This window comes from Rhinoraja longicauda, chromosome 13 (genome assembly GCF_053455715.1).
Source record: "Rhinoraja longicauda isolate Sanriku21f chromosome 13, sRhiLon1.1, whole genome shotgun sequence".
In the NCBI taxonomy this organism is placed as follows: Eukaryota; Metazoa; Chordata; class Chondrichthyes; order Rajiformes; family Arhynchobatidae; genus Rhinoraja; species Rhinoraja longicauda.
In genome coordinates, this window is record NC_135965.1 from 29,426,211 (window position 1) to 29,570,389 (window position 144,179).

General features: G+C 43.7%; 2 protein-coding genes across 2 annotated transcripts; one reads left to right on the plus strand and one right to left on the minus strand.

The window, feature by feature from the left end:
* Positions 1 to 32,438: 32,438 nt before the first annotated feature.
* On the minus strand, positions 32,439 to 115,549 carry sned1 (sushi, nidogen and EGF-like domains 1). Its single transcript, XM_078410668.1, has 29 exons — positions 115,259 to 115,549; positions 78,996 to 79,283; positions 77,650 to 77,790; positions 76,939 to 77,101; positions 72,088 to 72,213; positions 71,286 to 71,399; positions 70,171 to 70,284; positions 69,109 to 69,222; positions 66,882 to 66,995; positions 66,225 to 66,350; positions 65,083 to 65,193; positions 62,854 to 62,970; positions 61,777 to 61,896; positions 61,203 to 61,319; positions 59,815 to 59,988; positions 57,750 to 57,863; positions 55,975 to 56,088; positions 54,566 to 54,859; positions 52,215 to 52,398; positions 50,641 to 50,753; positions 48,775 to 49,053; positions 47,491 to 47,659; positions 45,160 to 45,242; positions 43,994 to 44,110; positions 43,186 to 43,302; positions 41,125 to 41,212; positions 39,548 to 39,624; positions 38,105 to 38,140; positions 32,439 to 33,021 (listed from the first exon to the last, which is right to left on the minus strand). The coding sequence occupies exons 1-28, from the start codon at positions 115,541 to 115,543 to the stop codon at positions 38,115 to 38,117; spliced, it is 3,999 nt and encodes a 1,332-aa protein (XP_078266794.1). The 5' UTR covers positions 115,544 to 115,549; the 3' UTR covers positions 32,439 to 33,021; positions 38,105 to 38,114.
* On the plus strand, positions 102,409 to 102,727 carry rpl37 (ribosomal protein L37). Its single transcript, XM_078410669.1, is given in 1 exon segment — positions 102,409 to 102,727. A coding segment is annotated over 1 exon segment (294 nt). The 3' UTR covers positions 102,703 to 102,727.
* Positions 115,550 to 144,179: the final 28,630 nt, after the last annotated feature.

The following is a 144,179-nucleotide window of genomic DNA, read 5'->3' on the forward strand; positions in this document are numbered from 1 at the left end:
AGTTAGATAGAGCTCTTTGGGCTAGCAGAATCAAGGGATATGGGGAGAAGGCAGGAACAGGGTACTGATTGTGGATGATCAGCCATGATCACATTGAAAAGCTGTGCTGGCTAGAAGAGCTGAATGGCCTACTCCTGTATTTATTGTCTATGTATCTATGTATCTATATACCTCAATCCAGCTTCCTGCCCATTAGTCTTTAACTATATAGTAAATACAGAAGAGGTGTTTTACTTCTCCTATTTCATTTTTTGTTTTTTTTAATTGCAGGTTATGAATGTTTCCATAGCTGAAAATCAGAATCCTTACTACCTCAATGTGGAAAAGGGGATTGTTTACTGTTTTCAAGCACAACTCTACATCTTAGAATACAACAAGTTCAGCTCCTTCAGTGACATCGTGTGTGAGACAGTCAGTGATGGTGAGTAGAGTAGCTATAGCAGAGTGTGGAACATTTGGATAGCAGTAACAGGATCGTTCCGAGTCAGCATGGATTTACGAAGGGGAAATCATGCTTGACTAATCTTCTGGAATTTTTTGAGGATGTAACTAGGAAAATTGACAGGGGAGAGCCGGTGGATGTGGTGTACCTCGACTTTCAGAAAGCTTTCGACAAGGTCCCACATAGGAGATTAGTGGGCAAAATTAGAGCAAATGGTATTGGGGGTTGGGTACTGACATGGATAGAAAATAGGTTGGCAGACAGAATGCAAAGATTGGGGATAAATGGGTCCCTTTCAGAATGGCAGGCAGTGACTAGTGGGGTACCGCAAGGCTCGGTGCTGGGACCGCAGCTATTTACAATACACATTAATGACTTGGATGAAGGGATTAAAAGTACCATTAGCAAATTTGCAGATGATACAACGCTGGGTGGCAGTGTGAACTGTGAGGAAGATGCTATGAGGTTGCAGGGTGACTTGGACAGATTGTGTGAGTGGGCGGATGCATGGCAGATGCAGTTTAATGTGGATAAGTGTGAGGTTATCCACTTTGGTGGTAAGAATAGGAAGGCAGATTATTATCTGAATGGTGTCAAGTTAGGAAAAGGGGACATACAAAGAGATCTGGGTGTCCTAGTGCATCAGTCACCGAAAGGAGGCATGCAGGTACAGCAGGCAGTGAAGAAAGCCAATGGAATGTTGGCTTTCATAACAAGAGGAGTTGAGTGCAGGAGCAAAGAGGTCCTTCTGCAGTTGTACAGGGCCCTAGTGAGACCGTACCTGGAGTACTGTGTGCAGTTTTGGTCTCCAAATTTGAAGAAGGATATTCTTGCTATTGAGGTTTACTAGGTTAATTCCCGGAATGGCGGGACTGTCATATGTTGAAAGACTGGAGCAACTAGGCTTGTATACACTGGAATTTAGACGGATGCGAGGGGATCTTATCGAAACGCATAAGATTATTAAGGGGTTGGACACGTTAGAGGCAGGAAACATGTTCCCAATGTTGGGGGAGCTGTAAGGGGTTTCTGCGCCGAGCTTTCGCCCGACCTAAGGTCCCCGTGCCTTGCTCTGATCCCTTGACCAGGCCGTGCACACTGGTTCCCCGTGAGTGGTTCGACCCACTCACCCCTTACGGTTCTAGACACTGGGCTTAGATGCAGGAGCTCTTATAGTGCAGAAAAAATTCAACCAGACCAGATTTCAAAACCAGAGTTTAAATGAAAAGGCTTTTATTCAGCACTTGGGACTATTGTCCATGAATATTTATACAGTTCTATAAGACATATCTATAATACACATACCGAATACATGACTACCTTTGATTTATTAATCACAAAACGCACAGTTCACAAGACATATACCCGAATACCCTTTTCGCTGAAAACTTAAAAACACACAGTTCCACGAGACATATATCCGAATACCTTCTTCGCTGAATTCTTGACACACACAGTTCCACAAAACATATACACGAATACCCTTTTACTTATGAATTCTTAAACACAGTTCTGCAAGACACCTACATGACTGTAAGATGGGGAATGTACGACGCATCGCAACCTCGACCAACACATATTTTAATACACACCCAACGTTTATTCACAACCACCCTCCCCTCTACACTAAACTATGTCCAGGATATGTAGGATTTGGAGTGCATGCTCACCATGGGGCTATTACTGGGGTTACTGGCTGTTCGTTTTGCAGTATTTCTTCTCGAGTTGCGTGCCTGTTCCTCTCTCTTGCATCCGTTCTTCTTTCCGACTTTCTTCTTGACTTCAGTTGACTTCGAACCCGGTTTTCTCTGCGCTTCTTGTCTCTGTCCGTCTTAACTTCACCTGGTTTTCTTCTCGAGTTGACTTAACTTAACTTAACTTTTTCACCCAAAAGTAGTGGCCAGTTATACTGTTTCTGACCCGTCCTATCTCCCGCCAGATCTTGGAATCTCTTTGTTCAAAAAGATATGTATGAGGTTTTCTTCTGATCTGCGCTTATGTTCGGGGATACCGGGGATGGCCAGACGGTGTTAATTGGGATTTTGTTGTGAGGTGATGGGTGTTAACTGGTTTCCCATCACCTACCAGGTAGTTTTCTATGGGCTATTGTGCCCCCTCACTGAGATGAACTGTTTAGGTCGGCTTGGGGCATTGTGAGTATGCTGATGTCAGCGCCCCAGTGTCTGGACTCCGACCTGGTTTCGTAGGTTTCTGCATGGCCAATACCCATCCTTTGTTCTGGCCATGGCTTTGCAGAAAACCTAGAGACTGGGATGTAAGGTTTTTACTTTTTTTGTGGCTGGTCACGAGGTCCTGCGGCCATTTTAGGACCCACGGATTGTGACATCCTTTGTTAATCTGACCGCAGCCTTTCTCCGCTATCAGCCCCAGTCTCTCGTTTAAAATGTCCAAACTGCAGCTCTTTGGTTTTGTGTTGCTTTCAGAATGAGGGAAAACTTCTCAAATCTTACAGTCCCTCCTGTTGATTTGCATAACCCCAGCTTATCGAATCAATTAAATAATGTGGTTGAGCAATGTTTTCCCGATTCTCCATATCCAGACCCCTGAGGTTTTAACTAAACTAGTGTTTCATTGCGAACGTACAGTCCCCATCTCTTAGGCTGACCTTTACTGCCCGTGTCCCGGGCAAAACTATATTACAAGTATGTACATTTTCATGTCGGACATATACACCTACACCTTGTCCCAGGCCGATGCCTCCGCCATCCTCCTACTGGTGTCAGCTGCAATGTAGGACATGAAAACAACACAACAGCAAAACGATACATTTTGTACATTTCTTCACAATCACTCTTGATACAAATTTGAAGAAGACAATACAAAAAAAAACACAGTTTATACAAATTTTAAAGGGGACAATATAAAACACAGTCTACTCGGTGTGGAGGGGGGGCACGTCCTCCTGGCAGCTTGCGGCTGGGTCCTGCTCGCCCACCCGCACATAACGGTCTCTCCATTCTCTCTGATATACCCGGTTAGTCTTTCAGTTTCCCTGGGGCACCACTCCGGCAACCGCACCTCGGTGAGGTTTAAAATCACTGAGGCTACCGCGTAGTGCACCCCTGGTATAATACCTGGTCAGTCGGTATCAGTACCAGGCCATTCCCGGGCCCCTTAGTGGTTTTTGGGTACTCACCCTCCTGTGCTACTGCCAGCGGAACTGTGGGAGGTGTCATGCGTGGTCTGGTGATGAGTTCAGTGGCGTTTACCGGGATCGGGGAAAGGGGGACCCCACAAGCCCGCGAGCTAACATCCCACCTCATCCCCTTACCGTCATCCTGCCACTGTCTCTGAAAAAAATATGCTGTTGCCCGTGGGGCAACGATACCTTGAACCCCACATACACATATAAATCCCCTCATCCGGTTCCCACCATTTGTCCCAACACACACTCAACTGTTCTTTAGTCCCAGAAATAGTTCTGTGAGTGTTGTTGTTAAGTCTCTCCCACTCAACAGTGGAGTTGGCCATTGTCCTGCTCATTTTCCTCAGCCACCACCGCCTGCTCGCGGGGACCTTCCCCGTGCATACCAGGCAGATCCTTTTGCCAACGGTGGCGCTGATCTTTTGGGCGATGATCTTGATTCTCGGGCACAATAATGAAGCGTCCCGATAAGCAAAACCTGGGGCGCTGGAATACTCTGAAGAGTTCGATCCCAGCCACCCCGGCCACCGGCCTTCATGGAAGTAAACTGCGGTCTCCTCCGCTTCTCTCCTTCCAGTCCCATCGGTCGCGATGGGAGCCGTGTCCCCGGAGCAGCCGTAGACGATGATGTCCTTGGTGTGGCCCCGATAGGCCCACCCACATCCGATCGCCGTGGCAACGATCCACTATACGAGTGCCTCCTTCCACTCCAGAAAACAGATAAAGAAGAATGGTATAGCCAGCCTCTTGGGGAGCGCTTGGCTTTGTTAAATGCCTCTGCGGGCGGGTCTCTTGACCCCCAGCCTGCACCCCACACCCACACATCCTGGACGCATCAACTTTATTTAAACGCTAACTATCCCCACAAAACTTATCTTAAATAGCTTATCCTTATCAAAAATAGCTTATCCTTATCTAAAATACCTATCCTTATCTATATTACCTAAAATATCTTAAATAGCTTATCCTTATCTAAAATAGCTTATCCTTATCTAAAATACCTATCCTTATTTATATTATCTAAAATATAATACAGCGCCGCCTTCCCAGGGCGGCTCAGCTAATTGCTGTCAGGGCTGCAGCGGGTCGTCTCCTGCGGCTGCACCACGCTGTCTCCCACCTTTGATCCTCCGCAGCCTGTCGCTGCCTGGCGGGGGCTAGGTCCCCTCCGGGACGTAGGCTCCCTCCTCCCTACTTGGCTCCCGTACCTCGGGGCGTGATTGACCTCTGGCCAAAACTTTCTAAGTTGGGGTTTCCTGCTGGACCTACGGAGGATCACCTTAGGCACTGCCCCCTGGACAGCCTGGCTGAGGACCGGTTCCTGCCGTGCCGCAGCTCGGGTACCCCCCGCAGCTGCCGACCCTGGCCCCGCCTCATCCAGCTCTGCCCCCTTGGTGCTGGGTATACCCGCGGCATCCGGCCTCACTCTACCTGTATCTACAAGTGGTGAGCCTTCGCTCGCTACCCCCGCCTTCCTGGTGCTTGAGTCGGGGATGTTACTGTCGTCCCCCTCCGACTCCTCTTCCTCCGTAATGGGATCCAGCCCCTGGTCGAGCTGATCAGGCTCTTCCTCACCTGAATCCCACCCAAAACGGGAGACCCTCCATTCCTGGAGAATGTCCTCCCCCCTCACGCAGGCAACCTTGCCTGTCTGCGTGACCTGCCTCATCCTTGGCTGTGAACGCGCGCCAGCCTGTTCCTTCCCTGTGAACCCCGCCAGTGTGAAAGGGACCCCCGTGGACAGGGGAGAGTCAAAGGGTTCCTCTGTGTGGACCACGGTGCATGAAGCCCCCGTGTCCAACAGATAACTGCCCCTTTGCCTCTCCACTACCATCTCCACAAGCGGCCTCTTCCACGCATCGTAGCGGAGAGGACACAGATAGGCAGGCTGCGTGGGCTGATGTCATTGGGGAATGTCCAGTGCCCCCCTCGCACCCGGGGAGCCGGTAGCGACTGCCACCTTCCCCTGGGCGGCCATGAGGGACTGCATCACCTCGATCATCGTTTCGATGATCTCGGGCTTAACTGGGACCTCGGTGCGCTGGGTGGTGCCAACCCTATCTTCCTTGGTGTGGGCCCTACAATCCTTCTGCCAGTGTCCCACCTTACCGCACCTGAAACACTTGGACTGTGCGGTAGGGTTACCCTCCTGTCGCCACTCCTTTTGTGCCAGTGCAGTAGCCTCCGCTACGTACACCTTCCCTTTTTCGAGTCGGGTAGACGTACTCCGGGTGTTTCTATACCCTACCGTGAGATGGTCCAAAACCGCCTCCTCCGTGCTATTTGTGGGATCAAACCAGGCTTTCGCCTGCTCCCTGACGGCTGCCAGGCTGTTTGACACCAAGCAACGGAGCCACTGGGCTCTCCCATTCCCGACCAGGTCATCCCGCGCGGGGATGTGCGGGCAACTGCTCTGATACACTGTCCACAGTCGCGCCGCAAAAACCTTTGGGGGTTCTCCCTCCATCTGGAGGGTCTTCCCTAATCGGGCAAATGGACCCTCATCGTCTACCCCCAAGACTTCCAGGACCTCGTCCCGCAGGAGATCGTAGGTCCTGGTCCCTCTTTTACTCTCGTCTGAGAGGCATTGGAGGATCGAGCTGTCCAGGGAGAACAGCAACATTTTTGCCCGTTCTCCCTCGTCGCAACCGTTGATTGCGGTGGTTTGCTCAATCTCCCTAAAATGCAGCGAAGGGTCCCCTGATTCGGACAATTTAATTACATGTCCGATCATAGCTCTTAACTGCTGGGAGCTGTGGGGCACTACGATCTCGCTCTGAATGGGTCCTGCGTCCCCATTCAGCGCGGTGGGTCCCCGTCTGGTTTCCAGGACCGGGCACATGGGTGCCGGTGCCGAGTATTCTACCGGGAGCTCCTCTCTCTCTCTCTCCCCTACACTACCCCTTTTCCAGGATGCCTCGTAGCTAGGGGAATTGTGGAGTCTGGGGGCTGAAGCCACCATGGTTTTTCTAGGGATCAGAACTGGGACCTTCGCACCCGCTAGTGACTGGCCCGCGGGGGGGTTCATCAAACAGACCAGCCCGCTTGCTTTATTTAAAGCACCCCGCAGACCCTCTATCTCCTGCAGGCAGGCCCCGTGGTCGGCCCCTTCCGACCTGTCCTCCAAAACCATTTTATAGGCTGCCCTAACTCCCTTAAGTTTCTCTTCCTGGGTCTCCAGCTGGTGGCTCAGAAAAGCACACTGCTCCCTGAGCTTGCCCTTACTGCGCATAGCCTCAGTGATCTGACACTCCATCAGCTCTACCCTGGCTTCGTGGCGGTTGGTTACGACCCGGCGCTCCTTGTTTAAAGAGTCCAGAGCCTCAATCAACTGGTTCCCACCCGCAGCCTTCTCCTCTACCTCCTCCTGAAGGTCCCTGATCTGGGCTGCCTGTGCCACAACCACACGGTCCAAAAGCTGGACCTGCTTTTTATAGCAGGTCAGCCAGACCGCCTTCTCTACAGATTTCTTATGGGCTGTACTGGCCGTCCACCGGATTGCTGCATCCAGTGGGTGCTTGTCATCTAGTAACGCACACATCCATTGTTTGGTGATATTCACCTTACTAAACACATAGTCCGCAATGCGTTCGTCCATTATGTCCCTAGTTTTCAAATCTTTTTCTGGTACACTATCATCCTGCTGCCAGTGTCCCTTCGTGGTCGCCATTATCTGTAAGGGGTTTCTGCGCCGAGCTTTCGCCCGACCTAAGGTCCCCGTGCCTTGCTCTGATCCCTTGACCAGGCCGTGCACACTGGTTCCCCGTGAGTGGTTCGACCCACTCACCCCTTACGGTTCTAGACACTGGACTTAGGTGCAGGAGCTCTTTATAGTGCAGAAAAAATTCAACCAGACCAGATTTTAAAACCAGGGTTTAAATGAAAAGGCTTTTATTCAGCACTTGGGACTATTGTCCATGAATATATTTATACAGTTCTATAAGACATATCTATAATACACATACCGAATACATGGATATCTTTTATTTATTAATCACAAAACGCACAGTTCCACGAGACATATATCCGAATACCTTCTTCGCTGAATTCTTGAAACACACACAGTTCCACAAAACGTATACACGAATACCCTTTTACTTATGAATTCTTAAACACAGTTCTGCAGGACACATACACGAATACCCTTTTACTTATGAATTCTTAAACACAGTTGTGCAGGACACATACACGACTGTAAGATGGGGAACGCACGACGCATCGCAACCTTGACCAACACATATTTTAGTACACACCCAACGTTTATTCACAACCACCCTCCCCTCTACACTAAACTATGTCCAGGATATGTAGAATTTGGAGTGCATGCTCACCATGGGGCTATTACTGGGGTTACTGGCTGTTCGTTTTGCAGTATTTCTTCTCGAGTTGCGTGCCTGTTCCTCTCTCTTGCATCCGTTCTTCTTTCCGACTTTCTTCTTGACTGCTTGCGTTCCCTGCAGGTTTTCTTCTCGAGTTGACCTCAGTTCCGACTCCCCGCCGACTTAACTTTTTCACCCAAAAGTAGTGGCCAGTTATACTGTTTTTGACCCATCCTATCTCCCGCCAGATCTTGGAATCTCTTTGTTCAAAAAGATATGTATGAGGTTTTCTTCTGATCTGCGCTTATGTTCGGGGATACCGGGGATGGCCAGACGGTGTAAATTGGTATTTCGTTGTGAGGTGATGGGTGTTAACTGGTTTCCCATCACCTACCAGGTAGTTTTCTATGGGCTATTGTGCCCCCTCACTGAGATGAAGTGTTTAGGTCGGCTTGGGGCATTGTGGGTATGCTGATGTCAGCGCCCCAGTGTCTGGACTCCGACCTGGTTTCGTAGGTTTCTGCATGGCCAATACCCATCCTTTGTTCTGGCCATGGCTTTGCAGAAAACCTAGAGACCGGGATGTAAGGTTTTTACCTTTTGTGGCTGGTCACGAGGTCCTGCGGCCATTTTAGGACCCACGGATTGTGACATCCTTTGTTAATCTGACCGCAGCCTTTCTCCGCTATCAGCCCCAGTCTCCCGTTTAAAATGTCCAAACTGCAGCTTTTTGGTATTGTGTTGCTTTCCAAATGAGGGAAAACTTCTCAAATCTTACAGAGTCCAGAACCAGGGGCCACAGTTTAAGAATAAGGGGTAGGCCATTTAGAACGGAGATGAGGAAAAACTTTTTCAGTCAGAGAGTTGTAAATCTGTGGAATTCTCTGCCTCAGAAGGCAGTGGAGGCCAATTCTCTGAATGTATTCAAGAGAGAGCTAGATAGAGCTCTTAAGGATAGCGGAGTCAGGGTGTATGGGGAGAAGGCAGGTACGGGGTACTGATTGAGAATGATCAGCCATGATCACATTGAATGGAGGTGCTGGCTCGAAGGGCCGAATGGTCTACTCCTGCACCTATTGTCCATTGTCTATTGTCTATAACTGGAGGCTGCACTCTCTTCAAAGATTTCTTGGTGAACCAAGGGCGACTTTGATATTGTGCAGAAGGCAATCAGCTCAACCTGTCCATGCCGGTGCTGATACCCCTATTCACACCTTCCCCATCCTTCTTCATCTAACTCAGTCCAAATCGCCTGCTTCTTTCCCCCCACGAGTTTATTGAGCTTTCTTTGAAATGATTGTATTCTCAACACCTTAAATTTATCTTCACATACTTCTCAAAGAGTTTTTTAGTGCAGTGAAGGTTTGATTCTTGGTGATTATATGGACATAGAGTCATGGAGTCATGCAGCACAAATAATGGGCCTTCGGCCCATCACGTCCATGCTGATTGCCCATCTACACAAATCCTATTTACCCACATTAGGTCTGCATCCTTCCTGCCTTTCCTATTCAAGCGCCTGTCCAAATGTTTTTTTTAAATATTGATTGATTCTGACTTCTGTGATAGCAAGCTACAGATATCAACCACTCTTTATGTCTAAAACACTTTCCCCTCAAACACCCTCCTTTCATCTTAAACCTATACTCTTGTTCTGACACCCACTCCTTTAAGAAATTATTGTGAATGTGTATCTATGGCCTCATAATTTTATATACACACCCTTATATACACACACGTCCCTCTTTGTTCTCTCGGCATGCCCCCACACTAGGTCCTTCTTTGTTCTCATCACCCCTCCCAGATTCTACCACTCATGCACACATGAGGAGCAATTTACACTGGCCAATTAACCCACAAACCTGCACACTTTTGAGATGAAGTAGGACACTGGAGCACCCAGTGGGAACCCATGTGGTCACAAGAAGAATGTGCAAATATCCACTCAGACAGCAGGAGAGGTCAGGATTGCTGGCACTGTAACACAGCGAACCCATTTGTTGCTAAATCTAAAATCCAACATCGCACAGGATTAGGCAGCTTGGCAATGATCAAATGAATAGTTGGTAGGAGCACATATCAACACAATTATTAGGCATTATAGCTCATCACGTTGATCTGAATTTCAATTATGTTTTCAGGCTTCGCTCCATATCTCTTGAAACCTTCCCTGAGGGTTGGCTAAGTGATGTAATTCTGATATTATCTTTATATCTACAGATACCATGTCTAAAGGACACTCGGTGACAATTGCCACAGCGTTACTTCTTGGAGTGGGTTTTTTAGCCGTCTCGCTGTTTTGCATAGGAAGATTCTGTTGTAGGACTCGGCCTGTATGGTTTCCCAAAATTTCAGCCCCTTCTGTTTCAGTAAGTACCTGATATACCATCACCTATATGCATACACATATGAGAGCTCCCAGAGTCCAGATCCTGTTGGTAAATACCTAGTCATATTATTGCCATTTTTTGAGGATGTGTGTAGTATTGCTGCAGCCATGTTCCTCGGCTGCAGCAGTATTTGAGATGGCGATGGTGAGCTAACATGTTCATCCACTACACCTCTGGTGAAGGTGCTCCCACAGTGCTGATGCAGATGCTGTTCGGGTGTTCACATCTAGTGAAGACGAAGGAACAATAACATATTTCCAAGTCAGCATGACATGCAAGGGACCCTGAAAGTAGTGGGGTTCCTGGGTGCCACATCATTGTCCTACTTGGTGCAAGAAGTCGTGGGTTGTGGTGGTTCAGTTAGAGTTGCTTCATTGAATATTTTGTAGATGGTATACACTGAAACCACTGTGTGTTGATATGCTAATCAACAGATCACTTTGCAAAATGTCTTTGAGTTATTGGAATTACAACTGGAGAGGTTTCCATCACATTCCTGTCTTGCATCTTATAGAAAGTAGAAAGGTATTGATGATGAGTAACCAAAATATTTATGCAGTTGGTCCATCAAGAATTGGACCACTGATGGCCACCAGGATGCTGATATTGGAGAACTATGAGGAAGATGCCATTGAACCCTAAGGATGGACGACCAGATTATTTTGTGTAGAATGAAACTGCAGATGCTGGCTTATGCCAAATATAGATACAAAATCCTGGAGTAACTCAGCAGGTCAAGCAGCATCTCCGGAGAAAAAAGATGGGTGACATTTCAGGTTGGGACCCTTCTTCAGACCCAAATGACCCGACCTGAAATGTCACCCATCCTTTTTCTCCAGAGATGCTGCCTGACCCTTTGAGTTATTCCAGCACTTTGAATCTATCTTCGGCCAGATTCTTTTGATGGAGATGGACATTGACTGGAATTTTTGTGCCATGAATTTACATTCCAACGATGAATCCCTGAAATTTGGCTCAGTCTTTTTGCATGCTGACACAGGTGGCCTCATTTTCTGATATCTTGCAAATGGAATTGAGACTTGAGCAATCATCAGCAAATATGTGCCCTTCTGATATGTTGGAATGTTTTAAACAGCTGAAAGATTGGGACAATGATATTCCCTGACCAACTTCTGCAGTCGTGTCTGGGGTTTGAATGATTGACCTTCAGCAAGCAGACCTGTATTCTTTTGAGAATATTCCAACGGTATATCTCCATGCTATGACTCCATTAACAGGTATAACAGGTATAACAGGTATAACAGAGCTTTATTTGTCGTTCGGTACCGAAGTACCGAACGAAACTACATAGCAGTCATAGAAAAAAAAAAGAACACAAGACACATAACCCCAACACAAACGTCCATCACAGTGACTCCAAACACCCCCTCACTGTGATGGAGGCAACAAAACTTCCACTCTCTTCCCCACGCCCACGGACAGACAGCTCGTCCCCGACCGACCCGCACAGTCCCCGCACCTGGCAATGGTAATCCTTGATGGGCATGACTTCAGTTTTATCAGGGTTTCTTGATGTCACACCTCATCTAATACCATTTTGATGTCAAGACAGATCTAGTATATCTCTTTTGACCCTGATACCTAGAGCCAAGATCCCGGCAAAACCCAGAACTAGATATTAGTGAGTAATTTATTTTTGAAATTAAGACGCAATAGAACAGTCAACAACACATTCAATCACAAAATGCTGGAGTAACTCAGCAGGTCAGGCAGCATCTCGGGAGAGAAGGAATGGGTGACGTTTCGGGTCGAGACCCTTCTTCAGACCCTTCCCCAGACTTTGTTCCAAATGGTGGTGTAGATTTTAGTCTTGTAACTGTACAGGAAGTGCTTTGTGGGAGGCACAGCTAGTTTTAGAACACATCTTCAGCAAAAGGCACCTATACATTTTGTGCACCTATCCTGTGCTTGCATCTGTTTATTTATACCACGTGGAGAAATCGGAGTGTATGGAGACTGACATCTATTGATGGTGGGGACCTTGGGACACCTGATTGAAAAGTCATAGGGTCATACAATGCATAAATGGGCCATTCAGTCCACCACATCTATGCCAGCCATTTTGCCTAACTATACTAATGCTCTTTGCCAGCATTGTGTCTGCGCCTTGGCCATTCAATTGCATGTCCTGATGCTTCTTAAACATTGTGAGAGTACCTGCCTCTGCCACCTCTTCAAGTCAAGTCAAGTTTATTTGTCACATACACATCCAAGATGTGCAGTGAAATGAAAGGTCAACCACAGTCCAGCAACAGAGCAATAAAATTAAACAATTTCACACACAATCACAACCAACACAAAACAAAAAAAAAAGAAACATCCATCACAGTGAGTCTCCTCCAGTCACCTCCTCACTGTGATGGAAGGCCAGAATGTCTTTTCTCTTCCCCTGCCGTCTTCTCCCGCAGTGCATTCCAGATTCCAGCAACTCTCTGTGTGAAAAGTATCCCCTGTTCCCCTCTAAACCTTCTACCTCTCACCTCATATCTTTATCCTCTAGTTTTAGACACTCAAACCAAAGAACAAGGGTTCTTACAATCTATCCTTTCTATCCTCCACTTAAAGTTGTAAATCTCTACCAGGTCTCCCCCTTCAGCCCCCTCCACTCTAGGGAAACAAACCCTGCCAATCCAGTTTCTCATTGTAACTGTAATGTTCCAATCTTGGCCACATCTGGTGAATCTCCTCTGCACTCTCTCCACGGCAATCACATTCTTTCTCAAGCACAGTGACCAGAATTGCACACAAAGTCCTTTTTAACTAGTGCTTCATAATGTGGACCAAAACTTCAGTTTAGCCACCCGTCAAGCAACACCATATGTAGACAGAAGTGGTGTGGCTGCCTTGGACTTCAAATTCCAGTTTTCAGTTCATTTAAGTCGATGACGCAAGTTCAGAGCTATGGATACATGGACATCTGAACATCTCCACCTGCGTTAGCCTTTCAGGAACTCTGTAACTTGGACTCCAACCTTGTAAAGTATTCCACTGTGAAGGAGCATAATGCCAAAAACCTCAACCTCATCACCTCCCCACGCACTTGGGTACAAATCATTAAGTAGTAAGTGATGGAGACATCTCCTCTCAGAGACGTGATTTGGAATAAGATCTGAAATTCAGAGACGAGCTCCAAAAGTGCGAATCCAGAACAGACTTGGGAACTGCTGGAGCTCAGTGTTTCAGCAGGGAGAGATTGCATTGGTGTAGGAGGAACTGTGATCAATGATTCAGGATATGAAGAGATAAAGAAAGTTATAATTTGATGCTTTTGTTTCTTCTCCCTAAAGAATTTTGAAGACCTTCGAGGGGATGTCCTGAAAGAAGAAGACTCCAGCCAGGACATTTGTGATACTGTCGAGGTCTGGCATCAGTCGGAGGCTTTGCTCGCTGTGCATGAAACACTGACTGCACGGGAAAGGATAAACAACAGAGAAGACAAAGAGGGCTGGCCAATGAACTCTGTCTCATATGGAGAAGTTTGTCAACCCCAAAGGTCAATGCAGATTACATATCAGAAAGGATACCAATCTCAAATGAATTTGGTACATACTGATTAAACCATGAGGAAATTACACTGCAGATGCCTTGCAGGGCCTGTTGTAAGCTGATCAACAGGACGTCAGGGTGCACAGCTGGCTGAATTGGATCACGGGATGCTAAGGATTTCTACTGACATGCAAATATCTCTGAAGATAGATACCAAATTCTGGAGTAACTGAGTGGGGTCAGGCAGCCTCTCTAGAGAAAAGGAATAGGTGACCTTTTGGGTCGTGACCCTTCATCAGATTGAAATATCTCCACAGGGTATGATACAATGACATCCTCTCTTGACTCTCTCCATCCACCGTTCAACCTGATCCTGATGTTTATGCTTACGTAAGTCCGTCATCACTGGACTTACACGTTGGTTGGGATGCACTGACTTTGTTTCAGAGTAAAAAAAGTGATAGAAATTCTTCCGCACACCATCTTGACATCAAAACCCTTTTTGGGATATTGGAAACACTGAGACTTGGAAGAAACAAGCTGGAAGAAATAGATATGATATGTGGGGCTATTCGCTGGGCCTTGTGCACTTTGTTTCTCAGGAAGTGGTTCGCTCTTCATCGGTACCCTGATATGCAAGTAAACACAAAGTAGCTGAATCTGAATTTTCACAGTAAATCCTCACCCACCCTTCACCCATACAGCCTGAATGCCAATCCAATTGAATTTAGCCCATTGAGCCACCTTTGTGCAAAATCTTACCAAGGGGTCATATCTGGGATACCCTGGCTTGTATGGCTTGTTATTATCTCATCTAAAGTGTCGACAGTATTTGAAATGATGCTCCCAGGAACAGGGCATTCAGATGCTTGAAGCCTCATCTGTTACCTAATTAGATCGTGTTTGACCTGTACATAAGCTCCATACACCCACCTTCTCCATCTATGTCCATCTTAATAACTTTATGTAACAAATCAGTTCAATTTTGAAGCTTACCATGCTTTGCCTGAACGATTTCTTCATTGTCGGGTAACGGAGGGGTGGCAGGGGGAGTGGGAACCATTCAGCAATTCCACAGCCTATCTGTCAAGAAGCGCTTCTGTCATCACCCCAATGCATTTGGACTATTTTAAGGTTAACGTTACATATTGTTCTATGTTCCTCCACTCGTGGAATAATTTCTACTTATTATTCCTTCAATCATCTTGCACACGTGAATTAGATCACGTCAGACTGAAGGAAATGCAAGCTCAATTAGTGTCTCCCTCACCTAATGTAGTTCTGTTAGATTACGTTGGATTTATGGCGTTTCCCCAACCAATCCAACTTGGCATTAATGTTCGTCTCAAGCCTCCTCCAATTTTCTTTAGTCTACATGTAACGGTGCTGTCCTCTGGTCTCTTCTTCCTCTTGTACTTATCTAACCTTACCTTGGACACATGGATACCATTCACTGCAAGCATTCCCTGGGACGGTGACTTCACAATCTCACCATTCTTTGTGTAAAGAAGTTCCTTCCAAATTTCCTTTTGAATTTTCTGCTCCCTTCTTTCCCCAGTGGTAGCAAGTGAGACAACAGCCTTGTACAATCAGAGGATACAAGAAGACGAGGCCATCTGTAGTATAATAGGACCCAATACCATGACAAGCAAACAGCAAAACTCTATGAAGTGATTGAAGGACTAAAGCAAAGTCACCTTGATCAGGACTTGTGGATTTCTTGGTTACCAAGTCAGTGAAGTAACCTGACTTGTAATCAACAAACAAACTTTGCAACCTTGAATTTAACCCAAGCAAGTATTTTATTGTCTGAACGTTCCTACAATGAAAGAGTCGGTTCACTCAGTTCAACTTCTAACGTGCATTGTCCCTAGTACAATGTTATATATAATAAGATGCCACCGGAGACCTGATGAGAGATAGAAAAAGTATCCAAGAGATGGTTCTTCACCTCAAGAATCATCAAAATGATTCATGTCCTTGCATATAATTCACAAGTTTCTGCAAAAAATAGAATCTGCCTTTATTTAAAAACACACCCTGATATTTTACACAACTAGTTAGGTTTGTGACCTTCTGACTGCCTTGGAGCCCTCATCACCTCATGATATTTTGCATCTAAAGGGCTCCCAAAGTCCAAAGAGGTGTTGATCGACACATTCTGCCACTTTCCAAATGATACTTCCAGGAACAGGACATTCAGATGCTAGAAGCCTTTTCTATTATCTAGTTAGATTATCTTTGATCTGTATCTTAGCTCTGTGGTCAAAAGTTCAAAAAATGTTAAGGTTACTTTAATTTTGAGTTTATTAATTAAAACATTTTAAATTAATATTGAAAAAAAAGAAAAATACAGTTTCAGTTTGAAGAAGGGTTCGGACCCAAAGAGTCATGTCTTCCAGAGATGCTCTTGGTAGCGCTGAGTTACCCCTGTGCTTTGCGCTTTGCTCAGTTGTTTTACTTACCGGATTAATGAAGTTAGGCGAAGGACTGAGCTGGACACGCCAACTACTGCTGGAGTAAAGCTGAGGAGTCAGTTACAATGTTTACAGACTTAACCCTAGTCAGCACTACCTCTGATTTTACGTTATTATTTATCTGCTGTTATTTATTATTTTTAGGTCCCAGCTCCTAGAGTACTGTATGAAGTCAGTGCAGTTGATGGAATTCCTGATTCTATTTGCTGACTGACAAATGTTGTTTCCACATAAATTTTGCAAGTAGTTTTCATGAAGGTCTTGATGTTGGTTGTTCCACCTTGTTTAGAAAATGCAATTGAATAAAATATCAAAACGTTGCTCTGACATTTTATAAAGAATAATGCATAAAGAAAATAAGTTCATTAAAAATAAAATGAACTGTGCTGTTTACAATGTAAGTGGTTTTCACCGCATCATTTGTATGTTTTACAGATGTATATTTATTCTAATGTGCTTGTGCTGAGATCCTGATTCATGTTGGGCTATAGTGATCTCCAGGAAGTAACTAAGATAAAGAGAGGGTATGTTTCTACACTATATATATATCCTTTAATATATATAATGGTCTTTTGACCTCCTTGAATATGCCCAGCCACTGATTCACGGCAGTTCTCTTTGTGAAGGAAGTTCTGATCTCTAACCTAAGTGACAACTCATTACTTTGGATTCCTGGTTATAATGAAGCAGAAAGAGGTAATTTGGCTTATCAAGTACTTTGCAGACTCTCAGTCGAGCAATTCCACTACCCCTCTCCTTGTGCAACTTATTCTTTCTCACAAGCTCATAAACTCTTGGATTATTTTGCCACTTATAATAAGGGAGAATTTGTAGTGGCCAATTAACCTACCAACATGTCTTTGGGATATGGGAGGAGACTGGGAGGTCTAGAGGAAATCCACACAGTTGCAGGGAGAATGTACAAAGTCCACGTAGACAGGTTAGGATTGAACTTGGGTTTCAGGAGCTGCTTCTTTTTTCACCAGAACTATGTGCAGTTTTGGCCGCTCAGTTATGGGGGTTGTGTACTATGGGGGGGGGGGGGGGGGGGGTGGCGGGAACTGTAAATATAAAATTGTCTCTTCCGAACGGAGACGTGACCTTTTGTTCTGGGCCGTGTCTCCATTCCTGGTGCGGCCTACCACCGGCCATGCACCTGGAGCTGGCGGCCTCCAACTGGGACTCGCCTGTGGAGGCTCCGGCCGCGTGGATGTCGGAAGCTCGCAGCCCCCTGGGTGGGGGCCGACATCGGGAGCTCCGGCAGCGGCAGCGTCTTCGCCCGCCCCGAGTCGTGGGGCTTGGGTCAGCCCGCCGCGGACTTTTCACCGTCCGGCGCAGCCTGGAACATGGCAACTACAACAGCCTGACCGCGGGAGAAGATAGCAGGGAAGAGAAAGGATTTTCTCTGCCCGACGGGGGCTTCAATGTCGGGAGCCCCGACCGCCCCGACGGGCAGCGGCAGCGGCAGTGGCTTCGCCCGCCCCGGATCGCGGAGCTTGGGTCACCCCGCTGCGGACGTTTCACCGTCTGGCGCGGCCTGGAACATGGCAACTACAACAGCCTGATCGCGGGAGAAGATAGCAGGGAAGAGAAAGGACATTCTGGCTTTCCATCACAGTGAGGAGGTGACTGGAGGAGATTCACTGTGATGGATGTTTCTTTCTGATTCTTTTTGTTTGATTGTGTGTGTTATTACTTATTTTTATTGCTCTTTTATTGCTTTTATTGTTCTTGTTGTTGGACTGTGGGTAATCTTTCATTTCGCTGCACATTTATGTGTGTGTGACAAATAAACTTGACTTGACCAAGGATGATGCTAAGTTAAACTAATCTCCTCTGACTGCACATGATCCTTATCCTTCCATTCCCTGCACCTACATGTGTCTATCTAAAGGCCTCTGCCTATCTGGAGTCTCCCCAATCAAGCTGAGCAGCATGTTCTGGGCACACACCACTCTTTTTGTGTGTAAAAAAAAACCTCTGCACATCACCTCTAAACTTTGCTCCCTTCACCTTCGAGCTATGCCTTCTACCCTGGGAAAAAGGTTCTCATTGTTTAGCCTGTCAATGCTTCTCATAATTTTATATACTACTATCAGGTTCCCCTCAACCTCCGGCATTCCAGAAGAGCGATCCATGCATGTCCAACCTCTCCTTTCAGCTAATACCCTCAAATCCAGACAACATTCTGGTAAACCTCTTCTGCGCCCTCTCCACTTTTTACTGCAATGGGGTGACCTGAACTGCACGCAATACTCCAAATGCAGCTTAACAAAATCCTATAAAGCTGCAACATGACTTCCTGAGTCAATTCTCTGACAGATGAAAGCAGGCATACCATACACAATATTTGTCACACTGTCGACTTGTGTTGCCACTTTCAGAGAGCAATGCTTTTCCGGGTCTTGCCATGAACAGCTACCCAAAGCTACTCAATTTTTTACACTGGGTGATATCTGAGAGTAAGGTGCTGCTTCCGGCCTAAACCTCCACCACCTCCAGGCTCTGAGACTTCCACCGACAAAGAGCATGAGAGCCAGGCAGGAGGTCAGCTCCAGTTATCCTGTCAACGTCTGTTCAATGTACTCTTGAGTTGGTTTCTCGCATTAGCGCTGAAAACTTGTCAATCCTTCTATGACCACTGTGTGGCAGTATTCATTATAACAGTGTGCAATGTGCAGAAAAGCATTGCTCTCCAAAGTATATTTATTAGCAAGATATTTTTTAAAGAGTTTTCAATTTTCATATTTATTTAACCTGGCTGGTGAATTGTGAGATAGGTCTTTCAGTGCTATAATTCATAGTTTTTTTGAGCCTCATTTGGATTGCACTGCACAGATTTAATTTCTAATTGTGTTTTGCACTAATGTCTTGTTTTTATTTTGCAGTCTTTTTTCTTTCACTGTCCTGCAGTTATGCGTGATTTATGTATAATTTATGTTTTTTTTTAATGTCGTCTGACGTTGCTGCAAGCAAAACATTTCAATTGTACCTGTACCTCCCCGTACTTGAGCATATGACAAGTCATTTGATTTGTCTTAATATGATCAGCCCACACAGTTGGTTCGAATCTCAGTGTCAGTGATACATTGCGATCAGTTGCTGTATGTGACAGGGTGAAGGGCAGAGGGATGCATCCCCTTACCATGTGACTCTGTCCCAAGAGATTTCCAAAGAATTGGAAGAATAAATTCTCTATTTTTATTTAGATTTTGTTATAATTATGGATTTATATAAATAGTAATCTCCTTATAAAAGAGGGCTGAAGCACAATTGAGAACTATAAATGACGATGGAAGCCCAGTCCATGGCTGAAGAGAACTCTCTTTAACCGAAGATAGACACAAAAAGCTGGAGTAACTCAGCGGGACAGGCAGCATCTCTGGAGAGAAGGAACGGGTGACGTTTCGGGTCGAGACCCTTCTTCAGAAGCCTGTCCCGCTGAGTTACTCCAGCTTTTTGTGTCTCGCTTCAGTTTAAACCAGCATCTGCAGTTCCTTCCTACCCATTTCGTCTGCTCTCTTTAACCAGTTGCCTTTGTGAAGCAATGTATTTATTGTGCAATTTTATGTTTTTATTGAACGCTCGCCTTCCCAGCTGCTCCAAGTGTTACATTCAATAGGAAGTGCAATCTGCAACCACTTGCTTTAATCTCTCACCACACACATCCCTTTCCTGTTAAATGTTTCCTTCAGTTAAACCCCAGAAAGTCTAAATCTATTTCCTGGCTTTCCTGTGAACACCAATTCTTCCTCAACTCTCCCTTCGATTTCTATTTGGCTAAACAGGCCTGTAACCTTGGTATAAGATAGATAACAGGGGAGGTTTCTGTAGGGGGGAAGTGGAAATGAAGAGGTGCTTGGTTAAACTATCTACATTTAACTGTGAATTAAGTTTCTAATTCCTATTCCTTCCATTAAAAAGACACATAGTTTGTAATATGTGTCTTAGCACCACCTTGATTCCATTACTGCTAAAGCCTTCAGCTTTGCCTTTATCTCCTATGGAGTTGTAAATCTGTGGAATTCTCTGCCTCAGAAGGCAGTGGAGGCCAATTCTCCGAATGCTTTCAAGAGAGAGCTAGATAAAGCTCTTAAGGATAGCGGAGTCAGGGGGTATGGGGAGAAGGCAGGAACGGGATACTGATTGTGAATGATCAGCCATGATCACATTGAATGGTGGTGCTGGCTCAAAAGGCCAAATGGCCTCCTCCTGCACTATTGTCTATTGTCTATTGTCTATGGGCACGATAATTCTATTATTCCCCTGGCAGAACTCTCTTTCTCCATAAACCTCACATGCCACCATCTCCCTGTGCTCCACACTCCTAAGTGGCATTCGGAATAACTTGCACTGCAAGTTTGTGGTCTTCCATTTGTTCCTTTAAGTTTTGCACGTAATTTCTTGATACCCATTTCATTGTCCAAGATCCTTTGCCTGTAAACTATTCCACCAAAATCCACATCTGTGTCCTCTGCAACATAAGTTGGACATGATACTCAGTGTACGAAACCGACACGCAAGTTCTCCCCATATCCTTGCTGAAGTCCCACCTCCATGCCCTCTAAAATGTGCAGCAGTATCTGAGCTCCTACTATTCTCATCCAAACCTCTGCATCTCCCACCTTCTCACTTCTTTTTTTGTTGAAGTTCAACTCTATTTTTAAAAATGCATTATTATAAATCAGTTTATTTTGAGAATTTGTACTTCAGTTTCTGTTGCACCCTCTTGAAAGCCTTTCAATGAGTCTCATGTTGAGGGTGATGTGCCTTTACCTATTTACATGCGCCTGTGCCTGCACCTGCGGCACATGGCAGGGTTGCACTTCCTATCTCCATGAAAGAATCGGGTTCTGGTGAGGCAGGATGAAAGTGAGGAGAACAAAAGCAGGCAAAATCAGAATAAATTGCGGCATGAGAGAGGAGTGTGATATAAGATGATTAGCCAAGAGGATGCTTGGTGGTTGAGATGTGGCTGCCCAGTTCACTTTCTTGTGGCTTCCCAACTGTGGGCCATCTTGACCTGTAAGGGAGTACTTAATGTTCCTGTCACGGTTTCATAGTCGAGGGGTAGGTGACAGCGGTGAGATATGGTCGAGACCTCGGAATATCCAAGACTTTATGGTCACACAGTTGAAAGCAAATACTTCGGCCCACTGAATCTGAGCCAATCAAGCACCCATTTATACTAATCCTACATTAATCTGTAAATACAATACAATACAATACAATATATTTTTATTGTCATTGTACCCAGGGGTACAACGAGATTGGGAATGCGCCTCCCATACGATGCAATAATTTAAGTAATTAACAGCAACCCAACGAAACGAAACAATTGTAACAGTTTTTAGACAGGTTAAAGTGCAAGTTGATCTATGCGTTGTGGCCATCCGGCTCAGCAGGACCGGTTCATAGCAGCTATGGCCCTGGGGATGAAGCTGTTCCTGAGTCTGGAGGTGCGGGCGTAGAAGGCCTTGTATCGTCTGCCCGAAGGAAGGAGTTCGAACAGACTGTTGCAGGGGTGTGAAGAGTCTTTGTGGATGCTGGTGGCTTTTCTGAGGCATCGTGTGTTGTAGATGGTAGACAAGATTTACGAGGATGTTGCAAGGACTTGAGGGACTGAGTTATAGCAAGTGGTTGGGCCGGCTAAGATTATATTCCCTGGAGTGTAGGAGACTGAAGGGTGATAATATTATATAGATGTATAAAATCATGATAGGGTGAATGCAGAGATTTTTTTCTAGGATCGGGATGACATAGGTTTAAGGGGGGAAGACAAAGATTTAATAGGAACCTGAGGGGCAACTACTTCACACAGAGGGTGTTGTGTATATGGAATGAGCTGCCAGAGGAAATGCTTGAGGCAGGCACTGTCACAACATTCAAAAGACATTTGGACAGGTGCATGGATGGGAAAGGGATGTGGGTCAATCGCAAGCAAATGGAACTAGCTTAGATGGGCATCTTGGTCGGTGCAAACAAAGGAACTGTTTCTGTGCCGTGTGACTCTAATCCCCAGATTAAGTGGTAAATGGTGGGCATCTGATGGGAATGACTGATTGTTGGGACGAGGACCTGACAGATAGGCGTCAGTCAGTGAATGACTGATGGGATTGACATGTATTGAACATGTATTGTAGCAAAGAAAAAGACATTTATAACATCTTTCACATCTTTATCAAGATGATCCAGACCACTTTCCATGCAACAAAACCTTCTTGAAATTTAGTAATTGCTGTAATGAAGGAAATATGGCATTTGTGCACAGTGAGCTCAAACAAGTGGGGTAATCTGACTTTGGGGACTGTTGAGAGATTGGATGAGCACGCCAGGGACAACGCCTCTGGTCTTCTTCAAAATATTCCCAAAGGGCTCAGTTTATGTTGACACCTCCTCAGTGCTCCACTGGACCTCCCTTTTGGCCTCCGTATGGCTTTTATGTTCAATTCTCTGGAGTAGGACTTGACCTCTGAAGGCCTAAGTCAACAGTGAAGGTGATGGTGTATTGGTAATAATAATAATAATAATATTCATTTATTGTCATTGCAACGAGTACAACGAAATTAAAAAACAGCCAATCCTGACGGTCATTGAGCTTTTGCAGTTCTACATAAATGTTAAACTTCACATGGATCCTCGCCATCTAAGGATAAAGGACCTCCCTCCTCTTCACCACTAGAACCCCCGTTTTCTAAAGAATGAGGACATCTCCAATGCCCTGGTATGGAACACCCCATCTTGGGTTTAGATGCGGCATAGACAGAGGAATTGGGAGTAGGAGATAGTCTTTACAGGAAGCAGGGTGGGAAGAAGTGTAGTCTAGATAGCGATGGGAGTCAGTAGGTTTGTAGTAGATGCCGGTCAATAAAAATTGTCCCTAGTGTGTGTAGGATAGTGTTAATGTGCGGGGATCGCTGGGCAGCGCGGACTCGGTGGGCCGAAGGGCCTGATCCGCGCTGTATCTCTAAAAAAAAATCAATAGGCTGTGTCCTGTGATGGAGACGATGAGATCCAGAAAAGGTAGAGAGATGTCGGAGATGGTCCAAGTAAATTTGAGAGCAGGATGGAAATTAGTTGTGAAGTTGAAGTCAGTGAGTTCTGCATGGGTGCAGGAGGCAGCACCGATGCAGTCATCAATGTAGCAGAGGTAGAGTTCGGGGATAGGGCCAGTGTACACCTGGAACAGTGATTGTTCCATGTACCCTACATAGAGGCAAGCATGGCTGGGGCCCATGCGAGTGCCCATCGCTACGCCTTGGATTTAGAGGAAGTGGGAGGAGTCGAAGGAGAAGTTGTTGAGGGTAAGAACCAGCTCTGCTAGGCAGAGGAGAGTATTAGAAGACGGAAATTGGCAGGTTCTGCAGTCGAGGAAGAAACGGAGGGCTTTAAGACCTTCCTGGTGGGGGACGGAGGTGTAGAGTGACTGGACATCCATGGTAAAGATGAGGGAGTGGGGGCCTGGAAAACAGAAGTCATTGAAGATTGAACTCACTGAGTTGGACCGTAGGGAATGTGGTATAGTGGCACAGCTAGTAGATTTGCTGCCTCTCAGCACCAGAGACCCGGGTTCAATCCTGACCTTCAGTGCTGTCTGTGAGGAGTTTGCACATTTTTCCCTTTAGATTTCCTCCATTTGCTCCAGTTTCCTCCAATATACCAAAGACTTGCTAGTTGGTAAATTAATAGCCCATTGTAAATTACCCCAAATATGGAATCTGCGGTAGTTGATGAGAATATGGGGAGATTAAAAGGTGAGATTAATGTAGGATGAGTGTAAATGTGCGATTGATGGTCGGCATGATCTTGGTGTTGCTGTTCGGTGGTCTTTCCCTGTCTGTAGCTAAAGACATCAGCAGTCTGCTTAATGCAGCTGGCTCTTGAAATTATGTCACTGAGTTAGCAGCGCACATATTGTCAGACATGCGTGGGTTAACCATTCATTGAACTTTAACACATTTAACACATTGAACTTTAACACATTTTCTATCATGGTTACCAGGCTTTAACTGTCAACTTGCATAAAAGGATGTTAATGCTCCTAAATCTTCATTTGGCACTACCGCAAATCTGTTTGACAGGAAGAGACGGTTCAGTCACTGAAAACTGGTTCTATCATTGAAATCATGGATGATCTCAATCTTAACTCTATCCACTTGATGTGGTTCTGCATTGTTTTATGCCATCAATGGTTGAAAATCCTTTGATCCCAGTTTTATAGGATATTAATTGAACTAAAAATACTGCTGTAAGGATAGCGAAATTGCTCTACTTCTACAGCTCTTGGTGAAAATAGGTTCCTAACTTCACTGCTAAATGAACTGCTTCTTTTCTTAACTTTAGTCCCCGAGTCTTTAACCTCCCAGGACAAGCAGATTTTGCCTTACATGCTCCGCATCAATTTTTGTAGCATTGAGACGGTGCCGCAAGTCTCCCGAATGATGCACTAAAGAGAAGAATCGTCTGGAGCCAAGTTAAGTCGTTGATTGTCAAACGTGTGTACGTTGAGGTACAGATATAATCAAAAGCCTGCTTTCTGCAGCATCACAAGCATGTAGACTCAGACAACACACAGAACATAATTAAACATTAATTATACAAGATAGTGGAAAGAGAAATACAGTGTAAAAACAAGGCATTAGTGCAATAATAATTAAAACAAGTGCATGTTAGGGCAAGAGGTGGTCTGTAGTATTCCGTGCCAAAATTGTGCTGGCAGCTTTCTTGGTTGACACTGACATTTCCGATTTCCTATAGATGTTTTGCAAGTTCTGACTCTTTTCTGTTCACAGTAGGAGTGGAACAGAGGGGGATGCCAGGTGGTGCAGCTGGTGAGCTGCTGCTTCACAATTCTAGAGTAGGAGAATCAGGGAGAAGGAGTTGAAGGACAATAGGTTACATGAAATAAGTGGAGGTAGGAATGGAATTGATGGGATTGCTCTTAGAGCTGGCATTGTCGATGGGTACAAAGGTCTCCTTTTACATTGTAAAGAAACATAATTACTACATCTGGACCCCTGCGCTACCTTTGACCTCTCCTACTATCTGTGTGGAATTTTTATGTTCTCCCTGGATCATGTGGGTTTTCCCAGGGTGCTCAGGTTTTCTCCCGCATACCAAAGACATGCAGATTGTGAGTCAATTGGCCAATTGTGGGTGAGTGGCAGAATCTAGAGGGATTTGATGCAAATGTGAGGGAGATGAGATTACACAGAATATTAGTGAGGAATAGGTTTGATCAAAGAGCTTATCTGGAACTCAATTGGCCAAAATGGCTTCCTTCTGTTTCACAAGGTAAAATAAACTGAAATGAAACCCTTTTAAATTTAGTTTCTTCACTTAACTCTTCTGGAAATGTGAGTGCAATCGTAGGCAGTCTGCATATTGAGGAGGGCAGCATTACTGAACAACAAGGAAGGGACAGACTGTTGGCGAGGCAGCCATTGCTGGCACCACAAATTGGCCTGGTAAATGTAAAAATTGTCCCTAGTGTGTGTAGGATAGTGTTAATATGCAGGGATCGCTGGTCGGCGCGGACCTGGTGGGCCAAAGGGCCTGTTTCCGCGCTGTATCTCTGAACTAAACTGAACTAAACAGTGCAGAAGCAGCTGGTCTTGAGTCTGGTGCTATGTGCATTCGAGTTTTTGTATCTTCTGCCTGATGGGAGAGGGGAGAAGAGAAAATGACCAGGGTACAAATGGTTCTTGATTACGTTGGCTGCTTGAAGTGTAGATGGAGTTGATGGGGGGGGGGGGGGGGGGAGGGGCGGGGAAGAGGCTGGTTTATGTGATGGATTGGGCTGCGTCCGTGATTCTCTGCACTTTCTTGAGGTTTTGGGCATAGCAATTGACAGACCAAGCTGTGATGCATCCCAATAGAATGATTTTTATTGCAGGGAAAACAACAGCTGCAATGTTCGCAACATATCACAAGCAGAAATATGATCATGATCGGATTATCTGACGTCAGTGCTATTGGTTGAGGACATGACAAAAAAATTTTTGGGGGGGGGGGGGGAAGCTCCCCATGTTTTTCTTCAAATTCTTCAACAGAAAATAAAACACTGGAGGAACTCAACACGTCAGCCGGCATCTTCTTCTGTCTAAAGAAGTCTGAAAAAGTCTGAAAACAAGTCCTGACCCAAAACATCATCTGCCCATTCCTTCCACTGATGCTGCCTGACCCATTGAGTTCCTACAGCACTTTGCTTTTTGCACAAGATTCCACCATCTGCATTTCCTGTGTTTCTATCGTACAATGTTTTACATTCATCTCGGAGATCAGATGAGGCCTTGGGTTTAGGATCTGAAAAGTTGATTTTTCCCCGCAATACAGCCCTCTTTAGCTTAGAATGTGGATTTAATTCTGCAGTTGGAGATAATACAGTCGCACAATATGTACAGTGTATTTTGAATTCTTTGCTACAAATTTGACATTGGGAGAAAATGTAAGTTGTAGTTGGCCAGTTACTGACTGATTGGGTTAGGAAGGGAAATTGTATTTAATAAGACTAATTATTCACACATGGTGGTAGGTTATCCTCAAGAGACCTGTTGTATAAGCAGCAAATTTAGTCATTTTTAAATTTAGTTTAGTTTAGACAAACAGCACAGAAACAGGCCACTCCAGCCTCCAGGTCTGCGCCGACCAGAAATCCCCGTCCACCAGCCCTATTCTACACACTGGGGACAATTTATAATTTTCACCGAAGCCAATTAACCTACAAACCAGTATATCTTTGGAGTGTGGGAGGAAACTGGAGCACCTGGTGAAAACCCATGCGGTCATGTCGAGAACATACAAACTCCATACAGGCAGCACCCATAGTCAGGAACAAACCCCGCTCTCTGGCGCTGTATGGCAGCAACTCTACTGCTGCGCCACTGTGCACTGTGCACTAAGTTATTTTCTTAAGTTATTTAATGCCTCTAATATTGATATTTTCTTTTGTTCCCTAAGAATTTGAGTTTCTTGCTGTGATGAGTTAAAGCTTTCCACTAATTACTAATTTCCCTAACCATACTAAAGGAGTGTCGGTCATGATAAGTTGTTACACCTCTATATTGAATTAAACTTTTCCCCCTGTTCCATGCACCTTCAGTCCCTTCAGTCCCTTCACTGATGCTCAGTTTCTCTGCAGCCAAGGCGGAGACAGCAGATACAGGCTTCATCAACCTTCTTCTAAATCTTCAGGTATTCTCTGTGTGTTCTGTGCAGTTCCCAGCTGCTGCATTCACAGTGGGATCCAGAAGAGGGAGTTTGTAAACACCATTTCTCTTCTTGTGAAGTGGGTAGAGGTGCATTGAAACTCAGTTCACACAGCTTTCAACAGCGGGAAGCTGCTCTTGGGTGTTCAGGCAATATTCATGCAGTATCGTGTAAACAGTTGGATCAGTATCAGAATAGTGCTTTAAACCGAAGATAGTCACAAATAACTGCAGTAACTCAACGGGCCGAGCAGCACCGCTGGAGAAAACAAATAGGTGACGTTTCGGGTCAAGCCCCTTCTTCAGACTTATTCAGTTTTAGGTCCTGACCCTTTTCTCCAAAGATGCTGCCTGACTCCAGCATTTTGTGTCCATCTTCAGTGAAAACCAGCATCTACAGTTCCTTCCTACAAATTCAGGTGCTTTAATGCAGACCAGTGCATGTACTACATGAATGAAATTAACAAACAGCGGCGTAGGCATGAAGCAAGCTGTAAAAAGTTTGTGCGAGGAAGTTTAGAATGAGGATAAGGATGCAGAAACTTTATGGGTAGCACAATGTTTTTGCTTTTGTGTGAACTTAAATTTACAGCTGCTTTCTATTGTTCACCTAAATCTGAAATTGTCCAACACGCATGAAATGCATTACTGAGATCACTATTATGCATTTGGGGCTTTAACTGCCAACGGAGACCTCAACCTGCCACATCATATGGGCACAACCTAACCGCTGGACCCCATATGATGTGGCAGGTTGAGGTCTCCGTTGGCAGTTAAAGGCTCCAAATGACCCTGGGCTTCATTGCCACTCACTTTCGCACTTAGCCCCAATAATTATCCCCATCAACCCACTCTCCATGTTGATGTCCTGAGAACTTCAAATTTCACCCCATCTCTTGCCTAAACCTCATCTGTAACTCACCAACCAACTGAGAATCCCATACACGTCAGTTAGCACCCGCCCTAATCTTCACCTTCGGATAGGGGCAGCACGGTGGCCCAGCGGTAGAGTTGCTGACTTACAGCATCCTGACTATGGGTAATGGCTGTACGTGGCTGTATGTATGTGCTGGCGGCACATTCTCCCCGTGACCACGTGGGTTTTCTCCGAGATCTTCGGTTTCCTCCCACACTCCACAGACGTACAGCTTTGTAGGTTAGTTGGCTTGGGTTTCTATACTTGGTGTAAATTGTCCCTAGTACGAGTAGGATAGTGTTAAAGTGCGAGGATCGCTAGTCGGCGTGGACTCGGTGGGCCGAAGAGCCTGTTTCCGCACTGTACCTCTGAGCTAAATTAAACTAAAGATAGCTAAATCGTTCAGTTATGTATACCAGATGCATGCAAAGCAAATGACAAGAGAACAGTTCACTGAGCAGTGGGAAACAACACCAGAGATTCAATCAGTCCTGAGTGATGCAGAACTACTATTCAGACCACCAGAACTGGAATAATAAAGCATTTGCAAGCAACTTGAGATATAGCATGTAGTAATTACAACACTCTTAGGGTGACGTTAATATTGCCAACTTATGCTTGTGAGTAGGAAAGTTTCAATTCTGGTTCCAATGGACAGCAATATAAGACTGACTCAAAAAGCGGCCAGATATGGGTGGCACAGTGGTGGAGCAGTCGAGCTGCCACCTCACAGTGCCAGAGACTCGGGTTCAATCCCAACCTCGGCTGTCTGTGTGGAGTTTGTATTTTGTTCCTGTGACTGCGTGGGTTTCTTCCGGGTGCTCCGGTTTCCTCACACATGTCAAAGACATGTGGGTTTGGAGGTTAATTGGTCACTGTAACATTACCAACATTACAAGTATGTAGGAAGTAAATGTAAAGGTATTATAAGATAGAACTAGTGTGCTGGTTGGTGGGACTCATTGAGCCGAAGGGCCTGTTTCCATGCTGTATCTCCAAACTAAACAAAGATATGTTTCATCAGTGCTGCTTCACAAGCTGCATTGCAAGCCCACGGAACTTCTTCTCAGTTCTTGTATCTTCCCCTGTTTCCTTTGCTGACAGCTTAAAGCAGGCAGTTCTGTGTTAAATGTTCTTACATGGTGAAGAAAACAAATGATGATGCATCCAGTCAAGCCAGCGGCCCACGACATCACAAGACAATAGACAATAGGTGCAGGAGTAGGCCATTTGGCCCTTTGAGCCAGCACCGCCATTCAATGTGATCATGGCTGATCACTCACAATCAGTACTCCGTTCCTGCCTTCACCCCATACCCATTGAGAATAAGAGCACGTCTGAAGAAGGGTCTCGACCTGAAACATCACCTATTCCTTTGCAACGGAGATACTGTCTGACCCGCTGAGTTACTCCAGCTTTTTGTGTCTATCTTTGGTTTAAGCCAGCATCTGCAGTTCCTTCCTACACAGGAGCAGGAGTACACCAGTTAGTCTTTCTAGCCTGCCCCACCATTCAATATGATCATGGTGATCCACCCTGGGCTCCTCTTCTGTTCCAATTCGCCATCACCCCAAATTCACTGATTTTTTGTTTGATGAAATGATTCCTGCAGCAATTCTAAAACAAAATTGCTTTTTGGTGGAGTGTAATGTAGATTTGTTTCATGTCAGTCTCGCACTAATCATTCCTCCAAGAGAGCCGCAAATAAGCTGACAGGAAGTTCTGGGATGAAAGCACATTCTGATCTAAGGAAGCTCAGCTCATTTTTCATTGGTGTAATGTTAGCAAAATTAACCTTGTGGGACAAAGCAAACGTAAATATAGATGTGGCGATTAATTTTGTTATCTTTGCGTTTTTAAATGAGAAAGAGTTGAAACAGTGCTACTCTGGTTTAGTGAATTCTAGTTGGAAGTGTAAGTGATGTTGGGGGGTGTGGAGGGGAGGAGAGAGAGAAAACGAGAAAAGGGTGGAGTAAAAGCTTGTTTCAAAAATGTTCATCAACATCAAAACACAATAAAATCTAATCATTTGAAATTCATGGGAATAAAATCTATGTTTTTTTTTTACAAAGACTGTAAAAAGAGGAATATCCTGGAAGAAATAAGGAACTGCAGATGCTGGTTTACAAAATAGACATTTTGAAGTCTGGACACCAAGTTAAATGTCTGTTCCCTTATTCCTACAAACTGCTATTTTCATCAAATCACACCACCATTTCACCATCAGTTCAGGAAGCATCTGAATCTTCCAGGAGAATTCGGACAGAGTCATAGAGCATGGAAGCAGGCCCTTTGGCCCAACTCATCCATGCCAACCAAGATGCCCTTATGACCTATAAGGTCATGTGATAGAAGCAGAATTAGGCCATTCAGCCCATCAAGTCTACTCCGCCATTCAATCATGGCTGATCTATCTCTCTCTCCTAACCCCATTCTCCTGTCTTCTCCCCATAACCGTTGACACCCGTACTAATCAAGAATCTATCTATCTCTGCCTTAAAATTATTCATTGACTTGGTCTCCACAGCCTTCTGTGGCAAAGAATTCCACAGATTCACCACCCTCTGACGAGAGAAATTCCTCCCCATCTTCTTCCTAAAGGAATGTCATTTAATTCTGAGACTGACCTCTGGTCTTCGACTCTCCCTCCAGTGGGAACATCCTCTCCACATCCACTCTATCCACGCCTTTTACCATTCGGTAAGTTACGATAAAGCCCCCCCTCATCCTTCTAAACTCCAGCGAGTACGGGCCCAGTGCCATTAAACGCTCATCATATGCTAACCCACTCATTCCTGGGATCATTCTTGTGAAAGCTAGTCCAACTTCCCTGCATTGGGTCCATATCCCTCCAAACATATCCTATCCACGTAGTTGTCCAAGTGCCTTTTATAATCATAACATTCCATGTCATTAAACTCGGAGATCCACCTTGGATCCATTTTTTATTCCTCCGTTAAGGAGGAATAAAAAGCAAAAAGACAATCTTCACACAGGAGCACTATTTCTAATACTGTACATAATCATTCATTTATCTCCAAGACCTAATGAGATGTAACAGCTCCAGAATCTACTAATTAATGAGAGAAAACTCAAAGATTGAAGAAAAGTCCCAAGCTGAAATGTCACCTCTCCATGTGCTCCAGAGATGCTGACTGACATGCTGAGTTACTCCAGTGTCTGTTTTTGGAAAGCAGTATCTGCAGTTCCTTATTTCTTCCATGATATAAATCCTATAGCTATATAATAGCGTGTCATATCAAACACAGATCTTATTTGTGGCGATGGCAAATTGACATTAAAAAAAAGTTTTCATACAGCAGGTGTAAGGCCTCTCCTTTTTAATGTATGGCTCCACAGATGAAAAAAATCCCTTTCAACTGTTCAGATTTCACTCACATGAACTGGGATGAGACTATTCCTTTGGAAGAGGTTGAAATGAGGTGCTCTTGGCACTGAAAGGTTCTGGCTATGAATGGGAAAGACTATGTTCTTCAGTTAGGGAATCTCCATCAAGAGTTCATCAATTCAACATTGTGACTAAAAGATTGAGGGGAGAGTCAAGAAAAACTTGGTCAGGCAGAGAACAGTTGAGAGAATGTATTCACTTTAGGGTGAGTTTTAAAGTGTAGCAAGATACAATAAGGGATTACGCAAAGGGAGAGGTGTACAGTGAATCAGCTTTACATGGCCCTGGCAAAGAGAAATGGTTACAATGGGCCAAATAAGAACTTTCTGTGATGTTGACATCCAAGGTTTAATAGTAAACTCATCCTCTAAAGGAATGAGAAAAAACTTTGGTCCAAGTTGCACTGTCAATTGTGGGACCACGGTACACAGGTAATCCCTCTTAGAATCATCTAGTAAGAGAGACGGGTCCAAGAGTTAATTTGACCTCTACCAGGTCCAATATCTTAAAGGAAAACAGTCAGGGCAATCTCAACACTGATGAGAGTAAATGAATGATAATTGCATGCTAAAAAACTGTTGTAATATTTTAATTACTAACTAGCACAAGCATAACACAAATGGAAATACCACATTGGTATAGCAAGAGAGGTCGGGTTTTAAGCACGCTGTCAGGCAGTCTAGGGGCTCTGTATTTTACACAATATATTGGAGCCACACTTATTCGATTGAAATCTGCACAATGCTATCATCAGGACAACGCAGTTCAAATTCCCGGCAATCTTGTCTCCCAGCTTGAAGAATTTATACACTGCTGACACACAGTTGTGAATACACAGGCACATTCACACTCATGGGCACCCTTGCACTACAAGCATTCATTCACTCAATCATTCACCTCTCTCTGTTTGAACACGAAGACATGTAAGAGTGTGTGCATCTGCTCTCCCCTCCCTTCCTTCCACACACGCATTCTTCTTCAGTAAGTTATGTGTTGATCAGATTTCAACTGTCCTAGTTTTTTGGACTCTGACATCCTCAAATTGAACAAAGCAACACTAAGACGTCTTGGCTGACTCTTCAATGGGTGGCCCCGTCTTTACAATGCGTTAACTTGTGGTGGATTAACTAGAACCATCCTTCTGATGTCTTTGGACGTGATCTCCTTTCACACATCAGCTACAAGACCCTAAAACAAAGAAAGAATATTTCACAGTGAATGAGGGAAGTGAATAACACTTTCAAGAATCTTCCTCTCACCATATTATTGTTTAAGGGAAAATAATGGCATTGGACCCAAAGCCCACAGGTCAAACGCACCAAGACTGGAAAGTGTAGGAAAGGATGAACAGTTGGTAGTAATGAACAAAAGATATCACATACAAGTTTCATTTCCACAAAGCTGAAGGAGAAAGGAAGGTCTGCTGGGGATACCTGGGAAATAATAAGTTTGTGCGAAAGAAAGTGTGATCAAATTTGGATTTAAATTAAGTTGCAATACAGAAGAAAAATGATGAGAAGAGAAAGTTATAAGTCCGACAAGGATGAAAACAGATTTCAGTTGATATGTGTTGTACTGTGAGTTACCCATAGATTGTTGGGTGGGGGTGTTTGGGAGAGTTATCCGAGACACTCCCGAATGCCCCTGGGCAGAAAAGAGTACTTCTTGTAGATATATTGGAAATATGTAGATGGAAGGACATGGGAGATAACAAGATCAAGATGGAGTATTCTGGGGAAAGTTGATAGAGGAAATATTAGATTTCTAGAAAAGTATTAAATATTAAAGTTCTCAGAATCTGATAGGATTTATTCCCAGTTATTGAGGAAGGCAAGAGGGTATTGACAGAAAATATTGTATCCCATTTAGCTACAGTTCAGGTCACAGATCACCAGAGCATAACCAATGTTGTTCCTCTGTTATAAAGGGCTGTAGTCTCAAACCAGGAAATTATAGGCCGGTGAGCCTTATATCAATGGTAGGGAAATTATTGGAGAGGATTGTTAGTGATAGGATAGGATCTATTCACACCTGTAAAAGCATGACCTCTCCCCAATACAGCTATGTGCAGGGGAAGTCATATCTTAAAAACTTAATTGAGTTTTTTGTGGAGCTTGGCTGTGAAAGTAATAGAAAGAAATAAGATGAGAATGGATGGAGTTAAGCAGGTCAGAGTTTGTACTGCCAGAGGTTGCTGTGTGATATGAAACATTCTTAAGGTTGTATAACTAAATATTCAGCAGGTATTGATGGAAAATTGTTGACATGGAGACAGAAAATGTGGGAGAGGGGAAAAGGAGCCAGAGAACCCCTAGATGCTTATAAACAATTGACTGTCAAAGTAACAATTAACATTGGTCTGTGGCAAAGCCCAACCATTGAAACTACCAATAAACATTTTCACATTGATCAGTAATCAGTCCCAAGAAAACCTTTGTGAAAGTAATCACTACTTCACAATAATTAATAGCTGAACAGTGGGAAAGTAATCTACTCCTCACTGCTTATACTAAATGTGTGGGAAGGGGGTTGGCAACCTTCCATCATTTGTTTCCATTGAGTTCAATAGTGCCAAATGTACAGAGCTATGTACAACTGACACACACACTAAGCACTACAATGAGAGAAATGTTTCAATCCCATTATTTCCACAATTACGGTGAATATCAAGATTACAGTCAAAGCCTAATGATAAACTAATGATTACTCCTAACAGTCCTTGCTGGGCCAGATGGTGAACACCAGACTATGTCCACATTGGAGGCTGCATTGCAGACCTTATCCACCAAAGATTTACAGACACCCTTTCTTATATTTACACATCTCTGGAATGCTAGCGGTTGTGGAGAGACCTGTCTAGAAGTCTATGACAATATGAGAGGCATAGATCGGGTTGACAGTCAGAACCTTTTTTCTCAGGATGGAATTATCCAAATACTGAAGGTCATAGTTTTAAGTCGAGAGGGCAACATTTGAAGGAGATGTGTGGTGCAACTTTTTCTACACAGAGGGTGATGAGTGCCTGGAATGCACTACTGGGGTTGGTAGTTGAGACAAATATGATAGCGGCATTTAAGAGACTTTTGGATAGGCATATGGAGGGTTCTGGATTATGTGCAGATAGATAAGGGATGTCTTGGCATCATGTTCGGCAAATGCATTGTGGGCCAAAGACCCTGTTTTTGCTCTGTAATGTTCTATGTTCTAGTCTCAGCCAATGTAAAGGAGGCCACATCGGGAGCACCAAATGCAGTGGATGAGGTGAGAGGTTGTGCACGAGAGCCTCTCATCTGGAAGGACTGCCCGGGACCTGGATGAATGTGAGAGAGGAGCTATACGAACAGGTGTGACATTTCCACCAATTGCATGGAAAGGTATTTGGGGAGGGGCTGTTTTGGGTGGGAAGGGATGAGTGAATTTATATTCCCCATCACAAGAAAATGCCATTTTACAATGCACAGGATATCACAAACACACATTATGACTGGTGTAAAACCCACTCACTGACGATATATGTAAGCATAGACACAATGATAATCTGACTCCCAGACTTAAAAGAATAGAGCAGGATCAGATGGCCAAAGCATCTTGCAAGCATTCTAATGCAGTAGCACAGTTAGAAGTGAAGAGGAACAATTAATTTTACATATATTACATTGCATGATATTATATTTATCTAGATCATGTCAGCATAAATTTACGAAGGAGAAATCATGCTTGACTAATCTTCTGGAATTTTTTGAGGATGTAACAAGTAAAATGGACAAGGGAGAGCCAATGGATGTAGTGTACCTGGACTTTCAGAAAGCCTTTGATAAGGTCCCACACAGGAGATTAGTGGGCAAAATGGTATTGGGGATAGGGTATTGACATGGATAGAAAATTGGCTGGCAGACAGGAAACAAAGAGTAGGGATTAACGGGTCCCTTTCAGAATGGCAGGCAGTGACTAGTGGGGTCCCACAAGGCTCGGTGCTGGCACCGCAGCTATTTACAATATACATTAATGATTTAGATGAAGGAATTAAAAGTAACATTAGCAAATTTGCAAATGACACAAAGCTGGGTGGCAGTGTGAACTGTGAAGAGGATGCTATGAGGATGCAGGATGACTTGGACAGGTTGGGTGAGTGGGCAGATGCATGGGAAATGTAGTATAATGTGGATAAATGTAGTATAATGTGGATAAATGCGAGATCCACTTTGGTGGCTTGAACAGGAAGCCAGATTATTATCTCAATGGTGTCAAGTTAAGAAAAGGGGAAGTACAACTAGATCTCGGTGTCCTTGTTCACCAGTCACTGAAAGTAAGCATGCAGGTACAGCAGGCAGTGAAGAAAGCTAATGGCATGTTGGCCTTCATTGTGAGAGGATTTGAGTTTAGGAACAAGGAGGTCCTACTGCAGTTGTACAGGGCCCTGGTGAGACCGCACTTGGAGTACTGTGTGCAGTTTTTGTCTCCTAATTTGAGGAAGGACATTCTTGCTATTGAGGGAGTGCAGCGCAGGTTCACGAGGTTCATTCCCGGGTTGACGGGACTGTCATATGATGAATGATTGGAGTGACTGGGCTTGTATACACTGGAATTTAGAAGGATGAGGGGATCTTATATATACATATAAAATTATTAAGGGATTGGACACGCTAGAGGCAGGAAACATGTTCCCAATGTAGGGGGAGTCCGGAACCCGGGGCCGCTGTTTAAAAATAAGGGGTACGCCATTTAGAACTGAGATGAGGAAAAACGTTTTCACCCAGAGAGTTGTGAATTCTCTGCCTCAGGAGACAGTGGAGGCCAATTCACTGGATGCATTCAAAAGTGAGTTCGATAGACCTCTTGGGGCTAGTGGAATCAAGGGATATGGGGAGAAGGCATCCACTGATAATGGATGATCAGCCATGATCACATTGAATGGTGGTGCTGGCTCAAAGGACCGAATGGCCTACATCTGTACCTATTGTCTATGTATCTAGATCAGTGTCGAAAATGTCAAATATCCCAAATATAACGTGCATATTGATCGAGAATTATACATATGAAAATAGATGCATATTAGGCTTCTCTGGAGAGAAGGAATGGGTGATGTTTCGGGTCAAGACGCTTTTTCAGATGGTTTGAAGAAGAGTCTCACCCCAAAACGTCACCCATTCCTTCTCTCCAGAGATGCTGCCTGTCCTGCTGGGTTACTCCAGCATTTTGTGCCTCTTTTCGGTTCAAACCAGCATCTGCAGTTCCTTCCTACACAGATGCATATTAAGCTTGCATATGTTGTATTGATACTGTACATATATTATATAGAATTAGCCCAAACTTATAGCATTCTGATATTTAGCATAACTGTGACATTACATGGATATTTATTGACACACTCCTGCCCAATGAAGTGTCCTGATTTTGTGATCTAAAAGCGCAATTAACACAAAGTATCGAGCAGCTGGCCGGGCCACTCTCAGCGAACAGGCCCCACTCGCCCACCGCAGTCAGATGTCAGAAGAGAACTCGTCTGCCACAGACTGACGATGGAGGACTGGCCCGGTAGTCCCGGCTCACCCACTGTGGACTCCAAATCACTCCGAGCCACTGGCGTCTATGGAAACTGCGCCACTGAGGGTGAGGAGGGACCGAGAGCGAGGAAGACCAGTGAGACCAATGGGTGGACCCAGTAGAGGGCCACTAAGAACAATGGGGGGACCCAGCGTGGGGAGGCCGCCGAAAACAAAGGGGGACCGAATGCGGGGGGGGGGTTGCCGAGAAGGAAGGAGGAACGGACGGGGAGTTTGCGTGGGGGGGGGGGGGGGGGGGGGGGAGAAGGGAAAAAGGGGGCCTGCTGCCACATGTGGTAGCAAGCAGTAGATAGGACAGATCGGTATGTTGTACCTTTGTTGGTGCCAACATATGGCGACACTTGTGTACTGCCTAGGTTGTGTGCAAAACAAAGCTTTTCACTGCATCTCGGTACTCTAAGTATATGTGACAATAAAGTATCATTCATTCATCCATCGTAGATTACTCATCAGTACAGCAATGCATGGTAGCATGTAAACATTTGACAATTATGTTTTCATTCACAAGAAAATGCATGTCATTTTACAACGTACAGGGTATCACAAAACTGCATTATAACTGACGTAACACCCACTCATTGACAATATATGTAAGTACACCACATCTGAAGGGATACATCCATTCATCACACATATTCTGGACCACAAATACAAACACATACAAATGGATAAAGGATCAATAAATGAAATCCATAAGGCATACTTACAAGTAAATAGTTAATGTCTGAATAACCTTCTGTTTCCTGAAGAAGAGGGAAGACATTATTTTAGTAATAATTGGACAGATATCGAATCCCTGATACCCTGGTACAACTTCCCAAATTTCACCAATAGTAAAAGTCCCTCAAATTAAAATCTTTTTGAGTCTGTATCTTTGCGACCTATTTGTAATTATGCCCTGTATCGGAGCTAGTGTGCCTTATGCTTTATTAATTATTTCAGTATTAATTTTGATAATAATTCCCTTCCTCCCGAGAACCATCTTTTCTTTGCCTGTAAAAGTATTTAGTATTAAGCATGATTTGTCACATGAGTAGTTTGTGATTTTTATCTCTATGTTATTAGGGTCTGGCATAAGAATCCAGGGAGAAACATGGATTTACTTTGCATTTGGGTGGTTTGAAGATGTCCGCTGCCTATTGCCATCAAATTAACACAGTCCATATTTTCAGCATTGTTTGCAAGTCTAACATGCCAGAAATCAAGATTGATCATGAGTTTTCGTAGAAGATTTTGTTTAGCTGATCAAGGTGTGATAAGATTCTCTGTTCATTCCTCTACCTGGAAATCTGATCGAGCCAATGACCTCATGTTCCTTAACAATTAAAAAAAAGTAGAACATAGGAAATGAGAATAGGCCATTTGATTCTCAGGCTGGCACCGCCATTCAATCATGGCTGAACTAAGCTGGCCTTTATTCCACTTAGGTTTGGATAAAGTGGATGTGGAGAGGATGTTTTCACTAGTGGGAGAGTCTAGGAACAGAGGCCATAGCCTCAGAAAAAAAGGACGTACCTTTAGGAAGGAGATGAGGGGGAATTTCTTTAGTCAGAGGGTGGCGAATCCGTGGAATTCTTTGCCACAGAAGGCTGTGGAGGCCAAGTCAATGGATATTTTTTAAGGCAGAGATTAATAGATTCTTGATTAGTATGGGTGTCAGGGGTTATAGGGAGAAGGCAGGAGAATGGGTTTGAAAGCTAGATCAGCCATGATTGAATGGCGGAGTAGTCTTGATGGGCCTAATGGCCTAATTCTGCTCCTGTCACTTATGGACTTATGAACTTAGAGGCATAGGTCCTACATTATGGAAACAAGTCTTTCAGCCCCATTCATCCATGCCAACCCAACCCGTTTCAAAAACTGGTCTAGTCGCATTTTCTTCCATGCCAGTTCCCTATAACCTTCAATTCCTTGTTAAAATATTTATCTAACTCAAATATATCCAACCCCATAGTGTGGAGAATTCCACACATTTGCCACTTTGTGAAATTTCTATACACCTGTTTTAAATGACCAGTCCCATATCTTGTAAATAACACATACAATATGTATAATTTTTACATCCATACTTCATTCAATACCAAATGGCTAGCAGTGAACTGAATGTCTGGGCCTGTGTGTGGTGATATATTATGTGTGTGAATACTCACTGGGTGTTCTGTGTATTACAAGCTCACAAACTTCTTTGTAGCAGGTATCCTGGTGAACTTTATAAATTCTTCTATACCTTAAAAACAAAAGGGAAATGTGAGAACTTCTCAAACTCCCGTGGGATTATAAAGCAAAATCAAAACTCAACTGTAATCCAAAAGAACATCAGAAATAAAAGCAGAAACAAGCTGCACGATCCCGGAGATTCCTGAGGCAGGGTCTCAACCCGAATCGCTAATCTTCCCTTTGCCTCCAACAGAACCTCCATTGTCATAGTAAGGCAAAGCGCACTCCTCCATTGTCAGAAAGAGGCTAAACGTAAATTGGAGGAACAGCATCTCATATTTTGCTTGTGCAGCTTACAGCCCAGTGGTATCATATTGATTTCTCTCACTTCAGGTAGCCCCGTCATTCCCCCTCTCCCTATCCCTCCCCCACCCGTCGCTCTAACTTTGTGTTTTCATCCAACAAACAGCTAACATTGGACTATTTATTTTATCATCGTTATTTTTTTGCCTATCTTTTATTCATTGTTCTTTATCACTCTTCATCATCACCTTTATCTCTCATTTCCCTTATCCCTAACCAGTCTGAAGAAGGGTCTCGACCTGAAATGTCACCCATTCCTTCTCTCCAGAGATGCTGCCTGTCCCGCTGAGTTACTCTAGCTTTTTGTGTCTATCATCACAATTCTATCACTGTTAAAGGTTTAAGATGTGAAGGCATAGACTGTAAATGGATTGATTGTAATCATCTTTCTGCTGACTGGTTAGCACGCAACAAAATATTTTCACTGTAGCTCGGTACACATGGCAATAAACTAAACTGATCTGAACTGAACTGTTCCTGGTGTTACTCCACTGGTAAGACTGCCAACCTGAAAATGACCTATTTGGTTACCAAGTCCTCATTTCTATCCCTAAAGCAATCATCTATCTTTGCTAATATGTTATTCCCAATCTGCACCTTATACAACAAATAACATCATCAAATAACTTCATCAAATAACATTTGAAAATCAAACTTCCACAATACTCCCACAAGTTCACCCTTATCTATCCTATTATTTACAGATGCTCCCTGCCTTACGATGCTTCGACTTACGTTATTTCAGCTTTGCGATGGTGCAAATGGCCGCAGCTCGCTTCCTGCTATGTGACCACGTGTATTCAAAGCATTTTGACTTACAATATTTTCAGTTTCTGATAGACCGTAGCCCCATCGTAAGTTGTGGAGCACCTGTACTTCCTCAAAAAAGTTCTATTAATTTTCACTTATGCCACTCCATCAGTCTTTTGCAACCTGTTTTCTCCCCCTGGTTTCCCTTTCGTCTAGTTTGTTTTGATTAGAAAAGTTCAATATAATTTATCTCATCCATGTCCAAAATTGCTGAAAAATCAGGTGTTCTAGTATGTATACTTCTACATTTTCCACTCTCCATGGCCATACAGAATTATTTACTGATGCAGTTTCATTTCTTAAATTAACCTCAATATTATTCAAACATGCATTGTAACTTTCAAGTTTTATTCCATTACCACATGAATTCCCAAAACAATAACTTGCCTGAACTTACTTAAACTGGAAGACACTGTCCTCCCACACTGGAATAGATTTAGTTTCGGAGTATAGGCGTGTGCAGGGGTGTGGCAGTTTCTTGCAAACTTAAATAAAAGAAAAAATAAGTTTTAATGAACAAATCCCAGTGTGAAAAGCATTCTACTCAATTTACATTCTACTAGACTAAAAGGTACTGCATTGCACATTATCCTTAATATCTCATTATTGTAAAAAAAAACTACAGAGAGAGTTGTATGCTGCCCCACCTCATATTTTGCTTGGACGGGTTACAACCCAACGGTATGAACATTGATTTCTTTACCTTCAAGTAATCCATGCAACCCTCTCTCTCCGTCCCTCCCTCATCCAAGCCGTTGTACCAACTTCAAAGTCGTGTTGATGTCTCATTGTCTGTAACTCGTTTTCACCTAGGTCACAGCTAACAATGGCCTGTCTCCTTTATCTTTATTACTTTTTTGCATATCTTTCATTCATTTGTTTTATAACTTTCTATATCATCGTCTATATCTCTCTCGTTTCCTTTTCCCTTCAGATACTCAGTTTGGAGAAGGGTCTTAACCCGAAATGTCACCTATTCCTTTTCTCTGGAGATGCTGTCAGACCCGCTGAATTACTCCAGCTTTTTGTGTCTATATCCTATATTTATTGTTGGTATTGGTATTGGTTTGTTATTGTCATGTGTACCATGATAAACTTTGTTATGCATGATATTCAGGTAAATCATACTGTACATGCATACATCATATAGTGCAATAGATAAAGAAACAGAATGCTGAATATAGTATTGCAGCTACAGAGGAAGTACATGCGCAAAAAGAGCAAGGCCACAATGAGGTAGATTGGGAGATTGGTAACTCATCCTTTGCATATGGGAGTTCTGTTCCAGAGTATGCAACAGAGGGAAAGAAGCTGTTCTGAATATGCTGGTACGTGCTTCCAAACTTTTGTATCTTCTGCTTGATGGGAGATGGGGGGAAAAGAGAAGGACTGGGATGTTGGTAGCTTTTTCAAGTTAGCGTGAAGTGTAGGATCAATGGGGGGAGAGATTGGTTTACGTGATGGAGAGGCGCTGTTCACCATTTTTTGCACTTTCTTGCAGTCTTGGCAGAGCAGTTACTAGATTGAGCTGTGGCACTTCCAGATCGGATGCTTTCTATAGCACATCTGTGGAAATTGGTAAAAGTCATTATAGACTTGCCAAATTTCCTTAGTATTCTAAAGAAGTGAAAGCAGTGTTGTGCTTTCTTAGCTATAGCGTTAATGTGGTGGGACCAGGAGAAATTGTCAGTTATATTTACGCTCAAAGCTCTTGACCATCTCCACTTTCACACTGGAATTTAGAAGGATGAGAGGGGATCTTATTGAAACATACAAGAGTATTAAGGGATTGGATTAAGGGATTATTAAGGGATTGAACATGTTAGAGGTCGGAAACATGTTCCGAATGTTGGTGGAGTCCAGAACCACAGTTCTGGGGGCCACAGTTTAAGAATAAGGGGTAGGCCATTTAGAACAGAGATGAGGAAAAACTTTTTCAGTCAGAGAGTTGTGAATCTGTGGAATTCTCTGCCTCAGAAGGCAGTGGCTGCCAATTCTCTGGATGCTTTCAAGAGAGGGTTAGATAGAGCTCTTAAAGAAAGTGGAGTCAGGGGGTATGGGGAGAAGGCAGGAACGGGGTACTGATTGTGAATGATCAGCCATGATCACATTGAATGGGGGTGCTGGCTCGAAGGGCCGAATGGCCTACTCCTGCACCTATTGTCTATAACACATTAATATTGACAGGAATGTCACTCTGCCTTGCTTACTGAAGTCGACGAACAGCTCATTCATTCTGCAGACATTGAGGGAAACGTTGTTGTCTTAACACCATTCTACCAAGGCCTTTCCTTTATTCCGTTTCATTGTTATTTCTTTACTTGCTTATATTCTCCATTGCATTATCTCACGCTTCTCCAGACTGAGTTCTATTTAATTAGTTGGTATCAGTTTGATGTTACCCTCAGAGTAAAGTATACAAAGAATCCAATGGATGTTAGACTCAATCTTTCCTTACACAATTCACAGTTTTTCCCCTTGAACCCTGCTTCACAGTCGCACAGGTATGAGTTCATCCCCTTCACGCACGTCCCTCCATTTTTACAGGGGTTTGAGGAACATTCCTGGCGGTCATCTGCAAATAGAAAAGTTGTCGATTGGGATCGAGAAATAAAAGCCGCCAATTCCATCCTCGAGCTCCCATTCCACTGAGAAAACAACTCTCCATCTCCTCAATACAGACCATCCCTCTCCAGGACACCAGCCCCTCCCTCCCTCACCCCCCCCCCCCCCCCCACAAGTAATCCCAGATACCCAGTCCTTCTGTCACCCACATAGACTGTCCCTCTCTAACTCATGTGCCTTTTTTGTGGTTTCCCTTCCCACATTTTCCATATGCTGGACACTCATGCTGCTGCAAATGCAAACTCATCAAATTCCTTCCAATCCTCCATTATTCTACCTTTTTATTGAAACATTCATTGAAACTCCCTTTGCCTTTGTGAACATTTTCAGAATTTTAAAATAGGATTCTTGGCGTTGAGGCCTCTATGCAGTGAGTCTAGAGTGGCTCTGGCTGAGGGATTGCTTTAAGCTCACACAATGTTCTCTAACTTTCTAAATGAGGGGGATATGAAGTTGTTTGACTCTCCCATTGCTCTGTCAACTCGGAGCCAATAATTGAACCTAGAAGTTTCTTGATTTTTTTCATAGATTATTCTGCACCGACCTTCACCTTTATGGTGTGCTTATTAAAATAAACTGCTATTCTCTGCATGCCATTCCTCAGGTTAAGAGATACCCACAGGTACACATCAAGTACCTACCAGGCTTGCTGTTGGTCTCAGACTTGGCATTGGCCTCAGACTCTTGCATCTCCAGGGCCAGACTGATCCGATTAGTAGATTCCTCCAAGTTTTCCAGTTGAATTGGAGGCGCTGGAGCTATTCAGGAAAGCAATAAAAGATGAACAACATTTCCATATCTTAAGAGTCAAATAAAACTTCCTAGTACTATGATAATCAAATGATACCTGGTCATTTTGCTTATTGTGAGGCCACAAGATATTTTCACTGATGATAAACTCTTTTTGATGAATCAAGGAGCCAATCAGTTCATGATGGATTGAGGGAACAATTTACAGTGAACAATGAGGCACAATATGAAAGATGGAACAAAGTGATACCTCCATGACCAGAGATGGAATTTAAGTTCATAGACTCTATACTAGGCTTCCTTCCCTCCCTTGGGCTTTGATACTGGGGTAAAAACAACTCTGTTCTTTGGGATAATGAAACAGACAGGTTCTTCAAGATAAACTGAATGCATTTTTGGCTGTTCAATAAAGTTAAAAGACTGCATGGATTTTAGTGGGCCAGTTTACAAATGATCTATTTGATGTTTCAGTGATTTTGAAAATATCTAAATGGGATAACAATAAAGATACCAAGGATAAAAGATGGTACCCAAAATGAAATCACCCTAGAGTAATCTGCTTTGTTTTGTTTAGTTTAGAGATACAGTGCCAAAACAGACCCTTAGGCCCACTGGGTCTACACCGACCAGCGATCCCCGCACATTAACACTATCTTACACACACCAGGGACAATTTACATTTATAGCAAGCCAAAAATTAACCTACAAACCTATACATCTTTGGAGTGTGGGAGGAAACTGAAGATCTCGGAGAAAATCCATGCAGGTCATGGGGAGAACGTACAAACTCCCTACAGACAAGCACCCATAGTGAGGGTCAAATACGGATCTCCGGCGTTGTAAGGCAGCAACTCTACCACTGTGCCATCGTGCTGCCCATGCACTGTGTTCGTCCCTCTCTTCTTAATATCTTCTATTACTTTTTTTTAATTGCTTCTGCAAAGCACATTGCATTGTTTCTACTTGCTAAATAAATATGTGTTGTACCTTTAAGGATCAATGCCTGAAATATCAAAATGAACAACGCAATGCAAGTCACTTGTGTTCTGGTACCTACATGCTCGGTGAGTTATTGGTTTGGGCTGTAGATTGCCAAATATGGCACTGATTCTCCCTCTTCCGTCCACCATCTCTGAGTATCTGAAAATTAAATGATTTATGATTTTTGTATCTTTATTGAAGTCCAATCTCTTTGGCGTTTTACTGGTGAACCACTGTTAGAACTAAAAGCAGTATTATACAAATATGTTGCCATGTGCACTCATGTTAGTGTAACACAAGTTAACCACAGGTTGAATATTCCTGCACACTGGCTCAAGTTATCCAGGGCCATGTACAGTCAAGGTAAATGCACGCTAAAATCACTGCGCAAGAGACCAACTTCCCGATTTTCCAAAGGCTTTCTATCATCTCCAGGGCATAGGTCAGGAATGTGCAGGAATGCTCACTGCTTTCCTGGATGAGGGCAGTTTCAACAACGTTCAAGCAGCAAGCCATTATTCAGCACAACGTAACCATCCACTACTTTAAGCATTCACTCCCTCCACAACAGCAAACCATGGTCACACTGCAGCAACTCGGCAATACTTCTTCTCGGTACAATAAAGCTCAGAGAATCCAGCACACTCAAGACCTTGGAGGTTTTCTGGAAGAATTAATGCATTTCCCGCGAAACCCGGTGTTGTGGCCGCTCGAGTTACAGAAATTTGGCCCTTGCAGAATTCACAAATCACTGCCCACAAATCTAAAATACAACGTAAACTTCACTCTCACAAAATTTGGGTTTCAATTTTTATTTTATTGGCGAATACACAGATGATCAGACTTTGTGTCCTGGAAAATCGTGATGCGGTCGGTTTTCTGGGAATGCAAACCCCTTGTCTGCCCCCTAGAGATTAAATGGGGAATGCCAATACTCCAACACTCCAAATTGACCCTGTTTATATGTTGCACAGTAATATAATAATGTTTCTCGTGTATCCTGTAAGTGTAAAGGGAGCATGAGGAACGGAATCCAGGTTAGTTTAAAGAGAGCGTGGAAAGTCAAAAAGAAGCACCAGTAAATCTGGAGCAAGGGAACCTGAACCGCAGAGAGTCAGATGGGAGGGCTGGAACAGGGAACTTGGTGAGTTGAAAGGAAACACATCAAACATCACCAGGTGAACAGATCGTGAACCATTGTGATACCCAATCACTCAGTGGTTTATCTGAGCTTTGCCATACCAGTCTCTACCACCTCGAAGATCAATGGGTACAGAGAAATAACACTCACAACAAGTTTCCTTCCAAAGTACACACCATCCTGACTCGGTAGATATCGCATTTCCTTCATTATTAAGTCAAGAAAATAATGACTTATCAATAAAAATCAAAGTGCTTGAGTAACTCAATGGGTCAGGTAGCATTTCTGGAGAACAAGGAAAGGTAACATTTCAGATTGGGACCCTTCTTCAGATTGCGTTTACATGGACTTGTCAAGGCTAATTCGACTCAGGGACTATAGGTTGGTCTTGTCATTGATTTTAAAATATAATCAATGTATTCAAAACAATCTTGCCATGTTAAGTCCTCAATCCCCTAGAGGATAACTATACCTGGCTAGATATTGGAGTAAAATTCCTTCTTCAGTGTCCGTCACACATTCCCAGCCTAATCCCGCTATCATTCTTTAGGCCAGTATCTAGTTTCAAGCCAAATAAAAGGCTCTCCATTGCTCCATGAAGTACTTCCAAGTTGAAATTGCTTACAGCTTGTTTTAAAGCAAATGACCATTGCTCCTTAATCAAATCTCACTAAACCTTCAAATCGACTACCAAGGTAATTCTACCTTAAATCTTGATCAATTAAAATTCATAAGGAACTTCTGGAAGTCAGTTATTGTCTAGCTCCTTAACGTTACAAATGTTGTGGTTGTTTGCTAGAATCATTGCTGACATTGAAGTTTCAGAGGTTTTGATGCTTCCTTCTCATCCTAATTCTTTTTGTCCATCAACGCTGAGGGGAAACAGCTAAACTTTCTGCGATTCTTTCTGATTTAGTCACGGCATAGATGGCCTGTTGCTTTAACCTTGGTTGTTGTATTTTGTCCAGCATATTGACGGCATATTGTCAACAAAAACCCCTGACCATTCCAGGATCTGGGTATTAGTGACTACTGCTGGGTGACTGTGAATATCAAAGAGGCTTACAGGCATAACACCTCCTGTTACAAATTATTTTTCCTCCATGTCAAAACTGAGGGACGTTTTACATTTGTGCCTCATCTTTGACCTTGCTATTTATGCCCTTGGTGAGTCCTGCACATTGGAGTACTTTTCAATCAAGGGCTTGAAGCAAGAGGCAAGAGGAATAAAGAAGACATTTTGAAAGATTTAAACAGTGCACCTACCTTATGACTTGGGAATTGTCTTCGTAGCTCCTGTTATTGATTTCGGCCTCCTCATCAGGTTGTGTTGTGATATGCAGCAGATTGTTGTGCACTCCTACATTGGCAGGCTCTGACTTGGCCTTGCCTTTCCCATGGCCTTCCCTTCGGCTTGTGCTACTGTGGGTTCCCACTAACAAAGGGTGCAAGGCGATTATTAGTGCCGTTCCATTTAATTAATCCCGCAGGAGAAGTGACATCCAAGTCACCGAGCCATCTTCAAGGTGCACTGTACACTTGAAAATTCTGCCATTTACCTCTACCTGAGAATCTATGCTATTAGCTAATATAAAATACCCACCTGAGGTTACAATGAAAAGCTTGGCTTTAATGATTGCAGTCAGTGAACTACACCCATAGGTAGAATAGGCACCATATACATGCTCATTTAATTAAAAAGTAAATGCTATTTATCTTTCTCCCAATTCTGCTGAAAAGCCATCAGCCTGAAATGTTAACTCTGCTTCTCACCCCACAAATTCTGCCTGACTCAGTGAGAATCCTTAGCATTTTCCACTTTCTTTTGTGATGAAAGTTGAATCATTTGCAGGGCCGGCAACATCTCCGGGTGTGAGGGTATCATCATTCTGGTCTGGGCCTTCTCATTTCCATCCTACTCTTCAATCTACAATTTCTTTGTTACCCCATCATCTGCAGATCTTCGGTTTGTAGAAGGACTTGGACAGGTTGGGCGAGTGGGCAAAGAAGTGGCAAAATGTATGGTCATGCACTTTGGTAGAAGGAATAAAGGCATAAACTGCTTTCTAAATGGGGAGAGGATTCAGAAATTGGAGGTGCAAAGGCAGCATCATAGGCACACCGTCTTAGACCCTTCCATGGTCACATATCCTCTCAAGTCCACCCTTCCATAGTCTGTATTCTTTATCGTAGGTTAGTCAGTGCACCAGTTTTCTTCCCATTCTAGACCTTGGCCTATATAATTCGCTTTCCCTCATCATACCATGTATCCACCCTCTTTTTCCTTCTTTTACCAGGCAAATTTGATCCCCTTTCCTATCAAATAATGTCCTCTTCAGATTCTATTTCCCAGCTTCCTGCTGTGAACCCAATCTATATCACTTCTATCCGCAATCCAGTCCGCCTCTCTGGATCTATATTCTTTTGTTAACCACTTCCCTCCTGAACCATATTTTTTCCTGTTCCTCCATTCCCATGGCTCTGCCCAGTATCCTTGTTGGCATCTCCTCAGTTTACTCAATAATCAGGCACTCTGCTGCTTGCACGCACCTGTGCTGAAGGTCAGATGGGCTGGGTCACTAACCAGCTTGCCCCTCTCCGTGTTCAGCACCCTCATTAGCGCCAGCTTGTACCTTCGTCCCACCTCCAGGTTGCGCAAGTTGTACGTGGTTAACTTTCCATTGGGAAGATGGCGGCTTTTCAAGTTGTGGTTGGTTGTGATATTCAAGATGAAGCCATTGCTGGAGCCAGATGGCGGGTTGTTCCAGTGGAGTTTTGCCGTGGTTGTTGTGACTCCAGCCAGCACAAGATTGTAAGGAGGGAGTGGTCCTGTGGGAGAGGCATATGGAGAGCTTTTGTTTGTGGTGTTCCTTAAGCCACTCGGCCATCACTGATAGCCATGGTTGACTGCCACTATGCCTAGAACCTCCACCACAGGGCATTCACTAAGTACACAACCGCACTTTGGCTGATGTCCATTTCACTAGAGTTATTTCACAGGATTGGAACTAGAGTTGGGCCACCAAGATAAATAAGTGGCCAAGCATGGATTAGGTGGAAGGTTTTCATCGGTAATGTTGGCCTGGTATCAGGAGGATAATTTTTTCCCAAAGATACCTTGGTTGGGGGCTGGGCTCATTTTTACCAATAATCAGGCATGATATTGGGTAGCATGCAAGGTGTCTCCCCAGATGGGGGAATGGACCAAATGGAGCATTAATTTCAAGGGGACTAGAATATAAAAGCAAGTATGAAATGCTGAGGTTTTATGAGGCGTTAATGAGGCCACATTCGGAATTTTGTGGGCAGTTTCGGACCCCATATCTGTGTTGGTGATGGAGCGGGTCCAGAGGAGGTTTACATGAATGATCCCGGGTGTAATTGGTTTAATGTATGAGGAGCATTTGAAGGTTCTGGGCCTGTATTCACTGGTGTTCAGAAGGATAAGGAGGGATCTCATTGAAACCTATCAAATAATGAAAGGTTTAAATAGAGTGGATGTGGAAAGGATGTTTCCAGTAGTGGGAGAGTCTAGGACCAGAGGGCACATGCTTAGAGTAAAAAGATGCACCTTTAGAATGAAGATGAGGAGGAATATCTTTGGCTAGAGGGTGATGAATCTGTGGAATTCGTTGCCACAGATGGCTGTGGAGGCCAAATAATTGGGTATTTTTAAAGTGGAGATTGATAGGTTCTTGATTGGTAAGAGCATCAAAGGTTATGGGGAGAAGGCAGGAGAATGGGGTTGAGAGGGAAGAATAAATCAGCTGATCAAATGGCGGAACAGACTTGATGGGCCAAACGACCTAATTCTGTTCCTATGTCTTATGAAGGCTGATGAAAACCATAGAAGTTCAATGAATCCAAGAAAGAGGTTTAAATTAGATTAAAAACTTGCTAAATAGCACAAAGCTAAGGGTATTTATCTTATGGTTTTGTGTGTTAACGGTATGGTTCCACAGGACAGTGTCGGGCTCCTTGATTTTGTAATAAAAATGATTCATTTAGGCCGAAATGCAGGGGCATGTCAAAGACATTTTGGAGATGATACAAGATTTGGTTATGTGATTGACAGTGAAGAGGAAGGAAACACAATAGACTTAAGATTTAGTTTAGAGATGCAGCACAGAAACAGGCCCTTCGGCCCACCGAGTCTGCACATTAACACAAGCCTACACCCACTAGGTACAATTTCCACTTAGTTGGCCTATTTTGACTGCTGTTTGTTATTTTCTCAAATGAGCAGTCGTGAAGGTTTTATAAGCCACAGCAAAACACCAAGAGGTGACTGTACACATTGTTTTGGCATCAGTCAACTTGAAGAGTTACAGCACATTTCATCTGCACTTAAACAAAAACTATTGCGACTCTTAAATTCTTTTCTTAAAATTGCAATGAAACCATGCAAGAACTTACGTGTCCACACAATTACGGATTGTGTTGCTATTCCCCTCCAAGGGTCTTCCTGACCTTTAAGGCCCATCTGTGGCACAACCTCCACTGTGTAGAGTTCTTGTGGAGAAAGATCACTGTAGGCAGACAAGTGGGAGAAGCTTGTAACGTATTTATTTAAAGGACTTAGTTTGTTCATTGCTAGCTCTCTTGGTTAATATTGATGTGCGGTTGTTAGCCAGTTGTAGATTTGGTTCTGGACACAAGATGAACACATTAGAAAATCGTCACATAGAAAATGGAACAGTAGAGCACAGGAACATGCCTTTCAGCCTACGACATCTATGCCGAACATGATGCCAATTTAAATAAATCCCATTTGCCTATACATGATCTATATCCCTCCATTCCCTGCCTGTTCATGTGTCTGTCCAAATGTCTCTTAAACATTGTTGTTGCATCCGCTTCTACCTCCTCGCCTGGCAGCCCATTCTAGGCCCTAACCACATTCTGTGTTAAAGGCTCACCTTGTCAATTTTCTTCAAACTCTCCCTCTCTCTCACCTTATAGTATTTGACATCTCCAGTCAAGAAATAGACTTTGATCCTATCTATGTCTCTCGTAATGTTATATAGATAGGCAGGATAGGTTTGAGCAGAGCGCTGCAAGCGTTCCACCATTCTATCTGATCATAGCTGATCTACCTCAGACCTCAACAAATCCTCTTTGCCAGACCCCCACAGCACTCAATCCATCACTTTCAGAAATACATCTCTCTCCAATTTAAATCTTTCCAATGAACCAGCCCATAGAACCCTGTGGGGTAGAGAATACGGGACTGGCCACCCTCTGTGTAAAGAAATTTCAGTTTTAAATGACTGCCCTCTGACTATGTAACCATGTTCCCTCATTCAAGACTCTCCCACTTGAGAAAACATTTCGATATCGATCCTGTCAATTCCCCTGAGAAATGAAATGTTTCAAGATGATCACCCCTTATTCCTCTAGACTCCAAAGGCACAGTCTTGCTCAAGGCCACGTTATTGCTAGAATATTTACACGACATTTACTTTCGGATTCCTAGCAAAGGCTGGTGGGCTGTATTGAGAAGTCGGCCAGAGTTCTCCCACCTGTCCTCTGCCACGATAAATGTAGGAAGGAACTGCAGATGCTGGTTTAAACCGAAGATAGACCCAACAAGCTGGAGTAACTCAGCGGGCCAGGCAGCATCTCTGGAGAGAAGGAATGGGTGGCATTTCAGGTCGAGACCTTTCTTCAGAGTCTGCACAAGGGTCTCGACCCGAAACGTCACCCATTCCTTCTCTCCAGAGATGCTGCTGTTCTGCTGAGTTACTCCAGCTTTTTGTGTCTATCTCTGCCACGATATCTCAGGCACAGGAGAAACTGCAGCATCCAAATACTGCCTCAACTTCCCACCAAAATAACTTGATCCAGATAGTGCAATAAATTTAATTGCTAATAGAAGGTTGTATTGCAAATGTGTACCTCAGCTTAAGGCATACTTTCACCAGTGGATGCCTCCCTGTATGAAGGGTGAGGAGTGTTAGATGGTGATGGGGCAGGAGATACAGACTTACCCAAAGGTGTACTGTGTGAGATTGGAAATCAGTGGGACTGTTATGTCCCTAACCAAGTCTGAAGACTTCAGGGACAGTCGAACTGTGCTTGTTGCTGCCTGTTTCGGACTATACAAAGACCAGGCGATGGATATACTGGTAGCGGTGATATTTGCCACAGATAGATTTCCAATAGGACCGGGTTCTAAGGAGAAGAGGAGAAATGGTCATCAGTTGAAGCCATTATTTTACAAAGAGTGCCAAACCTCAGCTTGTATCACTGGTGCAGGTTTCTCAGTATTAAACGGTCAAAGCTAAGAAAGGAGGCAAGAATGATAACAATACATAAGAAAGATTAGAAATGTATGGCCGAGCGAGCGAGTAGCTAACACAAATGGTTTAGGTGGATGAACTAAAATCGATTCCTGGGATGAATCCCAGACCAAGGGCAGGGAACAACAAGCAGGGTTTAAAGTTTCTGCTCAGGCTCTCCTCTTAACAATAATTAACAGATTAATTTTGAGCATTATTGGAATCAAGGAATATGGGAATAACGCAGTCGCGTGACACTGAACCAATAGGTCAGCCATGATCATATTGACTGATGGAGGGCTTGAATGTCCTAGACCCATTTTTAAAATAGCACAGCAGTTGTCCGTCATCTCCACCAATCCCTTTAGGTGGTATAAATTCTCCACACAAATGCAGAGTAGTCAAACCTTTGGTCAGATTTATCTGCAGATGCAAAATGACAAAGCTTGTCATTCAGAATCAGTAGCCAACTCCACTCACCACCCTATGCTTGACATTTATAAAGGTTGAACAACCAAGTAGGCAACACTCTCACACAGACCAAAGATAAATTTCATACAAGAAGTCTGCAGTTTTCTTCATTTGTTTTTGGGGGGGGCGGTTAAATAAATTTCTGTAATAAGTAATTTTGCACAGCCCCCTGCAAATGCACCCTGCAAATGTACAGCAGCAAGGGATCCAGAGAGATATAGGTGGGGTTAATGTGCTGATATCCACATGGAAACTGGACTTCCAGAGAAGAGACTGCAGTGTAGCTTTCCCATCAGCAGGGGATCATCAAGTCATAGAGAGTTACAGCACAAAAACAAGCCCTTCTTCCCAATGAGTTAACACTGACCTCCAACCAGCTATTTACACTAATAAGACCTTAATCCCATTTTTGTTTGTCTTCCCATATTCTCTTCGGATCCCACAGATTCTACTACTCACTTACCACCTGGAAACAACTTGCTGTGGCCAATTAACCAACCAACATGCGTATATTTGAGATGTGGGGAGACACCAGAGCACATGGATGAATCCCACGTGGTCACAAGAAGGTGCAAACTCCACACAGACAGCTCCGGAGGTCAGGATTGAGCCCTCACAGGGAACTGCAATTAATCTCATGGAACCATTTGAGGAAGAGACAGTTCTCCTCTGAGAAAATTTCAGGCAACATCAGCGAAGACTATAAAAAAGCAACAAAAAAAAACTACATGCTTCAAATCTGAAAAAAATTATAGAAAATGCTGGAGAACCTCAGGTCGGCAGGTAGCGCAGCGGTAGAGTTGCTGCTTTACAGCGAATGCAGCGCTGGAGACTCAGGTTCGATCCTGACTACGGGTGCTGCACTGTAAAGAGTTTGTACGTTCTCCCCGTGACCTGCGTGGGTTTTCTCCGAGATCTTCGGTTTCCTCCCACACTCCAAAGACGTACAGGTATGTAGGTTAATTGGCTGGGTAAATGTAAAAATTGTTCCTAGTGGGTGTAGGATAGTGTTAATGTACGGGGATCGCTGGGCGGCACGGACTTGGAGGGCCGAAAAGGCCTGTTTCCGGCTGTATATATATGATATGATATATGATATGAAGAGAAAATTAATAATTTACATTGACGATGTTTAATGAGAATGATGAAACATTAAATCTATTTCATTGTTCACGGATGCTGCCTGACCTGATGAATATTACCAGCATTTTCTGCATTTGTGAATGCTGTCTGGTCATTATCATATTGTGAGACTCTTGGTGTGTGTTAGGTCGCTGGTCCATGATTCTTGCAATATAAAAATGAACATTATCCATAATTCCTGGTGTAATTGCATTGTCCTTAGGCACTGCAAATTATTTTACGATTGGGATATTAGCTTGATCAGCAGCATAAGTGTATGAAAGATTAAGCAAACATTTATCTAAGGCACAAATAGAAAATTGCAAAGCATCCTACTGAAACCAGGGCCTGTTTTCTTTGTGCCAAGACAGAGGGAAAACAAACAAGTCCAGCTTGCTAAAGTTCTAAACTGGACACAAATGGTATTGCATGGCATTTTGAGTTAACAGAGAGCAAAGCGATCATACTTGTCCACACATGCAGCACAGCAGGTTTGCTGATGTCATTCTGATTGACATTGCGCTTCACTGAGAAAATGGAGATGTTGTAAAGTCTTCCCGGTGACAGCGATCTCAGCAGATGGCGTGACCTGCTCTTGTCAACAAAGTCGGTCTTGCGGATCTCCCCGTTGTACGACGTGTACGTTACTGCAAAGCCATCGATCAAGTCCTGGGTGCTGTCTGCTCCTGGTGCCTTCCACGAGATTTCGATGGCATTTTCCTCAGATTTCTCCACTCTCAGTTCCGCGGGTGGAGCGAGTTCTGGGAAATGGGGTAAAAGGAGGAGCATCTCACTGATATCACTTGTCGCTTTACATTACCAGCTTCTTTATATTATCACTACGTCCCCACTGTGCCCTGCACCACCTCCCATTTCCCATGAGATGGGGACAAAATGCTGTAAGGAAAGGAGACTGTGCATCAGACTGAAGAATCGTCTCAACTGAAAACATCGCCCGTTCCTTTTCTCCAGAGATGCTGCCTGTCCCACTGTCACTCCAGTGTTTTATGTCTATCTTCTGTGCATCAGACCTGTCCATTCTATTGCTCTAATACGTTCCACCATGCCATGGGCTCAACAACTTCCATGCATGCTTTAAGGTATCAAAGACTACTCATTCCACTCATAAGCTTTTACAAATGCTCACTCATATCCATTTAATTGACCTTTGTTCATTGTACTGCACTGGTTTCCTACGTGGTCAATCACAGACTCAGCAGTAATGTAAGAAATACTAATGAGGGTCAAGAGATTTGATTAATCAAAAGATACCCATGAACAACAATAAGTAACAATACCTCATTGCACAATTACAATTTATCAAATTATAGACTCAGTCCACACATTTAAACCCCTTCCTTTTCTCATTAATTCCACAGCCCACAAGAAAACTTGGACTCTATCCCAAACCAATATAAAGATAACAGCCCTTTCTTCGAACAAAATAAATAGTAGCGCACAGGATTAAGCCGGTTGGCCCAGTATGTCTGTGCCGAACGCGATGCCAAGATCAATTCTTATCTGCCTGTACATAATCCATAATCGTCTATTCCCTGCCTATCCATATGCCTTTCCAAAAGTCTTAAAATGCCACTATTTTATCTACCTCTACCACCTTTGGCAGCGCCTACCCAGCACTCACCACCCTCTTTAATAAAAACCGATACTGCATATTTCCTTTAAACTTTGCCCCTCTCAACTTAAAACTATGCCTTCTGGTATTTGCTATTTATGGTAACATTTCCCCAGAATTGTTCCAGTAACATTTACATCTGCTTAGCCTTTCTCTCATGTTCTGCCCATTGACGTTCCTTTGCTCCAAATCTTCTTGTGCTTATTTGAACGAGCCAATGGCATACGACTGCTCTGCACTCACCTGTGTTACAATGCTTGCCAGAGTACCCGACTTTGCAAGTGCAGACGTACGATCCATTCACACTCCGACAGAATCCGCGGGCTCCACAAGGGCTGTGACGGCAGGGATTCACAGCTGGGGACAACACAAAGGAATCCAGCATTACCAGATAGTCAGAGCAGTTATGTAGCAAAAGGCAAATTAGGAAATCATTGACACAGGTGAAGCTACAGTGCTTTTTAAATTCTGGTATTAATAAATATATTATATTGTTGACTGAAACTTGGTTGATAAGATAGTTAATATCTGCACTAATTTGGAAAATGAGCATTGAACAATTAAGCCAGATTTCTGCTATTTCAATGCCCTTCTTGATTTACCCGTTAAATGATGGTAAGGCAGCATTTGGAGTAACGTATTGTATTCAGTTTTGGTCATCTGCAAGAGTAAGGATGTTGTTCAACTGCAAAGAGTGCACAGAAAATTTACAAGGATGTTGCCAGGACTTGAGTGGCTGAGCTATACGGAGAGGTTGGGCAGGCTAGGACTATATTCCTTGGAGCTCAGAGGGATAATGAGTGATCTTCTAGAGGTGTATATGATCATTAGGAGAATATATAGGGTAAGTCTTTTACCCAGAGTGGGAAAATGAAGAACCAGGGGACATGGGTTTAAGGTGAGAGAGGAAAGATTTAATAGGAATCTGAGAGGCAACATTTTCATACAGAGGACGGAGGCGATATGAAATGAGCTGCCAGAGGTGGTAGCTGAGGCAGGTACTATAACAGTATTTAGGTACATGGATAGGAAATGTATAGAGGGATATGGGCCAAATGTAGGCAGGTGGGACTAGTGTAAATGGAGTATCTTGGTTGGCACAGGCAAGTTGGGCTGAAGGGCCTGTTTCTGTGCTGTATGACTCAATGATTAATTGAACTGTCATCCAATTGGCAATGTATCGTCGTACAATTAATCCCCATGATTTCCACACATCTGCCGAACAGACTTGAGCAAAAAAACAACTCATTCATGCTGACCAAGATGTTGGAGAATCTCAACAGATCAGGCAACATCTGTGGCGGGAAATGGATGGAAGACATTTCTGGTTTGGTTCCCTTTTCCCAACCTGAAATGTTGTCTGTCCATTTCCCTCTTCGGATGCATCCAGCATTGAACGATCATCGTTCACTGAATTTTTACCAATAGTTTGTTTTTTTCCTCAAGATTCCAGCATCTGTAGTCTCCTTGTAAATTTGTTGGAACCCTTTATGGGGCGACTATTTGCAGACCATGGGTATGCAAGCAAAGGACTTCACTGTGACTTGCCACATGTGACAATAAAGTATTCATTCAAAGTATTCATTCACTTCATTCATTCATTCTCGTGTCTGCTAATCATGATTGTGCTGCAAAACGAAGCTTGTGAATTCACCTTCAGAAATGTGGATGAGGATTGTCTGCAATACAACTGGCTCATTCAATTGCATTTATAGAGTAATGAAAAGAGAATTTTCTTTGTATCTTTCTTTCTATGCACTGCTGTTTATTTTAAACCTCAAATCACGTAGGAGATTGTACAGGGAGCTTCTTTTCCATATAGAAATTATGACGACATCGAAAAATTCTTGTTGAAATAACATTGAAGAGTCCTTCTTTGTATTTGATTTACTTCATCATTTTAAGATTGCATAAAATACCATGCAGTTATAACAATATTATCAAAGAGAATTGATGTGATTTGTTTCCCCATTAAGCGATTCATCCCTCAGTCCCTGGACTGCAGCTTCACCACATACCTGACTCGCAAAATGTTCCAGTGAATGCTTTCTGACACTCGCATTCGAAGCTATTAATCCCATCCTTGCAGCTCCCACCGTTCCAACAGGGCTCAGAGGAGCATCCATCGATTTCTGAGGAAAGAGACGTTATTAACAAGTTAACAGCACTTTGAGTCTCCGACCTTCTTTGGCAAAGCCTGACTGGATCCAAACATCCCATTCTAAGTCTGTTTGCACATTGCCCTTGTGACCTAAAGAGTGGATATTTGAGACATCTTTACTCTGTTCAGCACCTACCACAAATGGCTGAGTGCACCACACAAACGGATAAACGCATGGAATAATGCAAATGAATCCAATAAACCCAAGGACACCACAGACAATGGAATGAACTCATTGACCTCATACAAGCCAATAAACTCAAAGACTTGGGGTTAGGATGGAGAGATAGATGATTGAATGGCGGAGTAGACTTGATTGGCTGAATGGCCTAATTCTGCTCCCATCACTTATTACCCTAAGACTTCATATATATATATATATGAAGGTGTATCCAAGGTGTTCTTGGGACATTGTAATGTATTGGGTGTCCATAATGTTTATTGTGTTGGTGCCAAAATAATTATTGGGTATGGATTGAATGGGAAGGTGTACAAAAGTTTATTGTATTTTGAGGGTACCTGTTATATATATATATAACAATAAACACAGGTACCCTCAAAATACAATAAACTTTTGTACACCTTCCCATTCAATCCATACCCAATAATTATTTTGGCACCAACACAATAAACATTATGGACACCCAATACATTACAATGTCCCAAGAACACCTTGGATAACACAATAAAATGACGAATATCCACTCAAACCATAGACTCAAGGACATCCTGTGTACATCGTAAAGTGATGAGCACCGACACAAAACAAACTGAAGAACCCCAAGAGCACAATATACTTCATGGTTAAAATTGATTTTTAAATTTTTTAAGAGCACATGGTTTCCTTGAGACCTTCTGTATTCTGTGTATTTATAAAATCCTATCAGTGTAAGGGTACCCCAGATAACTGAGTAAAGTTGGAAACCACTATGTGTCTTCATCCCCAACACCTCCTCCACTGTCCCAACTAAATAATCTAATGCAGACTCCCTCTAAACCAATAAAGTCAAGAGCACCACACATACACAGCCAAAGATAACCCAACAGGACTCATGGGTGCCCCAAACAAGCAATAAGCTCTCTGCAAAATCTACTCAGCTTTTGTACCTAGTGAACTGGGCTGATTGCATCATGGCCTGGTATGGCAATTCCAAGGCAAAGGAATGCAATAGAGAGCAGTGGACTCAGCCCTGTCATTTCATGGACGCAGCCCTGCCCACCATCAAAAGCATCGACATGAGGCACTGTCTTAAGAAGGCAGCATCCAATATTAAGGATCTCCAACCCTGAGCCGTGCCCTTTTCCTGCCGCTACTACCAGGCAGGAGATGCAGAAAAAGTCCCACACCACCAGGTTCAGGAGCAGCTACTTTTGAAACCAATAGGTTCTTGAACTAACCTGCACACGCCTCATCCTACCTCAATATCATAACAATATGAACCACCCTTTGTACAACCACAGAAACTGTCCGTCAATCTGGAGCTATGAGTTTTCAAACTTTGCACATCTTAACAGATCACAAAGGTTTGCCTAAGATGAAGAACTAGAAGAGTTGAGGTATTTAATAGCTGACCAGCTGGGTAAATCTTTCATATTTGCTTCGGGAAAGAAAGCTGTTGACAAGTGTGGGTCCAGATACTTCAGGAACTAATTTCACAGAGGAAGCAACAACTCAACCTAGAATTGCTATGGAATCACAAATGGAAAGGTCAAAATCTCTGGTGTGGGATGATTCCTGGATACCATTATTCTATCCATAAACAGACAAACATCTCAATTTGATTCCAATTGATATCCAACTTCTCAGTATCCATTATTCTAAATGTCATCACAATTAGACAGCAACGTCATTTAATCCTCTGACATCTGAATATATTTTCAGTGGGAGTAGCGCCATGACCCTGGTGTGACTGGGCACTCACCATCACAGATTGGTGCTTCACTCCATCTTCCATCCAGTTGGCAGGTACTCTCCCCAGTGCTGGGCTGCACAATGAATCCAGCTTCGCAAATGTACTGAGCGACTGAGCCATACTTGGTCGAAGAGATGAGGAGCTCCGTGTGCTTCACCTCACTGGGGATTCCGCAGTCCACCTCTGCAGAAACAAGATGTTTCAAGGCTGAAAGAACTAATGAATTGGGGTTTGGCCTTCTGCGACTGAGCTAGGTTTCCCACAGAACCGGATTCATGCGGATATCAATAATCACCCGCTTCAGAGGGGGGACTACAAGATGGAGACTCAGGGAGAGAGGATCATGTAGGAATTGGCGGATAAGGTTAGAATTTAAAATGGTGAGGAATTCAGAGATTAGAACCAACTAAGAAGCCAATGAAAAGTGCTCATTTGTAGAGGGAAACATAAGAGGTGAGTGGAACAGACGGAGTGTTACTTCAGCCTTCCTTGTTGTCTGAAAGTCCACCAATTTTGATGTCGCCTGCAAACTTACTAAACAACCCATCTGCATTTACATCCAAGTTGTTTATATACCTGTATATTACAAGCAACAAAAGCCTCGGCACAAATCTTTGCAAAACACAACTGGTCACGGACCTCCAGCCAGAATAACACTATTCATTATCCTCTTCTTTCTTAAAGAATGTGAAGTCACACGAGTTCACTGTCATTCAACAACATGGTGTCATAGAAAGGGGAAACACAGAAACAGAGAAGTTCTTCAACCTCCCAAGCCCGAGGCAACCACCAAGTGTCCACTTTTACATTAATCCTATCCTAACCAATTTTATTCTCCCCACATTCCCAACACCTCTCCGCAGATTCTATCCCTTATCTACACACGAGGGAGAATTTACAGGTGACCAATGAATCTACCAACCTGAACATCTTTGAGTGTTTCACCTACATTCCTCAAATATATCTCAAAGTCTCAGGAAGAACACAACAGCAACAAAGGCCAGAAATGAATCTGGGTCTCTGAAGCTGTGAGACAGCAGCTCTACTAGCTACACCACTCTGCCACTTAGGTACCACTGGGACTTTCAAAAGAAGGGCGAGCAAGAAAGATGTGATTCTTTAGAATTATGAAGAGTTGGAGCAAAATTGAAGCATTTTGGTCCATTGCGAGTCTGTACATTGAGAATAAACGGGATGTGCTTTCAACCTCTGGGATTCCTTAGACTGTGAGTCAATAGGAAGGGATTTTCAGTATTGAGAGTTTGCAATTAGAGATATTCCACAGGAATGGATTTGCTCCAATGGAATCCTGTTTGTCGGAGGCAATGTTTCATCGGTGGTCTGTATAATAGGATGTGCTATATTGTAACTGAAGGAACAGACAGTTGCCAGTGTACCTGTATCGCAGTGCCGTCCTGTGAATCCTCTGGGACACTCACACTTGTATTTTCCAATGTAATGGAAGCAGGTGCCACTGTTCTGGCAGGGGCTGGAGGAGCAAGGGTCCGGTTTACCTGCACAGAGAAGAGCATAATGGTCAGCTACAAATGGACAGGTGAGAGAGAGGCAGAATGAGAGTCAGACAGAAATCACACAACAGACACACAACAATTCTACGGCTTTGTTACCATACATGGGTGTTCACTTTTTACAGTGCTTTATAGCTTTACCAAACTGTTTACGAGTACGATCCTTTACATCCCAGTGTTACTGGGGTGCTGACTATAGTCTGAAACATAATTGTATTACAGTGGTAGTGCTGTAATTTTCTTCAAAGTGGAAGCCCCTGTTATGAATTACATGTGTGCAGTTTTCATATTAATATGTCTAGTCGACCTACTTCCCAGTGATTACTTAAATCCAAACCAATTTTCTTTGGGAATCCTTTAAAATCGGTGTTCTTGCATTCTCATATGCAGCTGCATGCCCTACTGGTGTTCGGCCCCATTTTACATTATCTCCTGGACGTACCTGTCTCACAGTTCTTGCCAGTGAATCGATACAAACAGGTGCACTGGTAAGTTCCCCCGGGAGCCTCCTTGCAGGTTCCACCATTCCGACATGGACTGGATGCACAGGAGCGGAGTCTTTCTGAGGGAATGTAGAAAAAAATTATTTTATATGAAGACGACTGAAGGGCATGTTGCGATGAGAATATAATGAACCTGCAACAGGATTGGGATACATTGAATGATCGAGTGAAAGCCTGGCCAATTGAGTTTAATGTGGGGAACTATGAGATCATGCACTTTGGTAAGAGAAATCAAAAGGCAGATTATTACCTAAATGTAGTAGATATATACTCCAACAATAACAAAGTAGGCAAGGTGAATCGGATAATTACCCTAGCTTATGGAAGATTAGATACAGGGTAGAAGTCTCGGTGCTTTCTCCCATCATATATTCCTAATTAAGGCTTGCCATGGGTTAAGTATGTAGTAAACACCCACTAAAACATCCAGTTAAGCACTTCCAGGTCAGATACAGTTTAGGTCAGCAACCCAATAACACAATTTTCTATTGTCCCATTCCCAGTCAGCTATTGCACGAGTTAAGTACAGGGTGTCTTCAATATCTCATCAGTTTTCTCCCAGCTGAGATGCAGAAGAAGTTGTATAGAGGGCAAATATCTCCCTCCATGGCACTATCTTGAAATATCAGGACAAACTAAGTACAGTTAAACTTCAGAATAATGTTTTCTGTTTGCTTCGTAATCAACCAACCTCAACTCAAGCTCAGAGTGGTGCTCGTAGCTGTACTTGTTATCTACCATGTTATCCATATGTTCCCTCATCCTCAATATCAAGTTGGTGCTGAAATATTATCCAATTTTTGGTGCTTATCAGCTGGCATTACAAGGAATATCAATATTCTTGCCTCACACTCACTTTATGCAGAGGATGAGGAGGAGAAGATGCTTATTAAATTGGAAAGTACACCAATGATCAGGACACTCCGTAATGTGAGGCCAGATGGAGCAGGGAGAGCATCTGAATGGTCTTTCATTTACAAGAACTTGGAAGAAAACAAAGCAGAAATAAAACAGACCTTTTTCACAGTGCAGTCCACTGACACCTGGTGGACATTGACAGGTATAGGAGCCATCCTGTTCTTTGCAAGTGCCTCCTTTCTGACAGGGATCCGAGTCACAAGGGGATGGGATCACTGCAAACAAGAAAGAGAGGTTAAGTGACTCCACTGTAAACCTAATGGCAAGATCCAAGACTACGATATGAATTACGTATGGCATAGTCATTGAGTCAGACAGCTTGGAAGCAGGCCCTTCGGCCCAACTCTTCCGTGCTGGCCAACATGCCATATTTAAGCCAGCCACGTCTGGCCCATATCCCGCTAATCCTTTCCTATCCATGTACCTATCCAAACATCTTTTAACTGTTGTTATTGAACTGACCTGAACTAGTTCATCAAGCAGCTTGTTCCATATACCCACCATCCTCTGTGTGAAGAAACTGCTCTTCAGGTTCTTATTAAATCTTTCCCCTCTCACCTTAAACCTATGCCCTCTAGTTCTTGATTCCCCTACTCTGGGGAAGAAGACTGTGCATTCACCCTATCAAATCCCCTAATGTTTTTAGAAATCTCTACAAAATCATCCCTCATCCTACTGCAATACAAGAAATAAAGTCCTACCCTGCCCAACCTCTCCCTGTAGCTCAGGCCCTCAAGTCCTTGCAACATCCTTAAACAATCTTCAATTTTTTCATTCATCTGTCAGAAGCAAAGCTTGGTAAATCTCATCTGCTGACTGAGTCCTGATGTCAGACATTGCCATCTGGTGGAAACTGCTGGTAGTGCAACTATGTGGGTTATTTTTACTCAATTCTCAGGTGCTTGCAATACATCGTCTGCAAGGTTAGGTTCAACAACGATGGGCAATTCAGTTTTCAATATCATTTTAAAATGTTGATCAACGAGCATGCGCACTGCTGTTGTGCACATCTTGGCAGACCCTTCATTATTCAGATCGTTAGCCTTTGTGTGGTTACCATTTGCCAGAACTATGAAGGGAGATCAGAAGTGAATCAGCAAGCTATCCTCAGTCACACACAACATAGACACAAAAAGCTGGAGTAACTCAGCGGGTCAGACGAAGAAGGATCTCATCCCGAAACGTCACCTATTCCGTTCCAGAGATGCTATCTGACCCGCTAAGTTACTCCAGCTTTTTGTGTCTATCTTCATTTCCTTCTGCAGCCACTCAGTTACACACACACAAGTGAACAGTTTAGTTTAGTTTAGTTCAGAGATACAGCATGACAAAATAGCACTGTAGCTTCAATATAACACCCCAATTATAAGAAATCCAAGAGCAAAAAATTGCAGATGCTGGAAAACAGAACATAAATGCTGGAAATAGCTAGTGGATCAGCCAGCATATGTGGAGAAAAAAACTGTCTCATATTGATGTTTCTCTCTCCATTGATGCTGCCTGACTGAAAGAGTATTCGTGTGTAGGAAAATAACTGCAGATGCTGGTTCAAATCGAAGGTGGACACAAAATGCTGGACGAGGAGAATTCGCAGTGGAGCGGGAAGATGTATCCAGCATTTTGTGTCTACCTTCGAAAGAGTATTCATAGTATTTTCTGTTTTAACCCCTTTTAAGCGATGTGTGCTAGCTTTATGTAGAACATGCTAGCATGTAGAACAACTGCTGGAAACTAGCTTTAAGAGCTGGTGCTGTTTTATGTGGTAAATGCAAGCATTAAGTAGCGAAGATCATCTTTAAGTGGTGGAGACCAGTTTTAAATGTATCGCACTGAATCCCAATTGAATCCTGCAGCCCATAAACGGTACATTAGGCATTATGTGTGCATCTTGGGTAATTACGGTGAAGCAACAGGAAGCTGCTAAACTACCTACATTGAAAAATATACATTATACATGTAGGCTATTGTGAACAACAATCCCTGAACCTGCTTGTGATTATTGGATTAGTCCCAACAATCACATAATATATAAAAATTACAGATATTTCCATCTCCACCTACACCAAAACAAACAGTTTTATGCCAGGCTTGTCTAACGATCATGCAGTTACCCCAGTCACCTGCAATGCTTTACAGTGAGAATGATTAATTCACTCAAGGACAGTCCTGAAATACAAACTTCCTTCATAGGTGGCGCAATTGCACCATTTATGCTGACATTATTCCGGCCTCATCCTCATCCCTGTCTAAGTTGGTCATCGTGTTGGTGAGAGTGCAGATCCTTCACTACTATTCATTGCTTTCTGTGTAACTTGTAGGTAACTCACAATCTTTCCCGCTGGATCCTTGCGGACAGATGCAACGATATGTTCCTCCATATTCAGCACAGGAGGCACCATGTGGGCACTGGTGGTGGGCATTGCAAAGCTGGAGTACTTCTGTCAGTGAGGAACAACAAAATATGTCAGTAACACTTGGGCTCAGGGGAATGAGATACTCAGAGTGTGGAGTGGAGGATGCACAAACAATTACTGGAACAGGTCACAGCACCAGAAGCTGAGATACAAGCTGCCCAATGAATAACAAGCCTGGCTGAGATCCACAGAACTCTCCACAATTCTTTGTCCCCAAGGTTGGTGGAGGCCATATCTCATAAGATATATTTAAAGTAGACAGGTGAATATCGAGGAATTGAGGACTATGGAGACTTAGCATAGAGGAGGTTTGAGCATAGATCCACCATGATCATATTGTATGGTGTAGCAGGCGTGAGGGTAAATGGCTTACTCCTGGTTTCTTGTGTTCTTGTACTGAAAGACAGAAAGAGAATCGGGAAGAGTGGGATTAAGTGGGAGGTAAGCCAGGGTCCCACAATGACCAGTGCTGCACTTTTGTTAATAATTTACCATGATTTAGACCAAGAAAACATATTAGTAAATTTGAAGAAAATATCAAGTTGGATTTGTTGTATACAGCACCGAGGACAATCGCTCAATGAATAAAGATGTTGACAAACTTGCAAAATCCTGCAAAAAATCCATGAACAAAGTCAACACCATGAACAAAAGGTGATGGGATGAAGTGGACATCTGGAAGAGTGCGTGCAGAAAGCAGAGCACTTGCCAGGCATGGAATAATGTAGGGGAAATACTCAAAGGCAACAGCAGGGAAGAGGCAAAGGGGCAAAGAGTGAGTTTACTTAGAAATACTCAGGAACAGTGCAATGTTGCAGAAATATAAATGAAACTAGGATATAAACTGGAACAGCGATATACAATGAAGCCAAGGATTGAGGTGACCTTTGAAATGCGCTGATCACAACAGATAGAAACTAATGCAAATCGACTCTGAAGAGCTCAAATGCCAAGGTCCACACCAGACACTGTACAAACAGCTGATGCTGGAGTTCCGTTAAGGTGAGTCTCAAACTGCTCACAATGCATGTGACCACAGCAGAAGTTTCACATACCATTCTCACAGTCACGGCCTGTAAACCCCTCCGGACAGTTGCATAGGTAGCCACCTTCGGTCTCGTTGCAACTACCGCCATTCAGACATGGGTTTGGCTGGCAGGCGTTCAAAGTCGTGCTCTCATCTTTGGAGAAAGCAAAGTCAAGGCTTAGGATCCTTCAATTAGAACCAAATACAACTGAGTTTTTCCACCTGGTTGTGTTACATGCACATTTTTTAATTTCAATGGTATACTGTATACAATATATATATAGTAAATACAAGTGCTAGATCGCAATAAACGTTCCTGTTTCAGGGGTACACCACCAGTTCAGAATAGACCCTGTCCACACTGGCCTTTCATCACACCATCAATTCAGTAAATTCTCATACTCTCAACATCACTCATGTTTCTTCCTTACACAATCCACCCCCACTTGCAGTGTTTGTGAGGCTGTTACACAAGCCCCAGCCCTTCAGTATCCAGTGTCTGCAGGATCCTGGAGTTTCCCCTCGGAGCCCAGGAAAACCTATTATATTTAGAGTTATAATATTATAGAGTTGAACTTGTCAATATTGGCTGTACTGAGATGAACCAGTGATGAGCTTCCATGCTGCATGTACTGGTACACACTGACTTGGTTTACTGATCCTGGTTCGAGATGTGCCCTCTTACCTGTCTCACAGTGTTTTCCAATGAACGGCTGGAGGCATAGACAGGTGTAATTATCAATCAGGTCAATACACTCTCCTCCATTCAGACATGGGTTGGAGTTACACTCATTTGTTTCTAGAGGAAGGGAAAGCACAACATAAGGACCCAAATCGTATGAATAGGGATCCACTTAGTACTGAATTTTATAAAAACATATTTATTCCAAACTTTTATATGTTGAATGCCCACTTTGACTCCATTAGAATTTCCTCGAGAAAGATCCCATCTCAAACTATCTCCCAGCACAAGTGAGAAAGGGTCTCATTGCAATTGCAGGGTCAATAAAACTTGTTGCCTGCATTACTGGGGAAGAGAAGGACAGTAATTGCAGAAACACCACAAATGTCCACAGAGTGGCGCTCCTCCATCAGATGCCCTCAGTGCAGATAGACATTGTTGAAATGATTCTTGAGCTTCTTCTAAACTATCCTGTTAAACACTCTCAAGGCAATTCTACGACGTAGAGTCCAACTCCCTTTAATCCAACAATACCTAATGATGCGACTTCCTAAAGGGGAGTAAAGTGCAAGAACCATCTACACTGTTGCAGCCAACTCTCCTGAGCCAGGGTCAGAGTACTAGGTCAGACTGTTCACACTGACCCGTCAGGTCTTTCCTAGTCTTAAAATTCAAAGATTTGTCTTGTCAGTAAATGGATTCTGACGTGTGCCTTTCACTGTACAATGCAGTCTGTATTCCTCTTTTTGTCCACATACTTATGAAATTCATCAACAATTTAAAAAAAACTAGAGGATGAGGTACAAATATTAAAGCTTAAATTACCAGGACAGGAAACGTCAAACAAATGAAGATGAAAGAAATGGCAAATGACCATTGGTGAGAAAAAGAGCCAGAATTAGAGAGTGAGAGAGTGAGAGAGTGAGAGAGAGAGAGAGAGAAAGAGAGAAAGACAGACAGAGAGAAATAGAAGTAATAAACACTAATCTTCATATTCTGAACAAGCAGAGCAGTTTTCCTGAAAGTCACTCAGAAGGCTGACCTTTGTTGCTAATTTCCATCCTGCGCTCATATTTACATGATCCATCACTGACCCTTTCTCTTTCTGGATCTCTCTGTCTCCATCTTAGCTACTGACATTCACAATCCAACAGATTCTCACAGCTACCTCACTATACTCATCTCCTCTGCTTCCAGCAAAGGCACCCTTCATTTCTCCCAACTTCTTTGCCTCTGTCGTATTTGTTCCAATGATGAAGCTTTGCATCTTCCACCTTTGAAACGTCCTCCTTCTTCCTAAAATATGGCTTACCCTCTGCATCAAAGCTTTGAACCACATTTCCTCCCTGCATGTCTGCTCTCACCCCCTCTCCCCTGGGCAGATCACAGATGGAATTTGCCTTCCACCTCACCAGCCTTGGCCTTTAATATATAATCCTTTACAATTTCCGTCGGCTCCAACACGATCCCATCACCAGAAACATCTTCCCCTGTCCAATCCTTTCTGCATTTGATAAGAATCACTCACTTCATCACTTCTTGGTCTAATCTTCCATCCCTGCTCACCGCTCCCTATCCCAGTGCACCTTCCAACGCAACTGGAGGGGATGCAAGATGTTCTTTCACTTCTTCCCTTCCAACCATCCAAGGACACAAACCATGATTCCAGGAGAAGCTGTGATGCACTTGCACTTTGTTGAACGTTCCAACTCCATGTAAACTGCTCTCCCATTGTTTCCCATTATCAGGCTTATGTCCCGTCTCATCCTATTTGTTTAAAATGTCTCACTGACAGTCAGTATTTATGTTCCATATCACCCGATCTGTCTTCACTACCTTAACCCTCATTCTCCCTCCCACCACCCCAATCTGCCTTAAAAACTGACACACCCCCACCATTCTCCCCGTTCTGAGGAAGGGTCTCTGACCCACTACATTAACTGGTTTCTCCTTCCACATATGCTGCATGACAAGCTGAGCTCTCCCAACACTTATGTTTTGGTTATTGACTTCCCGCCTGTTAATTTTGGCTGGGTTTTTACAATGATCAGGAGAGCAGCCCACTGGGTTTTGCCCAGGTGCTGAAACTATGGATTATTATGTGACATTGAGGGACGGAGATAAACATGGGTCCATGAAGAGCAAAAAAAAAAGTGAGGGGCAGAAATGTACACTGATAGATTAAGTGAGGAATGAAGGGAGAAAGAAAAAAGCTGAAAAGTGAGCTTACCATTTTCACAGCTTTCTCCAGTGTAGCCGTTCTGACAAATACACACTGCCGTTCCATTGTTTATATCACAGACACCACCATTCTGACATTCTTTACTCTTACACAAAGAGTCAGCTGTAATCGGAAACCACAAGTCATGGAGTTAGAAACATAAGCAACTTACTGACAGAGACCAGATAATCTTACATGTGTTAGAATATGGGCTCTGTGTAATAAACTTAGACATCATGTCAGTAACAGTTTGAAACATTTTAGTGTTGTGAGCAGTTTTGGGCCCCATTTCTGAGGAAGGATGTGCTGGCATTGGAGAGGGTCCAGAGGAGGTTTACATGAATGATCCCAGGAATGATTGGGTTAACATATGATGACCGTTTGAAGGCACTGGGCCTCTATTCACTGGAGTTTAGAAGGATGAGGGGGGACCTCATTGAAACTTACCGAATAGTGAAAGGCCTGGATTATAGTGAATGTGGAGAGGATGTTTCCACTAGTGGGCGAGTCTAGGACCAGAGGCCATAGAGGAGGAGTTCCTTTAGTCAGAGGTGGTGAATTGGTGCAATTCATTGCCACAAATGTCTGTAGCCAAGTAAATGGATATTTTTCAGGTGAGGATTGGCAAATTCTTGATTAGTAAGGGTGTCAGGGGTTATGAGGAGAAAATGGGAGAATGGGGTTGAGAGGGATAGATAGATCTTCCATGATTGAATGGCAGAGTGTCTTGATGGGCCGAATGGCCTAATTCTGCTCCTAGAACTTATGAACATTTTAGCTTTGATTTCCGGCATTCTGAATCATCTCAATATTTATTTGTATAATCAAACTGAGCATAACCCAGTTACCCAATGTTATTGTGAGTCATCTGATTATTATTCTGTGCCCTGCTTAGTATTGCTCCATAACATTATGTCTCCACAGCTTCTCCATCTTAATATTACTCTTTTGGAACTAAGTTCCCACAGAATATTGTTAATGCTCTGCTGTTGCACTCTACCCAGTGTAGACTTTGACACCATTCTCTGTTACGCTGTGATTCCCTTCCTCTGTACGCTCAGGGACACTCACCAATCTCACAGTGCTTCCCGGTAAAGCCAATTAGGCACTTGCAGTTATATGCTTCAATTCCATCGATGCACATGCCTCCATTTTGGCAGATATTTGATGCACAATCATCGATATCTTAACAAGAGAGGGGACAGTTGAAAACAGTTTTATGAGACAGAAAAGAGTCCTTCAAACACAACTCTCTCTGTGTCCAAGTATACTTTTTAGAATGCACATATTTGGCCCTGCACCATTGCCGATAGCGGAGGATAAAAGTTTGAACATGACACCCCTGTCACACATTGACATCAGCGAACTACCTGATTTCTTTTGGAAGTAGCAAAAATGTTGAGTGAAGACGCATGGTTTTAAAACGGGTCTTAAAGGAGGAGTGAGGAATATGGTGACTGTGGGAAAGTGAAGGTAAGGTGACGTGAAAGGAGTAAGCCCAGGGGAGCATGTGACGTTAATGTTAAAGCAGTCTGGTCCAAAACTAGCCAGTAGTTTTAATGAAGATTGAGTTATTGTGATGTTACTAAGCCAATAAAAGAAGATGGCTTTAGTCTACAACTAAAGAATGTTTTGGAACACCAGGGCTGAATTGTGCAGAACTGTCTGAGGAAAAGCAGATGAAGGGGCTGAATGGTATAATGTCCTCCCTACGGCTTTTCTGTGGCCGTACGCATTCTGCAGCCTTCCCTTACTCTCGGCAGAATCGTTGCTTGCCACCGGATAGAGCTCAGTTGCTTTATGCCACTTGGGTGTGACTGTCCACCTCTGGCATGTGCGGAAGGGCCAAATGGCGGCTCCTCTTGATACCAATGTCGAGGAACTGGCCCTGAAATCTCACAGCCCAGTCTGGAAATCCGGTCTGTCTTCAGAGATTAAAATAGGAAAATACTCATTTTAACATGGGTACCACCAATAGAAAAACGCAGTATTGCAGTCTACGTCATTACAATCGTAAACCATGGGATATGGAGCAACTGATTCCCAACAGGATGATGGTCCCTCTTAGAGTGACTTATCTATTAAATTTTGTAGTAATAGTGCAATGCAATGCTCATGATTTTAAAGATAGCTATGAACATTTAGTCCAACAGAACTGCAAAGCAGCAAATTAAACTCGTCCAAACCTGTTTCACAAATCACTCCTGTATACCCAGCAGTGCACTGGCAAGTGAAGGCATTTTGTCCATCCACGCACGTCCCACCATTGTGACATGGGTATGAAGCACACTCGTCAATGTCTGGAGAACAAGATGGAAGGTGAAAAACCAATGCAATGTGTGCAGTCTATGCACCAACAGGAGTATTCCAATTAGCTCAGAGTATCATTGCCATAATCACGAAGAGAGTAGCTCCTCAAACACAATAATCACAGCTTCCCACCAAACCACCCCCTGCCCCATTCATCTAAATCCCATCCCTTCACCTCTCCTTCTCCCTCATCTGTCTCACTCACTGTACCTCACGCCTCCCCATGCTACACCTCATCTCCCCATCTCATCCCTCATCCCCCCATCTGACCACCCCATTCCACCCTCTTCATCTCCCCCATCCTGCCCCCTCAAATCATTCCACCCCTTCACCTCCTCCACCTCATCCCTTTGTTACTCAATCCACCCATTCATCGTCCCCATCCTATCCTTATTTCCCGATCTCACGAACTCACTTCCTTTTACCTAACTCAGTGCCAATAATCTTACTACTGGACCTCATCTATCCCAGCACCCTTAGTAAGGGTACTCTTCACATTGGCACCTAATCTCAGCCACATCTCATCCTCACACGTTCTTCCCGCACACGTCACTTTCCCGGCTCACCTCTCCTTGCTTGGCTCTACTCCACCTTCCTCACTGAGGATGTTCCTCTGTCTTCTCCACGTCTTGCCCCGAAATCATTTGGTACCCCACGCACTCCAACAACATACGTTACCTATCTGGCACCTCCGGCCCGTGAATCCGGCCCGACAGGAGCAAGTGTAAGAAGGATTTCCGGTGATGCAGTCATCGATGCACCTTCCATTGTTCAAACATGGCCGAAGATTCAAGCACACTGAGGCTGTGGAGAGCAAAGTATTGGTTACAAACTCTTAACGGTTCACCAACTCAAACCTTTCTATTACCCTTGTCATGGCATTATAGAGTTATACAGCATAGACACAGGCCCAGGGACCACCGGGCTTTCAACTGCAATAGAATACCCATACATATCCTATATTTCAGCAATTCAAGCACTTGCCTAGATTCTCCTGAAACAGTTGAGAGTACCTGTTTCTACCACCCTCTCAGACAGATGGGTGAAAACATCTTTCCTTATATCATCTCTAAGCCTCTTACTCCTTCCCTAATCCCTATGCCCCTTACCTTAGACTTCTCCATCATGAGTATAGGTTTCTTACCATCTACCCAATCTATGCTCGTCATGATTTTGTACACTTGTCAGATCCCCAATAAGTTTCCTCTGCTCCAAGTCAAACAAACCCAGCCTGTCCAGACTCTCATCATAACTGAGATACTCCATCTCTGGCAACATGTTGATGAATCTCTTCTGCACCCTTTCCAGAATAAGCACGCACTTCCTGTATTGTGATGACCAGAACTGCACCCAATATTCCAGGCATTGCCTCACCAATGTTACAATTTTAAATCTCCATCCCAACTCTCTAAAATTCACAAGACGTCTGCTTTCTCCAAGAGAATTCATGTTTCCAATAATAGAAACCTCACCAGCTTAGCTGCCTGGGAACTGAGACCTGCCGCAGGGCTCACGGTTACATTTCAAAGCAAATATTAGCGGCTGGAAGTTGTACGAGTTACCCAGCATGCAGATCCATCATAAGCCTAGAGCAGTGCTCTAGCAGCATAATTTAATACAAGCTGCTTCCCAACCAATATATCTTAATTTCATTCGCTCAGCAGCCCATCCTATTCTTTTATCAGCTATCCTACCCTTCACCCCTGCATCCCACCTCTCAATTCACCCATCCTTTACTCATCCCACCTCTGTCATCCCCATCACACTTCCTCATCTCTCCATTTCATCCCTGACCTTCCCTTTTGCTCTGTGACACCCCTCACGTCTCCATTGCATGCTCTTACCTCACCCTGAACTTACCCTTTCACTTTCCCATCTTACCCCCTCACCTCTTACACCATCCCACGCTCTACTTTAATCTTAGTCTCACCTCTTCACCAAGTCCCACTTCTTTTTCCTGAAGAAGGGTCTCGACCCGAAACGTCACTCCAGAGATGCTGCCTGTCAAGCTGAGTTATTCCAGCTTTTTGTGTCTATCTCCACTTCTTCATCTCACCCTCTAACTTCTTCTTTCCAGTCCTTCATCCCAAAATAAAGTTTGGGCATGGGACCTGTGTTCCTGACTATTTCCAGAGCTCAATAAACTCTAACTATCCGCAAATGCCAAATCAAATAGGCTTTTAAACGGATGGCAGTCCACCAAGCCAGAATTGAGGCACAAAACTGTACCTTAAACACGGAGTCAATTAATAAGTAATAGTTTTCATCCCGTATTTATTAGTCCTATATGAAGTTCATTGATATGCACAATTAAGACCTTACATAGAAGAATTTATTAATGACAGAGGCCACATTCCAAAAACGTATAACATTTCCACTTGTGGTGCAAGTACAGTGGAATACAATGCAAAACCGCCTGAAGCTTATACAGCCGGGCCTCACAGCTCCAGTGACCCAAGTTCAATCCTGGCCATTGCATGGCTTTCCTCCATCTATCCTGGATCCCTTCACATTCCAAAGAAATACTGATGTTAATTGGCTACTGAAAATTACCCCTCTATGCCATTGGAGGCAAAGTGACCACCCACATAACTTCACCAGTACCAGACCACCTGATATCTGTGCATCAGTGCCATGTAACTCTCAAAAAGAGTATCAGATCAACCTACGTCATTAGGACCAACTTGTGTTCCTGGAAGCAGCAGCCCACATCCATCGGACGATGCCAGCTATACCCTGTCCCCAGATCGATGCCTTACTTAATCAACATCAGACTATTCAATAGCACTGGAAGACTGTCAGACTACCACCAGTTACTGAAATAGAACAAGACAACATCATAAAACTAGAATAGGAATGGAACATCCCATGGCATGACCACAATGTCAAACCACCCCACATTCCTAGGAGAGAACTAATCCAGTCCATAGAGTCATAGAGTCATAAAGCATGGAAACAGGCCCCTCAGCCTAGCTCGTCCATGATGACCAAGATTCCCCATATAAGCTCTTCACATCTGTCTGCATATAATTTGGAAGAGAACAACATGATAATATGCCTTTCCGCCCACAATGAATGCGCGTAACATGATGCCAAGACTAATCCTTATCTGCCTGCACATAATTCATATTCCTCCATTCCTTTCATATCCATACGCCTATCCAAAAGTGTCTTAAATGCCACTTTTGTATCTGCCTCGACCACCATCCCAACAGTGCAATCGAGGCACTCACCACCCTCTGTGTAATAGAATGTGTCCCTCACATCTCCAATAAACTTTGCCCCTCTCCTCTTAAAGCTATGCCCTTTTGCATTTGACTGTCTATCCTATCTATGCCTCTTATAAATTTATATGCTTCTACCAGTCCACATCACCCAGTAGAGAATTAGTTCAGTCAACATCATTTGGATAGAAGTTTTCCAATCTACATCATATACGAGAGAACTAGTCCTGTCAACATTGCAAGGAGCGAACTAGTTCTGTCCACATCAATAGGGGAGAACTATTCTGGCCTACAGCACTAGACCAAGACCAGGTCAAGGTGTTAGAGTAATGTACCACATCACCCCAGGTCACCAGAACAGGAGTAGTCAATACCAAGTCATAAGAGCAGTGCCAGATAACAGCACAACATGCTAACAGTAAAAGGTCATGTCAATGTTATTGGAACAGACAAAATCACCAGAACAAGACTAGATCACTGCAGATCACAAGAAGTGCACAAATGTATCTACATTACAAGAGCAATACCTGTGCACCCCACATGGCTAGTACCAGATCACCTTGCATCACCAGAACTGCAGCAGACAGCCTAATCAACAGATGATGTTTCAGGTCAGAACCCTTCTTCAGACATAGTTCCTCCAGCAGCTTATTTTTCACTTAAGATTCCGATATCTACAGTCTCTTGAGTCCTAATTTGAACTTGAATGCAGATATATTGTTTGGATTGCAAATATCTGTGGTATTGTATTAGTTGACATTTAATCATGTAATAAACTTTCTTTTGTAGAAAACATGTCACTTAAACAGTATCAGACACTGCCCCATCACTTCACCAGTACAGAACAGGAAGACATCAGCAGCCTAGTACTGGCCATCCCATCTCCATAGATAATGGCAGATAGCTATTCTACTGAATACTGCAAGATCAGACCACATCCCGAGAACAAGGTTACAACGCCTCACCCCAGAATAGTGCCAGACCCAACACGTTTACTAGAGCACTGCCAAAACGCCTTACATGAGAAAAGTGTAAGACAATCCGAGTACAACACCATCCCATCCTATAATAGTACAAATGTGTCACATCACTGACACTAGACAAGAGAATGCCACACCATCAGACCAAGATATGCTGCTCAATTGGTTTTCTATCACTAGAAAAAGACCAGATTACCGCTCCAACGCTCTATTCAACTGTTCATTTGAAAAAGATTTAAGACTGCACTTTCTCAAACCACAATAACAGCTATGGATCAAACGTCAGTAAACAGTACCAGACCTCCAAAACTTTACTGGAACATTACCACATGTTAATGGAACAGTGTGAGACCACACAACCATACGTGAACAATAACAGACCACAATATATCACCAAAACACCTACAGACCACCCCACAGTTCCAGGCTTCCACATCACTCAAACGGTACCAAGCCATCTCACATATTAGAATAGACCAACACACAAAATGAAAACAGTACAAGACTAAATTACATTAAATCGCAAGAATCATATCAGACCACCCTATCCAACTGCAACATTCCGGATTACAAAGACAACAGCAGACCAGATCACAGGGTGGCACAGTCGCGTAGCAGTAGAGTTGCTGCCTTACAGCGCCAGAGACTATGGGTCCTATCTGTACTCAGTTTGTATGTCTTCCCTGTGGGTTTCCATGGTTTTTTTCTGGATGTTCCGGTCTCCTCCTACACTCCAAAGATATACTGGTTTGTAGGTTAATTGGCTTTGGTAAATTGACCCTAGTGTATAGGGAATGGATGAGAAAGTGGGATAACATTAAATTAATGTGAATGGAAGATCGATGGTTGGCAAGGACTTGGTGAACCAAAGGGTCTGGTTCCATGCTGTATCTCTAAATTAAACAAACCTGCTCAAATATTCTTCAAATTCCATCACTGTGTTGCAACCAAGGCCTGGTCTCACATATCTAGAATGGATGAATGCATAAAGGCATGTTCTCACCAAAAGTAATGTGACATATATTTGTTTTTGTGATGCTGATTAAGGTGTACAGTAAATATTGGCCAGGAGAGTGATAACACCCCTGCTCTAAATTGTGCCAAACGATATCCATTCAAGAAGGAAAACTGGCACCATCTAATATCTCATCTTAAAAAAAAATCATCAAACAATGTTGCTTTACTAGATAGCCTGCGCCAAGATTGAGACTTGAATCCACAACCTCCTAACTCAAAGATAAGAATGTTGAGGTCGAGTCAGGTTTGGAAACAATTGTTACTGCCCTCCCAGTTAGTGTTGCCGGAGCTGCGAGCTGCCACTGTACCTGTATCATTGCAGCCTCCGACCTCGACTTGGGCATCATGGATCCGGAATACCCAGCGGCCAGGAATTCCAACATTGGTTGTCGTCTCAACATCCACAATGTCATCCGTGCGTGAACCAGGAATATTGAAGTAGCGTTTTCCATCTCCAGCGTTAAAACCTGCCTGAGGGCACAGGACATGTGTATATTCAGTGGAAGGGACCCACATGCGATACGTACATGGGTATTCAAAGGGAGGAACACACTGTTATCAAAGTTCCCATGAACTGAATGGCATTCAAAGCAGGGTGGATGGATTTTCCGATTGTTTATGGCACTGGGGTTGCCTTTAAACTTGTTTTAATCAAGCTTTCAAAGACATTTTGAAGGAAATAGCAGCGAGAGGTTGCCCCTTCTCCCCTCAGTTAAGGCATGTTGAGGTCATTAGATGCCCCATCCTCCCTCTCTTGCCCAGGAGCAGCTCATTGAACGCAAGCCAAGCAATAGAGGCCGACACCTTCTGTATGTCTCGCTGATGCATTACAAGAGGAATTTACCCATTTGACCTCCATGCAACATGTGGCTTTCACTTTGGATTAAATATAGTGGCTGTCTGTCACCAACTCAAGAGGTAATGGCAAATCACTGGTAAAGGCTATGGCGATTGAATCCCACTCACCAAGAACTAGTGGCAAGTCGTAAGTAACATGTGAGTAATCAGATTGGCTCTACCTGTGCAGCAATGCCTCCTAATCCAGCAAAATCCCCTCCACTGCTGGCATGCATTCCTGTTGTCCAGGTGATATTTTCATAGTTGAAGATCGTGAAAGAGAACTCTCCATCCGTGACCAGGACAATCTGGAAAGTGTTGACCTGAAAAGCAGCAGAGACCCTATTGCCATCAAAATCATCAAGTGTAGTTTGTGCCCCAGCCCACTGTGCCCTCCTACCGTAAACCCACCTCCTCCACTACTCAACATCCTCCTTAACCACAACTTCCATCAACATCCTTCACTCACACAATGAAACCGCAAGATGCATATAATTCAATCCTTCATTAATCCAACTGTAGCACCACAGTCCAGCACCACATTTGTATCACGTGCTAATATCCAAGAGCAACAGAAGACTATGTTCATGTTGCATTAAGCTATTTCACCACAACACAACTAATCTACATAATTTGCCTGAAAAAAATCTATCAAGATCAATCTTGCAAACATCAGTTTTTGTAATTAACATTCACAACCTGAAGTTGCTGGTTCTGAAGTTGCCAATCACACTTGTCCTTGAAGGATGGCTTTCTTTGCCAAGTCAGAGGGCAATTAAAGAAACAGCCACATTGCTGTAGATCTAGTGACATTGATTGGGTAGGGATGAAAGGTTTCCTTTCCTGAGGGAACCAGGAAAGCTTCTAATGACAACATGGACCGTGGCTTGCAATTCCAATGCCACTTAACTATCGCCCTTTGCTGAAATTATTAGTTATGCCCAAGGTCAGGCATTGGACATTTTTGAATCATAAATTGGCCACTTGATATCCTTTCAGAAACCAGGTTTACAACTCAGCAGAGAAAGGAGCAGGGAGCATCAGAGCTCCACAGAACCAGTGGTTTGGATGCAGTAGGAAGGGGTAAATCAGAACTAGTGGAGGCTGGAAATGGATCATAACTTAGCTATTACAGGGAAAGTAGGGAGCGTGATGTGATGAATATTGGGCATGCAACTGCAATGGGTATGGATTGAGACCAGCAGTTGTGTTGGTGGTAAAATGAACTGGGAACCAGTAGGTTCAATGGTCCTGGTAAGGGTAGTAGAGCAAGGGTGGATGGTTTAGTAGTGATGGCATATGGATGCTTGGCACTACAGTGATCTTAGGGTCAGGAGTCGGGATCTAGTGGGGTGAGAGGTTAGTAAAATGCAGAGTTATTGGGGTCAGGAAGGAGTTATAAGAGAACAAAACATGAAATGAGGTTTTCCAACCAAGCTGTTGGCCTGAAGCAGGCCATGTGGTTAACATATACTATAGTTAGTGAGCACAAAATTCAGACATATGGTCTTTGATAGATCAATCCTACCGGTGAAAATGTGCTTCCTCCAAAGAATGTCACTTTGTACCAAGTGGCCACGAATGCCCACTGGGTGGTGAATTCGTCAAGCTCTGGAAAGTATCTCCTGATGTCATTGGTGGCACTCTGAAGGATCATAGGGTCCTTGGACTCCCTGTAGAAGACATCTCCAGCTCGTCGGTTGTCCACATCTGCCCAGAAGGCCGCCACCACTCGACGGTCATTAGAGATCGGAAATGCCACTGGCGTGAACTGGGAAACTTCCTTCAGGAATGATATGATCCCATTATTATTCACCTGTTGGAAAATAATATTTTCAGATGTAAGAATGTAGGAACACCATCTTAAATGTGTACCATTTACCACATCTGCAGTTCCTTATTTCTACCGTGAAACGCCAGGATTCTCTGCTCCTGAGGAAAGTGGAAGCCAGATCACCAGATATATTTAAGATGAAAACAGATAAATGTTTGAAAGATCAAGGAACTCGCACAGAAGTGAAGTTGAGACCAATATTGATCAGCCATGATCATATTACATGAAGGGGTAGACCTGGGTCTGGTGGCCTATTCCTACACCTATTTTGTTGTGTTTTTATGATCTTTTGCAATTCAGGCCAACTCTTCAATTACGTAAAGTTGTTCCAAAGTACATTGAATACTTTGAATACTTAATACATGGACAATGAATCTTGGAAATTAGATTGCTCTTTGTATTCATCTGGGAGAATCTTCTTGTCTAGAGCATCAGCAATGTCCTTTATTCAGTAGCAAGCTGCTCATCTAGTGTGGCAGAGACGATCTCTTGTTAGCGCCAAAGATTCAGGATCAAAGATAATATCTTTTGACGCTCTCTATGTTCAGCCAGTTTGGACCTTTATATCTCCCTCCTACGATGCCCAAATCAGCTGCAGAGAACAATTCCCACCAGTCATTATAGTAGTATGTTAACATGATTCACTAAACAATAACATCTAAAAGCAGAGTAACCATCATCTTTAAAATGCAGGAAATCGACATTTAGTGTCTTTGGGGTTTACACCAAGGAACTCGGCACCATAGGATATTGTCAAAGTTTGGATTATAATACAAAAGTGTGATATTGTTGGATTTTTGTACTTTATAATTTAACTGAATCTGTTTGAGGACATCTTGTAGGCTTCAATTGTCAAATCTTTCTATCTGGCTGAGAACGTACTTTTTGAAGTTAATAGGCTGGAAATGGTATTTTCATCATTGATCCCTATGATGATGTCAGTTACCCAGTCAGGTTAGCTGCCTATGCTCACTGAACTGGTTTGAGTATTAAGAGTGGTGGAACAGTAGAGTCATAGTTATACTGTTGTGCAGCATAGAAATAGGTCCTTAGACCTTTCATATTTTTTTTATTTTTTTATTTCAGATACAGCGCGGAAACAGGCCTTTTCGGCCCACCAAGTCCGCACCGCCCAGTGATCCCCGCACATTAACACTATCCTACACACACTAGGGACAATTTTTACATTTACCCAGTCAATTAACCTACAAACCTGTACGTCTTTGGAGTGTGGGAGGAAACCGAAGATCTCGGAGAAAACCCATGCAGGTCACGGGGAGAACGTACAAACTCCTTACAGTACAGCACCCGTAGTCAGGATCGAACCTGAGTCTCCGGCGCTGCATTCGCTGTAAGGCAGCAACTCTACCGCTGCGCCACCGTGCCGCCCAATTTCATGTCTATGACAGCCCATCGTCTATCTGTACGAGATATGTGCCTGCATTAATTCCATATCCCTTTATGCCTTATTCATTCAAAGAAACTTAACTGTTCCTTAATAGCTATAAAGTCAAAGTCACAGAGAGATATAGAACAGAAACAGGCCCTTTTTGCCCACAGTCCATGCCAACCATAACAAGCCCTTTGTATTTCACCCTATCGCAGAAATACCCATTGCCCTGCTGCCTAGACTAACTTGCTTCTCTTTCCCAGTTCAGGCGAGAAATCATGACCCAAAGTTTAGTTTAGTTTAGAGATACAGCATGGAAACAGGCACTGCACAGGGCAGAGGCCAATTAACCTACAAACCTGCACATCTAAGAAAGCGTTGAATGTTTTTCTCTTTCCACATATGCTGCCTAACCTGATAAGTTTTTCAAACATTTTATGCTTTTATATCTTTAACGTAAGTTAAGAATAAGATGAGACTGACAAAGAAACAACAGTGCAAGCCAGACTTTCTGAGTTGGGAGATACAATGACATCCTCATGAGCCATGATATTACTTTGCCTCGGTCATCTTACTCCCAACACACTCTTCCTCTCTTTGTTGATATTTCGATTTGCTGTGTTAAAATTTACTCAACAATCTCATTTGCTTCAAAGTCGGATGCCACTGCTTTGACACCTGTTGATCTTGAGGGCTCAAGAGTGAAATTGAAATAGATTGAAATGCTTTGGTAGATTAGTGTGCAACTTGGTCAATCAAACTAGTAAAGCAATCAACAAGACCAGGATTAAACTAATGTACATAATGCAGTTTAAACTAATGCATAGGTTAAAGTAATTCATGGGCACAAGGTTTAAATTAATCCAGGGAGTCTGCATAAAACTAATACTGAAAAACAGAATAATAAGGGAAATGCTAAATTAATATGGGGAACATGGGTTAAATTAATGTGGGAGACACAGAGTTAAACCAATATGAAGGAAGCAAATTAGAAGTTGTAGTCACAAAGTTAAATTCATACAGCAGTTAATGGATCAAATTGATTCATAGACACAGCATGATAGTCACACAGGAAACAACATATTTAAACTGATTAATACCGCACTTGCACTAATACAAGGGGATAGAGTTAAAATAATAGAGGGTCACGGGGTTAAACCAATATAGAGGTCATACGGCCAAGCTAATACATTGGTTAAAGGGTTAAACGAGCAGAAGGAGTCACGGGGTGAAAGTAATACAAAGGACGAAACTTACACAGGGGGGCGCAAGGTTAAACTCATGCAGAGGCCACGGGTTTAAGCTAATAGGAAGAGACATTATGATTGGAGTTTTCCGGATAAGAAGTGCAATTATTCATGGAACAGCTGGATGCCAGGACAATGCTTGTGGTGAAGGGGAATGAGGGGATTGTGAACAGAGGACTAAAATAGACCAAATCTATCCCATGATTTAACAACGTTGCCAGAAAATTTGTGGTTACTGTATTTTTGGGAATCAAATTAAAAAAGAGGAACTTTACTCCAAAGATGTGAAAGTTAAAGCTATCCCAGTTGATCAGCGCAATTAAAAATTTTATACAAGTACTTTAACAGTGTGATTGTCTGTCTCCAAAGAACAACTATTGTTGGGGCACATCTATGTCATTGTCATTTCTATATATCATTTCATGTTCAGAAATTCATAAGTGAGAGGAGCACAATTAGGCCATTCAGCCCATCATGTCTAGTTTGCCATTCAATCATGGTTGATCTATCTCTCCCTCCTAACCCCATTCCCCTGCCTTCTCCCCCATAACTCCTGACACTTGATTTAAGGAGCTTTTTTCAAATGCTAACCCAGAGAGGGTGACTTGGTCAAGCTATCACACCGATTTCATCTTCATTGAAAGTAGCTGCAGAGTCAAAGGGATTGTAGCCAAGAATGAGCACCATGACAGATGCCCAAATGCCAACCCACCATCAAACCACTGAGGCAGGCTGCCAGGTCATGCCTGGATGCTCTATAACTGGGCAGATCCATTGCCAACACCAATCAAATCCCCTGCACTACAGAACAGATCTCATGTAATCACTGATATCATACAAGAAGACCAAGTGGCGATTTGCACATACTATGAAGGATGCCAAAATAGATTTCCAAAACAAGCTGGAGGCTCAATTAAATCAAGTGGCTTCCAGGGAACTGTAGCATAGCCTTGACACCATCGCAGATGACAAGCCAAAAATGGGGGTGACCTCTGGAAATGATGCATCATCATCAGATGAGCTCAATGCTGTTTTCACCCATTTTGAACAGATAGAAAAAGCTTCACCTAAGTGTGTCCCTCCATCCCCCACTGGCTCTGTTCCACACATCTCGGTAGCAGGTATACTTTTACGAGTGTAAACTTTCAGAAAGCTGCCGGCCTGGATGGAGTCCATGTACGAGTTTGGAATTTGCGCTGCAATCAACTGGCTACAGTCTTCACCGACATTTTCACTTCAACAGTCTTCTGTCCCCATCTGCTTCAAGGAATGCTCCATCATTTCACTCCCCAAGAAAAAGAAACTGACCTTTCTCAACGGCTATGGCTCTGTAGCTCTAAACTTGACCATAATGAAATGCTTTGGAAGATTTGTAATGACCCACATCTATGCCAGTCTTCTAGACAATCTGGATCTCGTGCAATTTACTGACAGGAGAAATAGGTCTACAAAGGACACTATCTCTCTTGCACTACATTCTTGGATCACCATGAAAATATGAACACCTATGTCATTGACTATAGCTCAATCAACAATGTCATAATAATGAATAAACTCACCCCTAAACTTTTGGGCCTTGGCCTTGTGGTCTCCAACTGCGACTGACTTCAGGACTTCTTAGCCGGAGACCACATTCAGTTAGAACTACTCATTACATTTCCTCTGCTCTGACCTCAACACTAGTGTCCCTCAGGGTTGTGTCCTCAGCCCCTGTCTTTACTCCCTGAACATCCATTACTATATGTCCAACTATAGCACCAACTTGATCTTTAAATTCGACAATAATACGAATGCCGGATTTAAATAACGATGAGACAAAGTACAGGAAAAAGATTGAGAATCCTACATGGTGCCAGGAAAATAATGCCAGTTGTTGATCTAAGGAAGCAAGCGGTGAATAAGTTTCTGCCTTCATTAATGGAGCTTTGTAGAGACGGTGAACAGCATCAAGTTCCAAGGGTTCCCCATCACCAACAATCTAACCTCGTCACTGTACACTGTATGTGGCAATTAAGAAAGTGCATTAGCACATTTACTTGCTTAGGCATCTGAGAGGATTTGGCGTGTCCACAAAGCTTCTCTCAAACTTCCACAGATGTGCCATATAAAGTTTTCTGATGGGATGCATCCCGGATTGGTAAGACAGCTGTGTGCTCTTGACCATATCCACTTGCAGAGAGTGGTGAACACAGCACAGTCCATCACAGGCTTGTCACTTCCTTCCATACAATCCATCCTCACGACGCTTTGCAACAGGAAGGTTGGAAGTATCGTCAAGGGTGATTGCTACCTTGGCCGTTCCCTTTTTTTCTCTTCCACCTCCTGGAAGGAGATGCAAGAGCTTAAAAGTCTGACTTCAGAACAGCTTCTTCCTCCCTGCGATCAGACTCCAGAACAAAATCGACACCTTTGCACCCCAATCCCAGAGGTGCTGCCACATACTCTTATTTTCAACTGCACCTCATTCAGTTATTCTGTTATTGTACTTTAATATATTTTTGCACCGCCAGATTTTGCACTATAATCTTGCACCATTCTGCTAGTTTGCACTCATCGTTGCATTTATTGTTGTATTTATCAGTACTGTATGTGTACTGTTTACTCTGTGAGCTTCATGTGAATAAGGAATTTCATTGCAACCTGGTGTGCATGACAACAAATGCGTCTAATCTAATTTAATCCAGCTAATTGATTTTACAATTTACAAACCTCAAAATGAGTGAGACAGCTTGATAAGGAAAAGTTGCTCAGTGTGCAGTAAATTATGAATCTCGGCAAAGGGTTAACTGAGTTTGATATTTAGTAATTCCTGCCTGTTGCAGCCAAGAAAAGCTTCCCTTATAGATGTTAATTCCTTGCTTGTAAAAACACATCTTGAAAACACTTCAAGCATGTGCCGGAAGGAGAAAAGGGGATGGATTGGGTCTGAGCCAAAATACACCAAGCACAGGAGGACATTGTGAACTTGAAGGGATAGTGACAGGACCCTTTTTTTCGTGGTGGGCAATTGCTCCCATTACTCCACTGTAGTAAACCATCCAACACCGAGGTTAGAGGTCCCACTCATCTTTAATCCTTGCTCATCCCAGAATTATCATCATCCACCCTAACCCCCATTTCCACACAACACAGCCGCTCAACTGGACATGCAACATCGAGAATAACGGAAACACTGTGCATCCCAGAGGCAATAATGGTTTTTGAATTAGCCCTGGCTGTGAGGACCACTCTCGTCTCCAAACCAGGAGTTCTGCTGTTCTATTCCATGTACTTCCGCAGGGCTGACACCCCCGTGCAGGCCTGAGAGGATACTGCATTTGTTAGGGTGTCATCTTTCAGATGAGACATTAAACTGAGGCCTCGATTATATCCTCAGGTGAACATAAATAACTCAACGGCAATACTTTTAAAATAAAGCAGAGGGGTTCCCCTTTGTGTCACGGGCAATGATAATCAACTGACCAATAATACTGATAATACATTATATTGATGACTATTCATTGTTTTACTTCAGGATGCTATGTGGTAACTAAATGGAGAATACATTCAAAAAGTGTTTCATTGGCTGCTAAACACGTTTGAAGCATAGCGAGCAAATGAAAGGTGCTATTAAAATGTAAGCGTCTTATACTTTTCAAAGTCATTGCCTTGTGTGGCCAGCAGTTCCACGAGTCCAACAAAGGGTGCATTCTGACACAGGTGTTGTAGAGCTCTATGGCCTGGGCATTGAGGTGAATAGTCACTGAGTAGGTTCCCACAAGCTTGGCGAATGTAATTTGAAATCCAGTCAGTGGTTTAAGCCACTGAGTGAAACAGTGTGAAGGAAAGGGGTTAACTTTAGTTTCTATATATTGCATTGGTGTCACTCAGGGAACAGCTCTATATTGCTCTCACTGCAACGCAGCTAATAATAAGGATATAACCTTTTAACAAGTTACTAAACTGGGAATTGCAATTCTGAACCATTTAAACACTGTACAAGCATTCGATGCAGAATCTAGATAATCAGACAAGGAAGAAAGAATAGAAATATAAGCTGACAGGGTTAGATAAAACAAGGTAGCAGGAGAGAAAAACATAGAAAACGCACACTTCAGTATAAATCAGTCGGGCTGAATGGCCTGTTTCTGTGGTGTGGAATCAAAGCAATTTGATGCAGCACCTGTGTTTCCTTAGCAATGTTTCCGCAGGATAAAGTCCCGCAGCCAACTTTCTCACTGTATAACTCGGATCATTGGTATGTTCCTGACCATGGTACTGACAAGCTTCGCTGTATAACCTGGAGAGTTGACAGGGTGATACTTGGGCATCTCACGAGCTTTATGAAGATGTCAGCCGACAGCAACAATGTGAATTACTAACACTTGTCATACTGTGTAAATAGGAGCACAGACAGGTACTGTTGTGAAATAGGAAAGCAGGCTACCAATCTGAGCAGCGCAGACACGTACCATGCATATGCCTGGAAATTTGGTTGCATAATGCTTTTTTTCAGCATAATGCAATCAAATCAATTTTTCCAAGAGCGAAGCACTTCAAGGACCATTTTGTTTTGCATCAATCGGAAAAGTTGAAGGGCACCTTTAGTCATGAGTCATCCACGTGAGTGAAGGACTTACTGCTTCAGGGAAGAAAGTGGTGATGTTCTCCTGTTGCCCTGCTTCGATTTGGACAGTCACAGGAGACCATGGATCCTGTGGTGTGTTGGTGGCACTCACTACTGGGCCTTCCTGGGACAACGTGGCCTAGATCCCACTGCACTAACACAGCGGCCCGTAAAAATGTTCACCAAATCCAGTGCTCATATTATAACTATCCCCACGACCTCAAGCAGATAGACAATAGACAATAGGTGCAGGAGTAGGCCATTTGGCCCTTCGAGCCAGCACCGCCATTCAATGTGATCATGGCAGATCATTCACAATCAGTACCCCGTCCTGCCTTCTCCCCATACCCCCTGATTCCCAATCCCTGGTCTGTAATCCCCTAACTCCCTAATCTGCAGCCTTTATATGCCACTGGCCTCCAGTCCTACTCCTTCTGGTTTCTAACCATTTCTTTCACACCAACCGCACCCTCAACCACTCCATGATAATGCTACATGCTGACTTTACCTCAGAGCATCCTGCTGTGGCCGCGTTCCTTCTTGCTTCTCATCGGACGCTGGTCTCCATGGCTTCACCACTTGGGCATTTCTGATAGGGTGATGACAAAAATGGCAACCAGCAGTTCCACACCTGAGGGTGTGCCCAAACGTCTAGGCCCTCTCTTAGTCAACAGGGTCTGGGACATAACAATATTCGCTCCTGGGGTAAGCAGCATATCACCGCCAACCTCATGCAGTGCCCACTCCAGGAGAATCACTGATTGAGCTCTCTGTCATCCAGTTCCTCTCCATGGGATTCAACCTCACTTTCTCGGTGGTTCTAATCACACATCTTAAGGCTTTGGACTTTAGAGATGCAGCACAGAAACAGGTCCTTCGGCCCACCAAGTCTGCACTGACCAGCATATAGTAAACTACACATCGAGAGACAATTTTACAACTTACCGAACCCAATTAACCTACAAACGTGTTCATCTTTGGAGTGTGGGAGGAAACTCGAGAAAACCCACCTGATCACAGGTAGAACGTACAAACTCCATATGGATAGCACCCATAGTCAGGATGAAACCCAAGTCTCTGGCGCTGTAAGGTAGCAACTCTACCACTGCGCCACTGTGCTGCTTGTGGAATTGAACACGTTGATCTGTCCATCAGATAACTAACTATAACCAAATTGGGTGTTTGAGCCAAGGTGTTCAGATACTCTGTTTTGACAGAAAAGTACCATGATTTGTCCTTCCAATATCTTACTACAAACATGAGCCGTCTGGGATAATCCACCCAAGTCAACCGTTCTGTTCCTCTCTTTTCACCTTAATACATACTTGACAGAAAATTACTTCATCTGAGTTCATTTGTCGAAGCTCGTGACAAGTCCCCAGTCAGTGCAACTGGGCTGGAAAAGGAAAGGGAGGTTTCTAGCCATGTTGGGATCAGCAGCCCCCTTTACAATCTGAGCTCATGTCTCAGTTCAGGGAAGCAAGCAGCCTTGGGTAACTAATGCCCACCAGGCTGATGCAATGCCCCCCCAAGGGAGGCAGGTGGAAACAATAAAGCAGAGGGAAAAATTCTTGCAGCGTGTCACAGACTCCAGTTAACCCACACAAATGAAACTTGTAACAACCAGTTTATATTTGATGGATAGAATTACTCCATAATTTAACGGCTGAGAACATGCTCCGAAGTTGCCTGCTTGCACGGAAGGATTAGCTGATTATCTCCCATGTGTCATCTCACAGCATGATAAACCACAGCAATGTTTGCCTTGATCTGAAGGTAGAGATCTGCTGGTGCAAACTGCACTGTCCCAGCACTGGCAAGCAGGAAATACAACTCTTCTCCGCTTCCCAACCACAAGAACCACACCAAAGGCAGAGCCGGAATGGGCAAATCCATCGACCCCTTGATGCACAAACAACTACACATCTGTTCTGAGCAGATTGGACACGGGCTCTTGGCAGAAGATCTACTCCACAAGCTGCAACAGCTGGGAAACTGAACAGTACATGTCAAGGAACTGCTCATTAATGTTCTCTTTGTGAATTTTAGTGTTTTTTTTCCACTGGAGAAGCGTTTCTGTTTATATTTCACTGAAAGCGTAGCTCAGGAGAAATAAGCATCTTTCCATGTTGTTTTGTGAGAGAGAGAACAGGCCACTGGTTTCTGCAGTTAGCCAAGTTTCAGCAGAGTGTATTATCTTGCTCCAAGACTGAACCTCAGAATTTTCTCTTGAGTTGGTAAAGTCACCAAACCAGAGTATTTTATTGTCGTAGTCACAAGAATGGAAGAATAAAACTGTTACTTGCTGCAACTTTTACAGGCACATTGATGCAGCAACACAACAAATAAATATGCAATAAACAATAATGCAATAAATTATCACTATACTAAGTAACCAGACCATAAGAGCCAAAGTATATTGTGGTTAGGGTTATACAGTGTAGTTCAGGAGCCTGATAGTTGATGGGATGAAGTTGGTCTTGAATCTAGAAATTATGGCGAGTCTGGAGGCTCGTTCTTTGTTGAAGAAGTTTATTGCGACAGCAACATTCGATTACAAAGTATAACGAACGAGATTACAGACAACCATTAATTCTAACTGTTCACTTCGAAGAACTCTCCTAACTAACTGGTTTTGGGCGCCAAAACCACACGTGACGACACTGTCCAATCAGTGGGCTCAACTCCCTGGACCAATCCCTACGGTCGCATTCACACGTGACCTTGCTGGCCAATCTGAGGGTTCGACTCCTAGGACTAATCTCTATGGTCGCTACAAAATAGTGGTTCTCTGGCTCCTGCACCTTCTTCCTGATGGTAACAGCGAAGATGAGAGCATGGTGTGGAACTTTGATGATACAAGCTACCTTCTTGCAACAGTGCTTCCTGTAGATCCCTTTGATGGTGCGGAGGTCAAAACCAGCAATGGACCAAGCAAAGTCCACCACTTTCTGCAGCCAACTGTTTTGAGCGTTCAAGTTATCAAACCAGGTTGTGATGGAACCAGTCAGTATGCTCTCCACTGTCCACAATATGATTGCAGCCATTCTTTGGAGTTGCACTCTTAGGGCACATTGCTTGACAAAATTGTAGAGACAGGTGCGTTCACAACATTTATGGACGCTGATACTGAGGTATGGTCTGAGGTCCCAATGCTAATAAATGGAATTAGCATAGAGAGGTATTCAATGGTTGCTAAGGAAATGGTGGGCCGAAGGGCCTGTTTCCCTGCTGTATGAATCTGTGACTCTAGATTACATATTGCATCCTGTGAAATTGCACATTAAAAAAACAGCTTTCTGTGCAAGAGGGATATCCTGTACAATAGCCAATGCATAAGCTACATAAGTAATGCATTGGGAAAAGCCTGAATAAACCCAGTTTGGAACAATGTGATTCTTATCAATGTACTATGATGAAATGAACTTTCACTGAAGAAGGCAAACAGGAGAATTGTTCATTGATGTGATTATGATGCAATTTAAGGTGAATTTAAAGAAACTGTTGAGGAATTTACAGCAAGGAATTGGAATTCACTGGAATTAAGTGCTAATCCAAACAAATGTTGCACCAATACAGGTGGCATAATAAATTGAATTCAAAGGATGTGAATATTGTATACCATAAAGATTAATGATGAAGATTATTGCAAAGAAATAAAGAAAGAAGGAAAACAGGTCTAAATAGAGATTCAGGAAAGATTCATATTTGTATTTCCTAATTGTATTTTGCACTATTGTCTTTTCTTTTGCAGTCTTTTTCTATTCACTGTCTTGCAGAACTTGCGCAATTTATGTATAATTAATGATAATTTAGAATCTTGTATGTTGTCTGAGTCTATGATGCTATTGCAAACAAAATTTGCACTGTACCTCTACCTCTACCTCATTACAGGTACCTCAGGTACCTGCATCTGACGATAAACCCGACTTGACCAGACAATTACAGATAGTGGGAAGATCAGCTTCATTCAAGTAGTGGGGAATAATCGGTTAATTGGAAATGCAATTAGTTAAATAGATTTAGATCTCATAAACATGAAGCCCAGGGTGAGCAAATGTAAGCCAGGTTGGGGTAAATGTTATTTATAAATGGTCTCGGGAAATGGTATTTTGTGATCTCCTGGCATGTTAAATTAACTCCCATTGTTCAGTAAATAGACAATGGCACCATTTGAAATCACACCAGGTACACATTGTTGTTAAACCCCATCATATCTTACCTAAATAGCTAAATATTGTCAGCATCTGATATTTGCTGATCAATAGCTCGCTGTGCTATATCATGGGAAAGTATGGTAGATTTTCAATGTCATTGTCAATAGGATTGTCATTTGGGAAAGCTTCTGGACTCAATATAAACACAAGGTAATCAATATTCCCACCAACTAGGGATGCACTCAAAGATGCCCTTGTATCCAAGGATTGGGAATTCATTGCCATAAGACTATGATATAGCTCCTTGCTCAATAGCGATCATTTTTGGGCAGAAATTCAGAGTACTGTAATAATAAATGTTTTATCAATAATTTCAAATAATAATAAATGTCTTTCAAACTCTGAATATATACCTCATTTAAATATTTAATATAGTTCAATTGGAGGAGAAAACATTTCAAAAGATTCAACATTTCCAATGAGACCACAGCTGAACCCTGAAAATTGGAAAGATGCTAACATCTTCAGAGCTATTTTGATAAGCTACTTCGTGAAGGATATAGATTTTCTAAGGAATAGTAAACCAGAGAAATTGCATCATTGGTACAGGGATTTCAGTGCCTCTGGAGCTCTGTGGAACTCAATGGGTTCTCAGCTTCTGGAGTAACATAGGTTTATATAGAAACAGGCCATTCAATCCAAACAGTCCATACCTGTGTTTAATGCTCCACTTGAGCTTCCTCCCATCTTTACTCAGCTAACTCTCAGTAACCCTCTATTTTCCTGTCTACTCTCTCCTTAAATGCATCAATACTGTTCACCTCAACAACTCCTTAAGGACTCGAGTTCCACATTCTTAACAATCTTTAGGTAAAGTTTCTTCTCAATTCCTTATCATATTACTTGATGACAAACATATATTGACAACCTTTAGTTATGCTTTTCCTCAGCAGTGAAAACATGTTGTCCACCAAATTATTTCAGAATTTTAAAGACCCCCATCAGTATTTCTTTTATCGAAGTGATGCGGTCTGTTCATCAGAGAACCTGGATTTTCCAGAACTTATTGTGTGGTTGAAATCCTACAGCTTATAGGGGTTTCACTGCTTCTGAGATCTTAAGTGCTAGTATCTCATAGGATATAGTTAACCCTAGTGGGAATAGAGTTAACCCCAGAGGGAATAGAGGATTACTATTAGAGTTAGCTGGGCGAAGGTGGGAGAAAGCTCAAGCACTAGTTTAGACTGGTTGGCCCCATAGCAGAAGCGTCCACGTCGCGGGGCTGGAAACTGGAAGTGTCCAGAGCTAATTCTGCTACCACCATCATCTATTGTACAAGTGATGGTCGACTGATTGTACGACTGATTGTCGCCAGAAGCTTGCGTCCTTTTCAGGACGGACGATGACAGTGATGTAACATTTGAAACATAGATGATGGACACAAAAGAAGATGGACTGGTTGGGTTGAATGGCCTGTTTCTATATAAACCCATGTTACTCCAGAAGCAGATTAACCATTATTGGATTATAGTGATTTCCAAGGCAGTGGTTAGCAAAGGACAAATTGATTCTGGTACTGCTGAGATCTTCTGGGACTAGTCCTCCTGGAAAGCTGATTAAGAAAGCACTATTATTGAGAGTGCTAAAATTTGGTATCCATCCAACTTTTCATTTTAAATAGTTCATCTACTTCCATTTTTTAATCCGGAGATCAATCTACATGGGTATCAATCAAAATTCAATCGGTAACAATCCTAGATTCAGAAGTTTCCGGTTTCAAATCCCACTCCAAGATGTAAGCGCATAATCAGGATGTACTAAAGACATAGCAATAGAAGTCAGGAAGCATGGAAAGGAAAAAGAAAACAGAAATGTGTTAAATATATTTTATGCGTGGATGGTGTTCAAAGTAAATTTGTGGAAACTTAACCAGCTTGAATGAAAGCGACAAGATTTATCAGCATGTATCAAAAGCAAGCGGGAAGGGCGAGTACTTTGAATCCTAGCAGAAATATTAAGATTTTGTTTGTTCCAAAGACAAGATTACGACACCAATTGGATTAGTGAATGAGGAATCTCACTTTCCCCTCTCAATTCGACCGCCGACCCCCATTTTACCAACTGATTTTGCTGCCACCTATTGTTGCCTATAATACACTGCGTGATCCCTCGAGTCAAAATGGTTGGGACATTCCATCCAGGAATCCATCAAGATTTACATCAAGCATAATATAATTATTTTCATTATAATGGGTGGGCGTGGAATAGGAACATAGCAACAGAGAAAATATGTGGAGTAGGCCGAATGGCCGAATGGCCTACTCCACATATTTTCTCTGTTGCTATCAGTTTGAATCCTAGTTGGCTCTCCACTTCAATGCCATGTATCCAACTTCTCCCCATATCGAGACACAAGGAACTGCAGGTGCTGGAATGTTGAGTAAAACGCAAAGTGCTTGAGTAAATCTGCAAGTGAATCATCTGCAAATCAAAACTTCCCTGATCTGTATCCACCTATCACTTGCCAGGCTTTCTCCTGCCACCACCTCTTGCAGCTTTCTCCACCCTTCTACAATCAGCCTGAAGAAGGCTCCCCAACCAAAACCTCACCTATCCATGTCCTCCAGGGATACTGCCTGTCCTGGTATGCTATTCCAGCACTTTGTGCTCTTCTACCAATATCTCTTCAAACCTTAGACATGATATATATGGATACATATTCCAAACATCTATAACATATATAACACACATATCCATCTCCTCCTCGAATATATTTAACTCCACAGGTTCATCACCCGCTGGAAGAAAACATTTGTTTTGATCTCAATACTAAATGGCACACACCGCTATCTTAAGATTGTGACCTATGTTCCAGGAACTATCCAGTCATCAGCACTTTTTTCCTATATCTGGCCTGTCTACTTAGAATTTTATAGGTTTTTACTGAAAGCAAGACATCCATGCTCTTGTACTCAAATCCCCTTTCAATGAAGAGTGACACACCTTTGTAACTGCTTCCTCCTTCTGAACTCTTACTGTCAGTAAGGACACAGGTGTCACTGCACCATCCATTTTCCCAGTCCATCACCACTCTCACGTCAGTTTCTTGGTTCTTGGTCCTCCAAAATATTCCAAATGGAATTTAAACTGGAGGTGGCGGAGTATGGACTTAAGCAAGAAAGGCTTCTTGGAGAAGAGCTGCTTTAAATTTAGTTGCGTCTGGTTGATCCAATGTTGACATCTTCTCTCTCAAAAATAATGAAAATCATTGTTCCTTCCCAGCATTTTGTTCCAACTGGAGACACAAGAGACTGCAGATGCACAAATCCTGAGCAAAAATAAAATGCTGGAGGAACTCAATAGGTCAGATAGCATCTATGGAGGGAAATAGACAGATAATGTTTCAGGTTTCAGACTGATGAGAAATCTGAAGATGGTAGCCACTGGAAGTATAGGCCCTGTCACTTTCCATCCATATCCCCCCTCCAGCTTTATATTTTTTACTCCTCTTTTTTTTAGATTAAAAAACTATAGAGCATAGGTTTTGATGAGAGGGAAGAGATTTAAGAGGGACCTCAGGGGCAACGCTTTCATCAGAGGGTAGTTTGTATTTGGAATGAGCTACCTGAGGAAGCTATGGAAACATATATCATTCCGACTTTTAAAAGACATTTGGACAGATATGTGGGTAGAAAGTGTTTATGGGGCTATGGGTTAAATGCAGGGAAATGGGACTCGCCTATTTGCCAACTTGGTTGGCATGGATAAGGTGGACCGAGTGCTAGTTTTTTTGCTGCACTGCTCTATGACTCTGTGACTATCTGGATAGCCAATTCAGGTTCCCAGGATTCAAGCACCACAAACGTTATTTGCCAAGTTATGTCACAATTTTTTCCCAGCAGTTTTTGCTACCATCCATGTTAAATATACCCAGACACTGCTGCAGGGTTGAACCTTGTGACACTGGATGGAGAGTGCGCAGAGGAATGGTTAGAAAATGTTAACTTACTAATCTCTGCACACCTCCCAACAAACAACCTGGAACAGACAATACCATTACGATAATGTACAGTAGTTATATTGACTCCTTATGTTTGTGTGTATATGGTGTGCGTCTAAACATGTATAGTTTGTATGTAGCTGTCTGCATCTGTCTGTGGGTGTCCATGTGTCAGTATATGTCTATATCTGCCAATGTTTGTATGTAGGTGTGTGAGTAGGCATATACTCTATGTGCATGTGCGTGCGTGTGTGTTTCTTCAAAGATAAAGTTTTTAATTTGGCGAATGAGGAAGGCTCAGAGTGGGATAATTCCTACCATGTTGCAAATGAGTGCTGACAATTGACCTTTCTGGCCCTCCACCGTTGCCAGAGTAAGGCCACATACAAACTGGAGGAGCAGCACCTCACATTCTGCTTGGGTAGCTTCCAACCCAATGATATGAACATTACATTGAATTCTCCAATTTTATGTAACTAACCATAACCCTCCGGCATCTTCTTTCCCCCCTTCCTCCCCCCCCCACCCCTCTTTCCTGTGACCCACTTAGACTCACACCTATTTCTCCCCCCCCTCTCCTTCCACCTACATTCCTTCCCCAGGCTTCACAATTGGCAACTCTTCTTTCCTTATCTCACAACTTCAGTCTTTTGATCTATGGCATTTGTCCAACCATCTGCCAATCAAAAATCCCTCTCACCTGAAACCACGTATCACTTACCAGGCGTCGACCTGCCCTATCTCTTTTCCAGCTTTCTTCCCCATCCCCCCCACCACAATCATTCTGAAAAGGGGCCCGACCCAAAACATCACCTATCCGTGTTCTCCAGAAATGCTAACCTAACCCAGAGTTACTCCAGCACTTTGTGTGTTTTTTTTGTAAGCCAACGTCTGCAGTTCCTTGTTTCTACATTTTACTAACGCTTGCTTGTTCTCTACAACCCTGCACCACACTGCTCCAGAAGGCAGAGCAAAATTTTTGTCCATTCCATCAGAGAGGAAGCACCCATTAAGCAAATTCTTTGCATTTCACACTGATAAATGTGATGCATAAAGGAATGTTTAAAATTCATTATCTACCTGCCAGCACTTTAGCTCTTCAGTGACTGTTTTCATTGGAAAGCAGTCGTTGCCTTTGGCTTCAATCCAACAATCGGTGTCTCAGGCTAATGTACCTCAGCACCTGGTTAATCCCAACCCATTCGATCGAACTAGTTGCAATTTGTCATTCTGTTTTAGTTTATTAATTCTCAGCTTCTGAAGTCGTATGGATGTCCTGGTTAACAGGACCTCTACCAATCCTGAGGAGGGTACAATGTCTACTTGCTGTGTGCAACATAAATTGGATACCCTACCTTCAGGTAAACTGGTAACCACTTGATGAATATTTGAAGCTCTAACTGTTTTATTAATATTTCCACCAGTTTGTGTTTTCCCTTTACCAAAGATGCTTACACACACACTGAGGGATGGTTGCATAGAACTAGGTGTAGGAATTTTAATTCTGGAGGCATTCATTAAATGCATACATTTCACAAAGTCCCGTTATCAGCTGACTTACGATCCGTGAATCGTGTACACGTGAGGTCAGCCATGCGTTAGTGGCAGCTGCAGTAAATATAGCCAGTTCCACCACAGCCCACTCTGGTGGTTGTACCCAGTGAATCTTGGTGGCCATGAGATGGACTGCAATCGATATCTTAAGCTGGCAAGTAGTGAAGTATCAACAGTTGCTGTGCAACGAGGATTGGGGTTGGGAACACTGGTGGTCAGGAATGTGGGAAAGCTTCTGGCTGGAGCCAGAGTCCAGGTTGCTTGGATGCTTTGACCAGTGGAAATATGCAAAGAAGTTATTATATACACAGAGGGTTTGACTGCTGTGAGTCATTGCAGCCTTATTATCATTGCCTGCGGCCTTAGCGACAATGTTTGTTGCTTTTTACCCACAGGAAGTTGGTATCCCTGTCCCCATATATCGATACTAGTAACAGGGACTTAGTGAACATAAATGGGGATTTGCACGTGTCCAGAGTGTTTTTAATGATTGTTGGCTGCAGTAGAGTGGTCCCTGCACGTGCTGGCCATCTCTCTGTGCACTCTCAGAACCAGCTGTTCTGTAGAAAGGGCTCAAACCTGGAACTGACTGCATTTCCCTGGCCTTTCACCAATGGCCCATCAGAGAGTTGAAAATAATAAGAGCTGGAAATCCCTTGGGAGACTTGGTAGTAAACAGCTCAAACCTAGATTCGCTCCAGCATCTGCTCAAGTGTGCTCAAGATAAATAGCTTGTCAGAAGTGTTGATAAAAATGACCAACAGTAAAATAAGATTTCCAGGGTGATATCAGCAATCCTCCTTCAACCTGCAGAGGACTAGGGCACAGTAGGAATCGACAACACGGTTACAAGGCATCTTTCGTGAATGTACTCCAATAGCCTCAAAGAAAATGGCAACAAAAGCCAACAGACCTCACTTTGCCTTGTACGGCACTCCAAATGTATTACTTCAAATCGATCCAGTTGCTAACAACACAATGAAAGATTTTGATTGTTCACATTTTAATGCGGCCTAGCAATCTGTCAGACACACTCACTTCTATTTTGAAGGAAGTTTTGGATTATTTTTTACATTTCCAGTCCTGCAATGTATGAGAGAAACCAAAACTTCCTCCAGCAAAAGTAGTCAAATAAAATTCTGCTATTATCAGGATATATAGCAGGATTTATATCTTTGCTATATATAAGATATATATATCTTCAAAATGTTCATTTAAAATCTAATCGATAACAATAAAATCTCAAATAATTATTGATGTTGATGGAAATACTCGGCAAATTAGGCAGCATCTGCGGATAGAGAAACTCTGTTTCTCACCATAGATTCCGCCTGAGGTGCAGTGTTTCCAGCATTTTCTGTCTTTGCTAAGTTCCAGGATCTACATTGGTTTTGATTTACATCAACACCCTCTGCCATCTTCCTTTCCTCTGGTGCAGGAAAGAGTACTCTCGTTGTGGGTAAGCTGGGATGTACTGAGTTTTTTTGTAAGGTCTGGGTAAGTTACAGGATTAAATCGGCAGTGCAAAATTGGAAGCATGCCAACCGTATGTGGTAGAATCCGTATTGTGATAGCCTGACCAGGCAGGTCTGCTCTACTCTGTACACTGCTGATGATCAAACATTAGTTGGATCTGGACGGGTAGACCCGTCACTGGAGGCTGCACTTTCTCCCACTTGATTCCAGGTAACCCTGCAGGCCAATGTGACATTGAAGCTAGGGTGAGCTAGGAGTGAGAGGCTTACCAGTGATCAGAGCCAAGATGCGATGTGGTTTTAGCTGGTGGAACTCCAACAGTAACCCTGCACACACTGGTCTCTAAAACCTTGGCTTGCCGACTCACTGTTTTAAATAGCCCACTGTTTCTTTGGATGTCTGGCAATCAGAATTGGGACTTTGTGCTGTGGTTTGATGTAAAGACACCTGTTGCTTAACCTTTCATTCCTCAAATACATAACTCAATTAGCACTGTCCTTACCAACCATAAAACTACATCAGTTTCATGCTTGGGTAAGGACAGTGCTAATTGAGTTATGCATTTGAGGAATGAAAGATTGAGCAACTGGTGTCTTTATATCGAACCGCTGCACAAAGCCCCAACTCTGATTCTGGCAAAGTGGATACATTCTGATTTGTTGCGCTTGTACTTTGATTGCTGGAAGCAGTTTGCCAGAGGTTGCAATGGCATTCTGTGGGCATTGGCAGAAGTAACCAGTCCAAGAACAAATTAAACATTTCATTAGTAAACGTCATTCTTCAAATGGTATACAAGTAAATTGGAACACAATGGAAAATAGTAAGTTCCAGTTGTGGTGTTGCTACTTTTGAAAAAAAAACTTCTGGCATCCAAGCCTACTATCAGTAGATGCAGGATTACCAACGTTTTCCAAGGCAGTAAAGCTGGCTGTCAATGGGTGTTCTATGTTTTGAGGGTGTGGATGCTCTGGTCCCATACTTGTGGCAATTTTACATCAGATTAGGTTCATTGCAATGTTTGAAGCCAGCTTCAGATGCACGTGTAGGAACTGCAGATGTTGGTTTAAACTGAAGATAGACACAAAAAGCTGGAGTAACTCAGTGGGTCACACAACATTGCTGGAGAAAAGGAACAGGGGACATTTCGGGCCGAGCCCCTTCTTCAGTCTAGGGTCTCAACCCCGAAAAGTCACCTATTCCTATTCAGATGCTATGTTCTACCTTCTATAATTCCCAATTTAATTTTACATATGAGGTTTGCCACCTTTCCCAAAGCCTGCTGCTGAGGTTGTTCATAGTCGGTGGGGTAGGACGCATGGCTGGAATGGGCAGTGCATGCCCCCAGCCCTGCGCTGCTGCCTGCTGCAGTCTCGCTCTAAACCACAGCCAGTACCGCAGACACTATGTCAACTTAGGCTCCCCGAATTCCAGCTGCCGGCCAGGAACTGCAGCCGCCACCCGGCGGATTTTCAGGGAAACCGCGGTGAAGCTGCCAGCATCCACTGACATTACTCAACAACACGGAGATAAAATCCCATACCTCCGGTGTGAGTATGCAGACGTCCAGAGCTGCCCGCAGATGTACACACTGGTTCTGCCGACTGCACTCTGATGCTCACTGCTAAGGCAGTGTGTAATTATGGAATTTCCCCATCATTTACAGAGAGGAACTGTTCCCACAAAGTGAATGCAAGGCTTACTGGTGACTTACTGACAAAGGTTAATAATGCATCAAAAGGGACTTTGGCAAATTGATCTTCAAGGGGCCTTTCTGCCTAGGATTGGAACGGCCTAGGTTGGGATGTGCCGACGAAAAGGCGATAGTTACTCTTTACCCAGTATGGATGGGATTGATGTACATCCTGAGGCCAACCAGAATGGGATATTAATGGAAAAGGAAATGGGAGTATCCTTGGAGACACTGCTGGGAGTGTTTGTAAGTAGGACGGCTATGGTGGGTGAATGAGGGAGAAAGTGAGATAACCATACAAGAGCCATCTCCATCCATTGTGAGAGACCAAACATCCTCCTTGGACATTCAAAAACATAACTCTTCTTGAAATGACCACCATCAACATCTTAGGGTGCGGGATTTTTTTGACCATGGCTCTAAGAGCAGATCAGAGGATGAAAATCCAGCAGTAGGTCATTTACGTCCTGACATTTCAAAGCCTTTCCACCACCTATAATGCACAGGTGAGGATCGTGATGGTATATTCTTCATTTTCCTGGATGAATGCAATTAAAATTAAAAGACAAGGAGCTCAACTCCGTCCAGAATATATCAATCCACTTGTTCATTACCTCACAATCCCAAATTACTGGGGAACTAGCATATGCTATGAAGTAAAAGTGACAAAACCTCCCACTGTCAAGGAGGTTAAGGGCAGCAGGCAGTATCCAAATTGGATACCATGCTGACCTGGGAATATACCGTTGCCACTTCATTGCCTTTTGATCTAACCAATACACGAAGGGAATGACTTCGCCAGTTGAATGGCCGGCCTGCAAAAATGGGGACAGAAGCAATGGCAATGCCAATTTTTAAAACAAAATCAATAGATCAATAGCAAGCATCAAAACTCAAAGGTGGAGTTTTAACAATCATCGAGATTCAGCTAAAGGAGACCATTTGACAACTATCGGCATTACATAGTGCCTTTAATATAATTATCTACCAAACTTCACAGGTGCACATATAGATGATGTCACTGAGAGGCAGTGTATTAGTGAGAAATGTGTGGGCGAAGGATATATTTTTAATAGATGCTAGAGCTGCAAAAACGCAAAATTAATGCATACGATTTTCTTGCTGCAATCGAATAAATAAGAATACCATGTCCCCCAGCAACCCCACGGATGGCAATGCTGCTGAGAAGGCAAGGACAGCATCTGAATGAGGACATCCATGACCAAGGCAGCCTGCTGTGGAAAACTGTTTGAGGAAGGGATGCAGGAGAATCATGAATAGAACAGAAATTAGGTATCAATATGTTATTATCATTAGTAGGATTAATGCTGTTCTCTGCAGCTATGAATGAGATCCCCAACGTTTATATTAACTTGCTCTCCCAAGTAAAGGGATGTCTCAAGGCAGCCGAAGCTAAGAGCAGGTGACCGACCGTTCAGCGCTTTGACCGTGCTTCAACATTCAATGAGATCATGACTAATCATCTATCTTAACATAATTCTCTTGCCCTAATTCCGTATTCATTTTCCTTTCAATAAATAGAATCTATCAATCCGAGTTATGAATGCAGGCAGTGATTGATCACTGCAGATTCCTGGAGTAGGGAATTCCAGAGATTAACCACTCTTTGAACGGTCTCCTCACTTCATTCCTTAATGGCCTACTCCTTATTTTAAGACTGTAATCCTCTGTTCTATACTCCTCAGCCAAGAAAAACATTCCCACCATAGCTAACCTGCCCAGATTTCTAAGAATCTTATATGCTTTCAATGAAGTTGCCTCTCGTCCTTCTAAACTCTGGGAGAACAGATAACTTACTCAATCTCTCCTCGTAAGATGAACCCACAATCAGAACAATCTGTGTGGTGCATCTTTGCTTGACTTACTCTGAGGTATCTATATCATTTAGTTATTCAGCATAGAATCAGGCCCTTTGGCCCAACTCGTCCATATTGACCAGGTTTTATAACTGAACCAAGCTTATTTGCATGCCTCCTAGTCCCATTTTCTAGGTAAAGAATCCATCATTTTGCATAATACTCCAAATGTACTCCAATACCTTTCACCATGCCTGATATAATAGCAGCAAGAAGAATTTGAAAAGAAAAGTGGCAACCCTTCGTTGGAACAAAGAAAATGGCTGGGCCAGGGAGTAATTCATGCAGTTAAGTTGAGGAGTTGGGAACCAAATGATCTTAAAGCAATGACCTTACATTATTGCATAGGTCAAGACTGTATTGGCATGGAGATTAACATATCAAGTGGATTCATAGAAGACAAAAAGAAAGATGCTGGAATCTGGATGAAAAAACTAATCACTGGAAGAACTCAGTTGGTCAAGCAGCATCTGTGGAGGCAAATGTTGCCCAGTACATAGTATTTTAAGGGGTGAGGGTGGAGTGGAATAGAGGCTGGTAAGTGATGTGGAACATGATGGGATGGAGACGCAGGGCACAATCAGTCAGGTTGGAGAATGAGAGTGGATGACATCGTAGGTAGAAACAGTTGGGCTGGGGATGAGAAACAGATGGAACCAGGTGTGGAGGAGAGAAAGGAAGAAGTGAATTAAGGGAGAAGGAAAACACCTTGGGTGGAAATATTGTGTTGATACCATTGGGAAGTAAGCTACCCAAGTGGAACATTACTTGTTCCTCCACTTTGCATTTGGCCATTCCATAAAAATGAAGAAGGCAGAAATGCTAAAGTGGGTTTAGGAAGAAGAGTTAAAGTAACATACAACCGGAAGCACAAAACAGCCAGATAGACTACGTCCAGGTGCTTCACGAAACGGCCACCAATGTAGAGGAGGTTACATCGCGAGTGTCGAATGCAGTAGACGAGGTTGGAAGAGATGCAGGTGAACATACGCATCACCAAAATCCTTTCTATCATCTACAAAGCACGTCAGGAGTGTGATTGTGATCGCCCACATGTGTACAGCTCAAACAATTCTCAAGAAGCTTGGACACCATGAAGGCACTGTGAAAATGACAAAGGGAACATCGTCATTTGGTAAAAGGTGGAACAAGACTCACACTCTTTGCTGGCGGTGTTGAGCTAAAGCTTTTCACCTGCAGAAATCCACCTGTGGTAAATGTGCCTACCCTGCCAAGAGAAAGAGAAAGTATAACTGGAGTGCAAAAGCCAAAAGGAGAAACACAACAGGCACAGGTCGCATGAGGCACCTGAAGGTGGTGTTTTGGAGGTTCAGGAATGGATTCCATGAAGGCACCGCCCCAAAGCCCAGACATGCTGCAATGGCTTTTTCCAGCACTGCATAAACTGTTGGTCTACCAATGTAACAAATAAAGCTATCGTTTGGAAAGTTTAAAAAAAAATGAAGGGCAAATTTGCCGTATTGATTTGGCACCTCACCCACCCTTAAACATTCAGTCTCTCTACTGCCAACACATGGTGCCTGCAACATGTACCTACAAATACACTATGCCTGCTCATCTAATCCACATCTCCCTAGTCCAAGACCTCCACCAGCAAGATATCCAGGAGCAACAAGCACACATGAACATCACCACCTGCAGATTCCCTTCCAGGCCACACACTAAGTTGCCGTTCTTCCATCGGCACTGTGTCTAAGCCCTGGCCGGTACTCCCCAGCAGTACTCTGGGTGCAGCTTTACCAGAAGGACTGCAGTGGCTCAAGATGGCAGCTCACTGCCACCTTCTCAAGGATGATTAAAAATGGAAAAATACATGTGGCTTTGCCAGCCTTACCCAGATCCTGAAAAATGAATTAAAATAAAATAGAAGAGGCAAAGGCATATCAAAATAGAATCAACTGGTGGGATATTTTCCTTCATTCACCATGGTGCATCATTGAAACTCTCAATGGAAACACCACTGTTCAGTACGAGTCAAGAGCTATTACCCACGCGGTAGTGTAAATTATTTCTCTGTCTTAGATAAACATGCAGAAACATCTATGCTTACGTAAAGCCATTCCCTGACACAGCCCACCACTTGCTTTAGGTCAGGTGATTGTATAATTGGCTTCTATGGCGAGTCCGAAACTTGTTGGTTGTAGACGAAGTTTATTGCAGCCGCAATACACGAATACAGAGTTAAACAACAAGGTACAGGACAACCAATACAAACTTACTGTCTTCCTTGAAGACTTCGCCGAACTGACTAAATCGGGCGCCAAACGCGCACATGACATCGCTGGCCAATCAGCGATGTCGTTCCCTGGACCAATCCCCATGGTCGCGTTCCCACGTGACCTCGCTGGCCAATCCGAGGGTTCGACGACCTGGACCATTCTCTATGGTCGCTACATGACCCCCCCCAGAACCCGAGGTGCGGAACCTAGCAGGGAGCCGGATTTCGCGACCATAACGAGTACGGAGAGGGACAGCCTGAACCACAGGAGCCGGAGGTTCCGGACTTGGTGGAACAGCCGGAACGAGAGGTTCTGGAGGAACTACCGGCACGGGGGGTCCTGGAGGAACTGCCGAAACGGGGGGTCCTGGAGGAACTGTCGGAACGGGGGTTTCTGGACTGGGCGGAACTAACGGAGGTCGGCCTCTCCTAGGGGTTTGACCGACCAGGACTGGTTGATCCGGGTCCAAATGGGCAGGTTTGAGCCGGGACACCGAGACGAGTTCACTCTTGCCGCCCATGTCTAAGGTGAAAGTAGCCGTTCCCTTACGTAAAACCCGGAAGGGCCCTTGATAGACCCTCTGCAACGGGGCGCGATGGGCATCTTTACGCAAAAAAACAAACTCACAGTCCTTCAGGGAAGACGGTTCATGTACCATGGGACACCCATGACGTGAAGTCGGCACTGGAGCCAGGGAGCCCACCCGTTCCCGGAGAGATGCTAACGCTGATGGGACTGTAGGGAGCAGGGCTGAAGGGTCTGGAAACAGATCTCCGGGTACTCGAAGTGTCGAGCCATATACTAGCTCTGCGGACGACGCACCGAGATCTGGCTTAGGAGCAGTCCGGATGCCCAAAAGAACCCAAGGGAGTTGGTCTACCCAGTCCGGGCCTTCAAGCCTTGCACTGAGGGATGCCTTAAGTTGGCGGTGGAACCTTTCTACGAGTCCATTTGCCTGGGGGTGATATGCAGTTGTGGGTTGTAACTTGGACCCGTACAGTTCCGCCAGCGCGGCCCAGAGGGACGAAGTGAACTGTGGCCCTCTGTCAGTTGTAATAACTGCCGGGACCCCGAAACGAGCTACCCAATGAAGGGCCAAAGTCCTAGCACAAGACGCTGACGAGATATCAAACAATGGGAAAGCCTCTGGCCACCGGGTGAACCGATCCACCACTGTGAGGAGGTGGGTGTAGCCCCGGGAGGAAGGCAAAGGCCCGACCAAATCCACGTGGATGTGGAAAAAACGAAAAGCCGGGACCTCGAAATCCTGTACGGGGGGCTGGACGTGGCGTTGGACTTTAGCGGTCTGACAGGGCACGCAGGAACGTGCCCACCCCGCTACCTGTTTCCGCAGGCCATGCCAGACAAACCTCGCTGCTACCAAGGCAGAGGTGGAGCGGATGGACGGGTGCGCCAGCCCATGAATGGCATCGAAAACCCGGCGCTGAAGGGAGGGCGGTACTACCGGCCTGGGACGAGGAAGAGAAACATCGCACCATACTTTCGTGCCCTCCGACCCACAAGCTACCTGGGCCAACTTCAATCCCGAAGTGGTGGACTGGTAAGCCGAAACGGTATCCGCTAGGAGCTGTGCCTCCGCGAGCTCCTGGGGATCCACTTCGCAGTCCACCGCCGAAATAGGGGGAAAAGCAGGTCTAGACAGGGCGTCAGCAACGGCATTAAGCTTACCCGCGATATGACGGACATCTGTGGTAAATTCGGAGATAGCAGTCAGGTGCCGCTGCTGGCGGGCTGACCATGGGTCAGACAATTTCAAAAAAGCAAATGTTAATGGCTTGTGGTCCGTAAATGCCACAAATGGGCGGCCCTCGAGGAAATACCTGAAATGACGGACAGCTAAATAGAGAGCTAGAAGCTCTCGGTCAAATGCGCTATATTTCAGCTCGGCCGAATTTAGTTGCCGGCTGAAAAACGCTAAAGGCTGCCAACGGCCACCGACCTGCTGCTCCAGAACCCCACCCACCGCCACGTCAGAGGCGTCAACCGTCAGGGCCGTGGGGGCGGAGGGGCTCGGATGGACCAACATGGTGGCGTCTGCCAAGGCTGCCTTAGCTGCCGTAAAAGCCGACTCTGCGGTCGGGGACCACAACAACTCTACCGGATTCCCTGCAAGGCATTGGAAAAGCGGGCGCAGGACTCGCGCCGCTGCCGGAACGAATCTATGGTAGAAATTAACCATGCCTACGAACTCCTGCAGCCCTTTTACTGTGGTGGGCCTGGGGAAAGCCCGGATAGCCTCCACCTTCTCGGGCAAAGGGGCGGCGCCGGCAGGGGTAATTCTGTGCCCTAGAAAATCGAGAGCAGGCAGGCCGAATTGACATTTGGAGGGTTGGATAATGAGCCCGTGGTCTTGGAGCCGCTGGAACACGGTCCGCAAATGGGCCTGGTGTTCCTGCACTGAGGGGCTGGCTACCAGGATGTCGTCCAAATAAATAAACAAAAAGGGTAAACCCCGGCCCACGCGGTCCATCAGTCGCTGGAAAGCCTGTGCCGCGTTCTTTAAACCGAAAGGCATACGCAACCATTCAAACAACCCGAACGGAGTAATAGTTGCAGTTTTTTGTATGTCCTCCGGTCGCACCGGAATCTGATGGTATCCTCGCACCAAATCGATTTTGGAAAACACCACCGCTCCTTCCAGTCCAGATGAAAAGTCCTGTAGGTGCGGTATGGGGTAGCGATCAGCCGTGGTGACAGCATTGAGACGCCGATAATCGCCACATGGCCTCCACCCCCCAGATGCCTTGGAGACCATGTGGTGGTGGCAAGGGCGAGGCCCACGGGCTGTCAGACTGACGGACAATTCCCATTTCCTCCATCTTCCTGAACTCCGCCCTTGCCACCACCAGTTTGTCTGGCGGTAGTCTCCTGGCCCGAGCGAAAACGGGAGGGCCTTCGGTGCGGATGTGATGGACCACCCCGTGCTTAGCCGAAGGTGCGTCAAAACGTTGGACGAGCAGCTCTGGGAACTCTGCCAGAATCGCAGCATACGAGTCGGGGGCCGCGACGACGGCCTGGACAGTAGGGCTGGGCGAGGAGGCGATTGCCGGAGCGACGTGCTCCTCTTCGGCAGAGGGTCGGAGGTCGTTACCGCGGACATCAGGAACCAGTGAAAAAGCCCAGAGAAAATCTGCGCCCAGGATCGCTTGTTTGACGTCGGCTATGATGAATGGCCATTCGTACGTGCGGAGGCCTAACACAAGGGACATCTTCCGTGTACCGAAAGTGCGAATTGGGCTGCCATTAACCGCGATGAGGGTGGGACCTGTCTTACCCGATCTGGTTTCGAGGTCGGTCGGCGGCACTATGCTGACGATGGCTCCCGTGTCTACCAAAAATTCTGTGTCCGTGAATCGATCATGGACATAGAGGCGCCGGTTCTGGCCAATCGTAACTGCCCCTATGTATGATCGGCCGAGGCATTTCCCGCGAAGGTACAAGGCAAACGACAGTTGCGGGATTCGTTACCCCATCGTAGGTGATAATAGCACCAGCCGCGCTTGTGCGGATCTTTTTGGCGGGCTTTCGGAGAATTGGCGGGAGACGTGGCGCCATCTTGCCGTCGCTGTGGCGTGGTCACCGATGTCGAGACTTTGTTGATTGAACCACTTGCCTTGTTTTTTGCCGCTATGAGCGCGTCCGCTTTCGCTGCATATGCTTCGGGGTCCTTAAAAGAACAATCCGTAAGCTGCAGTCGGACATCCTCGGGAAGTTTCTCGCGGAATGCCTGTTCAAACATCGGGCAATCCGTATGCTCACCGGCTAGCATCATCATTTCGGCCATGAGGACGGAAGGCAGTTGGTCTCCAAGATCCGGTAGGTGCAGAAGTTTTGCCGCACCACCATGCTTATTAAACCCGAAGGTTCGCAGTAATACCTTCTTCATGGCCTCGTACTTGTCTTCCGCAGGTGAATTTACGATGAACCGCATCACGCGCTTGGTTGTGTCCGGCGATAGAGCGCTGACGAGGTAGAAGTACTTCGTGGATTCGTCCGACACCTTCTTTATATGGAATTGAGCCTCGGCGTGGATAAACCAAGCTTGCGGTGCGTACGTCCAAAATAACGGAAGATGAACGCCTGCCGCGCTTGACTCCGGTGTTACCTGCTCGGTCATCGTCAACGAGGCGTCGGGTTCCTGCTCAGTCGGTGATCGTCCAGATCACGTCGGGGTCACCAATATGGCGAGTCCGAAACTTGTTGGTTGTAGACGAAGTTTATTGCAGCCGCAATACACGAATACAGAGTTAAACAACAAGGTACAGGACAACCAATACAAACTTACTGTCTTCCTTGAAGACTTCGCCGAACTGACTAAATCGGGCGCCAAACGCGCACATGACATCGCTGGCCAATCAGCGATGTCGTTCCCTGGACCAATCCCCATGGTCGCGTTCCCACGTGACCTCGCTGGCCAATCCGAGGGTTCGACGACCTGGACCATTCTCTATGGTCGCTACACTTCGACCTTTAAAGCCAGATTTTTAATTAATTAGTTAGCTTGTTTCTCTCAGAGACCATTCCAGCCTACTGGTTTACTCAGGCAATTATGTAGAAAAGTGTTCATGAATGTATTATTACTGATACAGAGTACATGTTACACCATTCAAATTCTAATGTATGTTAAAAGCAACTGCTGATGTACATAGAGAACCCAGAGATGAAACAAAATGGCAGTTAGAGGACACAGGGTATACCAAGCACCAATGTGATGCCTCGTGTCTAATCAAGAGCAGCGTGCATGTCCATTGTACAATAATAGATTGCCATGTATGATCAACATATGACAATGTGATGTTATCAGTGTACAGGGTAAGTGTAAAGGGTACAGGGTAAAATAATGGACAAGCAAAATGGGCAGTGCATACAAAGAGCAGATGAAAATCCTAGCAGATTGCATTGTGCCTTTAGATAGATATTATGATGTATAATGTATAATTAACTGGTTATGGAAGCATTGTAGACAGGCAAACCTTATGAGAGGTGTTGTGTTCCTAGAAAACCTCCTTTAGCACGATTTTTTGTAACGCTAAACCACATCACCTCCGCAAGCGTCAAGAAGTTAGAGTTAAAAAATAGATTTCTAGTTTATTTATTTGGTTTTTTTTTTTTAACATAAGTTCCCTGTGAACAAATTTTTACTCCATACCTCAGATTTATAGTAGTGATTTGTGAATTTCATAATGGTGGATGTCTGTTACCCGAACTGCTGTAACACAGGGATCACCTGAACTAAAAGATAGTTGAATTTTGCATACATGCAAAACATAAGATTGGCAAATACCTTAAAATAACAATGTGGAGATAGACAATGCAATGTTTCATAGTGGATAGATAACTCTCGCTCAATGAGCACAGAGATCAGGTAGGTCAGCAGTTTGGAAAATGACCATCAATAGTCAGGTGCCTTAACCAATGTATAATAATGGTCGAAGATAAACACAAAAAGCTGGAGTAACTTAGCGGGACAGGCAGCATCTCTGGAGAGAAGGAACGGGTGATGTTTCGGGTCGAGACCTTTCTTCATAATGGCCGGGTGGCTTGCCAAGTAACAATGGTCAGATGAGTTAAAGCAGCTGGTGGATTTGCCATTGAACAACAATAATCAGGCAGTTTATCAATTTTTTAACACTGGCAAGGTAGTTTGCCCAGTGGTCTGTAAAAAGCAGCTATAAATTCTGGTATATAAAAAGGAATATCCAGTGTAAAGTAACCAATGTGTAGGGAACAAGAAGAATGAACAGTCAGTGCATACAGAATATTAAAAATGGCCTAAGACCCAAGGTTTAATAATGAAGATCATACAAACCAGAGAAATGGATCAAGTGGCCTTGACACCTGGTATACAATGAACGGAAAGTGCACTCAGATATTAAAAGGACCACTGTTCAGTGTGCATAAATTGATTTTTTCTGTAGCAATGAGTAAGTAAATCATCCCACGTTCAATAACATTAACTGTATTACACAATGTCCATGTCTGATCAAGTGGAATTGCCTGCCAGTCCTGAAACTGTTCCTGTCAATCTTTGTCCTTCCTCCTCTATACAGGTATGTCCTTTTTTTAGGTATAGAGACCAAAACTATACACCTTGTGTGGACTTGCCAAAGCTCAATATAATTGCAAATCAAAGAAAAATGCAGATGCTGAAAATCTGAAATAAAAGCTAGAAAATGCTCGAAGCATTCAGCAGGTCACGCAGTTAGTGTAGCAAAAGAAACAGTCAACATTTCAGGTCTGCACCACTTTGTCACAACAAACTTGTATCAATATCTTTCCAAGTTCTGCAGAAATGTCGCAACTCAGAAATGTTAACTGTTTTTCTTTCCACGGATAGAGTTGTAGAGTCAAACAGTGTGGAAACAGGCCCTATGGCCCAACTTGCCCACACCGACCAATATGTCCCATCTACACTAGTCCCACCTGCCTCTGTTTGGCCCATATTCCTCTAACCTTCCCTATCCATGTACGTGTCCAAATGTTTCTTAAATGTTGCGATAGTACCTGCCTCAACTATCTCCTCCAGCAGCTCGTTCATTACACCACCACCCTTTGTTTGAAAAAGTTACCCTTCAGGTTCCTATTAAATCTTTCCTCCCTCACCTCAAACCTATGTCCTCTGGTTCTCAATTCCCCATCTCTGTGCAAAAGACTCCGTGCATTTACCCAATCAATTCCTCTCATGATTTTGCATACCTCTATAAGATCACTCCTGTGCTCCAAGGAATAGAGTCCTTGCGTGTGCAACCTCTCCCTATAGCTCAGGCCCTCTAGTCCTGGCAACATCCTCGTAAAGATGCTGCCTGACCTGCTGAGTGATTCCAGCATTTTCTGCATGTTTAATTGTTGTAAGACATTGCCCCTGTGTAGTATGCCTGAGATGATTATATTAATGGTGATGTTCAAATCAAGCATGAAAATGTTTAAGTCATTACGTTTGGATAAATCTGAACTGGCCATTACTTAGAATGCCTGGTGTCAGCAGCTACACTGCACAATGCACTAAGTAACACAATGGAGTCCCCATTGTATAATACTGGGTGGGTGCTGACAGATGCTATTTTATAATAATAACCAGGGAAGTTCACCTGAAGAATTATATTTGTACAGCGCCTGGTGGGTAGTGATAGATCGGGTGTCTAGTGGATAATAATGACAAGCAAGTATGAGTAATGCAATGATATGGGCCCTTGGAATACACAGGTGACAGCACACTGAAGAATTCTTTTAAAACTATATACTGTTTCCTCCATAATGTTTGGGACAAAGACCCATCATTTATTTATTTGCCTCTGTACTCTACAATTTGAGAATTGTAATATAAAAAAATCACATGTGGTTAAAGTGCACATTGTCAGATTTTATTAAAGGGTATTTTTTATACATTTTGGTTTCACCATGTAGAAATTACAGCTGAGTTTATACACAGTCCCCCCATTTCAAGGCACTCCTCTGGGCTCTGCAATTTTGGGTTCTTGTTACTTTTCCTATTTGTCTACTACACCACATATGTTCCGCAAGATCTGTAGTGGATGTGGGAAGGGTGATGTTGATATTCATACTTGTACTGAGCGACAATGATTAACATTGAACATCTAGAGAGATCCGTACATAATTATGATCAGACAGAACCCCTGCAATCCCAGTGGAGAGATGGAGAATACACAGATTATAATCAATAGGGTTTACAATTTGACTTGTGAGAAGGCTAGGTAAATCCCCCTGCATATAACAGCAGTCGGGTGAAAGTTACAATATGTAATCATACAGCATACAACTGTGAATATAGGCACAAAATGCTGGAGTAACTCAGGGGGTTATGCAGCATCTCTGGAGAAAAGGAATAGCTGACGTTTCAGGTCAGGACCCTCCTGCAGATCCAACATATCGTGTCCAGATCAGTCTCGACCCGAAACATCACCTATTCCTTTCCTCCAGAGATGCTGCCTGACCCATTGAGTTGATCCTGCATTTTGTCTTTGGTGTAAATCAACATCTGCAGTTCCTTCCTAAGCATATACTGTAACTGTGAGCAGGTAAAGTTTTCGGTATACAATAATGAATGTGCATAAAACAAAGTTAATGGCAAACAGTGTCTAATAATGGTCATTGGAGTAGAAACATAGAAACATAGAAAAAAAAGTGCAGGAGTAGGCCATTCGGCCCTTTGAATCAGTACTGCCATTCAATATAATCATGGCTGATCATCTAAAATCAGTACCCCATTCCTGCTTTTCCCCCATATCCCTTGATTCCTTTAGCCCAAAGAGCTAAATCTAACTCTCTCTTGAAAACATCCAGCGAATTGGCCTCCACTGCCTTCTGTGGCAGAGAATTCCACAGATTCGCAAATCTCTGGATGAAGAAGTTTTTCCACATCTCAATCCTAAATGGCCTACCCCTTATTCTTAAACTGTGAGCCCTGGTTCTGGACTTCCCCTACATCGGGAACATTTTTCCTGCATCTAGCTTGTCCAATCCTTTAAGAATTTTATATGTTTCTATTCTAGATCCCCTCTCATCCTAAATTCCAGTAAATACAAGCCCGATCGATCCATTCTTTCATCATATGTCAGTCCCGCCATCCCAGGAATTAACTTGGTGAACCTACGCTGCACTCCCTCAATGGCAATAATGTCCTTCCTCAAATAAGGAAACCAAAATTGCACACAATACCCCAGGTGCTGTCTCACCAGGGCCCTGTACAACTGCTTACTTTCAGTGACTGATGTACAAGCACGCCCAGGTCTCGTTGCAACTCCCCTTTCCCTAATCTGACATCATTCAGATAATAATCTGCCTTCCTGTTCTTGCCACTAAAGTGGATAATCTCACATTTAACCACATTATACTGCATCTGCAATGCATTTGCCCACTCACCCAACCTATCTAAGTTACCCTGCAGCCTCAGAGCAGCCTCATAGCATCCTCATCGCAGCTCACACTGCCACCCACCTTTCTGTCATCTGCAAATTTGGAAGATGTCACATTTAATTCAATCGTCTCAATTATTGATATATATTGTAAATAATTGGGGTCCCAACACCGAGCCTTGCGGCACCCCACTAGTCACTGCCTGCCATTCTGAAAAGGGTCTGTTAATTCCTACTCTTTGCTTGGTGTCTGCCAACCAATTCTCTATCCATGTCAATACCCGACCCCCAATACCATGTGTTCTAATTTTGCACACTAATCTCGTGTGGGACCTCGTCAAAGGCTTTTTGAAAGTCCAGATACACCACATCCACTGGCCCTCTCTTATCCATTCTACTTTTTACATCCTCAAAAAATTCCAGAAAATTAGTCAAGCATGCTGACTTTGACCGATCCTGTCACTGCCTTCCAAATGCGCTGCTATAACATCTTTAAAAATCAACTCAAGCATCATCCCCACTACCGATGTCAGTCTAACTAGTCTATAATTCCCCATTTTCTCTCTCACTCCTTTTTAAAAAATTGGGGTTACATTGGCTATCCTCCAGTCCACAGGAACTGATCCAGAGTCAAGAGAACATTTAGTGTTCCTCACTAGTGTGTTCACTAATCTTTTCATTTTTACATATCTAAAGAAGCTTTTAGAGTCTTTTTTTATATTCCCCACAAGCTTTCTTTCATGCTCTTTTATTCCCCTCTTAATTAACACCTTTGGCCTCCTCTGTTGAGTTCTAAATTTCTCCCAGTCCTCTGGTTTGCTGCTTTCTATAGCCAATTTATATGCCTTTTCTTGGATTTAACATTATCCTTGATTTCCCTCGTTAGCCACGGTTGAGCAACCTTCCCTGTTTTATTTTTGCGCCAGACAGGGATGAACAATTTTTGTAGTTCATCCATGCGGTCTTTAAATCTTTGCCATTGCATCTCCACCACCAACCTTTAAGTATAAATTGCCAGTCTATCCTAGCCTATTCCCGTCTCATACCTTCAAAGTCTCCTTTCATTAAGTTCAGGACCCTAGTCTCTGAATTAACCGTGTCACTTTCCATCCTAATGCAGAATTCCACCATGAGTCAGCCACTGTTGCCCAAGGGGCTTTGCACAACAAGATCGGTAACTAATCCTTCCTCATGACACAATACCCAGTCTAGGATGGCCTGTCCTCCAGTCGGTTCCACTACATATTGGTTTAAAAAACCATCCCGCGTACATTCCAGGGAATCTTCCTCCTCAGCGCTCAATAGACAATAGACAATAGGTGCAGGAGTAGGCCATTCAGCCCTTCGAGCCAGCACCGCCATTCAATGCGATCATGGCTGATCACTCTCAATCAGTACCCCGTTCTTGCCTTCTCCCCATACCCCCTCACTCCGCTATCCTTAAGAGCTCTATCCAGCTCTCTCTTGAAAGCATCCAACGAACTGGCCTCCACTGCCTTCTGAGGCAGAGAATTCCACACCTTCACCACTCTCTGACTGAAAAAGTTCTTTCTCATCTCCGTTCTAAATGGCCTACCCCTTATTCTTAAACTGTGGCCCCTTGTTCTGGACTCCCCCAACATTGGGAATCTAATTAATAGCAATGAGCAGGTGTGGTCCATAGTGGTAGACAATGTGGTTTAATAATAATAAGGCAAGAGCTCGATGGATACTACCTGAGGTGGAAGAGTGCTGGGTTTACATTGATAACTGGCAGAGCACCTTCTGCTGGGAACATTGCTCTCCCTGGTATGTTAACATGTACAGGCATGGGTGACATCAAGCTAATCAAAACTGGCAGAGTCCAGTGCATGAGGGTGGGATAGTTGACTCCCACTATAAAAGTGGGCAGATGGTCTACATAGTTACTAATGGTCGGCACTTGAAATGCCCAATACACCATCCAGGATAGTATACTGACAAAAGTATTACACTGGACGTGGTGACCAGTGTACAATGATCAGCACTGGAACGCCCTGGGGTCAGGGCATCCAGTACACAATGCTGGATCTGCAGGTAGACCTTTATAAGCTGGCGGATCATCATTGACAGCTTGTTCAGTGTGCATTAGTGGCCACAGAAAATGTTCCCCACATAATAACGGGCAATGTGTAATTATCAACTCGCCAAGCGCTGCGTGTGTAAGTAATAAGCAAGCAGAGCGCACACGTTGTACAATAATTGCCAGCGGTTGCAGTTGTAATAAGCTGTAAAGAATGAAGCGTGTGTAAGTGGGCAGCGGAATGCCCCGGCAGAACAATAGGACTTGCAGCCGGCGGATAACGAATGGCCATGTAGTCGGTGCAGTGAAATTGTCAGTCCCTGGTACATACCCCGTGGAAAAGGGTAACGGGAGCGCATTGAAACAACCCGAGTGTAAAATAACGAGCCGGTAAAGAGTTCAGTCTCTGTCCGACTCCAAGTGCGGAAGCAATTGGGAATGAATGTAAAAACAGAGCGCTGGAGGAACTCAGCGGCTCAGGCAGCATCTGTGGAGGTAAATGGAGACCCTTCTTCAGACTCACGAGAATGAAGAGTTGTGCAGATTTGCAGTAAGTGGCAAGCTGTGTGCCCACCACACAGGGCGCCCCCAAGAAACCAGGAGTTGGAGGAGGAAGATGCAGGGGTGATCAGGGAGGGTCCTGGACTGCAGTAGCATCTGCTGCAAGGGCATCTATCTACCTGGAGGGTGGGCTTGGGTTGACAGGTCGGGTGGAAGCTGTGATGGTCCCAGGACTCCCCAACCCAAGGAAAGCGGTGGGTTCGGTGCAGCGGGGGTTGACTCACGTAAAGCCCGGAGTGCCTCTCCCCGAAGAAGGGGAAGCTGTGCGAGATCTCCAGGAGCCCGGAACCTCCATCGTCCACTTTGCCGTTGACTGAGTCGCCGTTCTCCAGCCCGAACGGGTAGAAGTCGCCGAGCGGCACCGAGCAGCAGATTGGTCCCAGCAACGCCAGCAGAGTGGCGGCGGGCAACAGCCCCATCAGTCTCAGGTCGGGGCACCTGCACCGTGGTGTGTATGTGTGTGAGTGAGTGAGTGTGTGAGTGTCCGCGGCGGGACCTGGTGTCCACATTGTGGCCGCTGCACTCTCCGCCCCCTCGCCCAACCCTCGCCCAACCCACACCAATCAACACACACAGCAACACCGCGCCCAGCCAACAAGCAGAGGCCGCCACCCACCCGCACAATCAGCTCCGGCCCACGCTCAGCTACAACAACGTTTACTCCTCGCACCAGAATATGAGATTTTCTTAAAGCTGAATTTAGCAAACATGACTTTTTTGTACAAACAAGGGACCGCAGATGCCGGTTCTCACAGCAGGACACAGAGTGTAGGAGTAACACAGCGGGGCAGGTATCATCGCTGGTGAACACATTGAGAATGATCAGCCATGATCACATTGAATGGCGGTTCTGGCTCGAATGGCCGAATGGCCTCCTCCTGCACCTATTGTCTATTGTCTATTTCGGGGTCAGGCAGCATCTCTGGAGAACATGGATGGGCGACACCCCGCATCGGTACCCTTCTGTGTCCCCACCCCGAAACATCACCTATGCATGTTCCCCTGAGATGCTGCCTGACCCGCCGAGTTATCAAGAGGGGGTTAGATTTAGCTCTCAGGGCTAAATGGATCAAGGGATATGGGGAAGAGGCAGGAACGGGGTACTGATTTTAGATGATCAGCCATGATCATATTGAACGGCGGTGTTGGCTCGAAGGGCCGAATGGCCTACTCCTGCACTTATTTTTCTATGTTTCTATGAGTTTCTCCAGCACTTCGTGTCCGAGGTTGCCTTGGGACGTCCGGCTCAATCATCCCGCAGCCAGTCCAGAGAGAGAGAGAGAGAAATAGTGAGAGAGGGAGAGAGAAAGGGAGAGGGTGAGAGAGAGAGAGGGAGAGAGAGAGTACACATCAAAACATATTTAACTCCGCGCTCAATGCCGCAACTTAAGATAATCAAATGCTTTCTCGCTCCCAGTTCTGACGGAGGATTCCGGACCTCAAATATTAGCTGCTCTTCTCTTTCCGCAGCTGCTGTCTAACCTGTCCAGCATTGTCCCTTACACCAACATACTGGGTTAAACACAAAGCGCTGAAGTAACTAACTAACTCAGTGGGTCAGGCAGCACCTGTGGGAGGAAGGGGGAGGCGATGTTTCGGGTTTGGACCTTTCTTCAGACTGGGTACATCATGATCATGAAGATTATTCTTTCTGCCTTATTTGAAACGTGCGTTTTTAGGACGGTTCTGGAGAAGCGACCAAGCTCAGAAACGGCAACTCTTTGTGAAAACAAGAAACTGCAGATGCTGGTTTACCAACGAAAGACACAAATATGCAGGACTAACTCAGCGGGCCAGGCAGCATATCTGGAGAACCTGGATCGATGACGCTTCGGATCACCCGAACCGGTTTCTCTCTGTCAGAACCCCCCAGGACCGTCTGCGTGTTTCCAGCATTTTCTGTTATTTATTTCAGGTCAGCTGTGAGCGCAGGTTAAATACAGAGTAAGGGTCCGGGAAATTGGCATGTATACTGACTTTTGATGAACGCCCATCACTGTCGCCGTGATTTGTACATTTTTTCAACTGGATTACAGAGGGATCGAATACTCATTGGATTGGGATGCGTTGATGTACTGAAACCTGCGACAATTTGATAGTTTCTCCACACCAACAAAACCCAGGAGAAGAAGACAATCATATGTTGATGGAAGCTCATTCGCAAATTGCCCAAATAAATAGTTTCACAAGCTTGTGTTAGAGACAATGCATCTTGTTGTGCCCCCGTTGTAATGGAAATAAACAAAATATGATTGTATGAAACAGGAACAAGAGTCGGCCATTTAGTCCTCCAAGCCTTCTCTACCGTTGATCGGCATCGTGGCTCAGCTTCTACCTCAATGCCATTTTCCTGTTCTGAACCAATTCCTTCTTTCATATCCAGAAATGTATCAATCTGTTTCAATGAACTTCCTGAGCCTTCACAACCGGTGTGCATTGCTTCTGTCCTATGGAGAGGTGATGCCAGCATTTCATGCCAATCCATTTTGCTGTTCACAGGTTGTTAACAGTGAGCTACCTTCTTGAATCTTTGTCCACGTACTGAAGATGGTCTCACACTAGTGTTCTGTCAAGGGCTTTATTGTCATTCACTCTAGGTTTTGATTAATGGATAGTACCCAGCCCTGCTCCAATACCGAATGGCATCCTTAACCTTAAGATGTCTTTTGACCTCAAATAAATTCCTGACAGCTTCATAGATAACACATTTCAAATGTTTTTTTCCCTTTTCAAACCAATCATGTAATTTGTCCCAAAGTTTGAATAATAGTGAGATCTGAACCAAAGTATGAGATTGCATATGTTTACAGATTTTTGTTTTGAGATCCAATACTCCAAAGACGTACAGGTATGTAGGTTAATTGGCTGGGTAAATGTAAAAATTGTCCCTAGTGGGTGTAGGATAGTGTTAATGTACGGGGATCGCTGGGCGGCACGGACTTGGAGGGCCGAAAAGGCCTTTTCCAGCTGTATATATATGATATGATATGATATGATATGATGGATACAGGCCCTTCGGCCCACCGGGTCCATGTTGAGGGTCCACCCATCAGCTCTTAACACTAGTTCAATCTAATCCCACGTTCACATCCACTCCCTGCACACGAAGGGCAATTTACAGAGGCCAATTATCCTATAAGCCGGCTCATCTTTGGGATATGGAGGAAGCCGGAGCATCCAGAGAAAATCCATGCGGTCACAGGGGAAACATACAAACTCCACACAGACAGAATCCAAGGTCAGGGTCAGCCTGGTTCTCTGGCGCTGTTACACAGCATTTCTACCAGCTACGCCACTGTGACGCCCTGGGAGTTAAATGTTATAAAATGTCTAGAGGTTTTGCTTCATAATGGAGAGACTTGGGATAGGCAGCAGAAAAGCATAGTGCACATTACAAGTTTGGGTTAGATTTTAAAAAATGGGGAGTAAAGGGAAGAGACGATGAGGTTGGGAATGGAGCACGAGACAGTGTGTGTGAGATGGGTGAAGATCCTGTCACCGATGGTAAAGAAACAAAGGTTCAGAAATTCACAATCAGAGCTTTGGGATGTGACAAATAAAGTGAAGTGACACACTGTAGAGAGATTTTAGATCAAGAATATTGGGGACAAGCAGACAGTGTTATTTGTTGAAAATGAAATGGAACTTAGAACAGGGCATGACGTAGGCTGTGGCAGACAAGTTGGCCAACAAGGGCAGCATCAAACTCAAAACTTTTAATCCACTCCAAATCATGAACATTACTGCAAAATTATCTGTCTTCCCATGTTCTGCCCATTACTATTAATTCTTCATATAGCCCAGAGATTAAAAACGCTCTTAACTAAATGCACTGTTAAAATTATCTCTCCCTGAGACATATTTATTACTGTGAACCCATAACCCTATATGGTTAATTGTGAATTTGCAACAATGCTTAATATGCTTGTATCATATTTCTGCTCCACTATTTCTCATAATCACTTGCAGCCTTATAAATCCAGTATCGTTTAAGCCTTTTTGCAGTTCTGGAAAGAATCAAGAAAATAGAGATCACCTTGCAGACTATTCTTCATTCACCTCAAACTTTAAAAAAATTTGGAGCCTTTCTTTCCCCTCTTTATTATTGATAAACTGGGGTCTAAGCTCTCTACTTTCTCTGTGTTAGTTTTAAACCTGCAGCTATGGAGGAGCACCACTCTCCTTCATCTCTACATCTTTTTTTTGTTGAATTCTCCTTTCCCAAGTTCACGGCCAACCAATCGACATTTCTTGATTTTGTGCTCTGTCAATGCTGCTTCACTTATTAATGGAATCGCAGCACAGAAGCAAGGCACTTGGCACATTCTGCTTGTGCTGGGGCCTTGAGGGTTCTTCAACACTGAGCCCAACAATGAATGAAAAATCTAAAGCATCACAAAGGGCTGTACATGAAGTAATTCAATGGTTTTTCTGACGTTTTCAATTTAAATTATCTTTGCCATTCAAAAGTCTTAAACAACATATAAAAGCCATTGAATTGAATATACCAGTGGGTGTGGAAACTCCACTCTTCTGTGTAGTTCTGAGAGCGCATTAAAATGTCAGGTTCAGAGATGGTGTAAATTTGAGGCCATACAAATATACCATGCAACCATTTTATATTAAGACCATTGTTTTCAATAAATCATGCAGCATTGATCAGGACTGCTTAACCCATTGTGCCTGAAATGACTGTAAATTACTTGCACTCTTTCACCATTGCACTGGATACTTCCTCTTTTCATGTGCTTCTTCACTTTTGAAAGTTACTGTTAAACGTGCCTTTCAAGAGATTGCATTGTAGGCGAAAACAACGTCTTCTCACCAATTTTGCTAACTCTTTTTCTTAGACAGTCCCTTAGCATTGAGGATGACTTGCTTTCTCATGAGGCTAACAAGGGAACTGCCGTTCTTACAAAGGTGGTGGTTGAAAGGGTGGGCGATGGGCAGTTTGTGAGCTGGATCGCTGGCTCTGCCACTCATGCATGGGTTCCATGTGTGAAAGCCCAATGTTCCTATTCCATGTTCAGTAATCGTGGGCTGGAGAACCCCTGAATTTAGTGGGAAGTTGCATTTCTACAAAGAAGCTTTGAACATATCCTAAAATCGGCTCCACTGTCCACTAAGGTGACCTCTTCCCCTGATTGAGCTCAGAATAGTGTTTCAAGTGTCTGGTGTCAGACCATCTGAGTAATGTGCCCTGTCGGGAATTGTTGAATGAGAGTAATTAGGGCCTCATTGCTGTTGACGTTGGCCTGGAGAGGACACCAACCATGGTCTACTTGGCCTTCCAGTGATTTTGTAGTCTTCTGCAGAAATAGTATTGATGATGCTTTTCCAGTGCCTTGAAATAGGTTGCCCAGGTCTCAGAACCATACAGGAGCACACAGACCATAAGGTTTGTAAGGTCTTGATTATCTAACGCACTTTTCTTCAATCAGCCACAGGTAGTGCTGGTGCACTGAAGACAGTGGTAAATGTCATCACTTACATCTGCCTTTGCTTAGAGGTGGTTTAGAAGGGTGAAGTGTAGTAGAGTAAAGTAGTGCAGGATTTTCCAGGACGTTTATTGTTGGAGGCCAGAGTGGTGCAGCAGGGGCAAGTAGGCAGAGCACATTTATCTTTGGAAGAAGGGTCCCGACCCGAAATGTCACCCATCCTTTTTCTCCAGAAACGCTGCTTAAGCCACTGAGTTACTCCAGCACTTTGTGTCTGTCTTGTGGACATTGAGTATGAGGCTCGTCCTCTCAAATGGTTCGGTGAATGGGTTGACAGTGACTTTGATGCATGCACAAATACAATTGTCATCTGCATATTGCAGCTCAATAATTGAGGTTTGGGTGATCTTGGTTCTGGAGTGCAGTCTGTCGGTTGAACACATTAGGTCTGAAGATTAGCTCCACTCCCATAGGCAGTTTGTTGAAGGTGAGATGCAATATTGCAGTAAGAAAGATTGAGAAATGTGTCGGGGCAGCGATACTGCCCTGTTGCTGGTTTTCACAGTTTAATTCAATGGTAGACACATTGGCTAATATTACAGCTTGCCTGATGTCATGGAACAAGTATTAAATGGAGTTTCTGTAGGCAGCCAGAATTGATTAATGTGTTGCACAATCCCCCCAAAGGCTGGAGTCAAAGGCCTTGTTGACACTGGGGGGAAAAACATGGATGATAGCTGATGCTTTTTTTGGAGTTGCCATGCAGTGACTGTGGATGAACAGACTCCATGCTGTGATTCAGGAAGCAGGCTCTTTGGCCACTGGAAGGAGACAATTGTGAAGACGATGATCACCCTGTGGCAATCAGCACCCAGACATCTTGTAGGTACCACAGCCTTCTGAAGATGGTCACCATTACAGCATGTCTAAGATTCCCTGGAATAACCTCCCCTTTCCAGATGTGAACAATGAGGATTTGTGACTGAACCTCGCAGTTGTCAAGTTTTAAGATTTCAGTAGTGGTGCTATCTGCTGCCAATGCCCTGTTATTTTTTAGTTTGGATACGGTCTTCTTGGCAATCAGGAATAGCAGAAAGGTTGGTTCGCATGTGTTGCTAAGGGATGGCATCAACTGAGTTCACATCAAGGACAACTATATTAACATTCCCATATTTATGTATTATTTCCATCATATATAATAATACACCCTCTAATATTAGCCCCAGTATCTAATGTATATATAAAAGCCTCATTCTCCACCCTCTCCCCTCCCCCCTTTCGATCCATGTAGGACTCCAGGCAATGCCATCTGTTGAAGGACACAGGTAACTAAAGCATGTTTCAAACCAGCCTTAGCAAATTTATTTTGGCACCATGCCAGATAAAGCAAAATTAGAAATGGTAATTAATACCTTATTTGTGGATCCATATTTTAAGGAATTGAAACAGACCGAGGCAGAGGCAGTCAAGAAAGGAATTACAGATCTTAGGGCCAGGGCAGCCTAAAACATGACCAGCAGTTGGAGGGAGAGGTGGTGATAAAAACTGTGGTTGCACAGGAGACTGGAACTGGAGGTAATGCTGAACCTTGGAAGCATCAACAATCTGCATTTTAATAGGATTTCACAATCTCTGGCAGTCACATGCTGAACAACATGCTTAAACTAGACACAAAGAGCCCAATGGAATGAAAAGTACGAGCATTGATTGCAAAGCACTCGAATATCAACAGTTTGTCATCAAAACCTTTCAGCCCAATTGTCCCTCTCCTTGTCAAATTTTCCAGTAGGTTTAACACTCCCTCCCTTCTCCAATTATTCCTTTATTAGTAAACCCTTGCTTTCTTTTAAAGTTATCCGATTCTCAAAAAGTTTGAAAGAAGCAAGGCGTTTTGTTTAATAACCTGTGTTAAGCATAACTCTGAGCGTACATCCCATAATGTAAATAAAGCATCACAACAGCTGAGCGAACTCAGAAACTGTAAGCAGAGAATTACCAGCCAGCTGAAAGTTATTGCTGCAATTAGTGCTGACTCGGGGAAGATACTGATCTTGGGAGCAACAGTGTGTGGGAGTTGGATTAACATTAGCAGCGATACAACAATAATACATACTGCTGGAGTGGGGTTACTGAGTGACAGTGTGGGGGAGCTAGATTAATACCAATGGATATAAAGTCAGTAACTCAAGGGCACTGGAAGAAGTGTGACAGGGTGAGGGATTAGCAGATGTGTTGAGGTAATTGTGACAATAATTAATTGCATTTACATGGTAATGTAGTAAAGTATCCCAAGGCATTTATTTCATATTTCCAGTGCTTGCATTCTTTTTTATTTCTGAGCGATCTTAAGCATAATTTGACACTGCCTATTCAATCTGCATTCCATTGTGAGCAGAGGTTATTTGGGTAATCAAGCAGCTATTTTCCAGGGGTTTCATTATGACAGAATGAGAGAAATGAAAGTTTTCTTCTTAAAAAATTGTTGTGGAGACAGATGGTGTTTCAGGAGCATCAGATTCTAATCACACAACAGAGAGGCACAGAGACTGGGTCACTACAAAAGCATTTTTTAGTGAATTATTTTATGGCTGGTAGTCAGGAATTCACCCCATAAGACCAATGCATCTCTCCAACCCCCACAACCACCCCCCTCAACTTTCCCTCACTATCTGGAGACAGCAGGAGAGAAGAGGTGAAGTACTTAGCATTGCAAGGCATGGAATGCATCAGCCATCCCAAGCCTGTCAGCTTTAAGCCAGCCACAAGAAAAGATGGCTGCATCTGAGAACACAGGTACTCCTGATGGTAAGAGCTTATGTCCAAGCACTGCAGTGAACCTCTTAAAGCAGTCACTCCTGAATGGTCCACCGTCCTTGGTATTCAAAATGAGCCTCCACAGGAATTGAGGAAAAAATTGAGAACTATCCCCCTCAAAAATGTTTTCAAAGTTTCAAACGTAGGCGTTTGTTAAAGGTCTTGGAGCCAAACCACGTGTTAAAGTCCAAATCAACTGTAATTTAATTTAATGGCTATCAAATACAGAGGGCCGAATAGCCTAGGTCTTTACTCTGACGTGAAGCACAGAGCTTCACTGCAAGTATTTTTTTAAATCCTTTCTTGTTGGTGGGTAGAATGATGTTAAATGTTGCCTTGCCGAGATTAGGAACAGGGTTCACAGGATCAGGGTTTATGGGGAGAAGGCAGGAGAATTGGGGTTAAGAGGGAAAGATAGATCCACCATGATTGAATGGCAGAGTAGAATTGATGGGCCGAATGGCCTAATTCTGCTCCTATCATGTGAACTTATGAACAATGGTAAATGTTGGTTTTTCAGTTCACATATGATGATAACTTTACCCAAGTGTGGGGTATATTTCAAAAGCAGTCTGCTTCAGTGCTGTAGTGGCTGAAACATAACAGCCAAGGAGGTCCAATCCATGATTAGAAAACAAATTTGAATTAACTAGAGACACAAGGAACTGCAGATACTTGTTTACAAATATAAAACACAAAGTACTGGAGCAACCCAGCAGATCAGGCGGCATCTGTTGAGAACATTAATTGGTGATGCTTCAGATCAGGAGCCTTCTTCACTTTGATTGTAGTCAGGGGGAGAAAGCTGGAAAAGAGATGTGGGCAGGACAAAGCTTGGCAAGTGTTAGGTGAAGACTGGTTTGATCGGCAGATGGGTGGACAAAGGTTAGAGATAAAAATGAGGCAAAAGGGTGTCAGACAAGGACACCCTGAAATGCAAAGCCAGAGGGAGTGATATTGGTGGAAGGGGATGGAGAAAGGGGAAAGGGGGTGGGGAAAGGGGGTGAGGGCAGGATAGTGGTAGAAATAGGTGAGCACCAGGGTAGGGCACTGGAAAGAGCGGGAGTATGTGGGGGGGGGGGGTGGGGGGGTGGGGGGGGGGGGTTGGTGTGGGGGTGGTGGGCAAGGTTTATCTAGAATTCAATCTTCATATGGTTGGGCTGTAAGCTACTGAACCCAAGCAGAATATGTGCCTTTCCTCCAATCTCCACGTGGCTTCACTCTGGCAATGGACGAGCCCCTGGATAGAATGATCAATGTGGGAAAGGATGTTAAAATAATCAGCCACTGGGAGATCCAGCAGGCCTTGGTGGATCGAGCACAAGAACAGCAAAGCAGTTACCCATGGCCTCACTGACGTAAAGGAGGCCTGATTGGGAGCACTGAATGCAATAGATGAGGTTAGAGGAAGGTCATGTAAGAGGTCTCACCTGGAAGGGCTGCTGGCATCCCTGGATGGATGTGAGGGAACAGATGAAGGGTCAGGCGTTACATCTCCTGCAGTTGCAGTGGAATGTACCTGGGGAGAGGGCAGTTTGAGTGGGAATGAGTGCACCAAGGAGTTGCAGAGAGAGTGGTCTCCATGAACATAGGAAAGCAATGGGGATGGGAAGATGCGACTGGTGGTGGGATCACATTGAAGGTGGTGGAATTGTTGGGTGATGATGAGTTGGATGTGGAGGGTAGTGGAGTGTGAAGAGAGAACCAGGGGAACTCTATCCTTGTTCCATCTGGGGGGACGGGGAGTGAGAGCAGAACTATGTGACAAAGAGGACACCCGTGTTACTATTCCCACTGGAATCAGAACTGCTTGTCTCAATGAGTTAAAGAGATAAACCAGAATTTTTTTTTTAAAGCAATCTCTGGAATATGAAATAAATATAAGAAATGCTGGAAAAACTCAGCAAATCAGGGAGAAAGAGAAACAGTCAACATTTCAAGTCTGATGGCAGTTCTGAGACCAGAAATGAGAACTGTTTTGCTTTCCATCGAAGAGATAAACCAACTGGCCTTTCCTGCCCCTGGTTGCTCTCAGACAGGGCCACACTTGCCTAAAATGCTTTGAGCTTTCACCGCCATTCAGCTGCTAAGTTGAACTGCTTGTTGATGCTCATTTATTTCAGGAAAAAATTTAGCGAGGTTTGAGCTAACAACTGGTGTTCCGGGTTTGATTTTGTATTCCTTTTGTGGATTTACACAGATAGCACAGGTTGAGTAGATTCCCAGTACATTTGCCTGAAGTTGAGCTGGAAGTGGCAAGTCCCTCAGGCTAACTAATTTGATACAGACCCTGTTGGAATTTGTTGCTGAGTGCAAGTATTATCAAGTGATTTGTTGGGAGACTCACTCCACCATCTCAGGTTTCTCCCAGTAAGTCTGTATCATGTGAAATACCTGCCCTTCAAATCTTTCATGGTTTATTTTTTAGCCTCCTTGCTGACTAATTATCAGAAGTTGCAGCTTCTGGTCATTCGTGACTTGGTTCATTTTAAGTAGTGGTGGTGGAGAGGTCAGAACTGTGTAATGATGATGGCGGAGTGGGGGTGAAGAGACCAGTTGCAGGAATGGGAATCATAAGATGAGAGGCCCTGTGGTTAAAGAATATTATGTCCTATATTTTCCTGAGGGATACTCTGATGATAGGGATAATTTGCAAGCACCAAAAATGTTACAAACCAGAGAGTCTATATTAATGACTCAAATACTAAGAATGCCAATTTCCAGTAATTTCTACCACCCACTGTACTGACTTTATAAAACATCCACTGTTAACCCTGCGACTACTGAAAAGTTCTGACAACATTCTCCTGCTCACTATTTCCTCCATACTGTACATCCCCACTCCCTACATAACCTCATCTAAAACTGCTAACTTGCATTTGCTACTGTCTGGCAAGTCCTAGTTGTTCGGCAGTGGCAGCGAATATTATGTCATGTTAGCTACTATAATCAAACCCAGTCTCTTGCTCCTCTGATGCTCATATTCATATGCATTCCACAAGAATCAGTAGGTGGTGATCAACAAAATACGACTGCTAATAAATATAATAAAACATATATAATTGTGACAATTCAGAAATCTCGATCATTCAACGTGTAGGTCTAGTTCCCGTGCTCCCTTTAACACATCAAGGTCCTGGTACTCATACTTCCTATAACACATTGAAACCCTGGTTCCCATTCTCTCTTTAACACACTGGGGCCTGGTTTTCCTGTTCCTTTTAACACACCAGAGTCCTAGTACCCTATCGTTTAACATACCAGGTCCTCATGCTTCATGAAACACACCAGAACCTGATTCCCTTGCTTTCTTTAACACACCGGGATCCAAATCTCATTCTACTTTTGACACATTGGATCCCTCGCATCCTTTAACACAATGAGGTCCTGGCTGCCATGCACCCTTTTACGCTCCTTCCTGTCCTCCATTTAAACTTACCAGGTTCACTGGCCAGTTTGTTATTTTACTGTGTAATGTTTAAAAAAAAGTGAATTAAAAGTTCAGAATTAAAGGACGTTCTTTTAGGAAGGAGATGAGGAGAAATTTCTTTAGTCAGAGGGATGGTGAATCTGTGGAATTCTTTGCCTCAGAAGGCTGTGGCGGCAAAGTCAATGGATATTATCAAGGCAGAGATAGATAGATTCTTGATTAGTCCAGGTGTTAGAGGTTACGGGAAGAAGGCAGGAGAATGGGGTTTGGAGGGAGAGATAGATTGAATGATTGAATGGCGGAGTAGGCTTGATGGGCCGAATGGCCTAATTCTACTCCTAATCCTTAGACCTTATGTGTGTCAAAATATTAATTGGAATGGCATCCAACAGCTGGAAAACATTTGAGTCTGGTACCAGCCAAACCCTGAGCATGCCATATTACTGGAGTCTTAGTATACTTTCCCAAAGCTGCTGAGGTTTCCTTACTTCCGTCAAACAGATATCTCAGCACAGACACATCTTCAGAATTAACTCACATTCCCATACACATAACCTCAATATAAATGGTTAAAAAGACAATTAAATATGTAACCTTAGCACAACTGTAAACTTTTACATTAACAATTGCACTGCAGTTGAGAGTATCAAATCTAAATCTGGACTGATAAGAGTTAACTAGCTGCACAGCAAAAGATAATATAATATCTGGCTCCAATTAGGGCTCTCCCTTATTTTACATACCCAGCAGGAGAATTTCACAGATTGTGGGAGACTTTACAAAGGCAAATTAGGCAGAGGCAAAATAGATCTGTGAAATGGAAATCAAGTTTCAGAATTTTATGGACGCAAGTAGTCGAACTAATAAGGATTTTGAAAAGGCATTTCATAAAATGATACACAAATGATGAGGACTCATGACGTTGAGGATGTTAACATGGGCTGGTTAAAAGGCAATGAACAAAGTGGGAATGCAAGTGTTGATTTAGATGGGCAGGCTTTTATACATGGGAATCACAAGGAACCCCATGTATAAGAATTCCCCAAGGACCTTGCACTAAACATTATTCACACTATTTCCTTTATGATGTATTTGTACACTGTGGATAGCTTGATTGTCATCATGTATTGTCTTTCTGCCGACTGGTTATCACGCAACAAAAGCTTTCCACTGCACCTCAGTACACATGACAATAAACTAAACTCAACTCAGAATATAGTCCTCTGTTATTTGCCCCCTACTTCAGTGACAAAATGAAGGGTTTGAATGTAAGGCAAGCGCATCTGCTTATGAAACAAAGCCAAGCCATGAGTGAGGTGTTATAAAGACAATAAAGATTCTGATGAAGGCCCATCGACCTGAATCATTGACTTTATTTCCTTCTCCATAGTCATAGAGTCATGGAGTGATACAGTGTGGAAGCAGGCCCTTCGGCCCAACTTGCCCAAACTGGCCAACAATGTCCCAGCTACACTAGTCCCACTTGCCTGCGCTTGGTCCATTTCCCTCCAAACCTGTCCTATCCATGTACCTGTCTATTTCTTAAACGATGGGATAGTCCCACCCCCAACTACCTCCTCTGGCAGCTTGTTCCATACACCTACCACCCATTGTGTGAAAAAGTTACCCCTTAGATTTCTATTAAATCTTTACCCCTTCACCTTGAACTTTTGTCAAGGTGAAGGGTTGCCTTCTGGTCCTCGATTTCCCTACTCTGGGCAAGACACTCTGTGCATCTACCCGATCTATGCCTCTCATGATTTTGTCCACCTCTATAAGATCTCCCCTCATCCTCCTGCGCTCCATGGAATAGAGACCCAGCCTACTCAACCTCTCCCTATAGCTCACACACTCTAGTCCTGGCAACATCCCCGTAAATCTTTTCTGAACCCTTTCAAGCTTGACATGGTGCCCAGAACTGAACACAATATTCTAAATGCAGTCTCACCAAAGCCTTATACAACTGCAACATGACCTCCCAACTTCTATACTCAATACTCTGACTGATAAAGGCCAAAGTGCCAAAAGCCTTTTTAATCACAGATGCTACTTGACCCCTTGAGTGTTTCTGGTACTTATTCTTTTTATTTCAAATTTCTACCATCTGTATTGTTTTGCTTTCAGATTGACGGATCACGCATATGTGAATGAGAAGCAAGAGTGGTGCTTAAGTCTTTTTTCTTAGACAGTCATTAGGGATTGAGGATAACTTTCTTCCATTCCAGTTTTGTAGGTTCCTAACATGAGGTAAATAATGAGGCCAATGTAGGTAGGTACCACAGATTTTAAACAGATGGGGCAGGAGGTGTCTGATGAGGGGGGGGGGGGGGGGATGGGGGGGGGGGGGGGCGTAAGTGGATGGTTTGCAACCTGTACTGTACTGTACTGTACTGGCATCCGTCCATCTGCGGGAGTTGATGGTGCAGCTTGGCGTTGTTCTGCTTGGAGAGGGGGATTTATTTTTCATCTGTGGTTACATCTCACTGTGCCCAGCAAGGATGAAGTGTCCTCTCCATTTGATTTCACCGCTGAGCCTGGGCAGGTGACTGGGAATACAAACTTGCCCAGCATCTGCATTCCCCTCTTGACCTGATAGGCTGATTCCAGAGGAACAGTGTGGCTGCTACGTCTGGGGCCTTCTTGATTGCAGGAGTTCCCGGAAGGTTTGCAATCACTATTATGAAATATGCATTGTATGTTTGGAGGTGGATGTTTATTGCAAGTGTGATGTATGAGATGTCTAAATGTGAAGTGATTTATCTTGAAATGTAGATCATGGAAGATTTTATTTTAAAAAGACTCAGAAAAAAAAGAACATGTTGTAATGCTTTAATTTTGTTTAGATAGAGGTAGGCAATGTATTGTTCTGGCATAGGGTAATGTGTAGCTCAACTGAGTTACAATAGGACCAATGTATTAACTGCATCATGCGTCCCATTGTGCAGTTTGTGGGTGAAAAATACTGGACTAAAGTTACCGTCTCTACTTAAATAAAGGGAATTATAACGGTATGAAGGTGGAGTTGGCTGCAGTTGACTAGGAAAATAAGATAAGAAACAGGTCAGTGTAGGAATAGTGGCAGAAATTCAACAGCTGGTTCATAACACTCAGCAGGAATTTATTCCAATTAGGAAGAGGGATTCCATGGCAAAGAGGCACAAACTGTGGTTAATAAAGGACGTTGACTAGAATGTTAAATTGAAAAGTAGGGCAAATAGAATCGCACGAGTTAATAGTAGGCCAGAGGACTGGAAATCTTTTAGGATTCAACAATGAATAGCTAAAATGTTCATTAGAAGGGGAAAAAATGATTATGAGCAACTTGTGTGAAAATATCAAAACAAAGAGTAAGAGTTTTTATCAAAGATAATAGAGCAGACAAGATAGACCACTCGACCCCAAAAACCGTAGTATGTCATGGCGCCATTTTAGTAGGCAGAAACTTGCAGAAACATTTAAAAAGAAAAATAACAAAAATTTGTGAATTGATAGATGAGATACATTCTGCATTTTTATGGTATCATCACACATACTGTTCCCCCAAAAGACTGATTACACTGCGAGAGGCAGAGCGAACGGCAGGTTTTGCTTACTAAAATGGCGGTCGTTATGCTCCTTTGCGTAGTACACTTCAGTATAGGCGATTTTGACGGAGTGGTTCATCTTGCTCCTCTTGTATCTTTGGTTTTTATAGCTATTTAAATAGGAAGACGATGGCCAAGGCATTTGATAAAGTCCCCCATGTTAGGCTGATCCAGAAGATTAAGATGCACAGGATTAACAGACTTGGTCGTATGGATGCAGAACAGGCTTACTAATAGATGGCAGAGGATTGTGATGGAAGGACAATGTTTAGGCTGGAGATCCATGACCACTGGAGTTCTGTACAGATATGTGCTGGAATTTGTGCTGTTTGTGATATATATACAGTATGTATATATATAAATGACTTGGATGTCAATGTAGACCTGTTGGTCAGTAAATTAGACACAAAGTGCTGGAGCAATTCAGTGAGTCAGGCAGCATATCTGGAGAAAAGGCTCACGTGACGTTTCAGGTTGGAACCCTTCTTCAACCTGAAAGTAGAGTGGGGGGGAACTGGACGTAGGAAAAGGCCTGAACAAATCAGGGCCTGCAACACATGAGCGGGGCGGGGTGGAGCCCATAATGGCCCATTGTTGGCAGCGGAAGAGGTGATAATGAAAGGATCTAGGGATGCAAACAGTGGAACTAGTAGGATGACTGGGATGGGGGAGGGGGGGGGGGGGGGTGAGAAAGGGAATGCAGGGGTTACTTGAGATTAGATAAATCAACATTCACCCCAGTGGGTTGCAAGCTGCCCCAGAGAAATATGAGGTGCTGTTCCTTCGATTTGCATGTGGCCTCACTCTGACAGTGAGGAGACCCTGGCCAGAAAGGCCAGTATCGGAATGGGAATCAGTAAGTTTGCACCAAGATTGTTGTGGTTGCCGACTGTGACGAAGGCTGTTAAAGTATACAAAGGTTATAAATCAACTACAGAAATGGGCAGAGAAATGACAGATGGGGTTCAATCCAAGCAAGTGTGAGGCATTGCATTTTGAGAGGTCAAATGTAAGGGGAAAATATACAATTAATGACATGACCCTAGGCAGCATTAATATACTGAAGGATCTTAGATTCCATGTCCATAACTGCTTGAAAGTGGCAGCATGTGTAGATAATGTAGTAAGGCATATGGTATGCTTGCTATTATAGATTGGAACATTTAGTATAAGTCAGGAAGTTGTGATTTATAGGAGTTTTAAAGGACTTTAGTTAAGCTGCATTTAGGGTAATATGTGCAGTTCCGATTGCCCCATTATCAGAAGGAGAGACTTTAGAAAAAGTTTTACCAGAATGATGTCTAGATTAGGAGGTATTAGCATTAAGAGAGGTGGGACAGACTTTGGTTGTTTACTCTGGAATGCCAGAAGTTGCAGGAAACCTGATAGAAGTATAGAAAATTATGAGAGGCATAGATAGGATAGACAGTCAGAACTTTTTTCCCAGAATGCAAAAATCTATTACCAGAGGACATAGGTTTAAGATGAGAGGGGCAAAGTTTAGAGGAGATGTGCAGGGAAATATTTTTACGCACGAGGGTTGTGAGTGCCAGGAACGCATTGCTGAGGGTGGTGGTTGAGGAAGATACAATAGTGGGATTTAAGCTTTTGGACAGTCATGTGGATATGCAGGGAAGGGAGGGACATGGATTATGTGCGTGCAGATAAGAGTTTGTCTCAGCATTATGTTCAGCATATATATTGTGGGCCGGAGTGCCTGATCTTGTACTCTACTGTTCTATGATCTATGTTCTGTGTACGTGTGGGGCCTTTAGAGAATGAAATATGAATTAATAAAAGGCAACAAAGAAATGCTAGATATGTTCAATTCATGTTTTGCTTCAGCCTTTTGCATGGAGGGCACTGCAAATATCACTAAGATAAAGATGAGCTAATTTTAAATTAAAGAGATGAACATGAGAATCTAAATCACAAGGGATAAAATATTAGAGAAATCCATAGGGCTAAAGATGGACAAAGTGCCAGGACTTGAGGTCTGCAGGTTTTGAAAGTTCTAAAGGAAGTAACTGCAGAGATGGCAGACTCATTGAGTTAATTTTTTTTCCAAACTCACTATATTCCAGGAGGGCACCAGAAAACTGGAAAACAGCTTTTGTGACTCCTTTGTTCAAAGAGGGAGGAAGGGAGAAGGTGGGGATCTATAGGCCAATTAATTTAATAATAATAATAATAATGCATTTTATTTATATAGCGCTTTTCATACACTCAAAGACGCTTTACAGAGATTTAGAGAACATAGGGAAATGAATAAATAGATAAATAAGTAAATAAGTAAACGAACAGAGAAAGGAGACAGAAGGTGAGGTGACCTATAATAATAATAATAATAATAATATTCATTTATTGTCATTGCAACGAGTACAACGAAATTAAAAAATAGCCAATCCTGACGGTGCGTACAAACATATATGCAATAAATGCAAAAACAAATAAATACATAAATACAATTAAATACAATTATATTAAGTACAAGATTTTTTAACGGTGTTGCCTAGTGCAAAGGTAGTCTTCAGTGGTTGAAGGCAGTACTGAACAGGTGAGACTTCAGCGATGTTTTGAATGTGGTGAGTGTGGAGGAGTCTCTAACGGTTTGGGGTAGTGAGTTCCATAGGGTGGGAGCAGCGATGGAGAAAGCCCTGTCCCCCCAGGATCTGAGTTTGGTCCGGATGTGGGGGGATAGGAGATTGGCAGCAGCAGAGCGGAGGGTGCAGGTGGGAGTGTGCCTGTGGAGGAGGTCGGTCAGGTAGGATGGGGCCAGGTTATGGAGGACTTTGTAGGTTATGAGGAGGATTTTGTACTGGATTCTCTGGGGGATGGGGAGCCAGTGGAGTTTATAAAGGACGGGGGTGATATGGTCACGGATCGGGGTGTGGGTGAGTAGACGGGCAGCGGAGTTTTGAATGTATTGAAGTTTACTGATGATTTTTGAGGGTGCGCCATAGAGGAGGCTGTTGCAGTAGTCCAGACGGGAGGTGATGAAGGCGTGGATGAGGGTTTCTGCAGCTGTGGAGGAGAGGGATGGACGGAGACGGGCAATGTTTTTGAGGTGGAAGAAGGCTGTCTTTGTGATGTGTTTGATGTGTTTGTCGAAGGAGAGGGTTTGATCAAAGATGATTCCAAGATTCCGGATGTGAGGGGAGGTGGATACTGGGAGACCATCAATGTTGAGGATGAAGTTTTGGGTGGATTTGGTGAGCGTTTTTGGACCAATGATGATGATTTCAGATTTGTTGCAATTGAGTTTGAGGAAATTTGATTGAAGCCAAGATTTTATTTCAGTGATGCAGTTTGTCAGTGTAGAGTGTGTGGTGGGGGAGATTGACTTGGTGGAGATGAGGAGCTGGATATCATCGGCGAAGCAGTGGAAGTTGAGACCATGACGGCGGATTAATTGACCAAGGGGGAACAGGTAGAGGATGAAGAGGAATTTAAATGCTATTGTTGGCAAGATGCTCAAGTCCCTTCACATGTGTTGAAAAAGCACATCACTGTATTTACTTTCTTGGGCATCTGGGAAGATTTGGCATGTCCATGAGGATTCTCTCAAACTTCTACAGATGCACTCTTGAAAATATTCAGCATGGTATGGGTATTGCTCTGCACTGCCTGAAGCCAGAGAGAGTGGTAAACACAGCCGAGTCCATCACAGGCTTTCACTGCTTTCTATCTTGTCCATCTTCACGGTGCATTGCATCATTAAGGCTGGAAGCATTGTCATGGATGCCTGCCATTCTGGACATTCGCTTTTTCTTGCCTCTACCTCTGAGAGAAGATGAGGGAGTTTGACGGCTTGGACATTCAAACTTAAGAACAGCTTCTTCCCAATGCTATCTGACTCCTGAACCAATCACCTCTTTCACACCCCAGGGGCTGGCATGTATTCTTACTTTCTTAGTCATAACTCAATCTCATTGTACTTTAATACTATTTTTGCATTACTCAGTTTTCGCATTGCAATCTTGCACCATTCTGCAGCTTTGCAATTAACATTTTATTTATTGATCCATAAACAGTACTGGAGGTCTTGTGACTTTATCTCATTTATTGTTATATTTATTATTTATCTGTTATACTGTGTAGTTTACTTTATGATCTTCAAATGAACAAGGAATTTCATTGCACCCTGGTGTAAATAACAATAAACAATAAACAATAAACACATCTGCAGTCAATAATCAAAAAGGAAATAACTAATTATTTAGGTAAACTGAATATGATCAAGCCTAGTCAATAATTTATGTTTAACAAATTTGCTCAAATTCTTTGAGGATGCACAAAGGAGAATTGTTAGAGAGAAACCTGTGAACACAGATTGCCAGAGGATATTTGACAATTTGTCACAAAAGAGATTGGTGCATTAAGTAAGAGCCCAGGGTATCAGGGGGAGTGTGTTAACATGGGTTGAAAACTGTTCATCACATGGAAATCAATGAGTTGCAATAAACGTGTCATTTACGGGCTGGAGGAATGTTACAAATGGAGTATCCAGGAGATCTGTTCTTGATTCCCAATCATTTACTATTTATTGATGACCTGGAGGAGGGAACAAGTTGAAGGTTTCCAACTTCCAAAGCTAGCATGGATCAGACATGATCATATTGAAGTGGGAAAGGTTTGGAGGATGAGGGACCTACTCCTGCTCCTATTTTCTTCTGTTCCTATCTTCTGTTTCACTATCTTCAGCCTCCTTCTTCCAGAAGCCATTTTTCCCCAGAAGCTCGTGCCAACTCCTAGAAGCAGTTTCCAGGTCTACTCCCAATGCGGCTTTACGATAAGATATGATAGAACTTTATTTATCCCGGGAGGGAAATTGATCTGCCAACAGTCATAAAACACAAAATACATGAAACATTAAATTAAAGTGACGAGTGGAAAGGGTTGGGGATGTGCAAAGATTGGGGAGGGGGTTAATATTTACTTTATTCATTATGATATATGTAGCAAAATAAAATCCGTAAATGCTTGAGGGTGGCATGGTGGCATAGTGATTGAGCTATTGCCCAGAGACCCGGGTTCGATCCTGACCAAGGGTGCACTGTACGGAGTTTGTACGTTCTCCCCATGTGTTTTCTCCGAGGTCTTTGGTTTCCTCCAACACTCCAAAGACACACAAGTTTTGTAGGTTAATTGGCTTAGTATAAATGTAAAATTGTCCGTAGTGTGTGTAGGGTAGTGTTAATGTGTGGAGATTGCTGGTCGATGCGGACTCAGTGGGCCGAAGGGCCTGTTCTTGCACTGTATCTCTAAACTAAACTAAACTAAACTAAACTAAACTAAACTAAACTAAACTAAACTAAACTAGACCAAACTAAACTAAACTAAACTAAATCCTCTTCTGTTCATTGTACCATCAAGTCAATACATTTTCTTACAATGGGTCAGTGTGAGTAGCTTTCGGATGCTCACACAGTCAGCTTTTGCAAGCTAATGCAATTCATTCAAAGCTTATAAATATAACAATGTTGCTCCATATTACACTGTTGGATGCATGTCCTCTGAGTGTCAAACAAAGTGTTCTTTATGAGAACACTTTCCAACATTTACAGGGATATTTTTGTCTTGGCTTGGCGCAGTTTTCCATTGGCATTGCAGAATTAGCAAAAGGGAATTCCTTTTTACAAAGTCAATGTTGGTTTGTTTCCCAAGTCCAGTCTGCAAGCATTACAGAGAAAGTTAAATCGTCAGAACTTCTGTCTGATCAGATGTGTGTTTGAGTGGCTATTTTACTTTCATTATTCACCATTGGGATATGGACAATCGCTCACATTTCTAGCATTTATTCCCTCATTGCTCTAAAGAAGATGCTGATGAGTCACCTTTGTAAAGAACTTTGGCTCTTCCTGGTGAAAGGATTTCCCAGTGCTGTTGAGGAGCGAGTTCCATGATTTTAACCTGTGGCGATGAATGTCAGAGAGTCATAGAGTCATAGAGTCACAGTGTGGAAACAGGCCTTTCGGTCTAACTTGCACTTGCCGACCAAAATGTCCCATCTATATAACTCCCACCTGCCTGCGTTTGCCCCATGTCCTTTTAAACCTATCCTATCCATGTACCTGTCCAAATGTTCCTTAAACATTGCGATAGTACCTGCCTCAACTACTTCCTCCAGCAGTTTGTTCCATACACCCATCAGTGCATGATTTAGAGGGAAATCTGCGGGTGATGATCATAGAATCATGAGGTACGTGACCTGGAAACAGGCTCTTCAACCTAACTCATCGGCGCCGACCAAGTAGCCTACTTGAGCTAGTTCCATTAACCAGTATTTGACATGTATCCCTCTAAATGTTTACCTATGTAACCATCTGTAGGTCTTTTAAATGTCATAATTATATGTGCCTCTACCATTTCACTTGGAAGCTTGTGCAAAATAGCCACCATCTTCTGTGTGGTCCCCTTTAAATTTTTCTCCGCTCACCTTAAATCTATGCCCTCTAGTTTTAGACCTTTCTAAGCCTGGGAAAAAGAATGTTACTATCCACCTTTTCTGCAGCTGGATTTTATTTACTCCATTAGGCCATCCCTCAACCTCCAGAGAAAAAGATCCCATCCTATCTGACCACTACCTATAGCTCAGGCCCTCTGCTTACATCCTCGTGGTGTTCCCATACTTTTACCACCCTTGTCCTTCTAGATGGGTAAAGATCATACATTTTGGGTAGAAACAAGGAACTGCTGGTTTACACTAAAGGTAGATACAAGTGCTGGACAGCCAGGGGGGCTATGTGAGGATGCTGTTCATTGACTTTAGTTCAGCATTCAACACAATAGTCCCCAGCAGACTGGTTGAGAAGCTGCTGGAACTGGGGCTTAGCACCCCTCTGTGTGCCTGGGTCCTGGACTTTCTCACTGCCAGGCCCCAAGTGGTCAGGATGGGGGAACACACATCTAGCTCCCTCACCCTGAACATAGGATCCCCCCAGGGCTGCGTCCTTAGCCCCCTATTGTACTCCCTGTACACACATGACTGTAGGGCCAGGTTCAGCTCAAACTCCATCATCAAGTTTGCTGATGACACTGTGGTGGTGGGCCGGATCTCCAACAACGATGAGAAGGCCTACCGGGAGGAGGTGGCTGATCTGGCACTCTGGTGTCAGGACAATAGCCTCCTCTTGAATGTCACTAAAACAAAGGAGCTGATTGTGGACTTCAGAAGGGCTAAACATCCAAGGACGTACACGCCACTGGAGATAAATGGGTCTATTGTGGATAGGGTGAGCAGTTTCAAATACTTGGGAGTCCGCATCGCAGAGGATCTGACGTGGGCAACGCACATTGCCGCACTGGTGGGTAAGGCTAAGCAGCGCCTTTACCACCTTAGACAACTGAGGAAATTCAGAGTGTCGCAGAGGATCCTTCATTGCTTCTACTCTGGGGCTGTAGAGAGCATCCTGTCCGGCAACATTACAGTCTGGTTTGGGAACAGCTCTGCCCAGGACAGGATGGCCCTGCAGAGAGTAGTGCGTTCGGCAGAACGCACCATGGGAACTACACTCGTCCCCCTGCAGGACCTATACATCAGGAGGTGCAGATCCAGAGCAAGCAAGATCATGAGGGACCCCTGCCACCCCAGTAACGGACTGTTCCAGATGCTACGGTCAGGCAAACGCCTCCGCTGTCACGCTGTGAAAACGGAGAGGATGAGACGGAGCTTCTTCCCACAGGCCATCAGGACTGTCAACTTTGATAACCCCAGAGACTAAATTTTTGTCGACACTTTTTGGTGCTATGTTTAGTAACTTATTAACTTTATTTATTGTAACTGTAATTATTTTTGTGCACAACCCGCAGGCATTGCCACTTTCATTTCACTGCACATCGAGTATGTGTATGTGACAAATAAATTTGACTTGATTTGACTTGGAGTAACTCCAGAACTTTGTGTCTATCATATTATTTGGGGTTGCTGTCTGAATAGCCTTCGCAAGTAACTACAGTGCATTTTGTAGATGATGTACACTTCATCCACAGTCTAGGGTGGTCAATGGTGTGTTAATCAACCAGTCTTATTTGTCTTGGATGTTGTCGAACTTCCTCTGTCTTGTTGGAACTGCATTCATCCAGGCCACAGGTTATTTGAATTGTTATGTATCTCAAGAGTCATTTGTCCGTCTCATTTACCACTTCAAATTAATTGAACATCTTGAGCCAGGAGTCAATTAGCTCTCAATTTTTCTCCAGACGGATTTCTACACCCATCTGTCTTCTCTATTCCTCTTGAGTTCTAAGTGGAGTAAATATTTGACAACGATTCAGATTGATTTTAACTGTCGAAGTACAAAATAACTGTCGTCCCTCTGATGGCGCAGTTCACAAACTTTGGATCCCCAATGAGAAGGTCACAAGTGTTGTATTTTCTAATTATAACAACAATAACATTAGATCAAGTCTTAGGGGATACAGCATGCAAACAGGCCTTTTGACCTACCATCCACGTTAACTATCAACCACCCATTTACATTCATTCTACCGGTCCCGTTTTATCATTCTCCTCTCATACCCATCAACATCACCCCAGATTTTACCGCTCATCCATGCATAAGGGGCAGTTTACTGTGGCAAATCAACTGACAAAACCACAGGACTGTGGGAGAAAGCTGAAACACCTCGAGGAAGCCCATGTGGTCACAAGTAGAACATGCAAACTCCACACAGTTAGCATCCATGGTCATGATTGAAACTGGGCCACTGGCACCATCAGGCATCAACTCCATTGGATGGTGACACCATGCTGCCCTCATTGGTCATTATGCAAATATTTATGCTATATTCAGACAATAACTAAAATACACTATTGGGAATGATCTTTTGGGTCTCACTTGAGATTCTATCAGTCGTATGCTTTATTCAATCTTTTTCTCAGAATAGAGTAAAAATTTTCAGTTAACCATCAAGTATTTATGTAATTTTATAAATAGTTTTATGTCTTAATGAAGTGAATATACTGACCATTGTGATATCCACGTCAGTTATTTATTCTTTAATTGGCTTATCAATTTCAGTTAATTTGTCCTGAGCCAAAAGAACTAAGAACATTTACCCAGTTTAAACATTCCTTGTAACTTTGAACATTAATGATCCATACATCTTATTTCCCAGTGTGATTTAGACTGGTACTGGTTTGCAAACAAAACCGATCAGTGGCCACAACACTCACTCTGTTTAGAGAGAGCTTTACAACTTTGAAACAATTCCTTCTGCCTTTGCTTGACTACCTGAATTCAGGTTCGGAAATATTTAACAGCTTTGAGATACGTAAAGGTCCATCTTTTACTGACATGTAAATCCTAGCATAGTTTATATGTTGAGCCATGAACATCAAATTCACATTGCTGGTTTATTGTCATTTACAAGGCAGCTCCAAATGGCTGCCCAGCTTGTGTTCACTGTGAAGAGAAATGGTCATCACGTCTGATGATTAGTGTCCCTCCCTGCAGTAGCACACATGGATGTCAGCTTTCTGATAGTCGATAAGCTGAACAGGTTTGTCGGTCAAAGGAATTCACTTTGGAGAGTTTAATCCTAAAAAATGGGCGCATTTGTGGTGATTTTAATGAAAAATTGCACCCATTAGGAAATGGATCTGGACATTATTCACTTTGGTGAACATAACGTATAAGAAAATAACTGCAGATGCTGTTTTTTTCTGACATTAGCTGCACCCTTAACAATGTCAGCATAAACTGGAGCCTTTGGATTCAAGCTCTGACCTTCAAAGTAAGCTAAAACTTGATGGTGCTGCTTTGTTTGAAGGGTCACTCTGCTGACATTGGGAACCCGATGGGTCAACCTTCGAACAGACTGCACAGCTGCCCATACACTTTCCACGAGTGCGACTCAACTATAACAAATGGCTCCATCGTAAGTGTTGCTATGAACATCAGCAGCCACTCCAGGAGTTGTTGAGGGACTTGGGGCAACAGCCAAAGACATGATCATCAATTTTGGGTCATTCCCAGCGAGTGTTCAGAGTCAGCTAACAGGAAGAGCAAAACACAGCTGCAGGCTCTAACAGGCAGACAAAGAAGCAGCACAAGTAAAAGGAGAATATTTCCCTGCAACAAAGGAGGCCTTTTGCCCATCGTTTATTGCAACTCCGAGAGGGATCCCTACGATTCCACTCCCCACCTGCTTCACTGCAACTTATTCTCCCTCACATGCCCAGCTATTCCCCTTTGATTTTCCTACCACCAACCTTCACGAGCTGCAAGTTACAGCAGCTAATTAACTTTCTGACCTGTCCCAGGTACTTTCCTCTGCAACCGCAGGAGATATATAACACCTGTCCTTATACCTCCTCCCTCACATACATCTAGGGATGTCAGCAGATTTTACAGGTGAGACAGAGGTTCACATGCACCTTCTCTAACCTCATCTATTGCATTTGGTGTTCCCGATTTGGCCTCCTGGTACATCGATCGGTAAGATCAAGCATAGACTAAGTGACCATTTCGCCAAACACTTGTGCTCGGCCCGCAAGGCCTGCTGGATCTCCCAGTTGCTAATCATTTTAACTCCACGTTCCATTCCCATACTCATCTTTCTGTCCTGGGCCTCCTCCATTGCCATAGTGAAGCCACACACAAACTGGAGGAACACCACCTTATATTTCACTTGAACAGTTTAAAACATAATGGCATGAATATTGAATTCTCCAATTTTAGGTAAATAACCCATATATAACCCTCCTCCTTTCTCCACCCTCTCTTCCCTGTGCCCCACTGGTATTTGCATCCATTTCTCTCAAACCCCTCCCCCTTGTCCCTTTCTGTCCATTTTCCTTGCTGTTGCCTCACAATTCACGCTCCCTTCACCAATATCCACCTATAACTCGCCAGAATTTTTCCTGCCCCCATCTCTCTTCCTGCCACCATCTTTCTTCCTCCCCACTACAATCCGTCTGAAGAAAGGCCTCAACCCGAATGATCACCTATCCATGTTCTCCTGAGATGTTGCCTGACCCACTGAGTTATTCCAGCATATTATGTTTTTTTTGTTATAAACCAGCATCTGCAGTTCCTTGTGTCTCCAACTCGCCACTCCTGGCACCATCCTTGTGAATCTTTTCTGCACTCTCACTAGCTAATCATATCCTTCCTCTGGCTAGGTGACCTGAGCTGCACACAATGTTCCTGGTTCAGTCTCACCAATGTCCTGTGCAACTTATACAATTAGAACATAACGTTGCAACTGGTACTCAATCCCCATCTGATGAAACAAGTGAGGCATACTTTCACCACCTAGTCTATTATGTTGCTACTTTCAGGGAGCTATGTATCAAGGTCTATCAGTTCTAAGGCACTCCCCAAGCTCTGTTATTGTGTGAATCCTGTTCCATTTTAACATCTCAAAATGCATCACTTTGCACTTGTCTTTGGGATGTTGGAGGAAACCAGGGAAAAACCCATGAGGTCACAGAGAAAGCATTCAAACTCCATACACCGATAGGGCAGAAGGTTTGGATCAGAGGCTGGTGAGTTCCAGCTATGAACTACTGGGCGATTCATTGTATGCAGGAAAAGGAATGCTACTGGAGATAGATTTAACAGAGTGTCAGCAGCCTCACCTCCTTGCAGAATGACAGAGGAAGGCATTGACATGTGCAGAAAATAAGGAATTGCTTGTTCAGTTGGTGGTGGAGGGCACTCCAATCTGACACAAGAAGCCCCATGGTCCATCAAATATCTGTTGGTCGTCCATTGAAAGGATGCGAAATTCTGACAATACAATACAATACAATACAATATATCTTTATTGTCATTGTACCCAGGGGTACAACGAGATTGGGAATGCGCCTCCCATTCGATGCAATAATTTAAGTAATTAACAGCAACCCAACGAAACAAAACAATTGTAACAGTTTTTAGATAGGGTAAAGTGCAAGTTGATCTATGCGTTGTGACCATCCGGCTCAGCAGGACCGGTTCATAGCAGCTATGGCCCTGGGGATGAAGCTGTTCTTGAGTCTGGAGGTGCGGGCGTAGAAGGCCTTGTATCGTCTGCCTGATGGAAGGAGTTCGAACAGACTGTTGCAGGGGTGTGAAGAGTCTTTGTGGATGCTGGTGGCTTTTCTGAGGCATCGTGTGTTGTAGATGCCCTCCAAGTCTGGTAGCTGTGTTCCGATGGCCCTCTGAGCTCTATGGACTACCCGCTGTAGAGCTTTCCTTTCTGCCTCCGTGCAGCTGAGGTACCATACAGGGATGCCATGCGTTAGGATGCTCTCTATGGTGCAGCGGTAGAAGGTCGTCAGCAGCTGTTGGGGTAGACCAGACTTTTTCAGTGTTCTTAAGTAGAACAGTCTTTGTTGTGCCTTCTTGACCAGCGCAGCAGTGTTATTGGACCATGTTAGATCCTCCGAAATGTGAGTGCCCAGAAACTTGAAGCTGGACACTCTCTCCACACTGTCCCCGTTGATAGAGATCGGGGCATATTCCCCGTTATGTGACCTACGGAAGTTGATGATCAGCTCCTTGGTCTTGGTGATATTTAGGGACAGGTTGTTATCCGAGCACCAGTCCGCCACGTTCTGCACCTCCGCTCTATAGTTTGTTTCATCCCCGTTGGTGATAAGCCCGATCACCGTTGTGTCGTCTGCAAACTTGACAATGGTGTTGGTGTCGAATGCAGGAACACAGTCGTGTGTGAAGAGGGAGTAGAGCATGGGGCTCAGAACACAGCCCTGTGGTGTGCCGGTACTCAGGGTGATAGTGTCCCTGGTGATAGGGTGATCCACCATGCTCTGGACTGTGTTGAGCCCAACTGGCAGATAATCTGGTCATTTGACAATAATTCTAATGAACATGCTTTAAATTTACTTATTTTTAAGATATTACATAGTATTGTAATATTTCTTCCAGTGAATCTGGTAAGTTTAAAGTGTGCAAGGGAAATAGAACCTGCAGAGTTGCAGCAGGAAGCAGGAACTGGGTTTGGGTGAGTTGCAGGGGAAACAGGGGTGCGTGCGGCAGGGTGGTGCATTGGGAGAGTTGTTGCCTCACAGCGCCCGAGACCATGGTCGATACTGACTACAGGTGCTGATGGTAATTTGTACGTTCTCCTGGTGACTGCGTGGGTTTATCTAGGTGCTCCAGTTTCCTCCCACACTCCAAAAACGAACAGTCTGTCGATTAATTGGCTTCGGTAAAATTGTAAATAGTTCCTTGTGTGTAGGATATTGTTAGTGTACGGGGTGATCGCTGGTCATCGTGGACTTGGTGGGGTGAAGGGCCTGTTTCCATGCTATCTCTCAAGTCAAAAGCCATGGGAATTCTGGCCCGGGGGAGTTCCAGGAGAGCGGGATTATGGGGCCCTTTGAGTTTCAGTGGAGAGCTGGAACATGGGCTTTAGCGAAATTCAGGAGAGCATGGAAACATGGCCCTGATGAGTATCAGTGGAGCACAGTAACATTGACCTTGGTGAGTATCAGGGGAATGGGTTCATGGGCCTTGGTGAGTTTCACTGGAGCATGGTAACATGGGCCCCCGTCATTTAAAGGTGGTGGGGGGGGGGGGGGGGGGGGGATCCTGAGGTAACATCACTTGTGAGCCAGATGCTGAACCATCAAGATTTCTAAGTGGTTAGTTTGTGGGCTGTCAGAGTTGTACTGAGTCTACGATAAATTTAGACACATTCAAGAAACAACATTTGCAAAGGTACAGGGAAAGAATGCTCATAATGTTACCCTACTGAAGCTTCATAAACAGTGTGTAGGAGTACGGAGCCTGTATGGTGTGTTCTTAAAAATCGAGAGATTGCCATATATACAACAGTACTGACTGTAATGGATGTATGTCGAAACTCAATGTGTAAACTGTTATTGGTATGAACGATGAATGTATATATTTTTCTCTGGATATTT

Bases quoted from the DNA above. Each gene is read 5' to 3' on its own strand.
- sned1 (XM_078410668.1), bottom strand. From the start codon at position 115,543: ATGTGGACACCAGGTCCCGCCGCGGACACTCACACACTCACTCACTCA. The intron at 62,971-65,082 runs GTGAGTTACCTA...TCTTGTTTGCAG, and splicing joins AGGATCCAGCGGGAAAGATT to TGATCCCATCCCCTTGTGAC. The intron at 41,213-43,185 runs GTAAGGAAAGAT...CTTTTATTTAAG, and splicing joins GGGGAAAAACTGTGAATTGT to TTTGCAAGAAACTGCCACAC.